Source organism: Octopus sinensis, linkage group LG19, assembly GCF_006345805.1.
Source record: "Octopus sinensis linkage group LG19, ASM634580v1, whole genome shotgun sequence".
NCBI lineage: Eukaryota > Metazoa > Mollusca > Cephalopoda > Octopoda > Octopodidae > Octopus > Octopus sinensis.
Genome location: NC_043015.1, coordinates 38,618,481 through 38,761,822, shown reverse-complemented (window position 1 = coordinate 38,761,822; position 143,342 = coordinate 38,618,481). Strand labels below are relative to the sequence as shown.

Here is a 143,342-nt window from a genome sequence, read left to right as displayed (position 1 = left end):
ACTCTATTTATTTTGAGATGCTCTGTTTTTCTCTCAATTATTTCAAATATAACAAAGAATTTAGTAAAACAACTTAGTAATCATTCAGCTAGTGTTAGGAACATAAATTGTGACTAAGGTTTGGTGGAAGATTTTAATTCAAAATTTATGGAAACAAGACATTTGTACCACAGAGCCAGATCCAGTTTCAGCCAGGTTGGTAACAAAAGGGTTAATGTGTGTGAGAGCATCTAATCATGTTTGTATGCATGTATGATATCTCTCTGTCTCTCTCCTCCTTTCTCTTTCCAACTCTCTCTCTGTATGTGTGTATTTCGGCATTTGTGCACGAGTGTGTGTGTGTGTGTGTGTGTGCGTGCGCGCATGTGTGTGTGTATGAAGGCACATGGCATAGTGGTTAGGGTATCTGGTTAGCGGTGAGCTGGCAGAGTCATTAGCACGCCAGGCAAAATGCTTAGCGGTATTTCATCTGCCGTTACATTCTGAGTTCAAATTCCACCGAGATCAACTTTGCCTTTCATCCTTTCGGGGTTGATAAATTAAGTACCAGTTACGCACTGGGGTCGATATAACTGACTTAATCTGTTTGTCCCCTCTGTGTTTAGCCCCTTGTGGGAAGTAAAGAAATAGGTATTTCGTCTGTCACTATGTTCTGAGTTCAAATTCCGCTGAGGTCGACTTTGCCTTTCATCCTTTCGGGGTCGATAAATTAAGTATCAGTTACGCACTAGGGTCTATATAATCGACTTAATCCGTTTGTCTGTCCTTGTTTGTCCCCTCTGTGTTTAGCCCCTTGTGGGTAGTAAAGAAATAGGTATTTCGTCTATCGCTACATTCTCAGTTCAAATTCCGCCGAGGTCGACTTTGCCTTTCATCCTTTCAGGGTCGATAAATTAAGTACCAGTTACGCACTGGGGTCGATATAATTGACTTAATCCGTTTGTCTGTCCTTGTTTGTCCCCTCTGTGTTTAGCCCCTTGTGGGTAGTAAAGAAATAGGTATTTCGTCTATCGCTACATTCTCAGTTCAAATTCCGCCGAGGTCGACTTTGCCTTTCATCCTTTCAGGGTCGATAAATTAAGTACCAGTTACGTACTGGGGTCGATATAATTGACTTAATCCGTTTGTCTGTCCTTGTTTGTCCCCTCTGTGTTTAGTCCCTTGTGGGTGGTAAAGAAATAGGTATCTGGTTCATAATTATCCGGTCGTGAGTTCAATTCCCATTGGTGCCTTGTGTTTTTGAGTAAGATGCTTTATTTCCACTCAGCCAACAAAAATGAGCAGTCCCTGTAATTCGAAGGGCCAGTCTTGTCACCTTCTCTGAGAACTTCTTTAATAAGGCTACGTGTGTCTGTGGAGTACTCGACCATTATATGTCTTTATATCTCTCTATCAATCTCTCCATATATGGACATATCCTGGTACGACAGATATATATATTCGATATATATCACGTTTCACATGAACTTTCTGAATTTTCTAAACACTCCTCTCTCATTATTTATTTATTTTTTTTGTGTGTTTCATGGCTGTGAATTCTTGATATTTTTGTTAATCTTTTGTTGTCACATGATATTACATTTCTGTGACATTATTGCTCAAATGAGCTGGCAGAATCGCTAGCATGCCGGGCGAAATATTTCCTGGTATTTATCCCATCGCTACGTTCTGAGTTCAAATTCCATCAGGGTCGACTTTGCCTTTCATCCTTTCAGGGTTGATAAAATAAGTACCGGTTGTATACTGGGGGTCGATGTAATCAACTAGTCCTCTCCCCACAAATTTCAGGCTTTGTGTCTTTAGGAGAAAGGATTTTTGCTCAAATTGACATAAATTAAAATATGTTCCACATTTGTAGATTCCTCTCTTTGCTGGTTTTGCTCATTGGACTGCAGTCATATTGGGGTGTGGCTATGAAGGGGCTTTCATCGATCACATCGACCCCCAGTTCTTCGAAGAATAAGTCTGGTAACTTTTCTAGCAATTCTACTGAATGGACTAATTTACAGAAACACTAAAGAAGACAACTGTCATCAATTGGTGAGAGACACACACACGCACACACATACATACACACACAAACACACACACAAACACATAAACACACAAACACACACACAAACACTGACACACACTGACACACACACACATACACATGCACACACACATATACACACACACAAACACACATAAACATGCACATACACACAGACACACATGTTCACACACATACACACACAAAAACACAAGCACACACACACATGCACAAACACACACACAAACGCACACATACACACAAGCACACATGTTCACACGCACACACACACATATATATATCACCGTGATCACCGTGACCGACCAGGCTATCAGATGTTGTTACACATCGCTGGTCACAATGCGCTTTGCATTGTTTTAGCCTTCGAATGACGCCACCCTGCTGGCTAAGCGAGCAGGCCAACAGAGGAAAGAGTGAGAGAGAGTTGTGGCGAAAGAGTGCAGCAGGGATCACCACCACCCCCTGCCGGAGCCTCGTGGAGCTTTTAGGTGTTTTCACTCAATAAACACTTACAACGCCCAGTCTGGGAATCTAAAACTGCGATCCTACAACCGCGAGTCCACTGCCTTAACCACTGGGCCATTGCACCTCCACACAAACACACACATATATATACACGCACACACATACAAAACACACACAAATACACTGTCTTTCACACCACTTACTCTCACCATCATCCCCGACCACCTCGGCTACCACAACCACCACCACCACCATCATCACTACTGCCTCCGCCTCTATCACAACTGCAACTCATACTATTACTATCACCCCATTACTAAAAGGCTGAACGTGTGTGTGTGTGTGTGTGGCAGATGTGGTGGCGGTGGTGGTGGTGTGGTGGTGGTGGTGGTGACAGTGGTGGTGACAGTGGTGGTGGTGGTGACAGTCGTTGTGGTGGTGTTGGTGGTGGTACTGGGAGTGGTGGGGTTTATCATGCAGCTTTGCAATGAGTCCCAAGTCAACAATGTATCTCATTGTTTTGATGGAAATTGTTTGTTGCTTGAGAAATATTGGTCAAGTTTAATGAAATCTACTCAATGCAATGAAGTTCCATTGTTGGGGCCCCTCAAAGGCCCAATGAAGATCCCTCCACACAAACACACAATTTTCAAGCAACTTGCAAATATTGATAACCATCAAGTGATTATCCAGCAGATAAATCTAGATGTATTGCCATAGCAACTATAATGATAAATTATGTTTGTCAGCTTGAAACAAATAATTATGAAGGCCACAACGCAGCGAATTTTTGCATTGTTTGGTTGAAGATGAAAAAAAGAGAAAGGTGTGTGTGTGTGTGTATATGTGCTTGTGTGTGTATGTGTGTGTGTGTGTATGTGCTTGTGTGTGTGTGTGTATATGTGCTTGTGTGTGTATGTGTGTGTGTGTGTATGTGCTTGTGTGTGTGTGTGTGTGTGTGTGTGTGTACATGTGTGTGTACATGTGCTTGTGTGTGTGTTTGTGTGTATGAGGCGTGGTGGTGGTGGTGGGCGCTGTATGTGGCTGAATGTGTGAGTGAGTGTGTATATGTTAGTACCTGCATGTATGTGTGACTGTGCGGATGTGAGTGACTCAGCTGTTTATTACTTAAGGAAAGGCCATGGGTTCGTTAATGGTCACAGCCAAATGGCTTTTTATCACAGAGTAATAAATGCATTACCTAGGGTTAAAAAAAAAAAACCCCAACACATCGTGAGATATCTTTCTGTGTTTTATCTGTTTTAGTCATTAGACTACGACCATGCTGAGGTACCACTTCAAAGGGTTTAGTTGGACAAGTCCACCTCAGAACAAGCCTGGTACATGTCTATCAGTCGTTATTGCCAAACTGCTAAGTTACTGGGACATAAACAAACCTACCATTTTGTCAAGCAGTGATGAATGACAAAGACACACAGACACACACACACACACACACACACACACATACACACACACACACACAGATATACAAACATACATAGAAAGAAAGACAGACAGACAGACAGACAGGCAGATAGATAGATTTCTTTCAGTTTCTGTCTACCAAATGCATTCACAAGGCTTTGGCCAGATCAGGATTATAGTAGAAGACACTTGCTCAAGGTGCCATGCATTGGGACTGAACTGAAGACGACACGGTTGAGAAGCAAACTTTTTACCACACAACCACACCTGCATCTATTATTCTCGATGTTGTTCACTCGTTTTCTGGTTTCAGTCATTGGATGGCAGCCGTGCTGGGGCACAGCCTTCAAAGTTAAAGGATCGATTCTATTGACTCTGCCTCTCATTCGTATTTCAGCCAGATGCTTGTTTTATTGATATGCAAACATGAAGTAATTCTGAGCCTCAAGAAACAGCTGTTGGACCTGTAACACTATGCCTTCTCCCCTTAATTTTCTGTGTCTTTGAATTCTGTGTAAGTTTGCTCTGTGCGGTCTGGCTGGCGATGCAAGTGCCGTCTGACTGGCACTCGTGCCAGTGGCACATGTCAAGCACTGTTGAAACATTGAGCCTCATGGAGGCAGTGTGGCCAAGACCTTTGGCGATATACCATGCATGTATTGACTGGTCAAACCAAGTGAGACAATAGTTGTGGCTGATGCCAGTGTCAGGTCAATGGCACCTGTGCCACTGGCACATAAAAACACCCACTACACTCTCTGAGTGGTTGGTGTTAGGAAGGGCATCCAGCCATAGAAACCTTGCCAAATCAGATCAGAATCTGGTGCTGCTCCCCGGCTTTCCAGTTTTCAATCAAACCATGCGACACATACCAGCATGGGAAATGGACTTTAAATTATGATGATGATGATGGTGATGGTGATGGTGATGGTGGTGGTAATTATGATGATGGTGGTGATGATGATGTTACATGAATATTCATCATCTGAATATTTTCCGTCTTTATTTTCTCTCAGAATCATCATCATCATCATCATTTAACGTCTGTTTTCCATGCTGGCATGGGTTGGATGGTTCGACTAGGGATCTGGGAAGCCAGAAGGCTGCACCAGGCTCCAGTCTGATCTAGCAGTGTTTCTACAGCTGGATGCCCTTCCTAACGCCAACCACTCTGTGAGTGTAGTGGGTGCTTTTTACGTGCCAATGGCACAGGGGCCACGGTAGGCTGGCAACGGCCACGATCGGTTGGTGCTTTTTACGTGCCACTGGCACAGAAGCCAGTCAAGGTGGTGCTGGCATCGACCACGTATGGATGGCGCTTTTTACGTGCCACCGGCACAGGTGCCAGGGGTGGCTGGCAATGGCCCTAATTACAATTTATAGAAATATGTATATTTTGTATGTCTCGCACCCAAGCAGTTTTATTTGTTTATTTCCGTCATTATCTCCATATTAAGGTCTCCTGGGTTCTTCTCCTTAAGGCAACTCTTTAACCTCCAGATTTGGTCCTTGATAATGATTCCAGAAGGAAGTTCAAATCATTTGAACGTCACTCTTTTCTGTAGTGTGAACATGTCAGGATCTCATCTATCGACTCTCTCTCCCTCTCTATCTATCTATCTATCTATCTATCTATCTCCCTCTCTCTATCTACTTCTCTCTCTACCTATCTCTCCCTCTCTCTCCTCCTTTCTTCCTCTCCTCTCTCTCCCTCTCCACTTTCTCCCTGTATCTCTCTTCCCCTCTCTCTATCTATCTATCTATCTCCCTCTCTCTCCTTCTCTCTGTCCCCCTTTCCCTCCTCTCTCCCTCCCTCCCACTACCCCCTCTCTCCCCCTCTCCGTCCCTTTTCTCCCTCTCTCTCTCCCTCCCCTTTCTCCCCCCTCTCTCTCTCTCTATCTATCTATCTCCCCCTGTCTCTCCATCCCCTTTCTACCTATCTTTCTCTATCTATCTATTTATCTATCTCCCCCTCTCCCTCTCTCATTACCCCCCCCCCGCCCCGTTTTAATCTCTTTGACTACTTCTGATGGCTTGATACAAAACAGAGCCAAAATCAGTGCTAATTTCAAAAAAAGACAAGTATCAGAAGAACCAAGATAACAGCAGGCAACGAGGTCAGAGGTGAGGGTGGCGGCAGTGACTAACCTCTACCAACAATGTCGTCAAAGACGATTAAGGGGAAAAACCTTTGCTGGGAATTTGAACAGACATAAATAAGGAAAAGGCAAAATGAACCAATAATGTTGTTGCATAAGGACACGGGATTTAAATGGGTGAATTAATTTTTGATGTACTTCCTTGTAACACACACACTCCTCTATGCTGACACACACACACACACACACACACACACACACACTCCTCTATGCTGACACACACACACACACACACACACACACACACACACACACACACTCCTCTATGCTGACACACACACACACACACAACACACACACACCACACTCCTCTATGCTGACACACACACACACACACACACACACACTCCTCTATGCTGACACACACACACACACACACACACACACACACTCCTCTATGATGACACACACACACTCCTCTATGCTGACACACACACACACACAACACACACACACACACACTCCTCTATGCTGACACACACACACACACACACACACACTCCTCTATGCTGACACACACACACACACACACACACCACACTCCTCTATGCTGACACACACACACACACACTCCTCTATGCTGACACACACACACACACAAACACATACTCCTGTATGCTGACACACACACACACACACACACAAACACATACTCCTCTATGCTCACATACACACACACACACACACACTCCTCTATGCTGACACACACACACACACAAACACATACTCCTGTATGCTGACACACCACACACACACACCACAAACACATACTCCTCTATGCTGACACACACACAAACACATACTCCTCTATGCTCACATACACACACACACACATGCACTCCTCTATGTGTCAACCAGGATTTGACATGAATATATTTGTAATTAAAGAAATGTAACAAAAAACGACAAATTTGTTACAGGTGTGACAAGGAAACAGTCCAATAAAACAACTCCAGGACTCAACTAATATTCTCCTTTTTTTAGTTTCTTCCTTTTTATTTCTTATCTACATGTGTGAGGTTTTTGTTTCTTGTCTACATGTGGCATGTTTTCATTTCTTATCTACATGTGGCGTGTTTTTATGCTAAGGACATGCATAAACTCACAAGGAATGAAGCCAGTATGCTCCGATGGATGTGTAATGTCAGTGTGCATACTCGACAGAGTGTTAGTAGCTCGAAAGAAAAGTTGGACTTAAGAAGCATTAGGTGTGGTGTGCAAGAGAGACGACTGCGCTGGTTTGGTCATGTGTTGTGAATGGACGAGGATAGCTGTGTGAAAAAGTGCCACACCTTAGCAGTTGAGGGAACCTGTGGAAGAGGTAGACCCAGGAAGATCTAGGATGAAGTGGTGAAGCATGACCTTCGAACTTTCGGCCTCACCAAGGAAATGACTAGCGACCGAGACTTTTGGAAATATGCTGTGCTTGAGAAGACCGGGCAAGCCAAATGAGACCATAACCTCATGGCCTATGCCAGGGGCGTTACCAGCCCACTTACGCATACCTTTCCTTCTTTGGTCACTAAACTCTGCTTGCGAAGACTTGTTGAGGCAAGTGAAATCAAAATCAAATTCGATGACTGGCATCCGTGCTAGTGGGGTGCAAAGAGCACCATACGAGTGTAATCGTTGACAGAGTGGCTAACCGCTTTCCGTGCCAGTGGCACTTAAAAGGCACCATTCGAGTGTGATCATTACCAGCGTCGCCCTACTAGCACTTGTGCCTGTGCTAGTAGGGTGCCAAGTGCACCATCCGAGTATGATCATTGCCAGAGTGGCTAACTGGCTTCTGTGCCGGTGGCACATTGGGCCACACAGAGGAAATGACGAAGACTGAGATATGATGTGACAGTGAAGGCCTCGACAAATGAAGTGAGTCCATGGCTCGCAGTGAGTTCATGTTTTTTATAAAATTATTTTAGAATTTTCTACCTGGACTTTTTTCCCATATATATCAACTCGTATGTTCCTCTTCAAACTTCTATATATCTATATCTATATCTATATCTATATCTATCTATCTATATATATATAGGGAGAGTTTACGAAAAAAACAAAAGACGAAGACAGGTGGTGTAGAAAACAAACAGATGTATTAGTATAACGCTCAGGAATAGAAAAAGTCTTTTTTGTTTCGAGCCTACGCTCTTCTACAGAAAGGGACACAGAAAAATACAAGGAGGGAAACAATGTAGTGGCTACCGATCTATCATGGCGTCTGAGTCAGACAGAAGGGTCATGAGTGCTTAAGCATGCCTGCAGTCAAATGACTAAAACAAGTAAAAGAATATATATATCATTATCATCATCATCATCATCATCGTTATTTAGTGTCTGCTTTCCAAGCTGGCATGGGTTGGACAGTTTGATTGGAGCTGGTAAAGTGGAGAGCCATATCAGGTTCCCATCTGGTTTGGCTTGGTTTCGATGGCTGGATGCCCTTCCTAATGCCAACCACTCCAAAAGTGTAGTTGGTGCCTTTTATGCATCACTGACACAGGTGTCCTTCATGTGTCGCCAGAACTGGTGACAACTATGGTTTCATTTGGCTTGACATATCTTCACAAGCAAATCACCAAAGTTCTTGGTCACTTGTCATCAATATTCAAAGACCATACTTCACCACCTCATCCCACATCTTCCTGATTCTACCTATATATATATATATATATATAATATATATATATATATATATATATATATATATAATATATATATATATATGATGATGATGATGATGATAGTAGTTGTAGTTGTAGTAGTAGTAGTAGTAGTAGTAGGGAATATAATTCCAAAACTTACAGGGAAAATTCAGTTTAACAATTTTAAATCAAATTTTACAATGTATAATGTATGTATATAATTTAGAGAAAAGCATCCATTAAACAATTCAATAAAGAAAGATGTTATTCACACCATATAGAAAAAATATACTATAAAAAAAAACATTCTAAAAGTCAATAAAGTACAATAGTAAATAGTAGTAAAAAAAACTATTATTTACTATTTATTGTACTTTATTGATTTTTAGAATAAGGTTTTTTTATAGTATATTTTTTCTATATGGTGTGAATAACATCTTTCTTTATTGAATTGTTTAATGGATGTTTTTCTCTAAATTATATACATACACACACACACACACATATATATCATCATCATTGTCATCGTTTAATGTCTGCTCTCCATGCTGGCATGTGTTGGACGGTTTAACTGAGCGCTGCACCAGGCTCCAATCTGATCTGGCAAAGTTTCTATGGCTGGATGCCCTTCCTAATGCCAACCACTCTGAGAGTGTAGTGGGTGCTTTTGCCATGTCACTGGCACAAGGGCCAGTCAGGTGGTACTAGCATCAACCACACTTGCTTGAATGGTGCTTTTTACTGGAGCCAGCAGCACTGGAGCCAGTCAGGCAGCACTGGCAATGACCATGCTTGAATGGTGCTTTTTACATGCTACCGGTATGGGACCAGTCAGCCGGCACTGACACCAACCACGCTCAAATGATGCTCTTTATGTACCACTAGCACAGGACCAGTCAAACTGCACTGGCAACGGCCATGCTCAAATGATGTTTTTAATATTCCACTGGCACAGGTGCCAATCAGGTGGTACTGTCATCGGCCACGACAACAATTTCACTTGCCTCAACAGGTCTTTGCAAGCACAGTTTATCACCCAGTGATTGAAGGGTACTCTTAAATGGGCTGGTTATACAGCACTGGCATAGGCCATGGTTATGGTCTCACTAGGCTTGCCGGGTCTTCTCACGCACGGCATATTTCCAAAGGTCTCAGTCGCTTGTCATCACCTTGGTGAGGCCCAGTGTTCAAAGGTTGTCCCTCACCACCTCATCCCAGGTCATCCTGGGTCTACCTCTTCCACAAGTTCCCTCTATTGCTAGGGTGTGGCACTTTTTCACACAGCTATCCTCGTCCATTCTCGCCACATGACCATACCAACGCAAGCGTCTCTCTTGCACACTACATCTAATGCTTCTTAGGTCCAACTTTTCTCTCAAGGTACCTACACTCTGTCGAGTATGCACACTGACATTACACATCCAGCAGATCATACTGGCTTCATTTCTTGCGAGCTTACGCATGTCCTCAGCAGTCACAGCCCATGTTTTACTGATATGTAGCATGGCTGTTTGCACACATGTGTCATACAGTCTACCTTTTACTCTGAGTGAGAGGCACTTTGTCACCAGCAGAGGTAAGAGCTCTCTGAACTTTGCCCAGGCTATTCTTACTCTAGCAGCTACACTTTCAGAGTACCCCACCACTGCTACCAACTTGGTTACCTAGGTAACAGAAGCTATCAACTACTTGTAGTCTTTTCCCTTGGAATATGACAGAAGCTGTTTTCTGCAGATTTTCAGTGTTTATTGCTCCTGAGCATCTGCCATATACAAAAACTATCTTCCCAGTTAGCCTTCCCTTAATATTGCTGCACCACTTATGTGTCCATAGCTCCATACATCTTATGGAGTTTCTACTTATGCGTTATGTGTGTATGTGTGTTTGTGTGTGTGTGTGTGTGTGTGTGTGTGTGGTGTGTGTGTGTATTATGGGTTTCCACACAGTTTCTGGCTATGAAATTCATTCACAAGGCACTGGTCCACCCAGAGTTATAGGTGAAGATATTTGCTCAAGGAGCCATGCCATGGAACTGAGCCCAAAACAACACACCTGTGAAACAAGTCTCTTAATTGCATGGCCCTACCTTTGCCTATAACTATCAATAATTCTGCAATAACCTCCAGATATTATAATTTCTCTCATGAAATCCTGTTATTCAAGCAGTTAGAATGCCTAGAACTCATTGCTAAGCTTTTGATTTGTTATCCTTTATTTTATTTTATTTTTCTTTGTCTCCCTATAAGAGCATTGTATTTGAAATGTTAAAGATAATTAGTGATGTGAGCTAATTATTGAACCTTGTCTAAACATTCCCGTATTGATCCATTTTCCCCCACCTTTTCATGCTTCAATGTGTGAGATATTGCATTTCCCTGCAGTTTAGTTTGTGTATAATGGAAGGTGGGGCTTTACTAAAAGGATTCTTATTCATATAATAGATTGGACAAAGAAAACAAAAATCATATTTTTTGTAATAACGATAATTTTTTTTGTATTACAGTTTGATTAAGCGTCATTAATTAAATAGATACCCTAACTTTAGAGGATTTACTGGTGACATACTCTCTTGGTGATTAATTGAGCTGCAATTTGTAAGGCTTTGAATATTGATTGATGATTTTGTTTGATGTCTCGGCTGATATCAAGTAATTCTTTTATCCTTATAAAGCGTCCATCCCATCTTGTGTACGAGCAAAGCTTATCAGGATAAACCATTTGCAATTAATTACAAGTAATGGTTGCATTGTTTTGGGTTTTTTTATGCAATTTTTTTTCCCATCTTTGTTTCTCTCAATAAAATTTTTACTCAACAAAGTCTTGGTCAAATCAATGCCATGGCTGAAGAGTCAGCTAGCAAGTTGGTAGGGTCAACTCCTGGACACTACTGTCTCGAGTCCTAGCATGTAAAGCAAAGTTGGCTTTAGCGGGACTTGAACTCTTGGCAATGTCATAGTTTCAGTTACATGGTGTATAAGTAAATAATCATGATCATTATATTCCTCCTGGATGGGATGCTAGTCCATTGCAGGTTTACTCATTTACAGCTGAGTGCACTGTCTCTCTCTCTCTCTCTCTCTCTCTCTCTCTCTCTCTCTCTCTCTATCTATCTATCTATCTATCTGTCTATCCATCCATCCATCCATCTATCTATCTATCTATCTATCTATCTATCTATCTATCTATCTATCTATCTATCTATCTAAATGTCTTTCTGTCTGTCTGTCTGTCTGTCTCTCTCTCTTTCTATCTTTCTATCTATCTATCTATCTGTCTTTCTGTCTGTCTGTCTCTCTCTCTCTCTCTTTCTATCTATCTATCTATCTATCTATCTATCTATCTATCTATCTATCTATTTATTTATGTGTATAAGTATCTATCTATCAATCCATCCATCCATTCATTCATCCCTCCATCCCTCCGTCCATCTGTCCATCCTTTCTTTTTCCCTTTATCTATCTCTTCTTTAGAGTATCTCATTTTTCCTCTCTCTTCTTTTCCTACCATTCTTTCTACCTTTTTCTCCTTCTTCCTTCATAGCATACCTGAAGGGAGTGTCCCAACATGATTAGCAAAATGTATTAAGCAAGGTCTGTACCTACATGCCTGGTCCAGTCATTTGTCATTTTTTTTTATGCCATTGAACAAACAGTCATCAAACTACAACACAGTTTACACAGTAGCAACTTACTTTCAAATACCTACCAATCTCCTCAAGTCAACAACAGCTACTTACCTATCCACCTGTCTCCCTTACATTACCTGCCAATCTACCTGTCCACACACCTCACTTAACTCTAATAACTTACTCTGAGAGAAACTATGTCAGTCAGTAAAATATTGCATTCAGAGAGAGAGAGAGAGAGAGAGAGAGAGAGGGAGAGAAGGAGAAAGTGAGAGAGAGAGATAGAGAGGGGGAGAGAAAGAGAAGTGAGAGAGAGAGAGTGGGGGGAAGAGACAAAAGAAGAGAGAGAGAAAAAGGAAATGGCAATTCTACCTTGACTTTTAGTTGGACATCCCCCAACACATACCTTTTCTCCCCCACTCCAAATATATCATCATCATCATCTATGACAACTCTAAAGTTGACATATATATATATATATATTATATCATCATCATCATCATCATCATCGTTTAACGTCCGTTCTCCATGCTAGCATGGGTTGGACGGTTCGACCAGGGTTCTGGGAAGCCAGAAGGCTGCACCAGGCTCCAGTCTAATCTGGCAATGTTTCTACAGCTGGATGCCCTTCCTAACGCCAACCAGCTGTGTGTATATACATACATGTGTGTATGTATATACACACATATATATATGAATGTATATATATATATATGGTATCTATATATATAATATATATGGATGTGTAATGCCGGTACTCACACTCGGCAGAGTGTAAGTACCTTGAGAGAAAAGCTGGACCTAAGAAACATCAGTTGTGGTGTGCAAGAGAGACGTTTGCGCTGGTATGGTCATGTGGCGAGAATGGATGAAGATAGTTGTGTGAAAAAGTGCCACACCCTAGCGGTTGAGGGAACCTGTGGAAGAGGCAGACCCAGGAAAACCTGGGACGAGGGTTGAAGCACGACCTTCGAACTTTAGGTCTCACTGAGGAAATGACTAGAGACCGAGACCTCTGGAAGTGTGCTGTGCGCGAGAAGACCCGCAGGACAAGTGAGTCCACAACCCGTGGCCTTCTACATGGGATGGAGCCAGCCTACGTATGCATACCTTCCCTTCTTGGGACACAAAACTCTACTTGTGAAGACGTGTTGAGGCAAGTGAGGATCAGAATCGAAATCGATCAATGGAAATTGCGGATGTGCTACCAGTGCCGGTGGCATGTCGAAACTCTGCTTGTGAAGACCCATTGAGGCAAGTGAGGATCAGAATCGAAATCGATCAATGGAAATTGCAGATGTGTTACCAGTGCCGGTGGCATGTAAGAGAACTTTCCGTTTCGCGACCGTTGCCAGCACCGCCCCGTTTCGTGTCTGTTGCCAGCCTCGCCTGGCCCTCGTGCCGGTAGCACATAAAAAGCACCATCGTTTGGGCCGTTTGCCAGCTCTGTCTGGCACCAGTGCGGGGGCACGTAAAAAGCACCCACTACACTCACGGAGTGGTTGGCGTTAGGAAGGGCATCCAGCCGTAGAAACCTGCCAGATTTGACTGGCCTGATGAAGCCTTCTGGCTTCACAGACCCCAGTAGAACCGTCCAACCCATGCTAGCATGGAAAACGGACGCTAAATGATGATGATGATGATGATGATGATAATCAGTCATTAGTTCATAAATAAATCTGAAAAGAGGCACACTTGAAAATACCTTAGAGCAGTAATGCTAAAAGGGTGGTTGGTCATGGCCGGTCAGGGAGTGACCACTGAATTTGCACCTATAAGGGTGTTCAAATAGTGTAGATGACTCATGTTTAATATGTGTATAAAAAGTGTATAAATTAAATATTTTTTTAGATAATTTTATAATTTTTTTAATAATTTTATTTTCATTCTTGTTCGATACTACGTATCTGTCCAAGACAGCTTTTCTGTTATTTTCAATTTGGCAACGGTCATTTTCTCTACCTTTATCCCCAGGATGGACCAATAAGTTTTGCTGAACTTAAAGAAATCTTTCGGTTAGCAGTGCAGGAGATAACACCTGAAATGCTTCAGAATGTGTTTCACAACTGCTAAGAATAAATTTGAAATTTGTAGGGAAACAGGTAGAGTGTGGTTGTGTGGTAAGACACTTGGTTCCCAGCCACATGGTTCTGGGTTCAGTTCCACTGTGTGACACCTTGGGCAAGTGTCTTCTGCTATAGCCTCGGACCGACCAAAGCCTTGTGAGTGGATTTGGTAGATGGAAACTGAAAGAAGCCCGTCATATATGTGTATATTTGTGTGTCTGCGTTTGTCTCCACCAGCATTGCTTGACAAAAGAGTCTGATAGAATAAGTACTGTTAGAATAAGTCCTGGGTCAATTTGTTTGACTAAAGGCAGTGCTCCAGCATGGCCACAAGTAAAAGAAAAAAAAGATTTATAAATCTATTTGTTTTGGTATCATAATTAAATAATAAACATGAAATTCTATCAGTTTTTTTTTTGTTTTAAATTTGCCCAATTTCATTGAAATAGGCAGTTAATTCTGGGACACCCTGTACATCCGAAGACATATGCTAATACAATGTCATCAAGGCAAACTGAAATGGGTTAAATTCAAAGTGAACTAAAAAAAACTATCTCTGATAGACGAACACAAACAAAAAGAACATTAAAAAGAAACATATTTTTAGAGAAGCCAGTTTAGTATTTAACCTTTGATGATGTCAGCAGATAACGAACGAATAGAAAAAGAAACGGAGAAATTCTACATCATGACAACCAGTTATCTATCTAATAAACATTCTTCTGTTCTTTTACTTCTTTCAGTCATTTGACTGGTCATGCTGGAGCACCACGTTTAACCCTTTCGTTACCAATCCGGCTGAAACCACCTCTGGCTCTGTACTACAAATGTCTTGTTTTCATAAGTTTTGAATTAAAATCTTAGTCACAATTTATGTTCCTAACTTAGTTATCATTCAGCTAATGTTAGGAACATAACACTATATATATATATATATATATATATATATATATTATATATATATATACATATATATATCCACCATCCCTAAAGCTGACATTATGACACATACATTTTTCAGCTGATATAGGTGGAGTCCAGTTGTTGTTGTTTTTAGTTGTGGTAATGGTATGTCTGCTTGTACAAATACCATTCGAGAGCTGCCATACGGATCACCCTATCACCTAATGATCAAAGTAAAAGGCATTCATACACACACACATATATATGTGTGTGTGCGTGTATATATATATATATATATATATATATATATATATATTATGTGAAATAGAAAGATGAATAATCTTGTAGTAGATTAATCAAAAGTTTAACCGATACCTTAGTAGCAAAAATCACAGCAGTAAACAGCACGGTTGGAGGTACAACCATCTGGCGTTGCAACCGTGCGTTGGTGCGGATAATTGAAATTAAAACATTATTGGTGATTGTAGAAATGGAGCTGAACGCAGATTGAACAGAAATCGTTTTATTTCATTCTACACGTGTTTCGAAAGGCACAAATTACCAAAATCCGATTGAATAATGGGACCATATTGTGTCTTTCTCTTCAGGAAGAAAAAAGGAAATCCGTTGGAAACACAAAAACAGAACAGAGGCGGAGCAAAAAACAAATCGAACTGTGCTCCTAAGAGCCCATGGCGAAACTGTTTATCAGTGTATGTTGAGAACCGGTGGCTGAAGAATTCAACGGGTCAGGCATCGGTCAATCATGTGGGTGAGGGTGTATAGATTTCTTTGTGACCGAGAATAAAGTTCTGACTATTTAAGGAATATTGGATGTTTTATAAGGGGCGAGAAAAAATCTACTTAGAGACGTGTGTGTGTGTATACTGTTCTATATATGTGTGTGTTGGCGTAGGGGTAGAAAACATTTTTGTGTACGTGTGTGCGTTTGATCGTTCGGCTGTCAGTGGCTACTGCCGTGATAACCGTTGGGTGGCAGAAAGAAAAAAATAAAAAAATATATATATATTATGTTTTATGTGTGTGTGTGTTCATCTGAGCCTGCCTTGTCAAGGAAACCCCCCGCTGTGAGAAAACCAAACCCCGTTTGTCTTACAGGAGTAATTCCCCTTGCAGTAGTTAATCGTAGATATCTTAAAGGCTATTTCAGATGCCTTCACTTATGTAGGGGCATCATCCTCAAGATTGTCTTTGCGTGTCTCCAACCATTACGCAACTTTTCGGGACGTGAACAAGCGCCAGACCACGGGACTCAGTAAGATAATATGGCGACTGAAGGATGCGAACTTAAGCTATAGGCTGGAATGGTCAATTTTGTCGGTGGCCCTCCCATTTGATAGGGGCAGAAGACAGTGCAACCTTTGTGTCTCCGAACTCTTCCATATTTTGTTTGCCAGAGGCCGGATGGTAAACGGGCTCTTACAGTCGGCTTTTCGATGCCCCCATTGGCGGCGTTACACTTTCCTGGCCTTTCATTCTTTTGGGGTCGATTAAATAAGTACCAGTTACGCACTGGTGTCGATATAATCGACTTAATCCGTTTGTCTCTCCTTGTTTGTCCCCTCTGTGTTTAGCCCCTTGTGGGTAGTAAAGAAATAGGTATTTTGTCTGCCTTTATGTTCTGAGTTCAAATTCCGCTGAGGTCGACTTTGCCTTTCATCCTTTTGGGGTCGATAAATTAAGTACCAGTTACACACTGGGTCGATATAATCGACTTAATCCGTTTGTCTCTCCTTGTTTGTCCTCTCTGTGTTTAGTCCCTTGTGGGTAGTAAAGAAATAGGTATTTAGGCATGTGGTTGACTCACTGGGGACAGGAGGCCCCTCTGTTGTTGTCACAACATCTGTCTAGGAGAAGGAAACTCTGAGAGAAAACCCGTGACATTGACAATATTTGATGATGTAGACTGGTTCTTCTTTTCAAGTTTATGTTGTCCATGTTCAAAGTGTGGGACTGGATTTGTGCAAATCCTTTCCCCACTACAAAAAATGATCCTGCACAGGCATTGCTTGAAAGAAGTAAAACCTATCACAAAAATGGTTGGCCGTAGCTTTTGTATGTGGGGGGCTTTCGATCAGGCAGTAGCAATTCTCGAACATGAGTTTTCAGCTATCATGTATGATTGTCTGGAAAGTTCATGCCGATTTATAGTAGCTTACCTTTCGACTTATTTTAGAACATGGTTGAGTCCATAAAATAGGATTTGACTACACCTCCATTTAGAGCACAGTTTAAGCTATCTTTTCGTGGAAGAAGGTTTATGTTCCTATAACCTGTGTTAATTCTGTAAACCTTTAAAATGGAAGATGAGAAAGTTCATTTTCGGCTCTTGATGCTTTGGGAACCGGACAAAAATTGCTGCAGCTCGGCTGGGATGTGTTATCCCACCCTCCATATTCACCAGATATTGCTCCTTCGGATTTTCACTTATTTAGTTCTCTGCAGAATAGTCTTAATGGTAAAAATTTCAATTCCTTGGATGACGTAAAAAGATACCTTGATGAATTCTTTGCCATGAAACCACCTCAATTCTGGGAAGAGGGTATTTTCAAGTTAAAGGAAAGATGGAGACGCATTGTGCAACAAAATGGTTCATATTTGGTTGATTAAAAATGTAATGGCAAGTATTTATTGACCTTTTTCTTTCCTTTAAAAATTGGCACAAAATTTCCGTTCGATCCAATATGTATGTAACTATGTATGTATGAATACATAATTTTCTTAATTTTAACAATCAATTTTCCATGCTTCCATTTTCAGGCAGAAATCATTGAGGCAGATTTTTTTTGTCATTGGATGTCCTTCCTGTTTCAAAGCAAGATAATGATTCTCATGATCAGGCATCTTTCCCTCGAAGATTGAAAATGATGGATACCTCTCGTGTAATGGTGATATTTATTTACATATCTCATGCAATGTCAACACACACACACAGGCACAGACATACTCACACACACACACACTAACACACACACACACATGCAGAGGTAGATAGATAATTAATGGTTGTATGTATGTTTATATACGGATTCCACATATCAAACCCTACAAACAAGTTTAGACACACACACACACACACACACACACACACACACATACACACATACACACACACACACACACACACATACACATACAACACACACTCAGGGCATGTGTATACATACCACCTCTTGCTCTGCACTTTACAAAGCAAATATATTAGAACCAGGAATAAAACCATTAGTTGTGTTGTCATAGCAACAAGACCACTGGACAGCAGGTAAGCACCACATTAAGTTACAGGTGATTGGTCAGCATGTGGTCAAGTGAGAATGAATGCCATTTATAACAGGTGTATTTTGAAGATGTAGGGAAAGATGTATAGGTATTGCTCATATTACAAGGAGGCTTTGGTCAATTTGGCATTAGGCTAATGTGGTCAAGTTGATGTGAGTATTATTTCTGTTACAGGTGAGTGGTGAAGCTAGTGTGAGTAGAAGGAGGGTTTAGAGCACCCAGTGACTAATAATGGTAATAATAATTTTTTTCTTTATTGACCATAAGGGACAAATACATAACAAAAAGGAGCAATACAAAACAAGGGCCAAGTGGGGCCTAGCACAAAAATACATGTTTACCATAAAGCAATAACAATCAACTACAAAAGTTTAATAATAAAATTCTCCAAAAGGAGTTAGTTCCACCATGGACCAACCAAGGAAACTCACACATCCTGGTCACCATTTAAAGGCACCTCTCTCCTTCTCAACCCGTCTAGCTTGCAAGCATATGTTCAGAGTAAACCCATTCACAAAGACCTGAGATTTTTAGGGAGGGTATAACTCAATTACATCGCTCCCCAGGCAAAGCTGAGTTCTGCCAAACTTAATATAATCCTAGGTTGAAGAAAAGGTTTATGTGCCATGTTAGAATAATGATTTTTTAAGCAAGAATTTATTCAAAAATGATAACGTTTCTTCAAAATAAAAGTCTATCATTTCCCACAACCTTCTGCCAACAATTTGCAAGCTTTTGGATTTGCTCAAATTCTTTGGCTTTGAATCGAAAAATTCTTGACAGGCTTCTTCAACTTCATCAAATGACTCAAATCAACAACTTAGTGGCTGACGATATGTGCATCTCTGATCACGAGCAGAAGTAGTGGGGGGGGGGGAGCATCATAGCCATGTGTTGAGAGGGATTCTTTGGGGTTTGGAAAATTCACCTTTGGAAGCATGGGTGTTTCGTTCAACATCCTTATACAATCCTTATTCAGGGACCTTTTGAGCGGGATGGGCTACTCGACCAGAAGAAAATTCTAACTGGGCCCCACCTGCAAGGTCATACACTATCTTGATATGAGATCACCATGTCACATACATATGGTTGTGATGCATGTGCCTGGTATACCCTTATCAGACGGGTATACTGGGCTTTGTATATTTTACCCCAGTGTCACTTTGATTGCATGCACTGCTCTCTCACTCAATAATAATAATAATAATAATAATAATAATGATAATAATAATAATAATAATAATAATTATTATTATTATTATTATTATTATTATTATTATTATTATTATTATTATTATATTAACTTGAAACCTAAAACAGAAAGAATTCCTATTATAGTAGGTGCATTAAGTATGATAAAAAAATCATTCAGACAAATACATAACCAAAACACCAGGACTTACAAATGCATATACCATACAGAAAATAGCACAACTAGGCACTGCACACATCCTACGCAGAACACTCTCAATACAGTGAAAATAAGAGCACCACAACAAAGCACAGCTCATACCCAAGGCCACAGAGTTGCACTCGGTGGTGCAGTGAAAGCACATGCTAAAAATAAGACTACTGATTAATAACAATGATATCTTTTATAATAATAATAATAATAATCTGAAAAAATGCCATAGCAAGGCTCACACTATTACACACTGTCCCAAAAGTATCTCTGCTATGAACAGCCTACATTTTGCACAAAACACAATCCATTTCTATAGAAGGGCTCGTGATTCAATAGAAATGGTTTAAATAGAATAACCTTTACACACAATGCCTTCGCTCAACAATAAGCATATCGTAATCTAAAACAACCGACCTAAGCTCCAAATCCTGTACATGATTAAAGTACCACAACACAAGCTGCGTTACACTTTTTGTCATACACAACAGAACAAACACTAATACAACAAGAAACAAGAAACAAAACTCCACAAAAGAACCGACTGAGGTGGTATGCTAAATGGGAAGAGTCTGTCCTTTCCCAATCGCCACAATTATAAAGAGAACAATGTTGTCCACGCTGCAGGAACATGGAGACGCATTGAGTGGTGAAGGAGAAACTTGCATGAAAAATTCAATAATACAAATAGTATGAGTGAGTTTGGTAGATGGACACTGTCAAGAAATCTGCTGTATACATACATATACATGTGTGTGTGTGTATGCCTCCTTGTTTATGTGTGTATGTGTGTTTGACTTTGTGTTAGTCTCAACACCACCACTTGAAAACCATCGTCGGTTTACATTATTTACACTATTTACATTTGATGGATATTTGTCCTCATCTTTTTTGTTAACACAACATTTCGGCTGATACACCCTCCATCCTTCATCAGGTTTCTTTGGGAAATTTGGAACCTGGGTTCTCATTCCTAAGGTATTTTGTTGTTGTTATTGTTGTTGTTCAGGTCACTGCCTGGAATTGAACTTGGAATTTTGGGGTTAGTAGCCTGTGCTCTTAACCACTATGCCATATACCTGTGGGCAATTATGGAGTGGATTTTAGGGCTTATCAATCTAATATTTTCCTATCCTTTCTTAATACTGGTTGGTTTGTTTACATACCTGAAATCTAGTAGTTTAGTGAATGAGACCAACAGGATAAATACTACACATGATAAGTAAGTACTGGGGCCAATTTGTTTGAGTAAACCCTTCCAAGCAATGCCCCAGCTTGGCAGCTATCTACTGTAACTGAAGCAAATAAAAGGGGCAAAAAAACCCCTACTTTTCTACATATAAATATACAAATGCAATACTTGGACCCGTCATCAGTGTATGTACGTATGTATGTATGTATTTATGCATGTATGTGTGTGTATGTATGTATGTGTATATATATGTACGTATGTGTGTATGTATGTACATATGTATATATGCATGCATGTATGTATGAGTATATGTATGTACACACGTATGTAGGTATCTATGTATGTCTGTGTACGTATGTATGCATGCATGTATGTGTGCATGTATGCACACATGCATACCTGCATGCATGTATGTACACATACATATATTTATGTGTGTATGCATGTATGCACACATGTGCATACATGCTTGCATGCATGTATGTATGTGCATGTATGTGTGTGTGTATGTATGTAATATAATTGTCACCCCTTCCTCCATGCCCTCGACACACAGACAACCCATTGCAATGGTACTTCAGCTCTTTGAGCTGAACACAGACTAGAAACGCATGTTGTAAGTGCAATCTCTCTAGATACAAGGTATATTTTGCCATATTTTAGTGTTTACTAAATGATAATGAGGAATATGTGTTTTATTCAATTAATTCCTTTAAATACAGATTTGCCCAAAGTAATTAATGATAAAACTGATAAACATTTACCACCCATGGATTTTTGATGGACTTCTCACTAGTATATATATATATATATATATATATATCATCATCATTTAGCGTCCACTTTCCATGCTAGCATGGGTTGGATGGTTCAACTGGGGTCTGTGAAGCCGGAAGGCCACATCAGGCCCAGTCTGATCTGGCAGTGTTTCTACGGCTGGATGCCCTTCCTAACGCCAAATATATATATATAAAGAGAGAGAGAGAGAGAGAGAGAGAGAGAGAGAGAGAGAGAGAGAGAGAGAGAGAGAGCAGTTGTATACTGTTAACTTAATGTGACAGTCCCATGAAGGGGATCATACTACTGCTATTTAGCCCTAGGAAGCATCAACGCTTCCCGTCGGCCTTGACACATTTCCTGTGTCCTTATGTCTACAAAGGGGAGACAAGCACCCCCAACAGCTAGGCCTGCATCCAGAGACATATATATATATATGTGTATATATACATATATATATATATATATATATATATAGATATATATATATAAAATTTAATAAGGGTAGAAATTGATATTAATCAATTAAAACCAGTGGCCTAGCATATTTTAAAAAAATCCGAAGATTAAAAAAATTTTTTTACATACAAAGTTTAGAGGACTGACCACTAAAAACATGGACAGCCTATATGCTACATATAGACGTCAAAATCGCCATTTTCCACGAAGACTGTGTTCTCAAGACATGTGTTCTTTCGTCGTGGAAAATGGCGCTTTTGACGTCTATATCTAGCATATAGGCTGTCCATTTTTTTAGTGGTCAGTCCTCTAAACTTATATATATATATATATATATATTATATATATATATATATATATATATACCACACACATACATGCACACATACACATACATGTACACACACACACTCACACACATATATATAAGAAGGAAAATGCACACACTTTACATAGTTTTAATATATTTTATGTTGTGTCTGTCCACCAGTTTCGCTTTCACTAATCATGACATAAAAATCGTTTTAATTATGTATTTTCCTAAGAAATCCTACGAAAATATATTAAAACAATGTAAAGTGTGCATTTTCCTTCTGTAATTTCATATGTGCATGTATATATATATATATATATATATATATATATATATAATATATATATATATGATAAATATACATATATACACATATATGAATATTTAAGTAGTTGAATGAATTATCCTAGTATGGATAATTCGGTTAACCGATACCCGGGTAGCAAATTCACGTCAGAAAAACACGGTTGAAGCTACATGCCAAGGGCAGAGATCACGTGCTTTCGTTTCATTTATTTATATATACACATATATACACACACACACACACACACACACATATATATATATATATATATATATATTATATATATATATATATATATATATATATATACCCACATACATATATATACACACACACATACATACACTCGCATATATGTATAAAGTGCTTGAAGTAGTGTAAAGATATTGTATATTGCGAAAAAGGAGGCAGTCAGAATTTTGGATAATCCTTTATTAGCGCTTTTGTTCATTTTTTGAACTTGCCAAGATAAATTATAATCACAATGGTAAAAAGAGAAACCCTTTCCCCATCCTTTATTATTATCATTATTTCTTTTTTCTCCTCTTTCTTGGTTGTCCCGAAACCCCTCTCTCTCTCTCTCTCTGTCTATTTCACCCTCACCTCCTCTTTGCTTTTCTTCCTCTCTCTCCTCCTCTTTCCTAAAGAACAAAAACAATATTGTCCTCTTCTAAACAATATCTTCTTCATATAAATGAACAACGAAGCTTTCTGTTTTTACCATTTTAAAAAAAAATTTTGTCCTGATGAATTTGAAAAAAAAAGAAAGGAAAGTGCTAATTAAGGATTAATCAAAATTCTGACTGCCTCCTTTTTCTAAATACACACACCCATTCAAACACACACACACACACACACACATGTACACATATTCACACATACAAATGTGCATATATACATACATGCAAATGATAAGCTTGAAACATATATTAGCCTATTTAGATATGCTTCTATATGCACAAGAATACATACATACATACATGCATGCATACATACATGCATGCATACATGCATGCATACATATATACATACATACATACACACACACACACACACACACACACACACACACATACATACATACATGATGGCTGCCCCCTCGTTATCGAGTATGGCCATTGCACGAAGCTTCACTGTTACTGGTGCTGTGATCGAATGTGACTTTTAGCCCAGCTAAAGATCTACAATGTCTTGTACAAAATTGGCAACTAAAACCTTTACTGGTAATAGCCGACTGTAGTTGTAACGGGACTTCATGTACCTTTGCATGTCGTTTAAGTCTTTCTGCCAAATTACACTCTCTTCCACATGCCCGACAGATATGATTAGTATGGTGTGTTACACCACCACCAGTGGCCAGGTTGTCACTCATCTGTCTCGCTTTATGACTACGAAGATGACTCTTGAGTCCAGCTTTACTGAGGCTGGGTCTTGCACAGACACATACATACATACAAACAAAAGCACCTTGTTGCTGAAATTCTAATGAAGGAACCTCGGATCAAGGTTAGAAACCGGTTCTTTCTCTAGTGGCAAGAAATCTTGAAATAAAACTGAACAATGACATACATACATGGACGTTTAGCCAAAAGTACAATAAATAGGAGCTACAGTGTCTTTTGTTCGGCTGTACACATCATTTTGTTGGGAGGAAGAAGCTTATTAAAACACATCCTGTTTAACAAAGACAATCTGTCTTTTCACTTGAGTGACATTGTTTATTGAAATATGTTTATTGCATTTATATCACACAATAAAATATACACTCACCTCATATTCATATGTATATACATACATACATACAGAGTATGTGTGTGTACATGTATGTGTGTGTGTATGTATGTTAGTATGTATATTTATATATGTGTATATGCACATGTGTGTGTGTATGTATATATATATATATATATATATATATAGAGAGAGAGAGAGAGAGATGTATACATGTGTGTAGATATGTGAGTGTAGACTCCTTCCTCTCTTTTGTCAAATCTTTCCATCCTGCTCTCCACTTCTCCTGCACTATTTCCGACACTTCAGTCGCCTTTCTTGACATTTCGGTCAGCATCCATCACTCCACTCTCACCACCTCCATCCACTACAAACACACAGACTCACACTCATACCTCAACTTCTCCTCCTCCCACCCTAAGCTCTCCATCCCCTATTCCCAATTCCTCCGTCTACGCAGGCTCTGTAGTGACCACCATGGCTTTGAGGCTCACCACTTCATCCTACATGGATATCCCCTCACCACTATCCACATCACCCTTGCCAGAGCATGTTCTGTGGAACGTGCATCTGCTCTTTCTCTCCCCACGCCTGCCCCACCATCACCCATCTCCTGTTTCCCCTCACCTACCATCCCACCACCCTACGTCTCCAACACACTATTCTCCAAGCCTTCCAGGAGCTCCAGTCCAACCCCTCCACTTCACACATCTTCCCTAACTGACCCCATCCCTCTTTCAAATGAGCCCACAGCCTATGAGACCTCTTGGTCCACAGCTTCTTCCCTAACCCAATGTCCCAACCCGGTTCATTTCCCTGCTCCCACCCACGCTGTCACACTTGCCCTTACCTCTCCAACACCACCCTCCTTACAGGCACCTATCATCGACCCTATCATATCATTGACTCCTTCACCTGCACTTCTAGCAATGTAGTCTACTGCATCTCCTGCTCTCTCTATCCTTCTTTATACATAGGTCAAACAGGATACTGCTTGGCTGACCAGTTCATGGAACACCTTTGAGACATCAGACTCAGCAACAACACCCTGGTCTCGCACCATATCCGCTCTACCAGTCATTCTTTACAACACCTGTCTATGTTTGGATTGTCCTTGCACGGGGGCCATCCAGACTCCTGTCTTCGCTGTGAACAGGGATTAATCTTCTCTCTTCACTCCTTTGTATCACATGGGCTTAACTCTCCTCCCCTCTTCATCTAACCCTCCTCCTCTCTTCCTCTCACACCTACTTCCTCCCACTGTTTATTTTGTCAATCGTAGTAGAAGAAAAATTTCAAATCAGACCATGTTAACACCAAAAATTAGTTACATCAAAAAGGTGCTTTTTTTTCTATGAAAATCCCTATTTTTTATGATTTTTTTTACTGCAGTGTCGCCATTTTTTAGTGTATTTCAACCAGAAAAATGTTCACTTAAAGAGAATAACAAGCTACATAATGCAAAATTTTTACTTTTCAAAAATTCCTATTCTAAAGGGTCGACACAAACCCGAGCAACGCCGGGCGATACTGCTAGTTTCTGTAAAAATTTTGTTTTCATGACATGTTGAAGGTGGCTTTTGCTTTGAAGTCGGTGGAGTGAAACAGACGATAGAGGGTGCGGCCCCACACTTTCATTTTCAGGACATGAATAGTGAAACAAACTTGCACAATGTATGTATGTATGTATTTGTGTGTGTGTGTATGTATGTGTGTGTATGTATGTGTGTGTGTGTGTATGTATGTGTGTGTATGTATGTATGTATGTATGAAAGATAATGGGTGAACGTATGTGTGTGTGTGTGCACAAGCTTGTTGGGTTTTATGTATCTGTATCGACACACAAACACGCACTTGCACAATAAATTTACGTATGTATTCGTGTACGTACATGTATACGAAAGATAATGGGTGTATGTGTGTGCGCTTCTATGTGTATGTATTTCTATTCACTCATACACGCACGCACACACACACACACCCATTATTTTTCATATACATGTACGTACACACATACATACATACATACACACATACATATACACACACACATACACACACATACATACATACACACACATACATACATACACACATACATATACACACACACATACACACACACATACATACATACACACACATACATACATACACACATACATATACACACATACATACATACATACATACAAACAAACAAACAAAGAAAATACCTTGTTGCTGATGTGGAAATTCTAATGAAGGAGCCTCGAATATATTTCTTTTAGAGAGCTCTTACCCCTGCTGGTGACAAAAGGCCTCTCGCTAAGAGTAAAAGGCAGACTATATGATGCGTGTGTACGTACAGCCATGCTACATGGTAGTGAAACATGGGCCGTGACAGCTGAGGATATGCGTAAGCTTGCAAGAAATGAAGCCAGTATGCTCCGATGGATGTGTAATGTCAGTGTTCATAATCGTCAGAGTGTAAGTACTTTGAGAGAAAAGTTGAACCTAAGAAGTGTCAGGTGTGGTGTGCAAGAGAGACGGCTGCGCTGGTATGGTCATGTGACGAGAATGGCTGAAGATAGTTGTGTGCAAAAGTGCTACACCCTAGCAGTTGAGGGAACCTGTGGAAGAGGTAGACCCAGGAAAACCTGGGACGAGGTGGTGAAGCACGACCTTCGAACTTTAGGTCTCACCAAGGAAATGACTGAAGACCGAGTCCTATGGAAGTGTGCTGTGCATGAGAGGACCCGGCAGGACTAGTCAGGCCATATCCCGTGGTCCCTACCTGGGACGTAGTCGATCCACCTGTGCATACCTTCCTTCTTGTGACACTTGTGAAGACCTGCTGAGGCAAGTGAAAATCAATCAAAATAGATGAACATCAATGGAATTTATATCTTTGTGGTACCAGTGCCTGTGGCACACAAGAAAACCATCCGAACGTGGCCGTAGCCAGTACCGCGTCGACTCGCCTCCGTGATGTGGGAACATGGTGGCACATAAAAACACCATCCGAAGACCCGGCAAGACTAGTCAGGTCATAACCCGTGGGCCCTACCTGGGACGTAGTCAGTCCACCTGTACATACCTTCCTTCTTGCGACACTTGTGAACCCGTGGGCCCTACCTGGGACGTAGTCAGTCCACCTGTACATACCTTCCTTCTTGCGACACTTGTGAAGACCTGTTGAGGCAAGTGAAAATCAAAACAAATCAAAATAGATGAACATCAATGGAATTTGTATCTTTGTGGTACCAGTGCCGGTGGCACACAAGAGAAAACCATCCGAAAGTGGCCGTAGCCAGTACCGCATCGACTGGCCTCCGTGCTGTGGGCACATGACAAACACCATCCGATCGTGGCCGTTCGCCAGCCTCATCTAGCACCTGTGTCGGTGGCACATAAAAACACCATCCGAAGACCCGGCAAGACTAGTCAGGCCATAACCCATGGCCCCTACCTGGGACGTAGTCAGTCCACCTGTGCATACCTTCCTTCTTGTGACACTTGTGAAGACCTGTTGAGGCAAGTGAAAATCAAAATCAAATCAAAACAATCAAAATAGATGAACATCAATGGAATCTGTATCTTTGTGGTACCAGTGCCGGTGGCACACAAGAGAACCATCCGAACGTGTCCGTAGCCAGTTCCGCATTGACCGGCCTCCGTGCTGTGGGCACGTAACAAACACCATCCGATCATGGCCGTTCACCAGCCTCATCTGGCACCTGTGTCGGTGGCACATAAAAACACCTTCCGAAGATCCGGCAAGACTAGTCAGTCCACCTGTGCATACCTTCCTCTTGTGACACCTGTGAAGACCGGTTGAGGCAAGTGAAAATCAAATCAAATCAAATCAAATCAAAATAGACAAATAGATGAACATCAATGGAATTTGTATCTTGTGGTACCAGTGCCTGTGGCACACAAGAAATCCATCAGTGCTGTAGTTAGTGTGGTGGGCACATGACAAACCCCATCCGATCGTAGCCGTTCGCCAGCCTCGTCTAGCACCTGTGTCGGTGGCACATAAAAACACCATCCGAAGACCCGGCAAGACTAGTCAGGCCATAACCCATGGCCCCTACCTGGGACGTAGTCAGTCCACCTGTGCATACCTTCCTTCTTGTGACACTTGTGAAGACCTGTTGAAGCAAGTGAAAATCAAATCAAAACAAATCAAAATAGATGAACATCAATGGAATTTGTATCCTTGTGGTACCAGTGCCGGTGGCACGTGGCACACAAGAAAACCATCCGAACGTGGCCGTAGCCAGTACCGCATCGACTGGCCTCCGTGCTGTGGGCACGTAACAAGCACCATCCGATCGTGGCCGTTTGCCAGCCTCATCTGGCACCTGTGTCGGTGGCACATAAAAACACCATCCGAGCGTGGCCGTCTGCCAGCCTCGTCTGGCACCTGTGTCGGTGGCACATAAAAAACACCATCCGAGCGTGGCCGTTTGCCAGCCTCGTCTGGCACCTGTGTCGGTGGCACATAAAATCACCCACTACACTCTCGGAGTGGTTGGCGTTAGGAAGGGCATCCAGCTGTAGAAACACTGCCAGATCTGACTGGACTGGTGCAGCTTTCGGGCTCCCCAGACCCCAGTTGAACCGTCCAACCCATGCTAGCATGGAAAGCGGACGTTAAATGATGATGATGATGATGATGACTGCCCACAAGGGGCTAAACACAGAGGGGACAAACAAGGACAGACAAAGGGATTAAGTCGATTACATCGACCCCAGTGCGTAACTAGTACTTTATTTATCGACCCCGAAAGGATGAAAGGCCAAGTCGACCTCGGCGGAATTTGAACTCAGAACGTAACGACAGACGGAACACGGCTACGCATTTCGCCCGGCGTGCTAACGTTTCTGCCAGCTCGGGCATTAGAGATACACCGGGCGAGTGTGTTTCACTATTGAAGTCATAAACACCGAAGTCAATGGGTGTGTAATGTGTGTGTGCGGGCACTGTCGTCTGCTTCCTTTATTTTTAAACCCCTTCGACACGTCATGAAAAGAAACAGATAAATAAAAGAAATAAACGAACCAGCTGTCAAATTATTGACAGCTTTGAGCCCAAATACGACTGATTGCCGGTTGGCTTTTTATGTTCTGGGTTGAAATTCCGCCGGGGTCAATTTTGCCTTTCGTACTTTCGAAATTGATAAAATAAAGTACCAGTTGAGCACTGTGATTATTGTAATCGACATACCCCAACCCCTAAAATTACGAGGCTTGTACCAAATAGCTGAAACCGTCATCTTTTTAAACGGTAGGGTGCGGTTGGAGGAAGATTTGGCTACTATTTCTAGCAAGTCGAACGACGAGATACCGGTTCCCTCACTTGCCTGTACTCAAATGCATCGCTATCGCTGATACGATCTTTAGTCTGTCCTAAAACATGTGAATTCATGAGCAAAAGAATTTTGTCCTTTACCATCCCAACTTTTAATAAGTTCAAGTCTATTTTATATAATACAGGGTGATTAAAAAGTCTCCATACATACGAAATTTTTTTTTCTTTTTAATAAGAAATAGCTTATTAGATCCCCTGATCTGACCCCTCTTGATTTTTATCTTTGGGGGCATTTGAAAGGAATGGTGTATCGCGAAAATAAAATAAAACAAATCGTTTGAAGGAATGCACCACCAATTCATTTGCACACACCAGATGTACTTTTACGAGTTCACAACGAATGGGGTAGACGTATTGTAATGTGTATTTGAAACAATGGTAATAAATGTTACAAAAAAAACCTATTTCTTATAAGAAAAATAAATTGTTCCTATGTATGGCGACTTTTGAATCACCCTCTTAAATAAGACGGCTGAGTGCAACTTGAGAGAGATTTGGCTTATTTATAACTAGTTTGATAGGAATTACCTAGTCTTTTTTATAGAATTAAGTCAAAATGATAAGAATATGTGGAACCATAAATGAAGGAAATTTTAATGAATTTGCGTGTCATCATGGAAGAGCGTCTTCTACAGCCCCGTCCGAGTAGACGGAAACTATGCGAGATTGCGCTTGTTTGTCCCTCACCACCGGTGTTGGTTTGTTTACGCTTCCATATCTTAGCGGTTTGGCAAAAGATATCGATAGAATAAATATCAGACTTTAAAAAAAAAAGAAACTCAGAATTAATTGAGCTGATTTGTTTGACAAAACTCTTCGAAATTGTGCCCCAGCAAGGCCGCAGTCCAATAACCGAAATAAGTGAAGGATAAGCCGTGCTGATGGGAACAATGATTTCTAAAATGAATAAGTTCCACTTAAATAGTTATATATATATATATATATATATATTATATATATATATATATATATATATATATATATATATATATATATATATATATATATATAAGGCGGTACCCCAGCATGGCCGCACTCTAGTAACTAACAGAAGAAAAAGATAATAAATAAATAAATAAGAGATGGGGAAACGACACGGAAATTTTAATTTAAAATTGAATATTGAAAAGAATCCGACACTAGTTTGATCTGATTGAATATTGAATTAAAATAAAGAGTGACTAAAATAATTTAAGTAATTCGAATAAATATCTAGTATCCTCCATCGACTGCGTGAAAAATTAATAGTGAAGTGGGGCAAAAAAATACAAAACCAGGATTGTTATTCAGCTGCTAAATAAATATAAATGTGAAAAAAAATCCTAACCCACTTCATTCAACACGCACAAACACACACACATTTTTCAAAGGGTTTAGCCCCTGCTTTCCTTTTTAAAAAATCTTGACCGCTATTTAATGAAGTGAATAGTTATTATTATGGATTTCTCGTCACTAATGGTGAAATTTTAATTAATTAATTTCCAGGATTAACGCAACTATGCTTAGCGACTACTTTACTATTACATTTTCAGCCAGAGGACTTCCCTGGGTATTTCACTCCTCATTCCCCCCCTCTTCTTCTCAACAACGGATATCATCCTACTATTTCCTCCTCCCCTCTTAATTCTCCCGCCATCGCTACATTTTTTTGTCTTCTCTTCGTTACTATCTCTCTATTTATTCTTACCTCTCCTCATCTCTTTCATTAACCTTCCTCCCTTAATTACTTATAAACTATCAGTCTCTTTACTTTCCTTTACGTGCGTGTGTGTGTATGTGTGTGCGTGCATTTGCTTCTGCATAATTCTCTTAGTCCCTCCTCTCTCCCTTCCTCGCTTTTATTTCTCCCGCCATCACTACATTTTCACTCACTTTAATCTCTTACTCTTTCACTACTAAATTACTGCCCCTCCATTTCACACACACGGTCGATCAGTCTGTTTCCCTCTTGCCTCACCTCTCTTTCTTTCTTGCTATCTCTTTCTCTCTCTCTCTCCCTATCTCTTTCTTTCTCTCTCGCTATCTCTTTCTTTCTCTCCTCTTTCTTTCCTCCCATATTCTTTCTCTCGCTCTAGTCACCCCTCTCTCTTTCCCCCGTACTCTTTCTCACTCTCTATCTCCCTCTCTCTTCTCCCCTTTAGCGGGTAAATATATATAATTCCATGCGGTGTTGTTCTTTGCATCAGTTTCACTCATTTCTTAAAATTCTTCGATTCGCTCTCACCTCGGTTCACTAGAAACTTCTCATCATGCTCATAATCGACTCTGTAGTAAGTAAAATTACTTCATCTCTTTTTTTATCCAAATATTTTCCTTTTTTTTCTTTCTTAATAGAACTCAAAATTCAAACTACAAAAACAAAAAAAAAATAATAAAAGAGACAGGAAAACGTTTAAACGCATCCAAAGCTTTAATTAAAAGCAAATATATTACTAGTAACTTAATCAATTAACGATTTTTGAATATCCAATTAATATTAAACAGTACAATTCCACTTTTGTACTTTAAACCTGATCGCTTTCAACAAATATATTATATACGTGTGTTATCGCCTATGTATATATATGTGTGTGTGTATGCATGGTGATGGCTTAATAAACCCAAGAATACTTTTTAATTATGGTATTTAATTATTTGATACCCTTCTATAAATAATCAGTTATTCCATACTATATCATTTCCAAGGATTCGAAATACAAAGCCATAAATTAACGCTATTCTTGAATTTATTGACTGATATCTATTATTTAATTAATTATTCTGAGCACTTGTCAACCGTTTGTATATTGTGCAGTTCTTCGTCTTATTTAGAGCAATTTAAGTTTTTTCTTTAACTATTATTATTTTGTCTGATATTTAATTGCTTTATTTAGGGTCCCTTTTTTATTCCAGGATAGATATGTATGAAATAAGTTAACGAGGTATGACGAAAATTGTTATTGAAGTGGTAATTGCAGCAACTATAGTGTCTGTCCAAAATAAATGTCAATATTTCAGGTTCATCTCGCCATAAATCTTGCCCTAACATTACTGGGAGTCGATAAAATAATCACCAATCCATCACTGGTACCGATTCAGGTGATCCCTGCCCTGTTTCTTTTTCGTATTTATTTTATTCTGAACCCTACAGTCATTATTCGATCTGACCCTTCCCACCATATTTTTCTCTTGTCCCCTTTACAGTCCCAAGCACTTGATTGTACAAATTTCGCGTTACGGTTCTTTACGTTTAGAATCCAAATTCATTCAAGATCAGTTTTCCCTTTCTATCATCCCTGGGGTCGATAAAATACCCACCAGTCAAGTTCGTAGGGTCCATGTATTTTAAATAAAATTCCCGGCCTATGTGCGACTTGGACGAGAAATCCCTCATAATGTTAATTTCATATGCAATGATAATCTAGATCGGCCTTGGAAATTAACGAAGATAGTTGATAACTCTGATACTAAAAAAGGAAAGATAGATTATATATTCATGTATATTGGCATAACTACATGAATATTTGCAGTTATCTTCTTTCAATCCATATTCAACTTAATCGACAAGTCATCATTACTAACAGTATTAATTTTTCTGGAAGTTATGAGGCAACAAAGTCGGGGGCGGGGGTATACATCTATAGTTATGCCTGTATATATATATATATATGTGTATGTATGTGTGTGTGTGTGTGTATCTATATCTCCGACCATGACTGTGCATTTTGGAGCCGAAGTCTTCCACTTGATTTAGAGAGCATTGGGTGTATTATTTGCTTTGTTGTGTGATTATTGCTAAAGGTTTTTTTCAACGACCTTAGCTAACGATAGGTTAGAAATAGATGTCAAATTTATGTTGGATCACACTGCACCATTTTAAAAGACGAAGGACGTAATGTGGTTCTTGATGTTCCAAATAAAAGCTTGTGGTCGAAGGTACACCGCCTGTAAAAGGAGGCTGGACGGTCGAGGCTGGAATGCCTTTGATCATACGTCTATTGTCTAATTAAACCTGAGTATTTGTAATTATCTTTTTTCTTCCACATTCAACTTAAACATGTCATCATCGCCTCCGTCAACAGTTGATGAAGCTTTTATGTGGGTCAGCCAGTCTGCTAGAAATAGACACTAAATCGCACTTGCCGTCTTAAATAGACACGTTGAATAATGTGACCCTGACTTCAATTTTCCTGGGTATTAAGATGGGTTGTTCGTAGATGGAGCGCTTTTGATCATTGGTCTGAATAGCCGTAAGCTTGTGCTGTATGTCTGACCGTATACGAGTATAATATTCTATTGATTCCACCACGCAAAACTGCCTTTAATCGTCATGAGGTGAAGATGCGAATTCATTTTATTATGCGGTCAGGAGGTGGTGTTATGCATTAGACACTGCAATTGTTCGCTATTAACTATTTTAATTCGAGGTTCAGTCTCTGACAATATACGAGCCAATTTTTTCTTTTTCACCACGTTTTATATTGGTGATGTTGAAGTGAAGGGCCGACGTTCTGTACGCTCACACACGCAGTGAAGTAGCTCCATCATGGTACCTCCATGCGATCGCTCAACATTGGTTCACTTAACGGTCTTAAAAGATATAAAAAAAAGCTGTTATTTTCACATGTTAATATCAATTATGTATTCAAGTCGGCCAACTGGCACGCCGGGGAGCAAAAATGCTTTACGTCTTGCATTCAAATTCCGCCGAGGTCGACTACGTACCAGTTAAATACTGGATTTGATGTAATAGACAAGCCCCCCCCTCTCCCGAAATTGCTGGCTTTGTGCCAAAATTTGAAACCAGTATTGTGTATTCAACATCACATTAGCATATACTTGTCAGACGAATAAAGACGGGATGGTCATGGCTAGAGTACCTCTTTGTCGTACGTCTGGTCGATCCAACCTGACAATGGTAGCAGATCTCTCAAATCATATCCTATTGCCATAAACAAATATTAAAAACAGAAAGGGCATTAGTTAATGTTGTCTGCGAGAAAAAAAAAAAAAAGACGGAATGGTCACGGTTGGAGCCGACCTGATGGGTTGAACAAGTGAAAACAGCTACATACTAACGTCGTTGGCATGTTAAAGGGAGGTGGGGATGTAATTCATGTGAGACTTTCTTGGGATGCGCAAAATAATGAAGAACCTGCTTGGATCTTGCTTTCGACGAGTAACGGCATCGCCTTACAATTAATACTGACTCTTAGTTAGTTAGTTAGTTAATTTGGCTCAAAAGCAAATAGCAAGGCCATGTAGGGGGACATGGAGTTAAGTACAGGGTGGTGTTCATGTAAAGAGTTCAGGCCACTTGAGGTCCAGGGAGGCTTTGAACAAAGCGGTCGTCGGCATCTTTACCATCTCGTCTGGCAGCTTGTTTCACGGATCCGCAACCCGGACGGAGAAAGCTCCTCTCCTTCGATTGAGATGAAATCGTCGCAGGTAGAGCTTTTAAGCAGGATATTACATTTGGGACAATTGCTGCACCTGCTGTCGACTGTCATTTGCCAAGTCAAATTCGAATTCCAGAAATGTTTTTAGTTCAAGAGAGGGCGGCGGCATCGAACGAATCAAGTTGTCAGGAGACAAGGCATTCGGGTTTTTTTTAAAGTGAAGGATGTGAATAGCACTTTTAGCGTAACACACACACATCGTTATGTAAAAGTTATGAAATATATAGGTTTCAAATTTTGGCATAGGGCCAGAAATGTGAGTAGAGGGGCAAAGTCGATTATTTCGATTCCAGTGCTCAACTGGTACTTATTTTATCGAGCCCGAAAGGATGAAAAACACAGTCGACCTCAGTGAAATTTGGACTCAGAACGTAAAGACGGTGTGCTTAACCATTCTGCCACTTCGCCGCCTTGAAATTGTAGAATATATAAAAGGAAAATATTTAACATAGTCGAGACATGTGATACAGAAGTCTACGGTAGGTAGAGTATATGTGAGCTTGTGCGTGTGTGTATAAAATCTTACAGTTTCGTCCCGAGGTTGGGCTGTCCTCAACTATCATCTGCGGCAGGGGTCCCCGACCACCAAACCATAGATCACTCGGTACCAGGCTGCACAGAAAAATAATTTTTAAAAATTGATTTCTATATTATTGGCTATCGCAATCTGTAGTATGTTGTTTTTTGGCTTTGTTTCTTTTTGTATGCAATAGTTGATATATTATGCGCATGATGCCCCCACCCCGGTTTGTGGTTCTAAAAAGGTTGACGATCGCTAGTCTACAGTCTACCCCAGGGAAAAACGGAGTGTACTGTCAACTTTTGAGATTGTATAACAGTAAAAGATCTGAGATTTGTCATTGCAAACAGATCCGTTTCCCAGAACAAAGTCAAACGTGATGAAGTCCATAATTTTTCATATACGTAATTGTTTCTCGTGCATTTGGCGTTAGTCATCGACTCTTTCTCTTCTAGTTTTGCCATTAAAATATTTTGGTGGATCCACTTTCAACAACGACTACGTTGCTATGATTGTGTGTGTGTGTGAAGCCGATATCGTGTACTGTTTCGTTTTCGTTTCTTATAATTTATAGAGACACACTTCGCTTGTGGCAAGCTGTGTAATTTCACTTTCACTGTGTCCTGGGAACAAAAGAAAAGTGGGTTGGCCCAGTCGTCATGAACTAGTTCTGGACGCTTAGTATATACAACCGTCCATTGACGTTCCTATACTTGCACGTACCCACGTATGTCCTCCCTCCCTCTCATACAATTTGTCCAATTTCGAAGGATCTGCGAAAATAATTGCCACAGTCCCTTCCCAGCTGAAACTACTAGAAAAAAAAAAACTCCTCAAATTCACATACACACTTAAACACTTTCCAGTGGTTAATATAGGGCGTAACAAATATCAGAAAATCAAAAAAAAAATGTGTGTAATAGGTGTAAAACAACTTCCTATGAACGAATATGAAGGTGGGGGAGAGGCCTCGGAAAATTCACATCGGGAAGTTCCGAAAGTGTCTGAGGGGCTGACCCGGGCACCAAAACAAAAAAAAAATAGTGTAATATGTGTAAAACAACTTGCTCTAAACGAATATAAAAAAAAAAATGCGCTCTCGCGAAAGAGGGGTGGGGGAGAGGCCTCGGAATATTTATATCGGGAATTTCCGAAAGCGTCTGAACCGGGCACAAAAACAAAAACAGCGTAATAGGTGTAAAACAACTTGCTCAAAACGACTATCATGAAAAAAATGCGCGCTCGCGAAAGGGGGGTGGGGGAGAGGCTTCGGAAATTTCACATCTTCAGTCCACGGCCTTTAAACTAAGAAAAATAGTGTAATTGGTGTAAAACTACTTGTTCTAAACGAGTATCAAGAACACACACTCACACATGAATCATAAACTCCGTATTTCGCAAAAAAAAAAAAAAATAAAGAGAAGAAATTCTGGAAAAAGTGAAGAAATGTTGGATCTCCACCATGTGAATCAAAATACGTGTCAGAAACATCTTGAAATACTACAGAAATTATGTTACGAAAATGATAATGTATACATACCTCTTTGAGTGGTCCATCGATAATGATGATAAAGAAATGAGTTGGATTTGAACTCAGAATATTGACTAACACAACTACAAGACTCAAAATATTCAGCCAAGTCACCACCCTTTAACTAGCAATAATAATAACATCAATAACATAACAGCCAAAAGATTTATTTGTTCTGAAAATAACAATCATAGTAAATAAATATGTTCTTTAATATTCACATTCATGTGCACAGTTAAACACACTTGCATACAAACAGTCTTCAAAAAAATGTGTGTAATAGGTGTAAAACAACTTCCTATGAACGAATATGAAAAAAAAAATTCGCGCACGCATACAAACAGTCTACCAAAACTTCAAGAATCATTATACGGTTGTATTAGTCACCATTGTGGATATAAAATATAAGTTAAATAAGTTTTTATTATCATCAATATTTCAACATCTGTTCTGTTTTAAACGGATTGCCTTTGTATTTGTTACAGGAGACTGTTACACACACACACACACACGTTTGTATGTCATTGTTTAGACCTGAACTGACCCCATTCAGTGAGCCTATCCTGTAATATCAATTCTGTTTTTTAGGCTTTTGTTTTAAAGGGGTTCACTCATGCCAGCATCGAAAATGGACGTTAAATGATAATAATAATAATAATGCTGTATCTGCAATACATCTAAGGTTTCCTTCACTTGTTTAAGACAGTTGTGTGATTTTAGGAAAATTTGGCTGCTATTTCTAGCATGGCGAATAACTGGATGGGGGTGTCTCTTATTGCATGTGGTAGTGTCACAAACTGCATTTTATAAGTAACAGCTTGTACATACGTGAAACAATATAATGAAGGGATCTAGTTAAACAATCCGACTCGGGTCAGTATGGAAGTCTGACATTAAATGATGGGATATGTGGCATTAGGAAGGACATCCGGCCGTAACCCCCCCCCCCCCCACCTGCCAGCTTACTAGTTTTCGGTCAAACCATCCTGCCCGTGCCGGCTTGGAAACTGGATGTTAAATGATATCTATCGGTCCATCTACCTACCACCCCTCCCTACCTACCTATACACACACATATTGTTTTACTTGTTTCAGTCATTTGACTGCAGCCATGCTGGAGCACTACCTTTAGTCAAACAAATTTACCCCCACACCCAGGACTTATTCTTTATAAGCTCAAAGCCATGGTCATCAATGCAGAGCCTGTGCACTCGGAGGAATTGGGAATAGGGGATGGAGAGCTTGGTGTGTTTAGGGTGGGAGGAGGAGAAGTAGAGGTGTGAGTCTGTGTGTTTGTAGTGGATGGAGGTGGTGAGAGTGGAGTGATGAATGCTGACCAAAATGTTGAGAAAGGAAATGGAAGTGTTGAAAATAGGCTAGATGAAATGCAGTTTGGCTTTGTCCAGGGAAGAAGCACTTCTGATTTTATTTTGTTAGTCAGGTAACTGCAAGAAAAGTATTTAGCTAAGAATAAATTAATGTACCTAACATTCATTGATCTAGAGAAAGCCTTCGATAGAGTTCCCTGCTGTGTGATATGGTGGACTCTGAAGCTGCTGGTGGCTGGTGAAAGTTGTACAGACCATGCACAAAGATACTGTCTGTAAGGTGAGAGTAGGGGTTCATTGAGGCTCAATCTTTAGTCTCCTCTTTTTCATCATTAATGGGAATTCAAGACCGTCAGCCCCTGGAAATACTATATGCTAATGGTCTTGTCCTCACAGCAGATTCTATATCAAAGCTAGATGAGAAATTCCAGGTGTGGAAGCAAAACCTGGAATCTAAGGGTCTTAATGTTAACTTATCAAAAACTAAGATCCTAGTCAGCAAGAAAACTGACACGACCATACCCACCTCAGATAGGTGGCCTTATTTGATCTATAGAAAAGGTATAGGCAGGAACTCAATATGGTGTACCCAGTGTAAGCTATGGACACAAGAGGTGCTGTGGATTAATAGGAAGGCTGTCAGAGAAGATAGTTTTTGTAAAGTGGAAGATGCACAGGATCCATAAAAACTTTGGAAACTCAGGAAATTGATTCTCTCGAATGCCCTGGTGGCTCATTAGAGGTAGTAGATAATTTCTGCTACCTAGGGGACCAAATTAGTAGTGGGGAAGGGTGCATGGAGAGTGTGATAGCTAGAATAACAATAGGATGGAGTAAATTTAGAGAGCTGTTACCTCTGTTGGCCACAAAAGGTTTCTCTATTCTGAGTAAAAGGAAGATTGTATGATGCATGAATATGGACAGCAATTGTACATGGTGGTCATATGTGGGCCCTGAATGCAGAGAACATGCAAAGGTTAGAAAGGGATGAGGCTGGTATGCCCTGCTGGATGTGTAAATGTAAGTATGCATGTTCAACGGTGTGTGCTAGTATTTTGAGAGAGAAGTTAGGCATAAGAAGAATTCGTTGTTTTGTGCAAAGAGAGGAGACTGCATAGGTTTGGTCATGTGATGCCGATGGATGCTGTTAGCTCCGTAAAGAAGTGCTGGTCTCAAAGTAGATGGAAGTGGTGGTGGTGGTGGGGGCAAGACAATATGGGATGAAGTACTGAAGAACGACATCAGGATGCCAGAACCTTTCAGGCGAAATGGCAAAGGATTGAGATGCCTGGTGCCTTGTATTCCGTGCTAAGACTGGGCCCTCTTACGGAAAGCACTCATGGTAGTGCCACATAGAAGCAGCCACCTTCTATAAAGTAGTTGGCATTAGGAAGAACATCCAACCAATGAACCTTTGCCAAAGCAGAGTGTTGTGCAGCTCCCCAGCTTTGCCAACATGGACAATAGATGTTAAATGATGATGACTTAGTAAAAATTAATGCTGGGGGTTGATTTGTTGTTCCATTAAATCCTTAACCCTTTCATTACCAACCTGGCCGAAACCGCCTCTGGCCCTGTAGTACAAATGTCTTGTTTTCTTAAGTTTTGAATTAAAATTTTCCACCAAACTTTAGTCACAATTTACATTACTAACACTAGCTTAATGGTAACTAAGTTATTTTTCTAAATTCTTTGTTATATCTAAAATAATTGAAAGAAACACAGAGCATCTCAACAGAAATATGGTAATGAAAGGGTTAAAGGCAATGTCCCAACATGGCTGCAGTCTGTAACGAGTGAAAGAAACACCTGCCCCCCTCCCCTCTCTCCCCCTCCCTTTTATGGCTGGACACCAATCTTACAGTAATACTCGAGACATATCCGTACAATTAGTATCTTTCGCTTTCTTTCTGTCATTCATTCACGAAGCATTGATTAACCAGGGACTTTAAAAAGATACCAGCTTAATGTGCCGTGCCGTGGGATTGAACCTGAAATCAATGTTATTGGAAATTATACAGCCTTGCCATCTCTTCTGAATTAAATGGGTTTTTTTTTTTTTTCGTCTGATTGTAGGAAAAATTTGACCAAACTTTGAAAGAAAACAAGGACAAACTTATTATAATTGATTTCTTTGCCACATGGTGTGGGCCTTGCAAAATGATTGCTCCCAAACTTAAGGTAGGTTCATTTTCATTACTATTTTCGTATTCTGGATTAGTCATTTAGCGTTCAGCTTCTTCTGTCAAATGTCATGCTTCTTTATTCACATAGTTTTGAATTAATCAGGGATTATCTCATAGCTTGAACATTTCAATGATGAGATTGTTTATTTTTAAAATGATATTGTAGTGTATGTTTGAGGGGCTGGACATGACTGGTTTAAATGCTGATGAGTTAAAAAGCCCTTTGTTGTGCCCATAGCTTTTTCAGCCGTTTCAAGATGAGTGAGACCAATGCTGTTAATGGCCTTTCTTCAGCTGCTTTAAGTTGGTAACTTCAGGAAGAACATGACCAAGGGAAGAATTCCAATGATTATGATGTCCATACCATCACAGTTCTTTGTAGTCAATATCTTTCATGCTCAGCCATTCTCTGTCACAAGGGCACTGTTCCTTTTTCCACCTTTTGCAGAGCTTTCACCTTCAATAGCCACAGATCAGTAACCCTTTCAATGCCAACCCGGCTGAGACCACCTCTAGCTCTGAGTATAAATGTTTTGTTTTCATAAGTTTGGAATTAAAATCTTCCACCAAACCTTAGTCACAATTTATGTTCCTAATACCAGCTTAATGATAACTAAGTTATTTTACTAAATTCTTTGTTATATTTAAAATTAATTGAAAGAAACACAGATACGGTAACGAAAGGGTTAACCATGCAGCATACAACTGACCTTTCACATAGAGACAGAGAGGTACTCTTCAATTCCTGACAGGAGCAATTATTCCTCCAACTTCTTTCACTTTTCGACTTCAGCTACCATCTTTTTGCCAAAGCTATTAAGGTCAGAGGTTCTCAAGCTTTTTGGGCCTCTGCCCTCTTCATGACCACATAATACCCTCAGTTCTCCCCATCCCTATTTTTATGTATAAATATTTTATATTTTACTAATTTATATATTCTATGAATCATTTGATATTTAATATTACCAGCATCGCCTTACTGGTACCTGTGCCGGTGGCATGTGTACAAGATTCAAGCAAGGTCGTTGTCAGTACCGCCTGATTGGCCCTGTGCTGGTGGCACGTAAAAGCACCCACTACATTCTCAGAGTGGTTGGCGTTTGGAAGGGTATCCAGCTGTAGAAACTCTGCCAAATCAGATTGGAGCCTGGTGCCTCCTCCTGGCTTCCCAGACCCCGGTCGAACCATCTAATCCATGCCAGCATGGAAAACGGACGTTAAACGATGATGATGTTTATTCTGTCAGTTTCTTTTGCCAAACTGCTTAGTTACAGGTATATAAACACACCAACATTGGTTGTCAAGTGATGAGATGGGGACAGAGACCACACATACACACTTATATACATGTCCCTTTCAGTTTCTATCTACCAAATCCACTCACAAGTCTTTGGTTGGCCCAAGGCTATAATAGAAGACACCTGCCCAAGGTACAACATGATGACACTCAACCTGATATCACATGATTGGGAAGTGGGCTTCATGTCCACACAGCCACGTCTGCATTCATTTCATGGAGATGAAACAGTGCAGTTAACTATTTTCAGTTCTTAACTTGAGAAGATGGACTTGAAGCCATCATCATCATTGTTTAGCACCCGTTTTCCATGCTGGCATGGGTTGGACAGTTTGACTGAGGTCTGGAGAGCCAGCGGCTGAACCAGGCTCCAATCTGATCTGGCAGAGTTTCTACAGCTGGATGCCCGTCCTAATGCCAACCACTTTGAGAGTGAATGGGTGCTTTTTACGTACCATCGACACAAGAGCCAGTCGGGTGAACCTGGCATCGATCACATTCAGCTAGTGCTTTTAATATGCTACTGGTATGGGGGCCAGTCAAGAGGTCCTGGCATTGATCATGTTTGGACAGTGCCTGTCAGGGGGCATTGGCCACAGCTACAATATTGGTTTTACTTGACTGAAACAGTCTTCTCAAGCATATTATATCGTCCGATGCATCAGGGGTACTCTTAATTGGGCCGGACATGTGTGGCTGCAATCTCATTTTAGTTTCTGGGTCTTCTCAATCACAGCATATTTCCAAACGTCTCGGTCTCCTGTTATTGCTTCTGTGGGGCCCAATGTTTGAAGGTCGTGCTTCACCCCATGTCTTCCTGGGCCTACCTCTTCCACAGGTTCCTTCCACAGTTAGGGAGTGGCATTTCTTCACACAGCTGTCTTCATCCATCTGTAACCCATGACCATACCAGCACAGTCATCTCTCTTGCACAGTTTATAATAAATGGTAATGCAATTGTGCAGCTGGCAATGACTGCATCAGTTGCTTTTCTCTTATTGCCTGTCTTAAATCAATGCTTCTGTTGAATGTTATTTACAGATACAAAACCATTCATATTGTGGGTAGTTGTGTTGAATGTCCCAAACGCTGTCATCATGTTGTTGGCTCATAATAAGTTTTCCAAAATGGAGTTGGTTAAAAACAGTTCACTTTGCTTCTACCAATGTATTCACAGATTGTATGACTATTACACGTTCTCATTCCCTCGCCTCTGTGCTTGTGGGGCACGGCCTACTTGTTTAGGTCTTGCACTCATGATCACAAAATTGTGGTTTCGATAACTTCATTTCACATTGCTCCAGTCTTGCAATGGACTGGCGTCCTGTCCAGGTGGAGAATAATATATGCTGTGGAAACTAGGAATCTGGCCGTTATGAGTCAGTATGACGTGAGAACGTAACTTCGTCCATTCAGCTATAAATAAGTAATCCTGCAACTGACCGGCATCGCATTTCCAGGGAGAATGTTGTAATTTTGGTCACTTGTATGTCGTGAAAATGGAATAATTGGTTTTATGAGTGCTTGGACACGCGCGAGTGGTGACTAGAGGTTGTTGATGATGATGATCAGTTTTTGTATGAAATAAAATATAAAATCTTTTTTTTTATCTTTTTTTACACAGGCTATGGAAGAAGAGTTTAAATCGGTCCTCTTTTGCACGGTAGACGTTGACGATGCATCTGTAATTTCTTTTTTCTTTTAATTATCAAATCTTCAAACTTTATTAATTCACAATTGTTTGGATAAGGTTCTGGGTGGGGGTTTCAGTTGAGAAATATCAGCCTGTCTTAGACTTTAATTAATCATTCTATGAAATTGGTGTTTGAAATAGAGCTTGATGTGTTTTATGTGATGGAACTATTTGACTGCTGAAGTGCTTTGATGATATTCCTGTTATAATGATAGACTTTGGACATGGTTTTTAATTAAAATGCAAACAAGGGAAGTAGTGTTATGTTGGCTTGCTTCTTGAATGAAGGAATCTCATGAACTTATCCAAACATTTGTCATTGAAACTGAGCTGTCTATACTTGCTAGAAATATAGTTGTGTTTGTATTAACGAGGTTTGATTCATTATAAATGACTCATGAATAATTATGTACGAGAAAAAAAACCTGGAAATTCTCAAGTTGTTAGGTTTCCTTGCTAAATTTGCTTTGACAGTTACTAGGAGTCCCGTAATTACCATATTTTCTGGCAAACTGGTTGAATTTTTGAGATCAAAAGTTTTTTTTACAGCCAAAATAAGTTGGTCAGTTTCTACACCAAGATAACTTTGTGAAATACAATGGATTTGGGAAGATCATTGCAATGTTGAACTTTTACACAATATACTATGTTGACTTGTAAGCTGGAAAATAAGGTTATGTGATCAGAATTAGGGCCTACTGATATAAAAAACGGGGTTGAAAAGACCTTTTAGCCAGGTTGAACAGGGTTCCATGATAAAATGTGTTCAGTGTGCTCAGTAAGTTGGTTGATGTTGAGAAAGGCTTCCAGCAATTGAAACCCTGGCAAAATATAACATTAGGTCTCCAGGTGTGGTTCTCTAGCCACACCTGAGATGGCATTTACTCTAAGATCTGTCACTGACTGAGTTGACCTGTTCGACCCATCTCAGCCTGAAATAGCAGACGCAAATAATGGTGAAGTTTTGTTCTGTTTATTATGCCACAGAGCTACAGTGGCACATTAAATATTTCATAAAATGAACCAGCATGCTTGGCTCTCAATAACAGATTCATACTAGAGACAGCAGCCAAACTATCCTCGATTCACATACAGCCATCTCTAAAAAAAGTGGAAGGACACATTACGCAATGTGTCCTTAGTTACACAGTACCTGAATAAAAAGATGGGTTTGTCATGGCTGGAACACATTTCACCATATATGATTTCAATAGCCACCAGTACAAAATTTAGATCATCTCCTAATGTCATTTAAAAAATAAAAAATGCACGTTAATGTAATTCTTGATGTGTTGCCTAAAAATCAATTTGGTTGGCCACAACTGGAATGTCTTCAATTAGAACTGATTGGGACAAACAACAATAGCTACTACACACCAGCAGTGATATCTCTATTTGGAATCTTGACCTTCTAGAAATAACAACTAAATCCCTCTCTATTATCTTCAATGAAGGACATATTAGATTATGCAGTTCTAGATGGAAACGATGGGGTGGTCACAGCTGAAATGCCTTTGACCACATATGTTCAACCAGGGCTTGAGCTAAGACCGAAATGACAATGAAGGGCACAAGATAATCTGATCCTTGATGATGGACAATCTACTCTTTGAACTGCAATTCTTCCACTGACCTGTGTGTCTTTAATTTAATTCTCAGGTAGAAGCAAGGTGATACAGGTGTGGTTGGGAAGATTGCTTCCAAACCACATATTTTTGGGGTGCAGTCTTACTCTATGTTGTGGCATCATGGGTAAGTGACTTCTACAATACTTCCAGGCCAGCCAAAGCCTTGTCAGTGGATTTGGCAGATGGAAACTGAAAGAAGCCCATCGTGTATGATGTCGTCTGTTTTTATGTTGAGTTCTAAAAACAGTTTTGCATCGAACTAAATGACTACTCACTACTTGTTTTAGAGTACATATTTTATAGCTAGATGTGTTGACAGTGACTTTGAAGTTTTTGCCTGCTTTACCTTCATCATATTTTTATCTTTGTGCACATGTATTGTGTATTATATACAGTGTGTCTCTATTGTTATTGCAGGAGGTAGCAGAGAAAGAGGGGATCCAAGCCATGCCAACATTTAAATTCTACAAAGGAGGTGAAGAAGTGAGTATTTACCTTTCTGGGAGTCAAGCGCCAGAGTTTTCATTTCCATTGCTTAAAGACACACAATGAGGACAATTTGGTGGCTTTATGCAAAGATTGTCTTCAGAAGTTGTGGCCTGTGTCTTCCATTATAGCTTTGTCAATAAAACTGGATTGAGTGAAACTGCTGAAACGCATTTCATGGATTGAAACCACATCTTGTTAGATACTGTGGTCAGAACATGCAGGCATGGCTGTGAGGTTAACAAGTTCACATGGTTTTAATTTCAGTCTTACTTTGGCCAATTGCCATCTGGTGTCCTGGACTGACCAGAGCCTTGTCAATCATCATCATTTAACGTCCGTTTTCCGCGCTAGCACGGGTTGGACGGTTTCGACCGGGGTCTGGGGAGCTCGGGACTGCCCCAGGCTCCAGTCTAGTCTGGCAGTGTTTCTACAGCTGGATGCCCTTCCTAACGCCAACCACTCCGCGAGTGTAGTGGGTGTTTTTTACGTGCCACCTGCACAGGTGCCAGAGGGGTCTGGCATCGGCCACGTTCGGATGGTGCTTTTTATGGGGGGGGGGGGTGCAGAAATATAGGGGAGCACCAGTGGGAGGGATGGTTCAGAGGACAGGTACTAGGCAAGTAGAACGTAGGATACCGAGAGAGGGGTAATGCATGGTGAAATAGCGTATTGAAGAGGGGGGTGCAAAGAGTAGACACCTATAATGGTTGTGGGGGGGTGCAGAAATATAGGGGAACACCAGTGGGAGGGGTGGTTCAGAGGACAGGTTCTAGCAAGTAGAACGTAGGATATCGAGAGAGGGGTAATGCATGGTGAAATAGCGTATTGAAGAGGGGGGTGCAAAGAGTAGACACCTATAATGGTGGTGGGGGGGTGCAGAAATATAGGGGAACACCAGTGGGAGGGGTGGTTCAGAGGACAGGTTCTAGACAAGTAGAACGTAGGATATCGAGAGAGGGGTAATGCATGGAGAAATAGCGTATTGAAGAGGGGGGTACAAAGAGTAGACACCTATAATGGTGGTGGGAGAAACGACATCCGGTATAGTTGGAGCAAAATAGAGATATTCGGTATTGGTGGTGGGGTAGGTAGGGCGGGTGCGCCGCGAAGAATCGGCAGCCAACTTCTATCAGCCCTGTAAGGGAGAATAGATCTTAAATATCTATAACGATAACTAGTGAATTATACAGAATATGCAAAAACGAGGCGAGGCTGAAATAGTAAACAGAGTGGCGTCTAGGGGGATCAGAATAATAATAATTAATAATAATAATAATAAATAGAAATACGGGATGAATTAAAGTTCAAGGATTTCTTATCTTGGGATCACTTCGTTTACGGACAGTCTTGGCAAAAGGAATTCGGAATCAAGAATGAGGCAGGTTACTAGCTTAAGTATGCATAGGAGTCCAGACAGACAATGTAAAAAGAGGGGGAGAGAAGGGCGCGAAGAATCGGCAGCCAATTTCTATCAGCCCTGTAAGGGAGAATAGATCTTAAATATCTATAACGATAACTAGTGAATTATACAGAATATGCAAAAACGAGGCGAGGCTGAAATAGTAAACAGAGTGGCGTCTAGGGGGATCAGAATAATAATAATTAATAAATAATAATAAATAGAAATACGGGATGAATTAAAGTTCAAGGATTTCTTATCTTGGGATCACTTCGTTTACGGACAGTCTTGGCAAAAGGAATTCGGAATCAAGAATGAGGCAGGATGCTAGCTTAAGTATGCATAGGAGTCCAGACAGACAATGTAAAAAGAGGGGGAGAGAAGGGCGCGAAGAATCGGCAGCCAATTTCTATCAGCCCTGTAAGGGAGAATAGATCTTAAATATCTATAACGATAACTAGTGAATTATACAGAATATGCAAAAACGAGGCGAGGCTGAAATAGTAAACAGAGTGGCGTCTAGGGGGATCAGAATAATAATAATTAATAAATAATAATAATAAATAGAAATACGGGATGAATTAAAGTTCAAGGATTTCTTATCTTGGGATCACTTCGTTTACGGACAGTCTTGGCAAAAGGAATTCGGAATCAAGAATGAGGCAGGTTACTAGCTTAAGTATGCATAGGAGTCCAGAAGAAGTTTGTCCTGCATGTTTGTGTGTGTTTGCATACATATGTTACCAGTCATGGAATCCATAGTTATATAGACTAGTATTTTGCATGTCATACTTAACTGTAGTCTTGAGAATGCATCTCATATGTACCATGTTAATAAACATATGCTTTTATCTGTATTATATTCAAAATGATATGTTGTATGGATTATGTGTGTTACCATCCTATGGCAACTGCAAATCTATTCTCATCCTTTCGCTTTACAAAGCAATCTTCACTAGTGACAGGAAGGAAAAACAGTCTGTAAAATGGTTGGTGCTAGGAAGGGGCTTGGCTATAGAAACCCTGTCAAAGTAGACACTGGATGGAGCAGGATGCAGTCCTCTCACTCATATTCTATCAAAACACAGAAACTGCATTGTTAACTGATAACAGTATGCACATAACACACAATCACCTGGATTCTTAATTAACTATATTTCTTTCTCTTTTTTGCCAGGTTGAGGAGATAAAAGGGGCAAGTGAACCGAAAATTAGAGAAGCATTAACAAAATATTCAAGTTAACTTGGATAAATATTTCATCTTTTATAATGATTAAATAATGTTATATCACAATTTAAAAATACTTTCACTGTTTTTGACTTCTTCTTTTTTTGCATGTATTTTCTTTATTCTCATGTTTGCAGGTGTATTTTTAATAACTTAAAAATTTCCTTCTGGCTCTACAGTAAATGCTCAGAAGCTCAACTGGTTGCAATCAGTCTGGCAACTGACTTGGTAAACATCCACAGAATTGTGCCAACACCCACCTTGAGCACCTTTTTGAGTTCCATGTGCCTAACACATGTGGGCATGCCAAGCACAGCTCCCATGACTTTCAGAAACATTTTTTTTTTCACACTCACAGTTGCTGAAGCATGGAACAAACTACCTGCATTAGTTGTTAGCTGCCAAGACATTGCATCCTTTAAAACCTCCATGCTTTCTATGTACTCTGCATGCACCTTTGATAAGGTGCACCTGAGCACTGTACACAATAATTTCATTATCATCATTTTAAAGTGTGTTTCACAATTTCAGCCATCCAAAATGGTTGCTTTTACTGTATGCATAACAAAAAATATACCATGGGCCTCTGTCAATTTTTTCTCACAAGACCTGAGATAACAGAAGGTAGTTGCCACATTGAAATCAAAAAGCAATCTCGACTCTATTGCCATGTCTATGTTTATCACAGAAGTTGGTAACAACTGATAATGCTTCATTTTTTTGCTTTCCTTTTTGTCACTTGTGGTTAAGAAGCTTGCTTCCCAACAGATACGGCACCTTGGGCAAGTGTCTTTACTATATAGACCTGACCGAAGCTTTGTCAGTGGATTCGGTTGACAGAAACTATATTTTTGTGTATAAGTGTTAGTGTGTGTGTTTATCCTTGTCTAGACATCATGTGATGGTCATAAAAGGGCCTCACCATCAGACAAAGTTGGTCAGTTTCCAATCTTCTGTGAACAACCCATCCAGCTATATGAAAATATACAATGGGTTTCTTTCAGTTTCCATCTAACAAATCCACTCATAAGGCTTTGGTCAGCTGCTGAGGCTATAGTAGACAACACTAGTTGAGAAGCAAGCTTCTTACCAGAGCCATTTCTGCTACCACAGAGGGAAGAGAACCAGCTGTAAAAACAACCCTCAGCTTTAAAACATTCCAAATAGGAAAAGAAAGAAAATTGAAAAGAAAAAAGTTATCCAATTTTTATAACAAATATTTTGTTTTTTAAAATTTTTATTTGGTATCACATTCCATAATTCTCTTTGATTGTGTGGAGGAAATTTGTCTGCAATGGGAACAGTTTACACTTCCACTACAGAGACAACTGGTATTACTACATCCCTGGCTGTCAGAAGACACTTTTATAAACCTTCGTCAGCTGTTGAATGAGTGGTAATACAGCATCAAGATGTATGTGTGTGTGTGTATATATATATATATATATAAGTAGATGGTAAAATGTTTCATTTTTCAATTTGTTCCTGTCGAATTTTATCTCTAATTTTTGTGGTTATAGAACCTAGCTGTTCTTTCTAGCGTGTTGAATTCCTATAAGTGGATTCCTTATGTGTTTAAATATACACTAATATATATGACTAATATATAAGTCTTTTCAACTAAATTTTTTACATGTTAGGCCACTGGAAATGTAAATTTTAATTAATTTCCATTTCCATTTGATATGATTAAATATATATATATACATATCAGGTATGTGTTTGTATATAGGGGAAGAGAGAATGCAATTGATGAATTTTGGAAGCAATTTTTTAAGCTTACGGTGCAGTCTATGTACGAGTGCAAACCATAACTGAATGTAGTCAACATTCAGTTGTGGCAAAGAGCTTTGAAACAGAATCTTTTCTACCTTCTAGGCTACAAGTTAACACATATATTTATAGACATAGGTGCAGGCATGGTTGTGTGGTAAGAAGATTGCTTCCCAACTACATGGTTTCTAGGTTCAGTCCCACTGTGGCACCTTGGGTGAGTGTCCTCTACTAAAGCCTTTGGGCCAACCAAGGCCTTGTGAGTGAATTTGGTTGATGGAAACTGAAAGAAGCCCATCATGTGTATATATTTGTGTTTGTGTGTTTGCCTCCCTGCTGCTTGGCAACTGATGTTGGTGTGTTTATGTCCCCGTAACTTAAGTTTGGCAAAATAGATTGATAGAATAAGTCCTGGGGTCAGTTTCTTTAACACACTTTAAAACAGTGCTCCAGCATGACCACAGTCAAAATGACAGGTTTAAAAGAAATACATCTATATATATAAAATATACTAGAGAGAAACTTTAGTGGAGTAACAGTTTGATAGGGTTACTTGATATTCTCTGTGGGGTTATCACTAATACAGCACCAGAATTAAATTATTGACATTGGACGGATAGGTGTCCTCATCTCGTTTGTTGCTATCACAACGCTTTGCCTGATTTACTCTCCAGCCTTCATCAAGTGTCCTGGTGGAATTTTGAACCCAACCCTGGGTTCTCAATTTCACTGGGACACCTGAGGAAGGCTGGAGAGTAAATCAGCCAAAGCATTGTGATAACAAACAAGATGAGGACACCTATCCGGCCAATGTAAATAATGCACAGAATTCCTCATCTCTAAAAACATCAGAATTGCTGTGGGCTCAATGTAATAAGGGTGTCAGTCAGAGAGCTGGTGTTCACACTCCTTATTCCAAGGAGTTCATGGTACTGCTGTGGTATCACCATAACTGGATAGGGTTTTGTTAGTGAGCTGAACTACACTGACAAAAATTAAATGAGCTCAAGGGTTTCAGATATTGGCACAAGGGCTAGAAATTTTAGGGGAGAAGGGATTGGTCTATTACATTGACCTTGATACTTTATTTCAGTGGGCTGTGGAAGGATGAAGACGAAGTTGATGTTAGAATCTAAAGAGCTGAAAGACAAGCTACTAAGCATTTGGCCAGTTTGCTGCTTTGAGGAGCAAATGTCCTTAACATTTTGAGTCCTTGCCTGTGGAAGGAAGAGGTGGTCGCTGTTTTAGCTGAAATAGCAGCCGATTCTCTCTCAAATCAGACTCTACAATATTAAGAAAAAAAAAGATATTCTTTTTTTATATATATATATATATATACAAAAATGACAGGATGGTCATGGTTGGAATGCCTTTGACCACTGGGCTGACATGAGGCTGAAGAAGACTTCATAAATCACTGCTAAACACTTTCTTCTCCAGTAGTGCTTTACTGATCTAATTAATAATTCATCATTTGACATTTCCATCAGTGTATTTTATTATTAATGAGGAGACAGGCATGTTTGTTTGTGTGTGTGTATGTATGTATATATATGTACATATATATTTAGATATGTGTGTGTATATATACACACACACACAAACATGTACATGCACAACATGGCGTTACAAACGAACTCTTAGGCTTTCAATGTTCTATTGTCTAAGTGAATAAGCCTCGCCCTTCTACCACTAATTACACCTCCTGCTCTGACTAATTAATGTTGCTTAATTGCGACAAACATTTCTGAAGCTCAACAATAATATTGAGGCAAACATTAATATTCAGCGGAAAGCCAATGCAATTGGAAGGAAGCCCTGACATACCACTGGTACATTTCCAGATTTCATCAAAGGTTGAAAAATGTAGTTTGATGACTGGAGAGATTTTTTAAGCTAAGAACAAAAACGGGTTTTTAAACAAACACAGCATCTCTTCAAACATGTTTAACCCTTTCGTTACTCTATTTCTGTTGAGATGCTCTGTTTTTCTCTCAATTATTTCAAATATAACAAAGAATTTAGTAAAATAACTTAGTTATCATTCAGCTAGTGTTAGGAACAAATTGTGACTAAGGTTTGGTGGAAGATTTGTATTCAAAACTTATGAAAACAAGACATTTGTACTACAGAGCCAGAGCTGGTTTCAGCCATGCTGCTAATGAAAGGGTTGACCAATTTTGTCACTTGTCATTCTTAATCTTTTTGCTGTGAAATTTCAGGTTTATTCCATAATAATGTTAACCCTTTTGTTACCAACTCGCCTGAAACTGCCTCTGACTCTGTAGTACAAATGCCTTGTTTTTGTAAGTTTTGAATTAAAATTTTCCACCAAACCTTAGTCACAATTAATGTTCCTAACACTAGCTGAATGATTACTAAGTCATTTTACTAAATTCTTTGTTATATTTAAAATAATTGGAAGAAACACAGAGCATCTCAACAGAAATATGGTAACAAAAGGGTTAAATATCTACCAAAAAAGCAGAATTGTTATTTTCTGCAAGTCATGTTGTCAAAGTAAACCAGATAAAACTAGTTTCAATCATGACATTTCTCATCTAAAACTGCTTTCTGCAGTTAAAGGTAAGGAAATTTATGTGGATGGATCTGAGTTCCACAGTAAAAGGGCCAAAGGAAAATTCATAATAATGTTTTCCAACATAGGTACAAGGCCACACATTTGGCCAGACAGAGGAAGATAGTTTATTACTGGTACTTAAACACAAGCTAACGATGTCACCTGTATGTAGTCACTCAAGCGGAGAGAAATAGCTGCCAAATTTTCCTGAAATCAAAAGCCATCCAGCTTCAAAAAAAAATGAGATAGTCATGGCTGGAGTGGCTTTGATCATAGATCTGCTTGATCAGAACAGAACAACATAGACAATACTATTACAGCTGAAGAATAAACCAGCGAAAATATAAATAAAAACAGTGTTTCTTTGTTTTTTTTTTTATATTACCTTTGTAAATAAAATCAGAAAAATCAACAATTAAACTGGATGTATCCGGCTCAATTATTCTACCTGTTTTATGTTCAAACTGACCAGATCCAACATCTCATACCTACCCTACAATGTCATTCTAAAAATACACAAACAAATCATCATCTCAAAAGAACGAGATGATACAGTAATGCCTCAGTATAGGGGTCAATATATTCCCCGAGACCCCTCGTGAAGCAGAGCAATGATTTCCCATAGGAGCAATGTTATAAATCGTAACTCATTCCCAGAAAAACATTTTATCTATAAAATTTATAATTCTCGTAAATAAATGGCAAGAAAACAACAGTAGAATGTAAAGAATATTTTATGTAAACTAAAAAGAATGTCAAAATCACTCATAATAATATTATTTATAATAATTTTCTGAATCACTTTCACTCGCACTAGACTCTTGTGCACAGCATCACTTGTAAACGTGATTGTCGATTCACAAACACACGTGGATAGACTTGTAGATTTGCTTTTTGAAAAAAAAAGTCTAAAAAAGTTGTTTGTCTAGAAAGAGCTTTCTTCTTGCTCCCTATAAATTTCTTGGTAACACGCAGAAGCATTTTGGTAGTAGAAACTTTTGCACTTTATTCAAAATTTGGATTTGTGCTTGAGAAATAAAACTCGTAAACTTAGAGTCTTGTAAAGTGGACATTACACATTTGACAGAGTAATCTGAATGCTAAAGGGCGAAACTAACCTCCACGCCAAAACTGAGTTTTAAGAAATTCAGTCTTACTCGATCCTAAAGCTTTTAGTAAACTGAGAACTGAAACCAATTTCTAAATAGGAGATCAGATTTTTATCTCTTAATTTCGAATGAATCACCAGCGATGTCTAACAGCATTGGTATAAAATATGTTGATCGGATTACCTCAAGAAAAATTTAGGAAGAAAGTGGGGAACCAAATTACCACAAGAGAAAAAACAAAAAAAAAGAAATATGAATTTCAATGTGAGAGAAAAAGATTGATTGATTGAAGTGAGGAAAAAGTGAGGCAGAGGAAAGCTAAAATGAAGTTTCAAAGATTCCTTAATTGCAATTATAGTTCAGGGGTGAAATAAAGGATGTATTAAAAGGAACAAACATGGAGGTAGGCACATAACATAATTAGTTGAATACTGAATAAAATACTTTGTAACCTGGTCAGGTCCCCAAGTCTCAAATGGCATCAGGTTCCACTTTGTCTTTATATCTTCGTACGGTTGAAGAAAACAAATACTGGGGACAGTGAATTCACTATACCTTAGAAGGTAATGCCCCAGAATGGCCATGATCCAGTGATTGTAACTAAGCAAACAACAAGAGATACAATAACTATTCAAAGACAAGATTTGATGGGAAATCTTGAAAGAAATTAGTGGATCCTAAGAACACATCGGAAAGGAATGCTACTACTTTATTTGCTTCAGTTATTGGACTATGGTCATACTGGAGCAAGCATCAGAAAGCATAGCCGAACCAGCCCAGAATTTGTGCGTGTGTGTACCTAAATTTATTTATATGTAAGACATAACTACACAGATACAGATATAGGTTTATCTGTGTGTGTGTATATATATATGAATATGTGTATATATATATATATATATATATATATATAAATACACACACACACACATATAAATATATCATCATGTGTGTATATTATTTGAAGCTGATGACCACCACTCCTCACTACTGCGTTTCTTGCATTTCTTCCGTCAGGCAACAAAAATCAATAAACAGCTTTGAACAAATAAATAACCTCTACAACCTGTATTGAGCACTCTTTCTCCAGTCCATATATCCAAACATTACAAATATATATATATATATATATATATATAAACCATCCAGCAGAAATAACTGGACCCACACTGGTTTCTAGAATTGCTATATTATGTGTGTATATATGTGTAGATTTCTATGCAACTGTGTGTGTGTATATGAGGTGTGCAAATGCATCAGGTGTATTTATCTAGTGTCCAGTAACATGGTACCAGGTTTCTCTAGGTAACTTTTCCATATATTTGAAAAGCGTGCCATTGTGGCGCCGTCTATTACACGATGGTCGGCGGACCAGCTGACCTGCATGGTGTGTGCCTTCACAATTTCTCCCTCGTGGTTGAATTTGGGTCGAACCTGATGCGAGAACAAATGCAAAAGGAAAAAGATCAGGAAGAGAAGATTAACAACAAGTACAACAATATGTGTGTGTGTGTGTGTGTGTGTCTAAGCACATGTGTGTGTGTGTCTAAGCACATGTGTGTGTGTGTGTGTGTGAGTGTCTAAGCACATGTGTGTGTGTGTGTGTGTCTAAGCACGTGTGTGTGTGTGTGTGTGGTAAGACTACAGCTCAAAAATAAAATCCCAGATGGTAAAAAGAGAAACAAACAAGAAATTCAGTGAGAAAAGTATTAAAAATAACCATTAACAAATATGGATGTATAAACACCGTCGGGCAAGCTGCATGGTGCGAGTACACCTCACCCATACAAGTATATATACAAGGTTTCATCAATAAATATCTAGACTGTTGCCATAGTAACAAAGCTAAAACACACAGAGTGAAGTTGCTTGGCACAGATCGACCTGAAACTCTGCTGTGCAAGCTTTAATGTTCTAGCTCACTTCCGCTGCTTACAGCAATGCTTCGAAGGAAGGTGTGTAGCGTGTGATCGTTGCATTGACCATCACAGAGGAAGCTGAGCAGAGAATCTGCATCAAAATTTTCAAAAGGCTTGGCAATACCTGCTCAGAAGCCTCCGCAAAGTTCTCAAAAAGTTTTCATCGTTCTCGACACAATCAAAGAGATCTTGTGCAACTGAAACCCGAGTGTCTTTATGGTCAGCTGAAAGCAGTTTTGGCTCAAACTTGGCAGATATGCGTCTCATACCCAAATCTTTATTGATAAATGAACTGAACTGAGCCATAACTAATCTGCCCATCCTCTGATAACTCACGGATGGGGATTCGATGATTTCCCCTCAGCTGCATGCACATCTCCTGTTTCTCTCAGTCCTGCTGGTCACAGGTCTCCCAGAACATTCATCAATATTGACGTTTTTTCTGCTATTTTGTAATCATCTGAATACACTCGTCTTTATATGCTTTCTGCAACTTTGCGTAGGCCTTTGAGTAGGTATCGCCATGACAACTTTCTCTGTCAAGGTCAATGGGTCAATGCGACGATCACACGCTACATACCTTCCTTCCAAGCACTGCTGTAAGCAGCGGAAGTGAGTTAGAATGTTAAAACCAAGTGCACATGCACAGCAGAGTTTAAGGTTAATCTTTGCCAAGCAGCTTTACTCTTTGTGCATTAGTTTCATTACTATGGCAACAGTCCGGATACTTATTGATCAGACCTCATATACATTTATATATATATATACACATAAATTTATATAAGACATGGGACAAGGGAGATCCATGAAGACATACGATGACATCATGATGCTGATCTTTTCAGACGAGATGACAAAGGACCAAGATACCTGGCACCTTGCAGTACTCAAGAAGACCCATCCTTCACAACAGAAGTGTTAAGACCATCCCCCTTGGTGAAGATGATTCGCCTGTAAGAGTCCTGGTCTGGTGCCATGTCAAAAGCACTCGTGCCATTGCCATGCAAAAGTACTTGGGCCGGTGCCTCGTCAAAAGCACCCAGCACATAATATTAAGTCACTGGTGTTAGGAAGGGCATCCAGCCGTAGAAACCAAGCCAAATCAGACGGGAACCTTGTGCAGCTCTCCAACTTGTCAGCTCTGGTCAAACTGCCCGCCTCAAGCCAGCATGGAAAATGACCGTTAAAGGATGATGATGATAATGTATCTATGTATGGCCTATTGTGTAGGTCTTTGTCCCAGCACCACAGCTTGACAACTGCTTTTGGTGCGTTTAAGTTCCTGTAACTTAGCAGTTTTGTAAATGAGACTGCTAGAATAAATACCAGGTAAAGAAAATAGGTACTGGGTCAGTTTGTTTGACTATAACCCTCAAGGTAACGCTCCAGCATGGCCACAATTCAATGACTGGAACCAGTAAAAGATAGGAGAGTATTGCAGTTCACTGGAGGCATTGTTTATTGCTTGTGAAATATAAAATGTCTTGAATGGCCCAACAATGCAGGGTGGACTGTTATAATAACTGTTATGTTTTAATTATTCATAGTCTGATATAATATTTTGGAATATAAAGTTCCCTTCTTCAGATATTGCTAGGAATTGATCAAGTTACTGCTTTAATCGGTTTTCCATGAGTCTTTTTCAGAAGCGTCTCTACAGAATGTGTTTAGGGGAGAGAAACGAGAGAGAGAGAGAGAGTATGGGACATAAAGAAAGTGTAAAAGGTGTAAAACTTACTGATATCTTTCCAAGTGCACCGATGGCTACTTCAGGGGGCATTATCAATGGACGTGCATAGGTTCCACCAATCTAGGAAAATATATTAAGATAACACATATACATATATCTATATATATATATCTATACACACACATATACACATACATACATACACATATATATAACATTATTCACAAACTTTTACATATATTTGTGTGTATATGTGTCAATAAATTTACAATAGTTTTTCTATGCTTGCATAGGTTAGGAGTTGTGGTCCACATGAATTCCTCAGTGGTTACTGTACCTACCACACACACACACACACCAGAGACCACATCTTGTTTGTATGCTTTATTTTTGGCATGTTTTACATGGCTGGATGCTCTTCCTGTCACCAACCACTTTACAAACGGAACTGACTGCATCAGGCTGTCAAAGTTAAAGTCCTCTCTACTCACTGCTATTTCAGTTCATTTTGCAGCATCACTGAACCCCCCCACACCATTCCTCCACTTATTGTTGGCTTTTGTCATTTCCCTAGTGAGAACCATCTTTAAAAAACTTCAAAAGTTCTTCGCCTGTTTTTCTTGGTCACCTTTTTTCAGAGGCTCCAACCACAAGAAGTCTGGTTTCTAACCACATGGTTCTGCATTCAGTGCCACTGTGTGTCACCTTGAGCAAGTGTCTCCTACTATAGCCTGAGGCTGACCAAAGCCTTGTGAATAGATTTAGTAGATGGAAACTGAAAGAAGCCTGGTAATCATTACACAGTTTGATTGAATTTAAAACACTTCAGTTTCCAGTCAAACTAAGATTTTGATATTTCAATTAATATTTCAATTAACAAATCTCAGGGTGAATCCCTCAAGACTTGATCTCTCTGCTACATGCTTCTCTCACAGCCAACTTAGAAGCAACAATAATTTATTCATTTCAACACCAACAAAAAAATGACACAATTAAATATTGTTCACCCTGTGGTGCTTCAACATTGACAGACTTTCAGCTCAAAATTCTATTTTCATTACAATTTGGATATTTTAAAAATAAAATATAGATATTTTGAAATAATTATGAGAATATATCTTTATATTCGTTGTTTACTAATCTGAATAAAAACAGCAGTAAGCTGGGCAACACCAGGTCATTCAGCTAGTACATATATGTGTGTATGTATATATATATATATACACACATACATGTCTTCCCTTCTCTGGATCTTTCCTTCTCTTATGTTTCCGACGAAGAACTTCACTCAAAACGTTAAACCCTCCTTCTTTCCTGAGCATCCAATAATACTATATTTGTTCCACGTCCTCGTGTTGTTGTGTTTTTTGTGCTTTCTTGTTTGGATTAACTATATATATATATATCATCATCATCATCTATATATATATATATCTATATACATAATGTATATAACACATATACACAAATAGCTGATGTGTTAAGCAGTGTTTGTTTTGGTGTTGTAACGTAACCCAAATGAATCTGAGATGTCATCGAGCAGGGAGAGTGAGTAAATAAACACACAAGATCATTCATAAACAAACCCCTTTATAGACTGTATAAAGGACACTTGTTTCTCTCTGTCCAGTGAATGTCAATTAGTTTAAATTCAACACTCAGTGTTCATTGAAAACTTAATTTTATTTGATTGTACATAATATATTTTTGGAGAAGAGGGTAAAATGTTTGATGCTTGTGTGTGATGCTGAAGAGAAGTAAGGTGTGGTTTTTTTGAATGCCAAAGAGCCATAGATTTGTAAAGATTGGGAAGTAATGAGGTGAACAGTGTTGCTGAATGCACTGCAAAAAGACAACTTTGGTTTATGAGGAATCAGATGTATCATGCAAAAAGACAAAAACTTAGCATCAAAACAAATGTGTATGTGTGTGTGTGTGTGTGTATACACAAATATAAATAAACGGAGTGCTAAGAGCACCATCTGAGCATGATCATTGCCAGAGTGGCTAACTGGCTTCTGTGCCGGTGGCACATAAAAAGCACCATTCGAGCGTGATCGTTACCAGCATCGCCTTACTGGCACGTGAAAATCATTTGAGTGAGGTCGTAGCCAGTGCCGCTGGACTGGCTCCTGTGCAGGTGGCATGTAAAAAACACCATTCGAGCGTGGCCGTTGCCAGTACCGCCCGACTGGCCCTCGTGCCAGTGGTACGTAAAAGCACCCACAACACTCTCAGAGTGGTTGGCGTTAGGAAGGGCATCCAGCTGTAATTCTGCCAGATCAGACTGGAGCCTGGTGCAGCCTCCTGGCTTCCCAGACCCCAGTCGAACAGTCCAACCCGTGCCGGCATGGAAAACGGACGTTAAACGATGATGATGATGATATATATTATTTCTCACTGTGTGTATGTGACAATGACATGTATGTAAAAAGAGAGACATATAAAGAGAGGAAGGAAGCCTGCATCAGGGTTTTATACAACTGTTAAACAACAACAACAAAAGCAGAGTTGTGATAAATCTAACTTACACTTCCAATGTTTGAAAGAGAGAAAGTGCCACCTTTTAGTTCAGAGGGGCCAAGTTTGCCGTTGATGCCGAGTTCATGAAGTCGGTTCAATTCCAATGCGATCTGGTGTAGACTCAAGCTTTGTACATTCTTTATGTTCGGGACAATCAAGCCATCAGGAGTGTCCATTGCAATACCAATGTTGTGGGAAGCCTGGAGAGAGAGAGAGAGAGAAAATTTGACCATAACGAGGTATGTTGCTAATGAACTTGCTTAACGAGGAGAATAACAGAAAGACAAATAAATAAAATGATGAGTGGATACATGGAGATAGATGTTTATAAGTAGAAGTGGATGGAGGTGAATACCCTGCACTCTGAGTTCAAATACCACCAAAGTCAATTTGTTTCTCATTATTTTGCAATCCATAAATGAAATATCTATTTTGTAATGGAGTCAATTCTGCTCTTCCGATCTGCCTCTCTCTCAATGTGTAGAGCACCGGTGCTGGTGCCACGTAAAAAAACACCCAGTACATTCTGTTGAGTGGCTGGTGTTAGGAAGGGCCTCCAGCCGTAGAAACCATGTGATCCCTGGCCTTGCCAGTTCCTGTCAAGCCATCCAACCCATGCTAGCATGTAAAACAGATGTTAAATGATGATGATGAAGGTATAAATATATATGTATATGTAGTTATAAGCGCTTAAGCTTCTGCGCCTTACTGGCACCTGTAAAAAGATTCGAGTGAGGTCATTGCCAGTACTGCCTGACTGGCCCACGTGCCGGTGGCATGTAAAGAGCACCCACTACTCTCACGGAGTGGTTGGCGTTAGGAAGGGCATCCAGCTGTAGAAACTCTGCCAGATCAAGATTGGAGCCTGGTGCGGCTGTCTGGTTTGCCAGCTCTCAGTCAAAATCGTCCAACCCATGCCAGCATGGAAAGCGGACGTTAAACAATGATGATGATAAGAGTGCTGTTGTAATATATGGAATGTATGAGGCATTCTAAACATAGTTTGATTATAGCCAACATCGTCCAGAAAGGGACAGAAAGCAAAAGACAATAAAAAAAACAAAAAATAATAATAATTGGCTCACAACATTTATTGCTCTTGAAAGGGTGAAAGGCAAAGTTAGCCAAGGTGGGATTCGAACTCAGAGTATAAAAAGACCAGACACTACCAGTTAATCTATCCAGTGCTCCAACATCATCATTGATGCTAACAGTGGATTCATTGACCAGGTGTGACAAAAGGGTTCTCATGGTTATTTGTACCGTTCTGTTTTCAAATACAGCTTTTCTTTGATAAACAATTTTCTCTAAATTCATACAAATAATCTCAAAACATTGACACACCCTGTAGGTGTGTAATTTATATTAATGACAACAACAGTAACAAAAACAAATATATACCTTGTATGTGATGTTCTCACAGTTAGAATCAACTGAGGCATTCAAGACTGGATATTCTAACAGAGCCAACGAGGTAGACTACAGGGAAGAAGAGAGGAAATTTAAAATCCATTAATTTAGAATCACAGACAACAATAATTAATTTAGAATCAGCATTCATTCGTTTTTGCATGTATTTTTTTTAAAGAAAGATTTTTGTCTAAAATCAATTCCTGGGAGAAACATGACCGACTTAACTAAAATCTGCCGTAATATCCTGTAAGAGGTTTTACCTCAGATATTGGTTAAGTCAGTCATTTTGTAAGCTAAATCACACAGAAACTGTGAATGATATTTATTTTAATTTATTTATTATTATTATGAGTGAATTTGGAAGGAAACTGAAAGAAGCCTAGTATGTGTACACACACACACACACGTGTGTATACATCTGTGTGTTTACATTTGTATCTATTATTCAATTTTTTTTACTTATTTACATATTTCTTCATATACCTATCTTTATACTTATACATACATAAAATTTTATCTGAATATCTGTCTGTATTTACTTTTTAGAAGAGGGTTTCAGCCCCTTAAACTCATAAGCTGATATCATTTATTTAATTCCCTATGAATATGAACATATATATTATATGTGTGTGGAGGCGCAATGGCTCAGTGGTTAGGGCAGCGGACTCGCAGTTTCAATTCCCAGACTGGGCGTTGTGTGTGTTTATTGAGCGAAAACACCTAAAGCTCCACGAGGCTCCAGCAGGGGGTGGTGGCAACCCCTGTTTTGTACTCTTTTGCCCCGAGTTACTCTCACTCTTTCTTCCTGTTTCTTGAGTAGTGCTGCGATGGACTGGCGTCCCGTCTAGCTGGGGGGGGGGGGGGGGGGGGGGCACACATACGTCATAAGTATAAGTTTACCAATAAAGGTTCTTTTAACATACTGAACTACTTGGTAAGATTATTAATTATAAATTGATTAATTAATTTTACTCTTTATTATTATTGATTATATATATATATATATATATATATATATATATATATATATAGAGGGTTGGCCAAAAGTCACCTGACAGTAAATCAAGATCATTTAATTCCAAGATTTATTTATGTTTAACGACTGAATGAATTTAATAAAAGCATCCAAATATGAAACATCATGAAAACTGTTCCAACTGAAGTCCTTCTCGAACAACACAGTTTTCCATTCGAGTCAATACAGAATTACAGAGAGTATTTATGGAATTTTGATTTACTGTCAGGTGACTTTTCGCAAACCCTGTATGTATATATATATATATATATATATATATATAAAAAACAATGCATCTGTCTTAAATTCGAATTGATAATGTCTTATCAGTTGTGCTATAAAATAACTTCAACAGTTAATTCATATTCCCTCTTTGTGAAATGAAATTTCAGTTGTTCTAGTAACAACAATAAATATCTACCAAAAATTGGAACTGATATTTTCTGCAAGCCATGCTGCCTCAATGAACTCAACAAAGCAGCTTCAAACGTGACATTCCTCGACAAAAGATAGATTAGTATATAAAACTGCTTTCCCATAGTTTAATGAAATTTGGAGTGGATCTTATCTGATTTCTGCAGTAAGCAGGTGAAAAATTATGCTACTCAATCCTTGTTTGTTTTCTGAGGAAAAACCTTCAGGGTTAAGGGAAGAATTACTTATCACATTTCAATACATATTCAACACTGAAATATGTGGTGAGCTAAATAACCTCAATCATAATTACTATTGTAACGACAAGAGGAACTTATAGGCTCAGTAATTAATAACGAAGCTGAGACAAAGCAAAGGGGAAATAACTCCGATACTCGGTCAATCAGAAGATCCAGTCTTTCTCACATGAAAGACTTTTTCACTTCCCAAGTATTATACTAATACATCTGTTTGTTGTCTACAACACCTGTCTTCATCTTGCTTTTTTTTTTGTGAATTCTCCCTATATAACACTTGCAGCATGGAAGGTGTTTATAAACCATTTAAAACACACAAAAACCGTAAGATTCACTTCAACATCTAAATTTAATTTGCCAAAATATTTTCGTCGCTTTGAGATCATGACTTGATTGTTCACTGACAAAATTCTGTGCTATAGATATTCATCATGAATCTAATGGCTTTTGTGTGTGTTTAAATGGCTTATAAACACCTTCCACACTGCAATTGTTTCCATTCCAGCACACAATCTCAGATCAGGTCACTTGCTATGCAAGTATATCTCAGTAATATATATATATAGAATAGTGTACATTTAAACACAAGAGAAAACTACCTTTAATAGGTAATATTTACATGCTAGAAGAAGCAGTCAAAACGACCGAAACCACATTTTAAGAGCAATTTTCAAAGGGAATGAAAGCTAAAAACTTTTACCTTGTTATTATTTACGGTCATACTTGGTTTCAGATTATTTTAGCAAATAAAATAATTTGCTAGGCAAATCCTCATCAGTAACCATGCCTTAACAATTAACATATAATTTAGAGACAAATAACACGTCTCATCGTTATATGTTATAATTTTTCAAAATTCATATATATATGAATTTGGCACATAAAAAGCACCATCCGTTCGTGGCCGTTTGCCAGCTCTGTCTGGCACCAGTGCGGGTGGCACGTAAAAAGCACCCACTACACTCACGGAGTGGTTGGCGTTAGGAAGGGCATCCAGCCGTAGAAACACTGCCAGATTTGACTGGGCCTGATGAAGCCTTCTGGCTTCACAGACCCCAGTAGAACCGTCCAACCCATGCTAGCATGGAAAACGGACGCTAAACGATGATGATGATGATATATATTTATAAATTCATATATATATATATACATATAACGTATATGCACACATACTGTGCATGTTTGGTAATATCACGATCATGGAATTTAGTATTAGCTTATTTCATTCTTTCTTGTGGAACCTCTAGGGACGTTTTGCGGAAACCTAGGGTTCCAGGGAACCCTGGTTGAGAAAGGCTGCTCTAAATAACACATAAATAAACCAATCAACAGAGGCTCCTTCACCATCCTAACTGACTACAGGGGTCTGCGAGAAGACAGGCAGGTAGCTCAATGCCAAGAGACGGGAGCACAGATAAATACATTTGCTAATCGTGGTGGTGGTGGTAGTGGAGGCGGTGGGGGGACGACTGCTGCTTTTAGTTACTGTTTAATGCCAGACCAACTTTGATTGGACAGAGGAGCAACAATCAAAGACAGCCATCCTGTTTTTCTGCTAATGGTTGTTGATAATGATGGTAGTGTTGTTGTTGAATTTTGGTGGTGTTCAGTGGTGTGGATGGCAGCAGCAGTGGTGTTGGTGGTGGTGAAGCTAGTTGTTAATAGCAGTGATGGTGGTGGCAGTTACTGTGTTAGTGTCAATAATGATGATGATGATGATGATGAGTGGTGAAGTTGGTGATCCTAATGTTGTTAATGGTGGTGGTAGTAGTACTGGGAATGGTGACGGTGCTAGTGGTCTTAATGTAAGTGCTGATGATATTGATAATGATGATGATGTGGTGGTGTTGGTGTTGGTAGTGATGCTAGTGTTGTTAATGGTGATGGTGATGGTGCTCTTGATAGTGATGATGATAGCAATGATATTGATGATGGTGGTGGTGCTGATGGTATAGTAAGACTGTGGTAGTGGTAGTGGTGATGATGGCGCTAAAAGTGATGTTGATGATGGTGATAGTGATGTTGGTGATGGCAGCTTCCACAAACCTTGATAATAAATGGCATGAAAGACAACTTGAAGCCCCTGGCTTTGCTGGTAGACTTGAGGTCGTATCTCAGTTGGACTAAACTAGACATGTCAATGTCGTCATAGTAACCGAAGTGAGGAATTGCATGGGCAGCATTCATGCTCTTGACCATTGCCTTGCGAATACCACGAATAGGCTCGACTCGGTCTTCTTGGACTGATGCCTGCGGTATGTAGGGCCGAACTGCGGGTTCAGGTTTGCGCTTCTTAGCAGCAGGAAGAGGGGCTGTTTCTACGAGAGGCTCTGGAATACAATAGAATATACAGAACTAAATAAAATAGCTGTGGAGACACAGAGGCAATGGTGTAGAAATAAATGGCTCTTACACACACACACACACACTCTCTCTCTTTATATTAAATTTTGGATTAATGGGTGTATATCAATTGCTGTGTTGAAGTGTTGAGTAGAACACTGGTACAGTTTGGGCTACCTGGCGCCATCTGCAGTTGGGGTATAATTCTGTTGGATCTACTTAGGGAACCCCGTAGTGTTTGTTCAGATAATTATGATAATTTCTTAATCAACGAGAAGATGGATTTGGTATTAATTTTTATTTTGTACAACAGTCGTTGATGCAACACATGTTAAACAGAGTCCCACCCATGGGTCGAAACGACCGTGGCACAAAATAAAGATTAATACCAAATCCATCTTCTCATTACTATTATATATACTTATATTTGTATCATCATCATTTAATGTCTGTTGTCTATGCTGGCATGGGTTGGATGGTTTGACTGGGCTGACACGTTGGAGGCTGTGTCAGGATCCAGTCTGATTTGGCATGGTTTTCTATGGCTAGATGCCCTTCCTAATGCCAACCACTCCAAGAGTGTAATGGGTGCTTTCTCTCTCTCTCTCTATTATATATATATATATATTGGATGGTTTGACAGGTAGAACACTGCTTCATGCTTTGCCACCTGTTTTGGCATGGTTTTTTTACAGCTGGATGCCCTTCCAAATGCCAGTAACTTTACAGTGTGGACTGGATGCTTTTTACATGGCATTAGCATTTGTAAAGTCACCAAGTAACTTGCAAGATGAAGATCCTTTGAGGGGGGGATGGGGGGCATTGGAGGAGGTGATCTTGTGCCAGGTGATGAAAGGTTAGAATGTGACAGTGTGTGTGTGTGTATGAATATATATGTACCAGTATAAAAAAACATGTAAAATGAACGAATAGAGAGATATATGCATACATACATATACACAAGCATATATATATATATATATACAGTGAAACATACCAGGTGGAGTTATACATTGAAACATACCAGGTGGAGCTCTTGTCAGATTTTCAATATGACGCAACATATCTTCTTTAAGAATCCTACCATCTTTTCCAGTTCCTATCACAGAACTTAACGGAATCTGTGTAGGATAGAAAAAGAAATCAGTGACATTTAAAACAACTTTGTGCAAGTCTAGGAAAAGAAAAAAAAAATATATATTTCTTAATAATGTTCTAGAAAGAATAAAAGAATAAGAAATGAAAAGTGGAAGAAAGAAGACAAGAAGAAAGAAGGAACAAGAAAGTCGAAAAAGGAAGAAGAGGAAAAAATAAAGAAAAACAGAAAATGAAAAAAATGGAAGAATGAAGGAAAAAGAGGAAGAAAAAAAACAAGGACAATTAAAGAAATTACCTTTTGCTCTATGGAAATCCTTCTCACGGCTGGAGTTGCCAAAGATTTCATCACTTGAAGCTTTCCATGAATCTGTTCTTCAGACTTGCTGTCTTCTACATCAAAAGTATCCACTTGCTCTTCCGTTTCCGTGTCTCCTAGCAGTTCTATATCCACCAAAGGAGCTCCAACTTTTGCTATGTCATCGATGTTGTAGTAAAGGCGCCGTACAACGCCATCGTAGCGGCTGGTTATTGTCACCGATGCCTTGTCACTCTGCACTTCACAGATGCTGTCAAACTGAGCTACTTCATCTCCAATATTGATAAACCTGCAAACACAGAGATATTTCTGTTACGTGACCACTTAATCGGTTTCTCATTTGGTCAACAGGACTAGCATTTTGAGGGGAGGGGGAGTAGCTGGTACTCTTGATTTTGATCCTAGTATTTAACTTTGATGCAACTCCCCACCTGAAAGTCTCCAAGAAAAGACCATCCAAACAGTCGTCATCGACACCAGAATCACCCCCAGGCTATCCTCACTTTTATCTCTCTTTATAAAATGCAAGGGTCGGCATTTCACTGACCACATTATCCAACTGTTGGAGTGCAGTGAGTGCTTGACAATATTCCAGATGCCAAACACCCAAACTGTAGAAAGAGGTACTCTCAGAGTCCAGGATCTTACAGATGCATCAACAACAGCCTATGACTGAGATTGGCACAACAGCAACCCCAAGACCCCCATGAAGTGGGTGTTAGCCTATCCTTTCCAGAAGAAGTGAAACAGCATTTTGGTTCCAATCTGGTACAAGTCTGGTCAGTTGCTTCTGGGGACAAGATACAACATTCGGGTAGTAAGTAGTTCCACACTAAAGGGGTATGGACATAAGCCACCTGTGTCCAATACAATAAGAATGGCTTCCTCTCAGCTTAATTCTAAATGAGGCTGGTCACTCTGCATGTGACCGCTTCTCAGTTATAATTCACCTCTGAACTAGACCTGAAATACTTTAAACAGACCCTCAATCCAGTGATGGAAGCTGCTGCCCTACAGGGATTCGCCACTCTGGGTTGCAAGCTCACCAATTTGTCCTTGTTAAGCATCTGCTTCTTTTACCACCTGATACTTCTCCAGAATGTCGCTGACCACTTAGGTTTCCAATGTGTCTAACACCATGATGGTGACCTCATGTATGCCTCACGAAATTGGGAACATTGCCAATCTTTATATATATATATATATATATATATATATATGCAGTGCAGGTGGCACGTAAAAAGCACCCACTACACTCACGGAGTGGTTGGCGTTAGGAAGGGCATCCCATAACTTAGTGGTTCGGCAAAAGAGACCGATAGAATAAGTACTAGGTTTACAAAGAACAAGTCTTGGGGTCGATTTGCTCGACTAAAGGCAGTGCTCCAGCATGGCCACAGTCAAATGACTGAAACAAGTAAAAAAGTAAAAGAGTGAGAAGGGGAAAAAAAAAATTAATGGAAACCTACCATTCCTTTATGTTGACCTCTTTGATTCCTTCACCAATATCTGCCAAGGTAAACTGTACAATTTCTCCACTTCTAGCTGTTGGCATAAAAAACAAAAAGAAACACAAGAGTATTTTATTAACAACAATCTGTCCGAAACGACTTTTATTATTGAGGCAAGTCAAAAGTTTTGCAATGGTTGCACAAATGCTAGTTTGTAGAATGTCTGTCACACATGACTTAATTTGTTGAAGCTGTTGCTGTTGAGTGAAGCGGTCTTCGTCCCATTAGTGGGAGAAGTCCGAAACGTGGTTCTTTGCTATTCGTAAGACCCGCAGAAGAGAAAGCAGGTCAACCCCCGACACTGAGAGCATCAACGGATGGATGAATGCGCATCCAGGCTCAGCGGTTGCGTAGGAAGTCGGGGACAAGAAACAAGAAGAAAGAGTGAGAGAAAGTTGTAGCGAAAGAGTACAACAGGGGTCGCCACCACCCCCTGCCGGAGCCTCGTGGAGCTTTAGGTGTTTTCGCTCAATAAACACACATAACGCCCGGTCTGGGAATCAAAATCTTTATCCTCCGACCGCGAGTTTGCTGCCCTAACCATTGGGCCATTGCTCCTCCTTGTTGAAGCTTTGGGAAGGAAGGTACCCATTGAGATTGGTAGTATTGTAATAGTGGGTGCACTGACACTTAGTATGTTGTTTCACCCCATAAATGATCGGAAAGTTACATAAACATGCAGTGTAGTCTACTCCCTTTTTACTCTTTTACTTGTTTCAGTCATTTGACTGTGGCCATGCTGGAGCACCACCTTTAATCGAGCAAATCGACCCCAGGACATATTTTTTGTAAGGCATAGTACTTATTCTATCGTTCTCTTTTGCCGAACCACTAAGTTACGGGGGACGTAAACACACCAGCATCGGTTGTCAAGCAATGTTGAGGGGACAAACACAGACACACAAACATATACACACACATATATATATATATATACGACGGGCTTCTTTCAGTTTCCATCTACCAAAACCACTCACAAGGCTTTGGTCGGCCCGAGGCTATAGTACAAGATACTTGTCCAAGGTGCCATGCAGTGGGACTGAACCCGGAACCATGTGGCTGGTAAGCAAGCTACTTACCACACAGCCACTCCTGTCTAGTCTAGTTCAGGAATTTATGCTTTACAAGTTCAAACAATCCAGCAAGTTTAAATCAATCTCAATACTTATTCAAGTTTGGTTCTTATTCTGTTAGTCTCTTTTCACCATTCCTCTAAATTAGTGGGACATAAACAAACCAACTAAGGCATACACCCCTGCCACACACACATGATGAGCTTCTGCCTTATTTCCATCCACCAAATCCTCTCACTAAGCATTATTAGTCAGCCTTCTTCAAAATTCTGCTTTCTCGACTCAGACCACACAATGGGATCTATCACATGATAACAAACCACACTATACAATGAGCAAGAGAGAGGCTCCATTTGCTTAGTTGACCTACTAGGAACAACAGCCAAATCTCCCACATATTGCACTTTATCATCCTTCAAAACACAAAAAAAAAGTGAAGAAGAGAAAGAAAAACCAACGCATCCAGGATCATGTAATTCTGGATTCATTCTACTTGGAACAAATACAGAATGATCCCTGCTCGAACATCTTTGATCAGAGCAATACCAGGGCTAAACACCTCACCACCACCACCACCATCACACTACATACAGTGTTATGGTGAGATGACATCAAAAACAGAATTGAAATTAATAAAGGATTGAAGTAAAATGAAGAGATATTTTTTTTTTACCTGCTGAAAGATGAAAAGCTCTTTTACATTGGTTCATACCGCCATAATTTAAGTGATGTCGCAAGCAGCCATTTTTGAGTGCGGCAGGGGTGTGCAATAGACACAGCCTACGTCCTTTCCCTGTGGTGCATGGTCTCTTTGAAATCTGAAAAAGTTAAGAGAGGAAAATAGAATGTCTGAATAAAAAAGAAAAGAGACCTTTGATGAACACACACACACCCACAAATCATCATCATTGCTCTTCCATTCTTGCATGATTCAGGTGGAATTCATTGAGGCAGATTTTTTACAGTCTGATGCCCTTCTGGTTGCCAAGCCTCACCTGTTTCCAGAAAAGGTATTGGGTTGGCCAAAAAGTCAATTTTTTTTTAGTATCAATAGTCCAGTCTTCTAATCACTGTTCCGATATTCTTTTTCTTTAGAAACTGTATTCGGTATAACGACCAAGGTTACATCAGTGTGTAACAAGCCTCAAAGGAGAGAGATTGCAACTTGTTTGATTGCATTTGAGCCTAGACATGGAAGACCGGGCAGAGCACTATCGGCATCTTATGTTTTTTTTACTTCAGAAAAGGAAAGAAAGCAACAGGAACTTGCCAAAAGTTATGCAATGTGTATGGAGAGAATGCTGTTTCAGAACGGGTGTGCCAGAAATGGTTTGCTCGATTTCAATCAGGGAATTTTTCAGTAAGAGATGCACCTTGCTTTGGCCGGCGAAAAGAAATTGATATTAACACAATAACTAAATATAAAATTCCAAATTGTTATAATATCTTCTCTTTACCTACACTAACATTATTCATTTTTGGAGACTTTCTTTAAAGCTCAAGGCATCTGCCAAAACAAGGATCTTTGCACCAAAATAAAAATGAACAGCACACTGGATAACTTTTTCCCAAGATGCACAAAAGATAGTGGATGGTTGGGGAGGAAACCCTGTCAAATGTCTTTTAGATTAGGCCTGGCAGGAGACTAAATAACTACAAAGATAAACAGAGAAGCGTACAATAGATTTTTATGCGACATGTCTAAAGAGATTAATCTTTATTCATGGCTTCTATCGCAAGAACTTCTGATAAAAAGTGCAGTCCCTGCTTATAAATTTTAGTCACAACTGTTATGAAAATAACTAATCTGGTATTTAGGGAGGTGAATGCTTTTTAATGATAGATGAAATCTTATTTTATATTTCCACATTATATATATATATAATGTGGAAATGAATGTACAAATGAGAAAGAGTACTCAATACATGGTGCAGATTTAATTCATTCATTCAAAGATTTACACCATGTCTTTGAGTTTTTTGCTTTGTGGATTTGTTTTTTGGCAACAGAAACATTCAAAGTGAGAAACTCAGAGTAGCAGCAGATTGAATATCTTTTGTTTCAAATGAATATATATAAGTTTGTGTCTCTGTGTTAGGAAGAAGAGATTCAGACTGATTTCAGGAGGCTGCACCTCATGAACCAGATGATGACGAAGGACTGCAGCAAGGGTATTGACGATGGTATGCATAATATATATGTACCGTAAATCCTCGAGTATGATCTACATTTTTTCCCCAAAATTTAAAGGTCAAAATCCTTAGTGCGTACTATATACGAGGTTAAAAATGAAAATTATTTTCTAAGCAATGTCTGAGTCCCTATTTGCTGTCCGGCAATGTTTATTCAGATGCATTTTGTGATGTCAGGCGCGAAACTACCTTAAGCTAAGCCTGAAAGCAATGAAGCCATAAAAGAATCATCCATAACTTGCAGTAAGCAACATTTATTAAACGTTATTACTGTTATTTCTTTATTTTCTGCAAACAAAATGCACAAAAAAGCTACACGTTTGCATTATGTTATATATACAATAATAATAAAGGACGTTACCGTATACATTTTACAAACAAAGGATGTTATATAGACCTCCTTGACTCAAGTTAGAGAAGGGGTGCGTATTATACACAAGGTTTCGGTTTTTCAGCGGTACAGCCCCCTAAAAATCCCCTGCGCATTATAATCAGGGGCGGACTATACTCGAGGATTTACGGTAGTTTATTTTCCCGTTGAGGTAAAATCAACAAAATAAGTATTCCATCTGATGAGAGATAAATATCGTATAATGTACCCAGTATATAATTACGAGCAACTACGAGTTTCATACACTGAAGATATTATCTAGGCAGGTTTTAAAACTCGTCTCCAACTCGTCTCCGGACTCTGTGCACATGGCCTAACTTGTATAGGCTATACACGTTAGGAATCAAAATTATAAATTTGCTGTAGAAAACCACGTGTTGAAGGTATATAGGGCATTCTTTCGATATGAGTCCATTTTACTTTTCTCATAAGGTAAGATCAACAAAAAAAGTACTCCATCTGGTGAGAGATAGATATTGTTTGGGTACTATTTAAGAATAAGTCGATGAGTTGTAGTGCACCTGAGCACTGTATACAATGTTTATTATTATTATTATTAAGAGTAGTCCCGGTGCGCGCACTCGCGTACTTGTGCATCCGCGCTAGCTAGTCATAACTAGTCGATCCTACAACGACTACGTAGCAAAGTAAATAAAACACAAAATAAATAATTTTTTTACACAAAGGATCGACTAGTCACGATTAGCTAGCGCGGATGCGCGAGTACCGGGACCACTCTTCTTAAGTAGTACCCATTGTTTGATGTTCATAGTATACAGTGATGAGCTCCCTGCCTGGATAATATCTTCAACGTATGAAAATATGAGGTCCATTTGAGTTACTTCCCCTAGATCATTTAATTTAATATTGTTTCCAGTTCTAGAAGACACCCTCCCAACGTGTCGCGCACTACGCTTGCATCAAATCCAGAAACCACGGGGTTTTTCACAATAAACATATTAACCATTGTGCGCATATGTCTATATACCCTTTATACATTTATGTGCTGCTCTGTCGACTGAAGGAAACTTTGTAATTGATACATCACAACATGACCTACAAATGCTTCGTCCCGTGTCTGTGTTTTCGTTAGTAAAATTTGTACCCAAGGTGTCTTAGGATAACTGTAACAATGCTACTGAGGTTATCGTGAAGAGATCGTGTTTAACAATAATAATTTACAAGCGCGAGGTCTCTAATTTTGGAAGGGTGGCTAGAGGCGACGATTGAATCGACCCCAATACTCGAGCGATAACGGCGGTTATTGTCGAGGTCAGGCTTCCCATTAAAAACAACAAGTTCTTTTTTACTAGATTGTCTGCCAATTAGTCCTCCACCACCGCAAACCACTGTTTACTCATTTAAACTACCTACCTACCTGTGTGTGTATATATATATATATATATATATGGCCGCGGCCTTCGGGCTAAAACATTTTAAAAGATTTTAAGGATATTTAAATAATGAGGAAGATAAATTGAACATTAATTTAATTAATATCAATTTAAAACCAGTAGCCTAGCATATATAAAAAATTTCAATACATGTATATTTATCCCTAAATATACACGTGTGTGTGTGTATATATATATATATATATATAATATATATATATATATATATATATATATATATACACATAACATTGGGAGGGGGTACACATGATTTTGTCGAGTCATATCGAAAGAATACCATATATACCCACCCCATTTCATTTATGTACCTATATCATCGTAATCTAAATTGCCACCACCACCGATGTACAAACTGTGGGTATGCCTGCCGCATAAGCGCACTGGCAGCACACACACACACGTGCGCCACGACTTTGATTTTCTCATAATTTGCAGAAAAACGAATGTTTTTTAATGAAATTTTCTACAAATACCTTTCAGATATTGTAGATTATGATTATAATGGAATTTAATGTAGGAAAAAAAAAGAGAGAGAGAGAAATGTTGGGCGCACACATGTATACTGACACAGCATCATTTTTTCAAAATCTCAAGCTTTATTTTGTAGAATAGATTGGAGACTGGTGCAGCCTTCAGGCTCACCGGTCCTCAGTCAAACCGTCCAACCCATGCCAGCATGGAAAGCGGACGTTAAAGATATGTGGCGAGTGTCAGTACCAATTAAAATTTTTTTTTTTTGCACACTAAATTCCGATCAGTAATCGATCAGTAATAGTAGAAAACTTCATTGAAAAAATATCCATTTTTCTAAAAGTTATGAAGAAACAAACTTTGGGGACACACGGACACACACACATATATGTATGAATCGCCATCACTGCACGGCAAAAATAATGCTTTATCTATCGACTTCGTTATCTCTTTCTCATCATAATTTAAAATCGTAATAGAAACTGGTAGCTTGTCCTGTTTATCAACATATCTATTTTAACCTAACACAAACCATCGCCATCAGACAAACTGCTGGTCAGTCCAGTTAACCAGCCATCCACAGTCAAGCTACAACTGTTTGTTTCATGTTAAAGCCCCAGGTCAACTTGATGGAACAGAACCTATGATCAAAAGTCTTCCAGACATGACTATCCAACCTTTTTTTTCCCTTTCCAGGCAGTGGACTATATTATCCAACGTGTCCTTCCATTTTTAAGATGGAACTTGAGAGCATCATTTCAGGAAGATTTGGCTGCTATTTTTAGCGGACCGAGTGACCAGGAAGAAGCTCTCTCATTGACCACATCCTGTTTCTTTTGATTGAACATACGTGTAAATGTGTTGACCTATCATGTAGTCTAAAATTCTACCCAGACATGTCTAGACCTGTGGACAGACTTTGGTACTTCGGAATATTCTGGGTGGGCACTGATTTGTAATAATAATGCTAAAGTGGACTTTCAAAATAAGAGTATCGCTCTAAATCTGAAAGTGACCTATTGAATAGTGAGGGGGCAGTGCTGTTCAGTGCAACCCCTTAGCAACAGGCATGGATATGCCACAGGTGTGCTATGAAGAGACAAGAGTTCTGACGCTCCCCATGGCCCCTTCTTTAGATACATAAATTGTCCCTTCCCCTATCATGCCGAAGAGAGACATCCCAAACACCTCTCACTCCACAGAACAATTCCTATTTAAAACAATGGCGTGGCTCATCTTTTCTCTAATCTTATTTTTACCAGTTTTATTAAACCAGTTACGTTGTCTCCCTCTTTACCTTTCCATCAACCTGTTATTTATTCTATCAGTCTCTTTTGCTGAACTGCTAGCTTACAGGCATGCAAACAAACCAGCACCGGTTAAGTGGTAGAACACAGACTCACACACAATGGGCTTCCACAAAGTTCCCATCAACCGAATTGACTCACAAAGCATTACCTGGTGCTATAGGAGACACTTGCCTGCTCAAGGTGCTACACAATGGGACTGAACTCAAAACAGTGTGGTTGCCAAACAAGCTTCTTAACGCAGCGATCGGTCCCTACAGATGAATTTACTAAACCCTAGGAACTGTCCTCCTTATCTATCTCCATGTTAATCTACTACATGAGTGTGTGTCTCCAATTAGCTATGGGTGTGTGTGTGTCTGTCAGTCCCACACAATGTCTTCTTTGGTATAATCTTGTGCAGCCTTGCTTCAGTCGACTCTCCAGGGTACAGAGCCTGGACAAAGTTGTATGGAAGGATGATCAAGAGTTTGTCTATGCATCAAGTCTCCATCAATGTCGTCCAAGGGAAGGGCAATGGCCAACTGATACAGCCTGGCTTAGTTAGAGACTCAGATACCTGATTTTTAGAGATCATTAAACCAATCCCAGACGTGAACAGCTTTGACAATAAAAACCAATAACATATAAATATATTTGTGACCAGAGACTGAATGAAACTTGTCTTCACATATACTTCCATTGTTCTCATGTTGTGCACTTAAAATCCATTTGTTTAATCTGTAAAATTCATCAACAGTTTACTCCTGTCACCTTTAACACCTTTGCCAAGATTTAGTTTTCTCACACACACACACACCACCCACCCACACACACATAAACTTCTTTTGCATGGGCTCAGCCAGTTCAATTCTAATTCCAGTGACAGGTAGGGGAGACCAGGTCTAGTTGTTACATTTTTTTGCCTTGGCACCCACATAAATGAATACATCTGAAGTTTCTTTTCAGATTTAATTAGTAAAACATCTCTATTTATTGTTATCACCAGCAAAAAACAGAAATTACATAACATTAATTAGACTGGTTTTAATTAATGAGGTGAAGTCAGCTGTAACAACTTTCTCTGAGTGCAGGGTACATTGTGACACTTACTGGGGTACTTTATTACAACTTTTGATAACTCAGAATTATGTTAGCAAACAAGTTTAAAATGAGTATGTCTCCTGCTTCTTACATATAGGAAGCATTATTTTAATTAATTAACTGTGCTTTGAACCACCTCATATTCTAATTGTGATACTGAGAGTCCTCATCAGCCAATTTCCCCATTGTTACATGTGCCATCTAGTCGGAATCATCCTCCATTAACTTCACACCACACAGATCACACAGAAAGTCCTGTCATCCATCGGTGCAGTCAGTGTGTGCCCAGTCTTTACAGATCATGCATTGCACCCATTCTTCACCTGGGAGGGAGTTGGAATACCAATCTGAGCAGACAAGGTATTTCCAATCAGCGACCTGCTTGCTGCTGCAAGACTGCTTCCCTTTGCCTTTACCCGTTTTACTTGACTTTCCCTTCCCCTTTGTTGCCTTTTTCTGTACCAGTTGCCTTCTTGGGTTTGGATTTCCATTCGTTTATTTCATCCACTATGTGCTGTTTTATGGCAACATCCCATAATGATTCCTTTCCATCCACAACTTTTCTGACGGCCCTTTCCATGACATCAGGAGGGGTATCCCCACTTGTAGTCTTCCTTTTGTAATTTCTAGGCATGACGTGTTAAACTGAAATAGAAGGGGTAAGTTGATACACTGTAACAATTAGCCCTGACCATGGATCTCTGGGGATTACCCCATACACAGCACTAGCAATGCATGGCATCCAGGACACACCTTCATGTATCGAAGGCAACTTCCAACACTTCATAACGAGCCACAAACCGCTTCATTAACACCATTTGTGCTTCAGTAGTTAAGGAAATAACTTTGTGGCATATGTTTTGTTTGTTCCTTCTGGAGCCACGCCAGGCTCATAAGGGCCGGTTTCCCAGTTTCCTTGGCATATAGGTTCCCCACCTGGACATACATACATATATATGTGTGTATATATCATCATCATCGTTTAACGTCCACTTTCTGTGCTAGCACGGATCGGACGGTTCAACTGGGGTCTGGGAAGCCAGGAGGCTGCACCAGGCTCCAGTCTGATCTGGCAGTGTTTCTACAGCTGGATGCCCTTCCTAATGCCAACCACTCCATGAGTGTAGTGGGTGGTTGGCGTTAGGAAGGCCATCCAGCGGTAGAAACATTGCCAGATAGGACTGGAGCCTGGTGCAGCTGCCAGCTCTCCAGACCTCAGTCAAACTGTCCAACTCATGCCAGCATGGAAAACGGACATTAAGATGATGATATTATATATATATATATATATATATGTAGCCTCGGCTGGCCCCCATGCCGGTGTCACGTAAAAGCACCGTCCGTTCGTGGCCGTTTGCCAGCTCTGTCTGGCCCCGTGTCGGTGGCACGTAAAAGCACCATCCGTTCGTGTTCGTTGTCAGCCTCGGCTGGCCCCCGTGCCGGTGACACGTAAAAGCACCATCCGTTCGTGTCCGTTGCCAGCATCGCCTGGCCCCGTGCCAGTGACACGTAAAAGCACCATCCGTTCGTGTCCGTTGCCAGCATCGCCTGGCCCCGTGCCAGTGACACGTAAAAGCATCATCCGTTCGTGGCCGTTCGCCAGCTCTGTCTGGCACCTGTGCAGGTGGCACGTAAAAAACACCCACTACACTCGCGGAGTGGTTGGCGTTAGGAAGGGCATCCAGCCGTAGAAACGCTGCCAGATCTGACTGGGCCTGATGAAGCCTTCCAGCTTCACAGACCCCAGTTGACCCGTCCAACCCATGCTAGCATGGAAAGCGGACGCTAAATGATGATGATGATGATGATGATGTATCATTAAAGCAAAACTCAAGAGTGGCCAGGAGTATAACTGACTTTAGCACACGTCACAATAATATATATATATAATCATAAATATTTTTGTTTTTATTCTAGGCACATGGCCCGAAATTTTTTTTTGGGGGTGGGGAGCATTCGATTAGATTGACCCTAGTACGAAACTGGTACTTAATTTATAGCCCCTCGAAAGGATGAAAGGCAAAGTGGACCTCGACGGAATTTGAACTCAGAACATAAAGACGGACGAAATACCGCGAGGATGGAACGGGATGGATGGTTGCAGCTATTACATCTTTCATCATAAATGTGGTTGATCGGAACTAAACTGGGGCTAAACAAATGATTTGACATCGACAATTAGATTACTGATCTATATATGTTCAACGATCAAACCCCTATGAGATCGGTCGACTTCCTAGAAATAGCAGCCAAATATACCTACGAAATTTCACAACCTTCCCTCTTTTAAAACTAAACATTATAATATATATATATATATATATATATATATATATATATATATATATATAAAGAATTATTTTCGTAATGAGATAAAAAAAAAACAAGGATTTTATCTCATTACGAAAAAAATTATTTTTATACACACACGCTGATATATGACCTAAGTTGGACCCCTTATTCGCATGATCACCAAATCTGGAACTGAACTATGGTCTGTCTGTAGCACTTATTCAGCATTACCTGACACCTTTGGGTCTCACTGACACCATTACCTCTCACAACCTATATATATATATATATATATATAGATATACTAGAGGGGAAACCACTATGCGGACACCCTTATGCAAGAAATAGATCCGCTATGGTCTTACCACTAAGAAATGTCCTCAAGAAAAATTTACGTTTTGGTTGTTTTGCTAAATTTTTCTTGAGAACATTTCTTAGTGGTAAGACCATAGCGGATCTATTTCTAGTATAAGGGTGCCCACATAGTGGTTTCTCCTCTAATATGTATATAATACAATTTTACTGACCCTTCAGTTTTTTTATATGCTAGACCACTGGTGTGAAATCGATGTTAATTAAATTAATATCTAATTTCTCACCCTCATTTTAAATATATATATATATATATATATATATAGATAGATATATGTGTGCGTATACATAAACACACACATATATATATAAAAGAGGAGTTGGTCATAACTAAAACATCTTTGACCGCAGGTCTGCTCAATCGAGGCCGACCTGCAGCTAGACAACATCGACAACCTACAGTAAGGAAGGAAGGGCACGTTAACACAGATGGAGTGTGAAAAGAAGACGGTGATGGTCGATTCGAGAATGTCATTGATAAACCCCTGCTCAGGTCACCACCTGACTGACCTACCCTTTAACTGGAAACGAAAGACGAACATAAGACATCTTTGCTGCGCGGGATTTGAACTCCAAAGGTTAAAGAACCGACGTAGATGCTGATAGCTTTACATCATAAACACAATGTTGCATGCTTTTTTTTTCTATTATTTTCTTCGATTTTACAGGAAAAGAAAAAAAAAGAGAGAATCGATATGATGTGATGCCTTGAAATGATTTTGTTTAGGGGCTACAAAAGGGCTTTTGCGATTTAGATTCAGATATCAAACAGGTTCGAGTCGTTTTCGTGTTATTCAGTAAGAGAGGTGATTGTAATTGGATATATACGCATGTGTGTGTGTGTATGTTTCTAGCCGAGACTTTCTCTCGGGGGAGAAAAATAACAGGAAATTTAGCAAATATTTTTCCTTTTTTTATGAATTAAAATACAAAAATTATTTTTCATTTTTTTTTTCTTTCGATATAATTTAAGACAAATTAATCGATTTCATGCAAACGAGATTACTAACGGTTAACTTACCGAATCTCTCTCTCTATAATACATACATATATATATACATACATACATACATACATACATACATATATATATATATATATATATATATATACATACCATACATAAATACATACATATATATATATATAATATTAAATATGGAGCGGGCCTGTTTATGGGATTACCTTAGGTTTCCCGTCCTTACAAAGGGTTTATCTTTATGGCGCATCATCAGTTCCCACAGACGATATATATATATATATATATATATATACATATATATGTATGTATGTATATGACACCGACACAGCCTCACCAGGTATGTGTGTTTACATACCTGTGGCTGTCGAACACGTTAATTACACGATAAAGTTTGGGAAAGTGAAACTGGTTATTTTATATTCCAATATTTACCCATGCAAAGGCATGACACGAAATCGGTTTCGATTGGGAATCGATACTCCGGTTACAAATTTAGCAGCTGGCGAGAGTAACCTTGTTTTTTTACAGTAATTGCTATAATGAGTTCATTTGTTGGAATTTAATTAATTACATGAATAATGACAAAAATAGTAATTGAAAGAATCTAGAATAACAAATAAATGTATAAAAATATAAACTATATTTAAATGTAATAAAAAATAAATCAGTAACAACCAATGTGATGGTTTCTGGTTTGGGGTACTCCTTGAGAAGAGTGGTCCCGGTGCGCGCACTCGCGTACACGCGCATCCGCACTAGCTAGTCGTGACTAGTCGATCCTTACTTTGTGTTTTATTTACTTTGTTTAACAATTATTTACTTTGTGTAAACAAATTTATTTATTTTTTGTTTTATTTACTTTGCTAAGGTGGGTGGTCGTTGTAGGATCGACTAGTCACGGCTAGCTAGCGCGGATGCGCAACTACACGAGTGCGCGCACCGGGTACCACTGTTCTCATGTAGTAACTCTGGTTTGGTACACAAGATGGACAATTTTGAGAGGAGAGTGGTTTAGTTGATAAACATCGACCCCCCCCCCGGAGGCGACAAAGCTAAGTTGACCTCGGCGTGATTCGAACTCGGGGACTTAAGAGTCGGAACAAACACCGCAAGAAAAAAAATAGAAAAAAAAAATGAAATATTAATTAAGTTATGGCGAGAAATGATTAATTAAAAGGAAAAAAAGATATGTGGTGTTAACTTACGCGGAAAGCAGGTGTTGCGAAGTTGTTTGGTCGAAGACGAACCAGCTTCAGCACAGCAGACATGTTTCTAACAGAAATGTTTGGGCTGGGAGAAAATCTCGCGAGAAACCACGAGACTCGAGTGCGGAGGGGGAGGTAAGGTGGGGGCGTGGACGTTAATTGTGGGTGGGGCGGTAAAGGTGAGAATGAAAGACTCGGGTCTTTAAAGGTAGAAAGGACGGGGAGAGGATCTTTCGGGATCTTTTCAGTTTGAACGGCAGTTTTTTTAATATAATTTCCACGTAACTAAACACTTTTAAACTTCGTACACTGGTAGAATGTGTTTATAAAACATCTTTTTTCTCTTGGCTTTATTGAGAAAATTCTATAGTTTGTAAGATATTTGTTGTTTTTTTCTGTAATTTCAACCAATCAATGACATCTATTGAGGTAAAAAACATTCTGTGTCGTATGAATATGTCCCTCGTTTAAGAAACAGATTGGGTTTATTTACATTTCTGAAGAAAAAAAGATACCCTTCCTCCTCACCCCTAACCCTAACCCTAAAACATTGAAATGCAATAGATCGATACTAGGGTCATAATTATGGGTGACAATTTCATATGACACCGCTAGAAAGAACTGTCGTTCAAACCGAAAGATCCTTTCTTTCTATTGATTGTATATTATGTAACGGTAAATCTTCATGACTATGTATCTAGAAGTTCATTAAGCGATGCCTTAAAACAGCGATCCGGCAGAATCATTAAACACGCCGGACCATGTGTAATTCGTCCGGATTTACTAAGTTCGAATTCCGCCGAGGTCGACTTTGCTTTACGAGATCGATAAAATAAGTACCAGTTGAGCACTGGGGTCGATGTAATCGGCTAACGTCTTTTCCCCAAAAATTTCAGGCCTTGCACATATAATCTTTACTATTTTACTCTTTTACTTGTTTCAGTCACTTGACTGTGGCCATGCTGGAGCACCGCCTTTAGTCGACCCCAGGACTTATTCTTTGTAAGCCTAGTACTTATTTTATCGGTCTTTTTTGCCGAACCGCTAAGTGACGGGGACGTAAACACACCAGCATCGGTTGTCAAGCGATGTTGGGGGGACAAACACACACACATATGTATATATATACATATATACGACGGGCTTTCAGTTTCCGTCTACCAAATCCACTCACAAGGCTTTGGTCGGCCCAAGGCTATAGTAGAAGACACTTGCCCAAGGTGCCACGCAGTGGGACTGAACCCGTAACCATGTGGTTCATAAACAAGCTACTTACCACACGGGAAAGGATTATCAGATGTATCTTTTTTTTAAAATCTAAAACAGTAGGTCATTATTAAGATCCAAAGCAGGATGTTTTGAGGTTGATTTGGATACTATTTCTGGCAGGTCTAATGACCATGTAGGGGCTCCTACGTCTCCATCCTTTAGAGCCTATAGAGGAAAAAATTATTAGATGTATCTTTTTTTATTCATTTAAAACGGTAGGTCGTTATTAAGACCCAAGGCAGGATGTTTTGAGGGCGATTTGGATTCTATTTCTGGTCAAATAGGAGATAGTGTTAGTTGAAGGCTACCAAACCTATTTCTTTACTACCCATAAGGGTAGGACAAACAAAGATAGACAAACGAATTAAGTCGATTAAATCGACCCCAGTGCGTAACTGGTACTTAATTTATCGACCCCGAAAGGATGAAATGCAAAGTCGACCTCGGCGGAATTTGAAATCAGAACGTACTGGCGGACGAAATACCGCTAAGCATTTCGCCCGGCGTGCTAACGCTTCTGCCAAGCTCGCCGCCTTCTTCAGCTTTATATAGAGAGGGATTATCTCTCCTGTCACACACTCGTCGTGTAACTGCTACCACTGCTATCGCCACGGCCTTTTCTGGATATGCAACTGAACTACTGCTATCGCTACGACACCTCCTACCACCACTGATTTCCACCTCAGACTCTCCCTCTTGCGGTGTAGCACCAACTCGAACGTAAACCAGTTCTTCCTCGTCATCGATCATGACAACATCTGAGGAGATTCTTCAAATCGATGGTTCCATCTACGAAGGTGTGAGTACACGATTCTTTTTCCTTTCTTCTTCTCATTGTTATTTTAATTTCCTTTTATCGTCCATTCATTTGATCCCGTTCCAGAGTTCCGAACCAAATGTTCCCACCTTCTTTCATTTACCGGTTTTCTTTTCTCAGGTTTCCATCTTTTAATTTCTCTCCCATTTCTTGCCTTCGTATCACAGAACCACCGTAAAGAGGTTATTGGGATTGTTTGACTTTAGGCCGATCCCTGCTCGAAGGGAACTAGAATAAAAGGCGGTCCAACCATAATCCTCCCGTCCTTTGTTTTCAGACATCATCCAATGTGTCCTTTCTTTATAAAACCAGCGATGTGTGATTTTTGAGATTTGGTGATTTGGTTGCTAGTTCTAGCATTTAGAGGCTTCCTCATCGGCTTGCCATGGAGCCCTATAAAGTCAGGTGAAGATGAAACCTACCGGTTTCGATCCTTTTCTGACAGGGCCCTTTGATATGCCGGTTCTTAGTTTCTATTTCCACGTATATTTCCATCATCATCGCCTTTGTTGTTGTCAGGTAGGGAAAAGATCTAAAGACGGTTGGGTGAATTTCGAGGGAGGTTTCGTTGTTGGTTCGTTTTCCAACGGCTTTCGTTCTGTGCAGTTTCCGTCTACACAGTTTTTAATAAGTACCAGTTACGCACTGGGTCGACATAATCGACTTAATCCGTTTGCCTGTCCCTGTTTGTCCCCTCTGTGTGTAGCCCCTTGTGGGCAGGAAAGAAATAAGATTTAAATTACTCCCAGGTTCGGTAGAAGGTACTCGATCACGGTCCCGCCTAACAGGATCTCAAACCTTAGTGTATCGCGGTGACACAGCGGATTTCTTGAACACTCAGATGTTTGTCCATAGATACCATCTTTATATTTATTCTGGTCTCGACATTTCGAACAACCGCAGAAGAAGATGTTTAACCCATTGCCTCCCACGAGCCCCATTTGGGGATCTGCTAAAAACAGTCTCCCTGCCGGTTGTTCGTTGCATTTAAAGTGAATTGCTTATGTCCATTGCATTTACAGAGGTGTGTTTAACAATATTTAGTAATTAAAGTTTGTCATTATTAGCTGTGGCTAATTCCAGAGGACATTTTATGCAATAAATCGCAATTTTTGAACTACAAAAATATTGACTGTTTTGAAAAGGTTTCTTTTTTCACTTCCCATTTACATCATTCATTGATATTTCGTATAAACCTCCGCATTTGATTCTATAGTTTCCGAAAACAAACAAAAAAAAAATCTAAAATGTTTATTATTGCAATTGAATAGAAAAGGATAAATATGCGGGGGGTTTTCCAGCAATCCCCATTTGGGACTTTTCCAAAAATTTATCATAATTTCCAAAATAATTCTCATATGAAGAAAATTTAAATACTATATATTATTTTAACTCCGAAGACTCCTGGGAAAGCCAAAAAATATGAATACAAGAAATTTGGCAGTTAATGGTTTAATATAACTTGCCAAAAGTTTTTGGGTTTTTTTACCATTTCTTTACTCTGTTATAATCTGTGGACACACACACAGTTTGTTTTTATGTTCAGTTATAATAAAAACAATTTTACATTCATCTGAAGGGTTACTCGCTACTTTTGTAGAGTACATATTCTTAAACAAGAATATTATTGCCAAAGACTTCGAAGTGTATGTATGTATGTATATTTGTGTAATAAGCCCATATAACGTATTCGTTGCCAGATTCTATGAAATCAGGAGGAAAATGTCATCATTGTAGACAAAATATTCTCAGGGAGCACTGACTGGAAATCCCTGAAGATTATTGGAAACAAACCGTTGCTAACATAACATCAGAACGACCATTTTAAGGAACACAATAAAACATTGACGTCACAAAATGTTCGTTCTTTATTTGCGTGTTTAATAGACATTACCAAATACTCGTCTTCGTGAGACCAGGAGGGAATCTTTAAATGGTCCCTCAGCCTGCTAAGAAATTGCAGTCAAATTTCCCTCAAATCACACAGTTTCTTCTTAAATAGTGGTAAATAATAATAATAATAAGGCGGAGGTAATAATCCTTTCTACTACAGGTAGGCACAAAGGCCTGAAATTTTGGGGAGTCGATTACATCGACCTCAGTATTTCACTGGTACTTAATTTATTGACCCCGAAAAACGGACGAAATGCCGATAGGTGTTTTGTCTGGCGTGCTAAGGATTCTGCCAGCTCGCCGTCTTAATAATAATAATAATAAATAATGGTTTAAAATTTTGGCACAAGGCTAGCAGTTTGTGGTGGGGCGGCTAGGCGATACTATCGACTATAGTACTTGACTGATAATTTTTTTTATCGATCCTGGAAACGTGAAAGAGAAAATTAAACTCTGCTGGATTTGAACTCGAAACGTAAAGATTTGGAGGAACTGCCACTTAGCGTTTTGCTACCTTTGTTTCAAATTTTGGCACAAGGCCAGCACTTTTAGAGTAAGGGGTTGGTCAATTACATTGACTGGTACTTTATTTTATCGACCACAAAAGGATGACAGGTAAAGTTGACCTTGGTGAATAATAATAATAATGCCTTTCTATTATAGGCACAGGACCTGAAATTTTGGGGGTAGGGGCTAGTGTATTACATTGAACCCAGTATTCAACTGGTACCTATTTTATTAACTCTGAAATTTAAATTTTGACAGTTGCTGAGTTTTACCTTTCTAGCATAAGAAGAGACATATAAGATATTTAAATAGGAAAAGTGTTGAACATACATCAGTTTCTATAAACTTAAGTTAAACCACATTGATCTCACTAGTTTGGGAAAGCTTGAGAAATAAAAAAGGCTATGGCCAGTGTCCTTTCTTGGATAAAGTAAAGCAAAAAAAACTTTGGAACAAGCAAACAAGGAACTTATACTATCCAGACAAAAAGGTAGATGTAAGTTTAACAATGTGGAGGTGCAATGGCCCAGTGATTAGGGCAGCGGACTCACGGTTTCGATTCCCAGACCGGGTGTTGTGTGTGTTTATTGCAACAATGGATATAATGATCTGATTGCTAACTATACCTACTACAGTGATATTGTATGATAAAAATAATTTAATCCAATGAAATAAATTCAGAATGAAACAATTGTTTTCAAGCAACTCCCAGTGGTCAACCCAAATACCACTGGACATTTTGAGAAATACATTGTTTTTGGTCCTTACTTTCAGAAGCACCACAAGCTGTTTTGTTCAAATACTCTACTGATTCCTTTATCCACTGATGTATCTTGGAATCTTGATCTATTTATGACTTTTTCTCCCTTTTTATTGTAGGGTGGTCAAATACTCCGTAATGCTATTGCCTTTAGTTGCCTTTTACGACGACCGGTCAGAGTATGGAATATACGAGCTGGACGAAGCAATGCAGGATTACGGTAATTTATACACCTTGTTTTTTACTTTCTTAATTTACTCTCTCACCTACATCCATTGAAATCATTGCCATCATCATCATTGTCCTCATCATCATCAAGCCCTGGCCATTACTGTCTCGTGTTGTAGCATTCATAGGGTCACCTACTTGTTTACCATGGTGTGTAAACGACTGAGATCACAATATTCCCTCTAAACCTGGTGCCAGTCCCTCACAAGGTTTACTTATTCACAGTGGAGTGGACCAGAGCAACGTGAAATGGAGTGTTTTGCTCAAGAACACAATGCACTGCCTGGTCTGGGAATTGAAAACCTGATCTTGCAATCTTGGTTGCAACACTCTAACTCCTAGGCCTCATGCCTTCACATGTACATGGAATGCTACACTTAAAACGTTAACCTGGTCTCTGGATGCCTTTAGGAATGTCCGTTCTGTTCCATGGATTTCAAGCCTGACTCTTGGTTTTTGCAGCAGCCGTGACTTGGTGACATTCAGGCTGAGCAATCAGTCACATCAGTCCCACCAATCTTGAGATGATGAACCTTGAAAGGCCTTCAAAATCACACACAATTTATCCTTTTTAAATAAAGCAAATGGACATTAAGTAATCTAGCCCTAGATACGGAATGTCTGGAAAAAAAATGGATGAAATGATCTTGACTCAAAGTTCTTTGGTCATAGGTTTGCTAGATCAAAGCTGACTTGTGACTGAACAGAACACTTACTACACTTATATACTTAAAATTCACCCAATGTATATATGTGTGTGTGTTCAGCACTCATTATATACACATATTTAATATTCATCATCATCATTTAATGTTCGCTTTCCATGCTGGCATGGGTTGGACGATTTGACTGAGGTCTGGCGAACCAGATGGCTGCACCTGGCTCCAATCTGATCTGGCAGAATTTCTACAGCTGGATGCCCTTCCTAATGCCAACCACTCCATGAGTGTAGTGGGTGCTTTTACGTACCACCAGCACAAGGGCCAGTCAGGTGGTACTGGCAATGGCATGTATTTAATATTCACCATGATTATATATTCAACATTCATGCATACATATTTAATATTCATCAGGTGTATATATTCAACACGTTATATATGCATAATATTCACCAGGTGTGTCTAAATATATATGATGATTGCTTCATTGTGACAGATGATAGCTGTCCTATCAACATACACACCACACCTCATCACACAGCACAATCCTTCCTTTCCATTAATGAGCCCTTGGATGACTTTTAAGACCATATATATACATATATATATATAACACATGTATATTTAATATTCACTATGAGTATAAACATTGAATCTTTTTACCCTTTTCTCTCTGCCCTTTCTTGCAGATCTCAACATATGACTGGAATAAAGTTAATCAGTGCTATGTCTAACGGAAGGCTGGACGGTGCCACAATTGGCTCCACTGAAATCACGTTTTATCCTGCTACTGTCAAAGCTGGTCGTTATGAAGCTGATACACAAACTGCTGGGTATGTAATGGGTACCGACCGACAACGTTCCTTTCAGCTTCTTTTCATTGTTATATGTGTTTATATTGTTTCATTTGTACTTTTGAACTTCCATACATAATTTACGAAGGGAAATTTTGTTATTATAATAATAATAATGATGGAATTATTGTATCCAGTGCTCAGGTGTACCACAACTTGTCAAAAGTGCGTATAAAGCATATGCAGTAATGTACAAATGTCTGGAAAGCGAACAGTGTATGAGTCAGATAGATGCTTGCTTGTGTGTATGGAGGAGAGAAAATCAGGTGTAGTGTTGGCGAATCTCAGGAAGCATGGAAGTTTTGAAGGACGCTGGGCGAATCTCAGGAAGCATGGAAGTTTTGAAGGACGCTGCGTGAATTTGGAAGGATTATATTGAGCAACTGAAGTATACCACTTACAATCCCTTTTGTTAGTTCCTACCTACTTTTGACAAATACCATTTTACTTTGTATCTCTTTTTCGTCTGTCCCCATGCTGTGCTTCACATCAGCTTGTACATGATGACCATGTCTTCATCATTGCTGCAAAGGTTCACTTTAATTTCTGTGGATAGTATCTGCAGCAAACCGCCTTTGGTGGAGGCACATGGCCTAGTGGTTAGAGCAGCGAACTCGTGATCGAGGGATCACGGGTTCGAATCTCAGACCGGGCGATGTGTGTGTTTATGAGCGAAACACCTAAGCTCCACGCTGCTCAGGCAGAAGGTAATGCTGAACGTCTGCTGACTCTTTCGCCACAACTTTCACTCACTCTTTCCTCCTGCATCTTGCAGCTCACCTGCGACAGACCGGTGTCCCGTCCAGGTGGGGAACCTATACGCCAAGGAAATCGGGAAACCGGCCCTTATGAGCCAGGCATGGCTTGAGAAGAAAACAAACCGCCTTTCCCTCCACCCTACTTTTTGGGGGATAAGATCTCCCTGGTTCTGTTCTCTTCTTATAGCTGGGCTTTGTCCCACCTGGTAGCATCATTTGAATGACAATAGCTAGGAAGATTACCATCATTGTTAATTCCCACAACTCTGTGTTGTGATTTCAGATTTAGCCACTGTTGTCTTTGACTATTATAATATGTATGCTGGCATTAATAGATTAGTACCAGTTATGCACTGGGTTTAAATGTGAGAAATTATTATTATTTTGTCCAGTGAGCTAATGATTCTGCTATTGGTGAGCTGGTAGAACCGTTAACATGCTGAACCAAATACTATTAAGCATTTTGTCGGTCTTTCCTTTCTGAGTTCAAATTCTGCTGAAGTTGACTTTTCTTTCATCCTTTCGGGGGTCAATGAAATGATTACCAATTAAGCACTGGTATCAATGTAATTGATTAGCTTCTCCCGCAGAATTTCAGTCCTTGTGTCTGTAGCAGAAAAGATTATTATTGTATGTTTGACTTTTGCTTTGTATTTGTACAAGTTGACCCCAAGTCTCACCCAGAGACCTCTAAAGACAACAAATTAAAAGTTCATATCTGTGTTATGCCGTGGGTGTCATATATTTGGTTTTGCACAATAGTATTGTTCTAGAGAATGCTTAAGAAAAACAAGAAAATTATGTGTTTGTTTTAAAATTTGAGATTACATAGACAGTATTTTATGTAGGATATGGGCAGTTTCTATGAGCACTATCTTTTGAATTTCTGCCATTTTGGGGTTTCCTGGTATCTGAGGAATCAGCACCTTTTTACTATCATTCCTATTATTATTATTATTATTATTTTCCTTATTTTTCCAGGAGTGTATGTCTGCTGATGCAAGCTGCTGTCCCTTGTATGGTGTTTGGCAATGGGAGTATTGAACTACGGTTGTTAGGGGGCACCAATGCAGAAATGGCCCCCCAAATTGATTACCAGCTTTTGGTTTGTTTATTTTCATATTTTTTTCCACCCTTTTCCATATTTTTTTTTATCTATTCTTTTATTCATGCTATAAGGTTTTTGTTGGCGGCAAGCTGGCAGAACCGTTAGCACGCCGGGTGAAATGCGTAGCCGTATTTCGTCTGTCGTTACGTTCCGAGTTCAAATTCCGCCGAGGTTGACTTTGCCTTTCATCCTTTCGGGGTCGATAAATTAAGTACCAGTTATGCACTGGGGTCGATGTAATCAACTTAATCCCTTTGTCTGTCCTTGTTGTCCCCCTCTATGTTTAGCCCCTTGTGGGCAATAAAGAAATATATATTGCAGTTGGTGATTACAGCTCTTGTGTTTGGTAAAATATATTTTTTGCTGTTAGTTGAAAAGTCTCTTGTTTTCTTTTACAGGTGTTTAAACCAATTGCTGCAAAATTTGGTTTATATTTCGATTGTGATATTGAACGAAGGTAATGCCGTTTACTTATTCACTTTTTTTTCCTATCCTTTTCTTCTCTTTCTTTCCATCGCATGGATATCGGCTCAGCCGCAAAGATCCATGGGATGTGAGACAAGAAAGAAGAATGATAAAATCAAATACCAGTAATATACTGGAAGTCAATTCAATCAGCTGTATTATTTTCTTGTGTTCAGTCAACAGAAGAATGTATATATGAATATCAAATACTGAGTTTGCCTTTCGTCCTTACGGGGTGAATAAAATAATTAGAATTTGAGCACTGGGTTTGATGTAATTGACTGACCCCAGAAAGTTGCTGGCCTTGTGCCAAAATCTGAAACCAATATTAAATATCAATTTAACTCTTGATACCAATCCACCTGAAACTGACTCAGGTATCTTTGATTGAAACTTTCTGTTTCCTGTTTAAGGCGGCGAGCTGGCAGAATCGTTAGCACACCGGGCGAAATGCTTAGCGGTATTTTGTCTGCCGTTATGTTCTGGGTACAAATTCCGTCGAGGTCGACTTTGCCTTTCATCCTTTTGGGGTTGATAAATTAAGTACCTATTTCTTTACCACCCACAAGGGGTTACACACAGAGGGTACAAACAAGGACAGACAAAGGGGTTAAGTCGATTACATCGACCCCAGTGCGTAACTGTACTTAATTTATCGACCCTGAAAGGATGAAAGGCAAAGTCGACCTCGGCGGAATTTGAACTCAGAACGTAATGGCGGATGAAATACCGTTAAGAATTTTGCCCGGCATGCTAATGTTTCTGCCAGCTCGTCGCCATTAAGTACCAGTTACACACTGGGGTTGATGTAATCGGCTTAATCCCCTTGTCTGTCCTTGTTTATCCCCTCTGTGTTTAGCCCCTGGTGGGCAATAAAGAAATAAGAACCTTCCTGTTTTAAAGTGATCTAAATCAAAGTTTTGATTATTTCTAAAATTAATTGAAAGAAATATAGTATATTTCAACAGAATTATGATAACAAAAGAATTTAAAAAGGTGGCGAGCTGGCAGAAAGGTTAGCACACCGGGCAAAATGCTTAGCGGTATTTCATCTGACGTTATGTTAGTATAAGACACTGCCCTAAGGTGCCACGCAGTGGGACTGAACCTGGAACCATGTAGTTGGGAAGCAAGATTCTTACCACACAGCCATGCCTGCGCCTGAAGTATTTCTTACCTGACACTTCAGCTGTTCTTTAAGATTACCCTTCAAAATCCCTTAAAATAAATATTTTTTATATCTTTATTGTTTCGTGCTCTCACTCAATTTTTCAGGGGTTACTATCCTAAAGGTGGTGGTGAGGTGTACGTGAGATCAGAACCTGTGAAATACCTGAAACCTGTCACTTTGACTGATGTCGGACACGTCACTAGTATCTACGGACGCTCGTTTGTATCTGGGCAACTCCCGCCTAAAGTAAAGTAGATCTTCTTTTGTGTTAAAGCATGCACTGGGGTGTGTGTGTGTGTCTGTGTATATCTACATTAAAACAGACTCTCTACTAAAATGTGCCTACCTGTGTGTACATGTCTTATGTATGTCAGTAAGGTAACCAGTTGACGGAGTCTTTAGAGAGTTGAATATATTACTTTTGTGTTTTGGCTCTCTTACACTCTGAGTTCAAATCCAGGTGAGGTCTATTTCACCTGTCATCCTTTTGGGATTTGATAAATAAAGTTCCAGTGTTCCAATCCAGTATTGGAGTTGATTCTTCTCTCTCTTTCTGTCCAAGACACACCATGTAATGATATCTCCTTTATGACTCCATTAAGAAGTTGAGGACCAAAGGCGTGTATGTTGGTATATGATATATGTATATGTTTGTATACGTGTATCTGTGTTTCGAAAAGGTATCACACATACTTGCTTAAATACATGCAAATACACACACACACACACATCTAGTGTGATCACACTTAATACAACTTTCTGTTGAAATAAATGGATGCAATGTGATTGTCCTTTCTCTCTCGCTCTATGTGTGTATGTTTATATATCTATATATGTACACACACACACACGTTTCTTCTGTGTGACAAATCACCCCTAACATCTGGCCACCTAACTCCCCAGACTGCAATCTCATTGATTATTATGCGTGGAGCGCAGTTGAGCAAGACACCAACAAGACTTGTAACACTAAAGACGAACTGAGGGCAAGGATTATGGCTGTATTGACCAACAAGGAGACCATCCAGAAGATCCCAAAGTCGTCTGGAAGTTGTGGCTGAAGCCAGTGGCGATTTTATTTAATAAATTTACTCTTTAGTATTTGAAGATATTTTTATGTAATTTTGTTAAATATATCTGTTAAAATGAAATGTCAGTGTTATTTCCATTTTTGCATAATTTAGATGACAATTTATTCCCACGAGGGGGCCTGAAAAGCTCCTGTCTTTAGGGGTGTTTTGAAAGGCTTGGTTGAAGGCCCGACCTTCCAAGTTCTTTTACAGGGCTTTGAAAAATCTGGAGGACTGCTGCAACAAGTGTGTGAACCTAAGAAGGAAATAGATTTAATAGAATCATAATTAATCGATCCTCCTGTATTTTCTTTTGCTCAAAGCCAGGAACTTTTCAGAACCTCCTTGTATATGTGTGTATACATATATAGATATATATCTGCACACACACACATTAACAGTGTGTGGCTAAATTCAAGATCCATTTGCAACTAGTCCTGGTGTACCAACCACTAATGCCATTAGAATAGGCATGAACATCACACACTCCCTTCTAGTTTCTCTCTTCTTAAATGAATGGTTACTTTATTCTCTTTATTTTTTTTGATACAGGTTGCAAGGCTAATGGCTGACACAGCAAAGGCCACCCTGAAGCAGAAGATGAACAATATACCCATCAAAATGGATGTTGTGAAGGAACCGAACCCAAACACAGCTTCTGGAATCATGTATGTTAGTGTTGGAGTGTTGTGTAAATATGTGAACTGTCATCATCACCATCATCACCACCACCATCAACAAAGCCCACCATCACTCTCATCATTAAGTACCATCACTGCTATCACCCTGGCCATTCACCATCATCATCATCATCAATGATTTGTTCTTTTGTTTTAGTCATTTGACTGCGGCCATGCTGGAGCACCACCTTCAGTCGAGTTAATCAACCCTAGGACTTATTCTTTGTCAGCCTAGTCCTTATTCTATTGGTCTCTTTTGCCGAACCACTAAGTTACGGGGATGTAAACACAGCAACATCGATTGTCAAGCAATGATGGGGGGACAAACACAGACACACAAGCATATATACACACACACACATATATGTGCCGGTGGTATATAAAAAGCACCCACTACACTCTTGGAGTGGTTGGTGCTATCAAATTGACATTGCTTGTACAGGTGCACAGTGTTGAAATGGTTGAAGAGCAGTGTGAGATGGTTTGCTCAAGAAAACAATGCACCACCTGGTCTAGGAATTGAAACTACGATCTCTTGATCATGTGTGCAATACCCTAACTACTAGGACATACATCCTCAAATAATAATAATAATAACAATAACAATAATAGGACCTGAAGAAAAAGCTAAGCAGTTTGTGAGGTTGCAGGAAAAGTAAGATCATATCAGTTGTCGTAGGAGCCTTAGGGACAATAGGGAAGAGGCTGAAGGAGTGGACACAAAGGATTGGGCTGCAGAGGCACATAGGGTCCGTGCAACTGGCCTGTCTGTGAGGAACAGCAAAGACCATTGGAAAGTTCTCAGATCCAAGAGTAAATCCACCTAAATTCTATCATAAGGGTGAGATACAAAAAATTTTGAAATAAATAAATTAATAGGTGCAGGTGTGGCTGTGTGGTAAGTAGCTTGCTTACCAATCACATGGTTCCAGGTTCAGTCCCACTGCATGGCACCTTGGGGGTCAATGTAATCGACTCATCCCTTACCCCCAAATTGCTGCCCTTGTGGCAAAATTGGAAACCATTACTATTATTATTATCATCATCATCATCATCATCATTATTACTACTACTATTTCTGTTTATAGTTTGGTGGCTGAAACTACAACTGGATGTCTTTTAGCTGGCTCAGGACTTGGCAAAAGAGGTTTGTTTTCTTATTTTTGTATTTTCTTTTTTTTTTCCTTTGTTGTTTTATTCTTGGTAGTCTCGGCTGAAACCAATAAAAGGAGTTGGCACTTGGAGGACAGTAACTGAATCAATGCCGAGGGTTCTCTTTAGTTCCATCAGACAAACTCTCTTGAGTTGGTGGCATTATATATATATATATACAAAGTATGGGGGTTTAGTTCACAGGTGATCTAAACGATTAAGTACTCTAGGTAAAGGCGGCGAATTGGCTGAAATGTTAGCACGCTGGGCGAAATGCGTAGCCGTATTTCGTCTGCCGTTACGTTCTGAGTTCAAATTCCGCCGAGGTCGACTTTGCCTTTCATCCTTTCGGGGTCGATAAATTAAGTACCAGTTACGCACTGGGGTCGATGTAATTGACATAATCCGTTTGTTTGTCCCCTCTGTGTTTAGCCCCTTTGTGGGTAGTAAAGAAATAGATTAAGTACTCTAGGTAAGTGGTGTAACGGATTACTAGGGCTCCAAGGTTATAGCTGAGACAGTTGTTATGGAGCCATTGCAGATTTCTGACATAGCGGATATATAAATCCCAGAAACAGCTGTAAGACTTTGAATTCTTTTCCAATTATAATAATAATGTAAATGACTTGAGATGTTTGCTTTGCCTTAACGTTTGTTGTCCCCTTTAACTATTATATATATATATATGTATATGTATATATGTGTGTGTGTGTGTGTGTGTGTGTGCATAAATTTATATAGCACCCAGTTTTTATGTTATAATGTAGTTGGTGATGGGACAGGCAACCCAGACATAAGAATCATGCTAAAACCACAAATTGCTGTTGCTTTATATGTTTGTGTTGGGTAGCTATGGAGTGTGATGAGTGGTGAGAGTTGTGAGACTTGCCCAACCCATGCCAGTATGAAAAATAACTGTAAAATGATGACGATGTTAAATATATATATATATCCTAGGCTTCCTTCTACACAGTTCCATTAATCACACTTTTCACTGAAGTGCATCGGTCAACTCAAAGTTACAACAGGAGATATTTGATTCCGCAGAGAAAATGGCCTTAAAGCATTTGTTGTTTGAAATAATATAATTAATGTAAACGAAGTTTAGCAATTAAAACTACTATAAAGTGAGAAAGGAAACTAGCAAAGAGTGAAAAAGATAATTAAAAAAATAGACTTGGAAGAAAAAAAATTTCAGAGAAATATTAGCAAAATGCTGTGTTTGAGAATACATGCCAAGCTAACAAATTGTGGAGAGTAGGGGATGACTGTCAGCAGAAGAGTAATGATGATGGACATGAGAAGAACGAGAGATTAAATGCCTACTTAATATATTATATTTATGTGCTTTTCTTTTATGTTTTAAAGGACGTTCTGCAGAGGATGTGGGTTACCAGGCTGCGTCCAGTCTTTTAGACAATATTTTCCATGGTGGTTGTGTTGATGACTATCTACAAGATCAGGTACCATTTTTCTAATGTCTCTATGGACACTAACAATGTAAAATGTACCTAAAAAGCTATTTACGATTGGTGAAGTTTCATTGGCTTTACTTTAGTGAGTGAGGATTCCTCTAATTGTCCTTGTGTTAGAAAACCTCCTTTACTACATTTGTGAGTGAGGGTCCCCTCTGCTGTGCTCTAGTAAGGACTCCACTGCATTTTGGCGAGTGAGGACTCCTTCATTGTGCTCATGTGAGAAAAAGAACCTCCTCAGCTGCACTTTGGTGAGTGAGGACCTCTCTGCTACAGTCTTCTGAATGAAGATCCCCTTTGCTGTGATCTGGTGAATAAGGACTCTTCGATTGTGCCCTTGTGAGAGAAAAATACCTCCTCAGCTGCACTTTGGTGAGTGAGGACCTCTCTGCTGTCTTCTGATGGGTAAGGATTGTTTCACAATGCTACAATTAGTTGAATCGCAGTACATTCTGATGAAGTCTCCAACGCATTCAAACACCCTGTAGTTTTATTTGACTGGAATCCTGGTACATTCTTCAATTAGCCAATCAAATAAGTTTTATATTTCATCTTTCACACAAAGAGACTTTTACCTTAAATACACATTTAAAAAAAATTCTTTAGCTACCATTTTGTTTTTAATGCCCTGCCTGTTTCCAGTAATTTTGAATGTATCGGAGAACTTAATAAATCAACTTAGTCATTAATTAAATTAATGTTTGGAACATAAATTAACATGAAATTTCAAAGGATGGTTTTAATTTAGGTCACTTAAAACTGGAAGTCAGTATCATAGAGTTAGGGGCAATCCCCAACACATTGCTATCAAAAGGATTACATAGACATCTTGTTTTCTTTACATTTTCTTTCTTCTTTCTTACCTTAAATAGAAATTCTTTATTCTGTATTTTGTTCCTAAAAAAAACTTCAACGTTAATTTAATGGTTCTCTTTTTTGCAGTTAATCATTCTGATGGCTTTGGCTAAAGGTAAATCCAGCATTCGATGTGGCCCCCTCACTCTCCATACTGAAACAGCCATTCATGTTGCTAAACAACTTACTCAGGTATGTTAAAAGAGAAGCTAACTTTAACGCTTTTGTCTAAATTACCAACAACCACAGAAACAAACAAATGCTTGTCTCAGCTTCTTTAGCCTTGTCTGAATTAGAAATCTTCTGTTTGAATGTTAAACGGCTGTCTATAGTAGATAGGTTTTACACCATTTGATCTCTAGACTGCAAAACATTTAAGCATTCAGCAGTCCTGTAGTATTACTGCTGTTTAAAATTGTATGGTACCTAGGTGTATAGGGTACAGACACACTAGTGTGGTACCTACTTACACTATCAATGCCACTGTACACTGTCACACTGTGGTACCTACCTATAACTGGAAGGGCTGGACTGTTGAAAATAGTTTTGGTCAAGGACACAGTACAGTGAATTTTGCCATCCTGTGGAACCTACATACAGCTAGATAGACAGGACTGTTGATAGTTACTTGTATAGGTTATGAATACAGAATCGTGAACTACATGGCCATCACTTAAGGCTTGGATGTCATTATGTGGGCACCACTGAAGACCTGGTTGTCCTTCTGTTATTCTGGATGTCATTGCAAAGCCAGTTGTGACTCTACCATGCTGTAGTAACCATGCAGACCACATCGAAAGACACTACACAAAACCTCTCTCTATATAAAGCTGAAGTTGCCTGTGTATGGCAGGTTTGGTAGCCTTCAACTAACACTATCTCCTCCGAGACCCTGCAGCACAAGTTGACCAAAATTGAGAGTATGTTAGAAGAAGGCTTGCTCTTCATTCCGTAGAAGAAAAAATTAAAATCGGACCATGTTAACACCAAAAATTATTTACATCAAAAAGGTGCTTTTTTTCTATGAAAATCCCTTTTTTTTAATGATTTTTTGACTGCTGTGTCGCCATTTTTCGGTGTATTTCAACCAGAAAAATGTTCACTTAAAGAGAATAACAAGCTACATAATGCAAAATTTTTACTTTTCAAAAATTCCAATACTAAAGAGTCGAAACAAACCTGAGCAACGCCCGGCGATACTGCTAGTAACACTAAAAGGTATTCAAATGATGTATGCTTTTTTTTTTCTTAATGTTTTCTTTCTTTTTTTTATTATTGCAGGCCAAGTTTGATGTGGTAAACCTTTCTCAGACCCAGACAATCATCGAGTGTGAAGGAATTGGTTTAGAGAATGTTGTGATGTGATTTGATATCACTTTCTTTCTTTCTCTCTCTCTCTCTCTGTCTCTCTATTCCTTAAATACATGTATTTATGTACATACAGACATGCATATGTGTATAATATATCCATATATGTGTGCATGTATGTAAGTATTTTTTTATATATACACACAAAGGAAGCAATCCAGCTTTTAGAAAACAAATAGACATCAAAGTTGTTTAATGGTGCACTTTACTATGTATATGTATACATTTGTACGTACATTGTGTGTGTGTGTGGGTGTATATGTAGATATGTGTTTGTGTTAACTAACAAATGAAAGAAAAAAGTACTCAATACTGAAAATAGAGTATAGATAATTTAATTCGGTCAACTGAAACCAATCTCACTGAAGCAACAAGTTTCCACAAATGTTGGCTGCACTGACAGAAGAAACAGATGCAGCATTTGGGAAAACATAGCTTGGTTTTGTTTGACTAAATTCAATTTCATTATATATATATATATATACACATACACACACATATATATATATATATATATAATATATATATATATACATACATATACATACATACATATGTAAATGTTGAATGATGAGAATGAGTTCAACACTGCATTGGTGGATAGAATTTCTTTATTTGTGTATTAAGGCTACCATTGGTTTCATGCTAAGAAAATATATTTTAATATCTTAGCAATTTTGAAAGCCAATCGCATGGAGGAATGGTGTTTTTATCCAAAATGGAGATGAACACCATTCCACCATGTGACTGGCTTGAAAAACTGGTAAGATATTAAGATATTTCTTCTGAACATGAAACCAATGGTAGCCTTTATATCTATCTATCTATCTATCTATGTGTGTATATATATATATATATATATATATAGGTACAACATCAGTTTTCTGGAACTTTTGGTTGCAAACCCTTTCTAGATTACTGATTTTTCTGAGCCAGGGCTCAGAATAATAGCAATATATTAAACAAATCTGAAAATGAAATACAGGTAACTGTACAGGTTAGTGTAAATTAGTGCAGACTAGAAGTTATGGACCATCAGTACTCAGAATGTCATGTTGTACCTCTGTGTGTGTGTAAATTCTTATACAAGAATGTCGTTGACAGTGACTTTGAAGTTGTGGCCAACAACATTCTTGTAAAAGAATAATAAATATGTATGTAGTATAGAGTAACCCATCAGATTAATATAAAATTGTTTTTATTGTAACAGAACGAAGCAGCAAACTGGCAGAACCATTAGCACACTGGGTGGAATACCTAGTGGTATTTTGTCTGCTGCTGTTGTTCTGAGTTCAAACTCTGCCGAGGTCAACTTTGCCTTTAATCCTTTCAGGGTTGATAAATTAAGTACCAGTGATACACTGGGGTCAATGTAAATGACCAGTCTCCTTCCCCAGAATTTCAGGCCTTGTGCCTTTAGTAGAAAGGATTATAACTAAATATAAAAACAAACATTATATATATGTATATGTGTGTGTGTTGTTATATATATATATATATATATATATATATTCTTTATTATATATATATAATAATTATATTATTATATATATAATAAAGAATAATAAAATATTATATTATATATATATACACACACACAATATATATATATATATATATATACATTTCCACACATTAAATGTGGAATTCTCACATGTCTGCATGTCTGCACAACCAGAAAAGATGTCTGCCTTGAGCATGTCACATCACTTATGCTAGCAATGTTTATTTTGTTTGTTTGTAGGAATATCTATGTCCACGGATGCATGCATGTGTGTGTGTGTGTCTATATGTGTCAATGTACATGTGTGTATCTTCTAAAGACCAATAAGTACAACTCATATTTAATAGTGATAATAATAATAATGATAAACAAGTATTAAAAAAAAAGCCAAAAAGCCACAAAGGAAAAATACTCTCAAACCCCCAAAACAATACAATAAGAGCCTGTGATATTCACAAATCATAAAAGTACAATTAGTTCTTTTTCGATCGTTTTTCCTTCTCTTTTTTCCTCAACTTTGATCTTTTTATGATTTCTTTGATCAAAAACAAAAAAAAAGAAAGAAAAGAATTTTTATTTATTTTCTTTACCAAATTCTATAACCATGCTGGAATTGAAACCATTGTTGATGAAATACCAAACTAAACAATGTTTCTTGTAATAAAAAGAAAAAGAAAAATATGAGACAAGAAAGGAAAAGAATAAAAAAAAAAATGATTATGGTGAAGTAAAGTCTCTGTATTACAAAGACATTGTGTTGGTGTTTCTTATTTCGGTCTTGGATTTTTGAAGTTTCAAAGATTAAGTTGGTACTTCTTCATTTGTCACATTAAAGGTTTCTGTCTCATAAATCACCATCATTTTAATGTCCATGGGTCAGATGGAATTCGTTGAGGTTGCTGTCTGTTTTGGCATGGTTTTTACAGCTGGATGTCCTTCTAAATGACAACCAAACTTTCATGGACTGTTGTCATAAAGTTTTGCAGCTTTAATAAAAGCATATCTCTCCACCCTTAGTATATGAGTACTATTTTTCCACCTTGTTTTGCACGTATGTGCTCACTTCTGTGTGTGTGTGTATATATATATATATATATATATACGAGCAAAACACGGCCAATGGACGGTGCTGAGTTGTCAAACATTTAAACCAAATTTTCTCAAAGCAACTTGTCTGACCGTCCCATAGGCCTCCCTTTGAGAAACACTGATTTAACCTAAATTTGAGACACTGCATTTTTCTCGCGTACACATAGTATCGATCGCAACAGCTGATGTACTTGCACATACAAATGCACGTTCCCATGGCTTTATCGATCGCATTTCTCACCTGGAAGCAATTTTTGCAATTTTTTCAAGACTTATACACGCCCTGATACCGTTGGTATCTACATATCAAATTTCAGCGCAATCGGATGGAGGATGCCCGAGATCCTAGAAGACATACACACAGACAGACAGAACGGATTTTATATATATATATATATACACACACACACAATATTTACCAAACAAAAAAAAAAAACTATTTCAAAGAAAATCTTTGAAGTACCCACTTCTCAAAGCACAAGAATTGATTTTCCAATTTTTATTAAATATTTAAAATAATATTTACATATATTGCAAAGGCAAGCAAATGCCCGTTTCCTCGTCTTTCTTTCTGTAAAAGCCCTCCACAAATCACACAAGATGTCACATATCATTGTCCCTGAATGTTCTTACTGAGGAATGAGGGATTGAACTGACAACAGCAAGGTTCATCATCTCGTTCTTTCATTTCCTTTCTCCACATCAGGATTTTATTAAACTCTTCGTCATATAAGGACCTTCCAGTTCGTATCCTATTTTCCGATAATAATTTCTTGTGCCAACACCTAAGAAAATAAAAACATCTGGGATTCAAAACAATATTCAGTCTATGCATGCAATTAAGGGAGCTGATGGTGTCAACTGACTAAAAGGGACAAAATACAGGAACCTGGCTGAATTGAGGCATTATTACTGGGTTTCTAAACGTGCATGTTGGTTACCTTTGACTCTACATCAGCACACATATGTGCTGGACTTGGCAAGATTTCTTTTTTTTAGGGTGCATACCAGTTGGCAATGCATACAAGCCTCATACTTCCAATGTTCCTCCAGCAACCGAAACCAATATGAAAAGAATTAAACAACAAATACATACCAGATATAACAGCCATTTTGGTGGAACCATGTTCTTCAAATGCGATCTTCTCAGCTTCTTCCATTAACAACATACCAAAACCCTACATCAGCCACAAAGGAATGAGAATATTTCAGAAATTAACATAATCATCATAATAACAATGTCTATAAATATAATTATCATAAACCCCTTTTGTTATATTTCTGTAAAACCATGCTACCTTTGTTTCAGTTAATTCTGACAATAATACACACACACAGTCTTTTCAGTTTCCATCTACCAAATCCACTCACAAGGCTTTGGTTGTCCTAGGGCTATAGTAGAAAATACTTGCCCAAGATGCCATACAACAGTGGCACTAAACAGAAGACTACATAGCTGGGAAGGGAACATCTTCACCACACACCTATGCCTGCATGTATATACACACACATATATATATATATATATATATATATATATATAGTATCATTTGACTGACCAGGCTATTGGATGTTGTTATACAACACTGGTCACAATGTGCTTTGCATCATTTTAGGTTTTGAATGATGCCACCCTGCCAACTAGACAAGTGGGCCAACACTCACTCTGACCACTGATCAGAAGGCTAGCCTGTCACAGGGTTAGCCATGTTTACAGCCGAGTAGCCTGGAGCAATATGAAGTGTTTTGCTTAAGAACACAACACACAGCCAGTCAGGAAATCAAAAGCACAACTATGAGTGCAGCACACTTAACCACTGGGCCACATGCATTCACACACAGTGTATGTGTGTGTGGTTGGACAGTGACCCAGCAAAGCCACAGCCAGATGGCTGAAACCACAAGAAGTGTAATATATATATATTTCTTTTATCTTTTACTTGTTTCAGTCATTAGACTGTGGTTATGCAAGGGCATCACATTGAATGTATAATATATATGTAAGTGGCACATAAAAAGCACCATAAAAAGCCAGTACTGCCTGACTGGCCCTCTACACTCTCAGAGTGGTTGGTATTAGGAAGGGCATCCAGCTGTAGAAACTCTGTCAGATCAGATTGGAGCATGGTGTAGCCTTCTGGCTTGCCAGCCCTCAGTCAAATCATCCAACCCATGCTAGCATGGAAAACGGACGTTAAACGATGATGATGATGATGATGATGATACCTGAGTAAGCACATAAATGTGAAACAAGACAGAGAAAAATAGTACTCAAATACCGAAGGTAGAGTCATATGCTTTATTATTAAAGTTGCAAAAACATCACAGAAACACTGCTACTCACAGTTTCATGTTCCCATTCATCAGACAGTTGTGATTCTAAATCACATATAAATGAATATATATATATATACATTATATATAGAAAGGGAGAGAGAAAGAGACACACACAAATAATTAGATAACTAGAAAGATAAAAATACCTGATGTTGAAATTTTGTTACTTCTCGAGCATGTACAGGGACGACACTTCCATAGACATGGAGTTCTCGCACAATTGAACAGCCACCCTTGAGTTCTGGACGGAAAGTCTCCTCGGAACATTTGCGCAGACGCAGCAAACCAACGAGGATGTCTTGTTCCGGGTCTTCATAGGAAAGGAACGTCTCCCAGCCTTTGCTTGCAACGTAATCTCGACGAATGAGTTCAACCTAAAATAACAAACACACAAAACTTCTTTTAAGCACAGGATGCAGCCTGGCCATGCTGTAGCACCACCTCAAAGGGTTTGGTCAAAGAAATCAACTCCAGTGTGTATTTACTTTATCGTTCATTTTAGCTGAACCACTAAGTCACAGACATTTAAACAAACCAACACAAGATGTCAAGAAGCAGGTGAACAAATACACACCCATAAATCATCATCATTATCATTTAACCTTCTTCTGCCAGTGCCACATAAATGGCCTGTCTAAAAGTATCCTTTAATCATCAGGCAATATGCTGTGCTTGAGAAGACCTGTTGAGTCAAGTGAAATCGTAGTTGTGGCCGATGCCAGTGCTGCCTGATGTGCACCTGTGCAGGTGGCATGTAAAAAGCACCATCCAAGCATGGTTGATGCCAGTACCGCCTGACTGGCCCCTGTGCTGGTGGCATGTAAAAAGCACCCACTACACTCTCAGAGTGATTGGCGTTAGGAAGGGCATCCAGGTGTAGAAACTTTGCCAGATTAGATTGGAGCCTGGTACAGCCTCCTGCTTTGCCAGTTTTCAGTCAAACCGTCCAACCCATGCCAGCAAGGAAAACAGACGTTTAAACGATGATGTTCCATCTTGGATGGGTTGGATTGCTTGACAGGGTCCAAGAGTCCAAGGAGTGCACTGTGCTCCAGTCTGCTTCGGTATGGTCCGTATGCCTGGGTACCCTTCTTAATGCCAACTATTTTACAGCATGTCATGGGTTTTTTTTTTCATAACACCAGCACTAGTAAGATCACTATGAAAGACTACAAACTCTGAAGAGGAAGGGGATTTATGTTAAATGATGAAGGATCAAAGGAGGGACAAGGTTTTTTGCTGTTGGGGAGGTCCACATGGCTACTAACGTTTTAGAAGCGAGGGGAGGGGGATTGGGAACGAGTAAAGAAGAAATAAAAATAGTGGTGAGGCAACTGTGTGGAATCTCAAGGTGAGAGGTGAGTAAATGGGAATGAGAGCAGAAGAACTGGGCAGGTGGGGCTTTCCTTTCAGTCTCTGTCAATCAAATCCACTCACAAGGTTTTGGTCAGCCAGCAGCTATAGTAGAAGACACTTGCCCAGGCTGCAACACAGTGGAACTGAACCCAGAACCATGTGGTTGGGAAACAAACTTCTTAACCACACAGCCTTGCCTCACACACACACACACAAACATATACATAGATATGTACACATACATACACACATATATATGTCTGTATCAGAGGGTGTGTAGTACAGGTGTGTGCTGCGCACCTATCGAAAATGGCAAATTCATTATAAATATTAACCTTACTTGTTAATTTAATCAGAAATCTTAATGGAAAACTTTTGTTATACTCCTGCTTGAAATTTGGTGGCACTGGGTGTGGCCGCGCACCCAATGCAACAACCATCATACACCACTGATCTGGGTGTGTGTGTATGCACATGATATACATAAAAGGTTTGCTTACCTCAAAAGGTCTGACTTTATGGTGAATCTCTTGAATTCCAACTTCCCTTGTCCTCACATCTCTGCACTGGGTGCCAAGATCTTTCATCCTGGCAAGAGCCAGCTCCCTCAAATTGCCATGTTCAACACCGGAAGTCACCAGGGGCATTGGAATATCCCTACAAAGAATTACGAAATAAATATATTAGAGAAACAATACTTGTACCTTTTAAGGTGGCAAGCTGGCAGAAACGTTAGCACACAGGGCGAAATGCTTAGCGGTATTTCGTGTCTTTATGTTCTGAGTTAAAATTCTGCCGAGGTCAACTTTGCCTTTCATCCTTTTGGGGTCGATAAATTAAGTACCAGTAATGCAGTGGGGTTGATATAATCGACTTAATCCTTTTGTCTGTCCTTGTTCGTTTCCTCTGTGTTTAGCCCCTTGTGGGTAGTAAAGAAATAAGTATTTCGTCTGCTGCTACGTTCTGAGTTCAAATTCCGCCGAGGTCGACCTTGCCTTTCACCCTTTCAGGGTCGATAAATTAAGTACTAGTTGCATACTGAGGTCGATCTAATCGACTGGCCCTTCCCTCTCCCAAAATTTCGGGCCTTGTGCCTAGGATGGCAAAGAATATTTACACCTTTTGATTTTACTGAAACCCCAAAGGGATGAAAGGCAAAGTCGACCTTGGCAGAATTTAAACTCAAAACATAAGACAGTCAAAATTCTGCTAAACATTTTGCCTGGTGCGCTAACGATTCTGCTAATTAACTGCCTTAGACACAGTCGAAATATTAATGTAACAATATGCATTATTGGAAAGGATTAAATAAACAGCATTTTTGGCAGCATGGGTGGTGATAGCAGTAGTAGTAGACAGAATAGTAGTATTGGTGGTGGTGGTGGTAGTAGTAGCAGCAGCAATTTACCTTTGAACTCTGTACACTCTTGTCCAAGGTGGGATAAGTGCCAGGATGCGGGCCACTAAATCCACCAAAGTGCTGGGAGGATAACTCTTATATCTTCCGGTCTTCCAAAGTTCATACAATCCTGTCACAAAGAACAAAAAAAGAAAAAAATAAACCTTAGAATTTAAACCAAAATTTTTATTTTAGACACATAAAAAAAAAAACAACTTGCTATTTAACCCCAGGTCAGCTCTGATCAAATAGCCCCGTGGCAAAAGGGTTTCCAGATGTGACCATCCAGTACTATTTTGCAGATACACTATCACTAAGGGTGAGAACACATGGCCTAGAGATTAGGCCATGCTACTGAGTCATAAAAGGCTTTGTAAAATGGAGTTGGTTAAAAGCAAACACACGGGGACAGATACAGACTTATACATGGAGTAATATGTTAGCATGAAACAAGTAATTTGTGATTTGAAAGGATAGAGGAATAAAATAAATAAAAGTTGTCGTGCTTTGTTCTTTAATATAGTAATCAGGTGTACAACATACCTGTTCCTCTTATGACAAGTGTAGGATATAACTTTAATCCATCAGGTCGGAAAGCCGGATTCTCAAAGAATTCCTGTGGAAAAAAATGAGAAAAAAAATTGAACAGTATAAACTTGAAAACAAATGGGACAGACATGGTTAGAATGTTTTTCATCAAGGGTCTGCTTAATCAGGACTGACCTGGAGCTAAACAGCATAAACATATATATATAGGTGCAGGAGTGGCTGTGTGGTAAGTAGCTTGCTTACCAACCACATGCTTCCGGGTTCAGTCCAACTGCGTGGCACCTTGGGCAAGTGTCTTCTGCTATAGCCCCGGGCCGACCAAAGCCTTGTGAGTGGATTTGGTAGACGGAAACTGAAAGAAGCCCGTCGTATATATGTATATATGTATGTATGTTTCTGTGTCTGTGTTTGTCCCCACAACATCACTTGTCAACCGATGGTGGTGTGTTTATGTACCCGTAACTTAGCAGTTCGGCAAAATAGACCGATAGAACAAGTACTAGGCTTACAAAGAATAAGTCCTGGGGTTGATTTGCTTGACTAAAGGCAGTGCTCTAGCATGGCCGCAGTCAAATGACTGAAAAAAGTAAATGAGTATATATATATATCATCTTTGATATTCTATTCCATTTCCATAAGGAGAAGTCCATAATATAAGCAACATTGTAACTTGAACGTACCTCCACATCTTCACAATCCCCCCCTCTTTCTCTCCCTTACTGAGGTAGCCATGTATCACCTTTACTGAAAGATGCTTATTTCTTGTCCCCCGCCTCTACCCAAACTCTAACTTCTCATTACCTGGCTCAAAGCCACCTCCCTCGATACCTCTCCCTGCTTCAGTGTTTCGTCTCAGAGGCTGTTTAGTGTCCTCACTGCTATTGGTTCCATGTAAAAAGCACCCAGTACACTCTGTAAACTGGTTGGTGTTAAGAAGGGCATCCAGCCGTAGAAACCATGCCAAAACACAAAGCAGAGCTTGGTGCAGCCTTCTCACTTGCTGGCTCCTGTCAAACCATCCAACTCATGCCAGCATGGAAAAAAAAAAACGATGTTAAATTATGATGATGATGATGATGATTGTGTACTTAAAAACTGACCAATCAGCTTTCAGCATTGGTCCCTCTCCCTGGCAATAATATTATATCTGGGTGCATCAGTGCTTCTCAGACTTTTAAAGTTTCTTATTCCCTTTCATCAAATGGCATTTTACAAACCACCCCTACCCATGCTTTACAAAAAGATAATAAATCCCCAAATAGCAACAGATTATTTTAATAAATCAGAAGCTAATTTTGTGCAATTATTTATTGTCCTGGAGTTCTTACACAATTTCAACCAGCATGGACATCATTTTAGACATTTGCATGGTTTAACATTAGCTCCCATGTTAAACCTTTATGAGAATTTCTCCAAGTTGAGCTACTTTGAGACAATTGGTTAGATTATCACAGGAAAGAAGGGTAAAAAAATGGGTGAAATACATTGTTTTGAGGTTACTTACAACAAACTGTTGGATGTCTCTTTCTAGGCCAACATTTGGTAGATCTGGCATCATGTGAGACACAACCTTGAAACCAGCATCTTTAGACATTTGGAATGATTCACAAACAGCTTTTACTGTGTGACCCCTAAAAGAAAGAAATTTAAAAACAAAAAAGAATTATGTTAAGAGAGATGGTAACGTAAATATTTAAGCATGCACATACAAGAATATATATATATATATATTATATATTCCACCAGAACACCTGACGAAGGTTGGAGGGTACATCAGCCGAAACGTTATGATAACAACAATCAAAATGAGGACACCTATCTGTCTATTGTAAATAATGTACATAATTCCTCATTTCAAAAATATGGAATATATATATATATATATATATAAAAATATAAAGAAAACAGAAAATGGAGAAATATCGATGAACAACAACTGACATCAATTATTATTTATTAATTCAATACAAACAGACAGCATCGCATCTAACAGCTGTTTCTGCATCCAGTTGCTGTATGGTATTGCCATTGATATGCTAAACATTTTTATCATAATTGATAAATCGAAATCAGAATCGAAATTGAACCAATCCTATGACTGGCACCCGGCAGATCCCAGGACCCCTGGACTGGTGGTACGTAAAAAGCACTATCCGAATCGTGGCTGATGCCAGCACCGCCTCGACTGGCTTCTGTGCCGGTGGCACGTAAAAAGCACCATCCGAATCGTGGCCGATGCCTGTGCCGCCTCGGCTGGCTTCCGTGCCGGTGGCACGTAAAAAGCACCATCCGAATCGTGGCCGATGCCTGTGCCGCCTCGACTGGCTTCCGTGCCGGTGGCACGTAAAAAGCACCATCCGAATCGTGGCCGATGCCTGTGCCGCCTCGACTGGCTTCCGTGCCGGTGGCACATAAAATGCACCAATCTGACCGTGGCCGTTGCCAGCCTCACCTGGCACCTGTGCGGGTGGCACGTAAAAAGCACCCACTACACTCATGGAGTGGTTGGCGTTAGGAAGGGCATCCAGCTGTAGAAACATTGCCAGATAAGACTGGAGCCTGGTGCAGCCTTCTGGCTTCCCAGATCCCCGGTCGAACCGTCCAACCCATGCTAGCATGGAGAACGGACGTTAAACGATGATGATGATGATGATGATAATAAAACTGATCTGAAACATGGAGCTTCATCAGAATGAAGAATAAATAAAGAAGAAGAGCATGGAGAAGGAAAAGTCGATTTGAACTGAATTAATAAATAATAATTGATGATGTTCATCAATATTTCTCCATTTTCTGTCTTCTTTAAATTTTGATTCTTGATAAACTCACGTTCAACCTTGTCTTTACCTATAATTTATGAGCATGATAGGCTTGCATATATATGCCCATGGTTAAACATTGGTAACATACTGGTAGTGTAATGGATACTTCTATCCCTTAGATGGTTATTTTAACCTCTAACTCAGCTAACCTATACATATATATATATATGTATATAAGGACATTTTACCTGTTGGTATCCCTGGCAACATCTTCATAGACACTCTGTACACCAATTTCAAGACGAGTGCAGCCATAAGCCAACATATCACTGGAAGGAAACAAATGGGAAAATGGGTTAAAACTGAGTGTTTCTGTGTGTGTGTGTGTGTGTGTGTGTGGGTGTGTGTGTGTGGTGTGTGTGTGTGTGTGCGTATGTACATACATACATATATAATGTGATTATCTAATCAACCAGGCTATTCGATGATGTTATACATCGCTGGTCACAATGCACTTTACATCATTTTAGCTTTTGAAAGATGCTGCTCTGCTGGTTAGGCAAGCAGGCCAACATTGCCCCTGACTGGAAGGCTCTTCCATCACAGGGTGACCCACTTACAGCTGAGTAGACTGGGGCAACATAAAATGAAGGTTTTTCGCTCAAGAACACAAAGCACAGCTGGTCTAGAAATCAAAACCACAATCTCACAATTGTTAGTGCAATACACCATATCTACTAGGCCACACCCCTTCACATACAATAATGATAATAACCACAACAACAACAATAATAATAATAATAATCCTTTCTACTGGAGGCACAAGGCCTCATATTTGTGGCAACCTCAACAGAATTAGAACTGAGAATGTAGAGATGGACGAAATTCCACTAAGCATTTTTGCCTGGTATGCTAAGAATTCTGCCAGCTTGCTGCCTTTATAATAATAATAATAATAATAATAATAATAATAATAATAATAATAATAATAGTAATAATAATAAATTGCTTTTAACTTTAGGCAGGACATCTTCTCTTGTAAATCGATCAGATTTTGTGAACATACCTCAGATGTTTTCTGAGACAATAATCAGGTCTGGTTTCTATGGTAATTCCAATGCATTTAGTCCGGCTCTTCTCTGAATATCTGAAATAAGAACCAAAGATTCAGCTGTAATCTATAACGTACCCTTAATGATAATAACCAAAGAGACAGTGACAATCTGTAATATACCCTTAATGATGAGAACTAAAGAAACAACGACAAAATTATCACAGCTGGGAGACATTTGAACAAGGGTCTGCTACATCAGGCTTGACCTAGGGTTCAACAACAACAACAATAATTAAGGTAAAGTAATATGACTCACTTAACGGCCTCAGTTACTGAATTACTGGTGTGGCCAGAGAGAGCATCATGCAGGTTGCGAATAAAGAAGTCTCTGTATTCCTCTGACAGACACATGAAAGTTCCTCCCATCACGATGAACTCCACCTTATCAACACTGTGACCAAGTTGCTTCAGCTGTGAAGGAGGACACACAAAAAAAATAATATTTCAAGCAACAACAACAATAAATAAAATGAAATTATCAATTTTAATATATAAAAAAGGTGCAGGAATGGTCATGCGGTTAAAAAGTTCACTTTCCAACCATGTAGTTTTGGGTTCAATTCCACTGCATGACACCTTGGGCAAGTGTCATATCTTCTACTGTAGCCTCAACAAGTCAACTAATGCCATCTAAGTGAATCCAGTAGATGAAAACTAAAAGAAGCCCACCGTATATGTATATATATAATAAATAAGAAAATGGAGAAACAATTTTAGTTTGTTCATCAACTTTCGGATATTAGAATGTTGAATTATTTATTCATTTAACAAAAGGAGAACCTTAATAGCATACAAACATAGATACATTATAATTCAATACATATAAGATAAGAATACAATTATAAAAATCATAATAAATTATTGAAATCATTAAAATCACTCCTTACAGCTGTTTCAGCCTATATTTAAAAGCAGATATTCTTATTTTTATTGCCTATAGTTGTCAATTTATTGAGGTTGTAGGCATTTAAAAATAGAGTACTTATATATATATATATATATATATATATAAAACCATAGGCCATATATATACACACACACACATATATACAAATGACAGGCTTCCAGGTTTCTTTTAGTTTCCATCTACCCTAAACACTCACAAAGCTTTGGTCAACCAAGGGCTACAGTAAAAGTTCCTTGTCAGAGGTGCCATGTGGTAGGACTGAACCCAAGACCATATGACTGGGAGTCAAGCTTAAAAACCCACACATCCTGGGACGTATGTACGTGCATATTACGTGAGCACACATATGTGCATATATGTGCATATTACGTGAGCACACACGTGTCCATGCGAATGTTTACACTCTTCACACTCTGCATGAAAAAGCATCAAATTTCAAGCAACGCTATTGTTACCATTTCTCTTTTCAACAAACTGTCTGCTGGATTTGTGCTCTCAAAAATGTGTTGAATAAAAGATCCCTTACATGAAAAGCAGGTAAGGGTTTAGTGACAAGAAGGGTTTGTGGCTGTAAAACAATACTTCAAAAATATATATTCACCTAACACATGCTGGTATAGAAAAAAACGGATATAAATGCAACTGACAGGGTGTTTGTATGTCTGTTCGAAGTTGAGGGGCCACAGCTTTGCACTTAAGGTGGCAAGCTGGCAGACACGTTAGCACGCCGAGCGAAATACTGAGCAGTATTTCATCTGCCGCTACATTCTGAGTTCAAATTCTGCCAAGGTCGACTTTGCCTTTCATCCTTTCAGGTTCGATTAAATAAGTACCAAGTTACGCACTGGGGTCGATATAATCGACTTAATCCGTCTGTCTGTCCTTGTTTGTCCCCTCTATGTTTAGCCCCTTGTGGGTAGTAAAGAAATAGGTATTTCGTCTGTCTTTACGCTCTGAGTTCAAATTCCACCAAGGTTGACTTTGCCTTTCATCCTTTCGGGGTCAATAAATTAAGTACCAGTTGCATACTAGGTCGATCTAATCGACTGGCTCCCTCCCCCAAAGTTTCGGCCCTTGTGCCTAGAGTAGAAAAGTTTTGCACCAAAGTAGCTAAAGGCTTGCACAGGAACACATCTTTATAAGGTCAGCAGCAGCAGCAGTATGAGACTACTGGCACCGATGAATTGCAAAAGAGAAAGGTAATGACATAGGTTACTTTACCTGTTCAACTCTATGCCTGGTCTGTAAATAAGGGTTGTACCGGGCTCGAATTGCTCTCATTGAGGTAGGCTGGAAATAGAGAAAGCATCATCATCATCAAACAAAATATTATCATCACCATCATCGTAACAATTGTTCTAATTTTCCCTTTTTAAATGTGAATATTTGCTGGGTACTTCTGGCAAAAAAACACCTGATAAAGATTAATTATGTACCCTGTTAAATTATGTATGTGTTTCATTATCCTCCTCCACCTCTCCCTCCAACCCACCATTATCATTTTGGTGCTTGCTTTCTCTGCTTGAATGCATCAGACAGAATTCATTAAGGTAGATTTTCTACAGCTGGATGCCTTTTCTGTTGCCAACCCTTACCTTTTTCCAAACAAGATAACATTTCTCCATGATCAGGTCATGGAAACTAGAAATGAACATTTTAATAATGGTGATGTTTATTTGCAACCATCATATGAAGACTATATACATCATCAGCATCATCATCCTTTAACATCTGCTTTCCATGCTGGCATGGGTTGGACGATTTGACTGAAGACTGGTGAACCAGATGGCTGCACCAGGCTCCAATCTGGTCTGGCAGAGTTTCTACAGCTGGATGCCCTTCCTAATGCCAACCACTCCGAGAGTGTAGTGGGTGCTTTTTATGTACCACCGGCACAAGGGCCAGTCAGCCGGTACTGGCAACGGCCATGCTCAAATGGTGTTTTTTACGTGCCACCTGCACAGGAGTCAGTCCAGCGGCACTGGCAACGACCTCGCTCGAATGTTTTGTTCACGTGCCACTGGCACAAGTGCCAAATATATTTAGAACACTTCTGAAGGAGAGAAATGCAGTGGAAAAGAAGATTGCAAACTTACCTCGTAACCTGTGTATGACTGTGTGGAATATTCAAAGTCTGAATCAGGTCCTCCTGGACAGTAACTTGGAATGAAAGGAAAATGGACCATATAAGACAATAAGTACAGCTGCAGGGTTAAAGAGATGGGGTCTCTATGCAATTGCTCAATCTGCTAAAAGTAGCAGCTAAATCTCCTACAAATGACTCCTTATCATCTTAAAACTTGAAGGACACAATGAATAATTTAGTTTTAGATACACTACGAACATGAAAAAAAAAAAAACAGATGGCTTAGGTATGGTTGGAAGTCTGCTCAGGGACTAAAACAACAATAACAAATACCAGCAGCAATTTCGGTGTGTGTGTGTGTGTGGGGGGGGGGTTACGTTGATTACATGGACCCCAATATTCAACTGGTACTTAATTTATCAACTTTGAAAGGCTGAAAGGTAAAGTCGACCCTGGCGGAATTTGAACTCAGAACATAAAGATGGACGAAATGCCACTAAGCATTGTGCTTGGCATGATAATGATTCTACCAGCTTGCCCTCCATAGTCTTGTACCAATATCAGAAAGAATTATTAGACATCAAAATTATTTCTTATTTCAAGGCAGCAAACTGAACAAAGCTGCTGAGGAATTTCATCAATCCTTACGTTCTGAGTTCAAATTCTGCTGAAACTGACAAAATAAGTACCCCTGGGCTCAATGTAATCAATGAGCCCCCTCCACCACCAAATTTCAGGCCTTGGGTCAACAGCAGAAAGAATTATTTCTTCTTTCAATTCTTACACTCTATCTTTTACATAAAATTAACATTGTATGTCCAGTGGACACCGTACTCAATTCTTTCATTATAACCATGTCCCCACTCATCCTCTACACATCCACCACTCATGTATACTTCACTCCACTCATCCTCCACATCCACCACTTATGCATGTTCAACAACAGAGTAGTATCACACAGCTGATATGGTGGAGATGTTTAGTGCCATGTCCCTACATTTTTGCTTTGAACCAGCTCTAAATTCTAAATCCAAACTGGCCGTAGCCATTAATTAATACAATGAAAATATACAACAAAACAAGAATGAAACAAAAATGAAAGTAAAAAAAATTTTTAAATAATCAATGCAATTCTGGTAACTCACACACATATATTTCCTGTCATGGCAATATGAGGACATCTGTGTGGCTTACACATCACAGCAACAACAGCTATCTGTAAGAGAAGGGAAAGAGAGAAAGAGAGACGAGAGATGAAATTCGAGAGAGAGAAATGTTGCAAAACAGACAGACATAAATGAGAGAGTAAGAAATAGAAAGACAGTCGTCGTCATCATCATCGTTTAACGTCCGTTCTCCATGCTAGCATGGGTTGGACAGTTCGACCGGGTTCTGGGAAGCCATGGAGGCTGCACCAGGCTCCAGTCTGATCTGGCAGTGTTTCTACAGCTGGATGCCCTTCCTAACGCCAACCACTCTGTGAGTGTAGTGGGTGCTTTTTACGTGCCACCAGCACAGGTGCCAGGGGAGGCTGGTAGTGGCCATGATCGGTTGGTGCTTTTTACGTGCCACCGGCACAGAGGCCAGGTGAGGCTGGCAGCGGCTACGATCGGTTGGTGCTTTTTATATGCCACCGGCACAGGTATCACAACTACAATTTCCATTTGATATTTATTTTGATGTTAATGTACTGTGTTTCACAAACAATCAATAGCATTTGGGGGTTCAATTTTTCGAACTAAGAATGACAAGGGTCCTACCTAAATAGCATAAGGCATTTTGCACGACACTCCAACAATTCTCTGATGAGCCATTAATAGGTACAAGTCCTGAAATTTAGGGAGAAGGTGTTCGTTGATTACATCAACTCCACTATATGACCCCAGGAAGATAAAAGGGAAAACTGGCATCAGTGAGATTTGAACTCAGATTCTAAAGAGCTGTAGCTAAGTACTGCAGGGCATTTATTTTGTCCAACCCTCTAACAATACTGTCAATCCAGCTTCCAATAATAATATACTTATGTGTCCCAAAAGAGGGACAGTCCCCTAGGGCCAATCAGAGAACCCCAACACATAATAAAACCTGAAACAATCATAAGAAAATGAGTGCTTTGAAAATATTTAATGAAATAAAAGGAAACTTACACCGCTGGCAGTCCGGACGGGTTTCGCTTTTAATTTTGGAAGTAATTCCTACAAAAAGAGAAAATATTTCATAAAATGAACTTCAAAAAAATAATTTCTGCTTATTAATAAAAAAACTGTTCACAATATGTATGCATGCATGTTTGTGTGTGTGTGTGTGTGTGTGTATATATATATTTATATATGTGGAGGCGTGTGGCTTAGTGGTGTGGGCGTTGTACTTATGATCGTAAGATTGTGGTTTCGATTCCTGGGCCGGGCGACGCGTTGTGTTCTTGAGCAAAACACTTCATTTCACGTTGCTCCAGTCCACTCAGCTGGCAAAAATGAGATGCAAAAATGAGTAACGTCCAGCTGGGGAATACATATGCCATTGAAACCAGGAAACCGGGCCCATGAGCCTGGCTAGGCTTTAAAAGGGCGCATTTATTTATTTATCATATTTATATATAATCAGAAAATGGAGAAAACAAACAAATCAATTGAACCACATTTATAGCTTATCATTTAACACAGAACATGGCATGACATTTATGTGACATAAATTTTATGGCTGTAAATGTTATGCCATGTTCTGTATGAAATGATAAGCTATAAATGTGGTTCAATTGATTTGTTTGTTGATCTGAGGTTTCCTTTATTTCCTGATTATTTGTATTTGATTTCTGATAAACTCTTGTTTATTCTGCTGTTACCTGTACTCTATGTGCATAGTGTGCCAGCATACCCATGCCCTGAGATAACACGGGTAACTGATACCAATAGTACATATGGATATTTTATCCCCGCTAACTTTGCTTACATACATATATATATGTGTGTATGTATGTATGTACATATATATATATAAGTAATTGGTTACCTTCTTGTACTGAGGTGGTACTGCAGCAATGATGTCTACCAGCCTCGGTTGACTTGCCAGGCCATATTTGCTGGACGATTTGCATTTCACTCTGTAATAGAGAATGTAAGACAACACAATACATAAGTCAAAAATTATTTTCATTATTGAGTGAGGGAGCAATGTAAGCTATCAGAGTGACACTGGGGTATAAAGATATGAAACCCAATACATGTCCATCATGACTAGGGTACGCCAGGCACATGCATCACAACCATATGTGCAGCAAGACATCTTGGCCTCATATCAAGATAAATAGAACATGACCTTGCAGGTAGGGACCCAGTTAGAATTTTATTCAGGCTGAGTAGCCTATCCTGCTCAAAAGGTCCAAGATTAAGGTTTGTTTAAGGATGAAGGACAAAATACTTGTTTCCAGAGGTGAATTAGTCAAACCCCAAAGAATTCCTCTCAAAACATGGCTATGATGCTTCCTCACAACTACTGCTTAGAGATTCACACATCAATAGCCACCAAGGGATATGGTCAAACAACTGACAAGCAAATCTGTGGCATTGAGCAGAATATTTGCTGTAGCTCATCTTTTACACCAAGACTTATTATAACTATTAATGTGGCAAGCTGGCAGAATCATTAGCATGCCAGGCAATATGCTTAGCAGCATTTTGTCTGTCTATACGTTCTGAGTTCAAATTCCACAAAGGTCGACTTTGCCTTTCATCCTTTCTGTGATAATAAATTAAGTGCCAGTGAAACACTGGGGTCGATGTAATTGACCGATCCTTTCTCCCAAAAAATGGTGCCCTTGTGGCAAATTTTGAAGCTATTATTATTATTATTATTATTATTCGGATGGCAAGGTGGTAGAACCATTAGGACACCAGACAAAATGCTTAGCGGCATTTCATCTGTTCTGAATTAAAATTCTGCCAAGGTCTACAAACAGTCAGAGAATCATCATCATCGTTTAATGTCTGCATTCCATGCTAGCATGGGTTGGACGATTTAACTGAGGACTGGCAAACCAGATGGCTGCACCAGACACTAATCTGATCTAGCAGAGTTTCTACAGCTGGATGCCCTTCCTAATGCCAACCACTCTGAGAGTGTAGTGGGTGCTTTTACATGCCACCGGCACGAGGGCCAGTCAGGCAGTACTGGCAATGGCCATGCTCAAATGGTGTTTTTTCTGTGCCACCTGCACAGGAGCCAGTCCAGTGGCACTGGTAACGACCTCGCTCGAATGTTTTTTCATGTGCCAGTAAGGCAATGCTGGTAATGATCACGCTCGAATGGTGCTTTTTACGTGCCACCGGCACGGAAGCCAGTCAGCTGCTCTGACAAGAAAGAATTTGAATACACAGCAGAACTCTGAATCAAAAAATGGTGAAATGGTAAGGTGATGCCCCCCCCCACCCAAGACAGCAAAAGGAACAAATAAGAATCTCAAAATACTCACGTATTTAGATTAACATCCTTTTTCTGGACATGAGCTTGGATTAACTGATTGACGATGTCCCCAATGGCCAAAACCATCAACTCTTCTCGAGATCCTGCAACTAAAGAATTAGTCATTTATTTCAGATATACTAGTATACAGTTCTCGGGGAGATTCAGTGGGACTACGTTAAGGGTACACATGTCTGTGGAGTACTCAGCCACTTGCAAGGTAATAAATGAGCTGCGACGTCACTGGTGCCAAGCTGTATCAGCCCCTTTGCCTTTCCCTTGCATAACATCAGTAGCGTGGAGAGGAGAGGCTGGTATGCATGGGCGACTGCTGGTCTTCCATAAACAACCTTGCCCAGACCTGTGCTTCGGAAGGTAACTTTCTAGGTGCAATCCCATGGTCATACATGACCGAAAGGGGTCACAACACACAACAGCAACTAGTATACAATATCTACAGTGTATATTTACAACATATTACACTATATAACACATATACTAACATTATTGAGAATATATATTTACATTATTAGAGACGGTGTGATCCAGAACAACATTATATAATGTGTCCATTTTTTTGATACAGTAGAGGTATGATTTGAGAGAGATTTGGTTGCTATATTTAGGTCAACAGGTCAATTAACTGCATAGAGATTCTCTAGTTTACTTGATTCGCAGTGTAAGTATTTACTTCTACCCATGGTTTTATGATCCACAGAAGTACTAGCAAGGCACCTCTTTTACTCTTTTACTTCTTTCAGTCATTTGACTGCAGCCATGCTGGAGCACCACCTTTAGTCGAGCAAATCGACCCCAGGACTTATTCTTTGTAAGCCTAATACTTACACTATCGGTCTCTTTTGCCGAACCGCTAGGTTACAAGGACGTAAACACACCAGCATCGGTTGTCAAGCGATGTTGGGGGGACAAACACAAACACATATATACGACGGGCTTCTTTCAGTTTCCGTCTACCAAATCCACTCACAAGGTTTTGGCCGGCCCGAGGCTATAGTACAAGACACTTGCCCAAGGTGCCAAGCAGTGGGACTGAACCCAGAACCATATGGTTGGTAAGCAAGCTGCTTACCACACAGCCACTCCTGTACCTGTTGATTATAGCAGCGAACTTAATGATTGCCGCAATGAGCAATGATTGTTAATGATACCTATATGTTGGTATCATTGAGTTGAATATCAGTGTGAGAGAGAGAGAGAGAGAGAGAGAGCATCTACGCGTGTTCAGTTGCTCTTCAGCTGGAAATGGACATGAAATAAACAAAATTTTAGAAAGACCATTGTTTATCATTTAATCATTTCCATAAAACAAAACAAATACAAACAGATATATGTGTGCCCATCCAATAGTTTAAAGGGAGACTACGTTACACAATATTTTTTGTAGAGATATATTTTGTAATGTGTCCATTAAAAAGAAGAAAAAAAAGGGTCTGCTATATTTTTGAATAACAAGTGACTACGTAAACGATTCCTTCATTGGGTCGAAGCTTTAACCCCAACGTGAAATCCCGACCACTTCTGTGGAATCGCATCGCAAGGGACAAACAAATCGGTTTATTGAAGAATTTTGTAAAGAAATGGAATGAAATTCTAAGTAAGGTAAGAGACACGTGTTGTCGTTGTTTAGTTCTAGGTCAGTCCCGATTTTTAAATAGATATGATCAAAGACGTTCCTGACGTGACTCACACTTCGTCATTTTGTACAGCTTGGACTTCATTTAAAGATAGAAGAATAAAAGTTAGTAAGGTGTGGTTTTAGGGAAATGAGACTGCTATATCTAACAGGTCAAGCTAAGGGAAGGGTGATACAGGTATAGTGTTGTTTCGTTCGTTCAGAACTAATACATAAGGGGTGATTTGTAAACATGTGGGGCCAACGTGGGTTTCAGACCTTATTGTGACATCATTAACGACGGATACAATTAAATGCTGATGCAATCAGCAGTGGATATTGGCAATGGAGTAACAGGTGACATAAACGACACAGAATAATCCGAGTGAATAAAATCAGGTTACCTTTCACACGCTTCTGTCCCATATTCGCATCTGACAGATCGAAGAGACGGGTCGGAGTCGAACGACGAACACTGGACTTCACTTAAACTCCACACAAAAAACGTCTAGCTTTAGTTTCGAATAAAGAAATTTAAAAAAATAGGAAGAAAAAAATTAAAAATAACTAAGATATATTTGAATAAATTAAATAATAAGATTATTGTCAGAAAGTAAAACAGTTAATTTATTGTAGTCTACATATTTATTGTCATATCTTTACGTGTTATTGTGTTGTTGCAATTTCACTGACAACTGTTCGAACGTTCATAAGAGAAGAGATTGCTTTAAAGTATGGATGGCCAACTGATATCAGAATCAATAGTGGAATTACTGGAATCTTATTTCGGAGGTGTACTTGCGTGGCGAGTGCTTTAATCCGGGACTGTGTGTTGAAACTAAAACAATTACAACGTGGGAGACACATATTAATCATTCGGAAACACACAAAGACAGTTAACTTCTTTTTTTTTTTGTTATATGGTGTCAAAATTTTCGTCGCGCGATCTGCGACCTGGTCACTGACAAAAATTATCTTGTAGTACAGAATTATATATTAGTCCAACAATTCTTGAACTGACATATACTAGTCCTTCTCATTCCATGTGATATGCAGGCCAAAAATTTAAAAAAGAACTTTAATTTAGACATAATGAAAAACAGGTTAAGGAAATCAAGTGGTGTTACCTGATGGGGCAGGTAACACCACTTTCATAATTCATTTTCGTTCATTCATCATACAATACGTTTATATATATAAAGTAGCACTCAATACATTTCCTAAGAGTTACATATATATATATATATATATATATATTATATATATATATATATATATATATATATATGTAACTCTTAGGAAATGTATTGAGTGCTACTTTCTTTCGTTTGTTCCCTTATATGTGTGTGCGTGTGTAATAGGAAGGCGGGTTTGATTATTTCTAGTGTTTACATTTATACACTCACAACAATTATTTAAAGGCGTTGGACATCACTTCCCTTTCTATGGTGATCCATTATCAATTTGGATCTTTCATTGCCCCTGTGAGATTTTCGAGCAAAATTCTGAAATGCTACACACAAATAGTTTTATGAAACAGAATTCCAAATACGGAATAAATGGCAGGAATGCAATCCACTTCAATACCCTGCACTAGCGAGAAAAAAGAAAGAAAAAAAAACTACCGGTAATTTACTAATAATATTTTCATTTTCCCCCCGTAAAATATGCGAGATAATTCTGTACATGTTTCTATTATTCTGGCCTCGTCAGTGGATTCGAGCGTTTGCTGTTGCTACAGAAAACCTGCCCACTGTTGTCTCCTGTAGTTAACAGGAAAATGGAAATCATATTAATCATTGATGAATATCGTTTTCCTTCACATATTCTCTTTCTAATTTTGCTTTTTAACACTACCTTACAAATGAATGTATATACGTGTCTACGATAACAGAAAATTGATAGATAACTCCGCACCCCATCGATGACACAAACACTTCAATTGGAGATTATTTTTGACTAAACTAACAGAGACGCAACGAAAATTTTAAGAAAAAACTGGAAATTTTACCGGTGAGTGTGTAACATTATAAGGCACGAAAAAGAAAATGACTCTCCGCAGACACAACAGAATAAAAAAAAGTAAAACGGAGTAGGTATATTTTCTCCTTTACTATTCGAATTTTTTAATTCGTTGTTTCAATTTTCTTTCTTTCTTTATTCATTTCTTATTTGTTCATTTTCCTTCATTCTTTTTACTTTATGTTTCTTTGTTCTTTTATTTATTTATTTATTTATTACGGAGATGTACTTGCATAGCAAGTGACCTGATCTGAGATCGTGTGCTGGAACGAAAACAATTGCAGCGTGGAAGGTGTTTGTAAGCCATTTAAGAAACACACGAAAACCGTTAGATTCACTTCAACATTTAAATTTAGTTTCTCAAAATATTTTCGTCGCTTTGAGACCGCGACCTGTTCACTGTTGTCCATTTATTGGATCTTTTCTCGAGAACGCCAAGAGAAAAAGATATTTTATAAACACATTCTACCAGTATACGAAGTTTAAAAGTGTTTAGTTATAAAGAAATTATTTTTAAAATCTGCCGGTCAAACGGAAAAGATCCTATTTATTTATCTATTTATTCTCTGTTGAATTGTTTGTCGATTGAGAGTTTTTTTTTCTTTTCGTTCCATTCAGGTCTTCCATACTTTGCCAAACCTATCACTTTCCAAACTTGTAAAAGTGCTGCAATTTCATACGAAACGGCGGCGTGAAACCGATCTCTGTGAGTCTATATATTTCGCCAAAGCTCGATTTCTCCGTTTTCGATGTGGAACTGCGTAACAGATTTGCAGGAAGACTCGCAGAAGAAGCAGAACCGCCGAGGTGGTCGATAGATCTTGCTTGACGGATACAAACCACGGATATTGATCGATCGATCGGAAGAAAACAAATTCGGATTTTTTTTTATATAAAAAAAGGGAATATCACAGACAAAACCTCTTCAATTAACAACGAAATTAATTAAACCAAACGGACAAGGTGTGCGGAAGGAACGACCAAGTACTTGTGAACCACCTCAATCAGGACTGTTGACTGGTGTGGGAGTGTTTGCCATATACACCTATACATTTCACACATATATATATATATACATTTATACACATATAAACTATATACTATACTATATATATATATATATATATATATATATATAATCAAAATAAGCAACAAGGATATCCAAGGTAGATTTATATGGATAACACCATACCAAATTCTGGTGCCTTTGACTTAAGTACCATATTCATCTGAATCTAAATTTTGCTGAACTCGTATATATACATACATATATATATATATTATATATATATATATATATATATATATAATATATATATATATACGTAGGTTCTCTGTTTCTTTGATCTCTGAACTGAAGAGGTTTCAAAAGCTAAAAAACCAAGAACACATCGATAGGAATCTGGCAGCTTGGGGATTAAAAGACAGAGGCATCCTCGATGCGAATGGAATTGTTGTAACTGAAATATCTCCCCGCAAAAAACCTAACAACGACGATGTATTGCTTACAGTGGCTCATACCTGTGTTGCTTATACCGAAACCATTGAACCCAGCTTTCATCTATAACCATGCCATGTTCATGGTGCTCTACCTCACCAGTTTCTTCTTAGAAAGGAAACCCTGCACGATATGCAGTGTGGTCTTTCTAGCTGCTGTCTTTCTCATATGCTACAGTTGTGTGGGGAACTGCATGTTTTGGCACTGTCCCACAGATGACTGCCAAGGGGTAGGATGTACCGAACGTTGACAACCCCCAGGAGTCGTCGTCTTTACTCCTCATAAAGAATTATATATATATATATACATATAAACAAAAAGGAAAAAAAAAACCCATTTAAACCATTTGTAAAAAGAAAAAAAACAACAACACAAAAAGAGGAATATACACATATATAGACATGACTGTGGATTGGTTGAATCGGTAGAGCATCGGACGAAATACCTTGCGGTATTTAGTTACGGTGTCTTTACTTACTGTTTTCAAATCCCGCCGAGGTTAACTTTGCCTTTCATCCTTCGAGGGTGGATAAAATAAAGTACCAGTAAAATACTAGGATCGCATATATATACATATATATCGTGTGAATGGAATTATTGTTAAAAACTAAGACTAACAACTTCATTTAATTCATCCATCTCTCATTACAGAAAAGAAACAAAAAGACTATATATATATGTATATATATATATATATATATATATATACAAAAAGAAAAAAAATGAACATCTTTCCTTCTTCGTCAATATTAACAACACATTACACCACTGAAGGTAACTCTACGTGGTCGATCGACCCTGCAAGAAATAGCAGGTAACACTCTTCTCAGATCACACCCTACCGTCTTACGGGGAAGGACACGTTGGATAATGCAGTCCTTCATACCCCTACAAAAAGACGGGATGGTCACAGTTGGAGTGCTCGATACGGGTTGACCTGTGGCTAAACAACATCAAGAAACTAATCTTATTTTTATTAAAACTATGAGGTTTCACAACCATGTGAGAAATTACTATTATTGTTGTTATTACTAATTTTATTTTTATTGTCGTTACTTTTCCTGTTATTAATTTCAAGAATTGATTTAGTGATTAACTAAATGTTTTGCAGTATTTTAGTTTTACCAGTTATTCTACGTTCTGTGTTCGAACCTTGTCGATTTCTACCCTTCGTCCTTCCGTTGGGGGGTGTTTCACTTAAATAATCATCCTTCATATGACAACCCTCAGAAGGAAACAGACACACCACAATGACAAATGCGATTTCCATTTAATTTTCTAAAATAAAAATTAAACCCCAATACTTCAAATACATATGATAGCATTTTTTTTTAATATAAAATTTGTAATTATATAAAAATATCTAACAACAAAAATGATTTAATCTAATTGTGACTCAGCCAGATCTTTATCGGAGAGGTGACGATAAAGAAAATTTTGCTTTTTAATTCCCCAAAAGTGCACTTGAGTTGCCAAGCACAACTCCAATATTTGGCTCTTCCAATTTTCCCGAAGCTCCTCTTCCTACTTTATTTTAATTATTTTATTTTGTGTTTAAATAATTTATTTATTGAAAAAATTTAATGATGGTTGTATTTTTTTTCTTTTGAGTTTACTGCGTGTACTCTTAAAACATGCCAGGCGAGTACCGAGGTCGATCATTTGAATCGATTTTGACTCATTTTGTGGCCTTGTGTCTACGTCAGACAGTAGGAAGTTTTAAAAAACAATATTTAAACTCATCTGAAAATAAGTTACGGAATATTTAATTTCCGTCTAAGTCGCCTTTGCCGTTTCGTTCTTCTCGGGTCTGTAAAATAAAAAGTCAACTTCTCAAGTTTCGAAGGTTCTTTATCAACTGGGACCTCTTCTTATCTTCCACAGAAAGAAAGGAAAAAAATGTGTGGGTTTTGTGCTTAGTTTAGAAATCACAGCAGTTCGAACCTATTAATCATTTCAGGGTGGATATATTGAAGTTCTAGTCTAGTACTGGAGCCGATGTAATCGACACACCCACCCATCCACTAAAATTGCTGAACTTGTGCCAAAATTTGAAATAATTATCATTTTTATTATTATTATTATTACTTAGCGAACTTGTAGAGCTGTTAGTACACTGGACGAAAACCTTAGTACCATTTCGTTCAGCTTCAAATTCTACCGAAATCAATTTTGCCTTTCATCCTTTCAGGGTCACAGAAATAAGTCCCCGTTGAGCACAGGGGTCGATGCAATCGACTAGCCCTCTCCCCTAAATTTTTAAGGCTTGTGCCTAAAGCAGAAACTATTAATATTGTGAGCTGGCAGAATAGTTAGTGTCGAATGCTTTGTTGTATGTCTTCGGAACTTTACATTCTGAGTTCAAATACTACTGCAGTTAACATTACCTTTCATCATTTTGAGGTCAGTAAGATAATGTACCGGTGCCCATACTTGAAGGGATTATTATTATTATTAAGGCGGCAAGCTGACAGAACCGTTAGCCCTCCGGGTGAAATGCTTAGTGGTATTTTGTATGTCACTACGTTCTAAGCTCAAATTCTGCCGAGGTTGACTTTGTATTTCATCCTTTCAGGGTCGTTAAATTAAGTACCAGTGAAATACTAGGGTCGATGTAATTGACTCTTCCCCTCCCCCCAAATGACTGCCCTTATGGCAAAATTTGAAACTAGTATTATTACTATTAAGGCAGTGAGCTGGCAGAGTATTTAACAAGCCAGGCAATATGTTTAGCAGTATTTCGTCTGCCACGGACATTCCTGAGCTCAAATTCCACCGAGGTTGACTTTGTCTTTCATCCTTTCAGGGTTGATGGAATAAACACCAGTTACAAACTGGAGTTGATCCAATCAACTAGTCCTCCCTCCCCCAAATTTAAGGCCTTGTGCCTACAGTAGAAAGGATTATTATTATTATTGTTGTGGAGTTCAAATTCCGCTGAGGTTGACTTTGCTTTTGCCTTTTTGGGGTCGATAAAATAATTTCCAGTGGAGCACTGGGGTTGATTTAATCGACTCTCCCCCTCCCTCAAAATTGCTGGCCTTGTGCCATAATTTGAAAGCATTATTATTACTACTTTGGCTGTGGGTTGGCAGAATCGTTAGAGCTTTGGGCAAAATGTTTTAGGGTATTCAGTTATGGCCCTTACATTAAAACCTCACCAAGGTTGACATTTTCTTTCATTTCTGTGAGGTTGACAACTTAAGATATCGGTCAAGTACTGGAATTGGTGCAATCAAACTAACACCTCCCCTCAAACACCAGTCTGTGCATGTCACAACCGTCTCCCACAAATCTGAGCAAAGATTAACAGCTCCATCCCGTATCTCCATGTGTACTGCCGAAGGGCGTCTAACTCTGAAATATCAAAGAAATGCAAAGAAGAAAATGTAGTTGCTATTCTGTAGAATTATTGGAGGCATTGGATTTGGAGTATTATGTTTCACTTGTCATATTCCTTAACCGATATCATGAGTTGGTTTTGTCTTGCGGCTTTGGATTTCATTGGACAAACTAAGTTGAAATCCTGTCAAGAAGTTCACATTGGCTTCTTTTGTAGGTTGATAAAGGAAGTACCAGTCATGTACTGAGAGTGAATACACATTACTCAGGGGTTAGAATGTTGGGCTCACAATCACGAGGTAGTGAGTTCGATTCACAGACTGGGCTTTGTGTTGTGTTCTTGAGCAAGACACTTTATTTCACATTGCTCCAGTTCACTCAGTTGTAGAAATGAGTTGCAACATCACTGGTGCCAAGCTGTATTGGCCCCTTTGCCTTTCCCTTTGATAACATTGGTGGCATGGAGAGGAGAGACTGGTATGCATGGGTCACTGCTGGTCTTCCATAAACAACCTTGCTTGGACCTCAGAAGGGAACTTTCTAGGTGCAATCCCATGGTCATTCATGACTGAAGGGTGGGGGTTCTTAACCATGTACTGAGGATGTCAATTCAGCCACCTATATCTATTTCCTTCACACTTGTGGCCTTGCGCACAAGACCTCGGAATTATTCTGAATTCAAATCTCACTAAGCTCAACTTTGCCTTTCAACCTTCCAAGATTAACAAATGGAGGATTACTAACTGACTGAGCTCAATTATAATCGACTGTTATTAACTATACTCAGCCTCTAAAATGTATGGAGTACTGTTTCTCTATTCATCATCATCATTTAACGTCCAGCTTCCATGCTGGCCTGGGTTAAATAGTTCAACAGACTTTGCTGTGCCAGAGTCTTGTACTGAGCTCCAGTGTCTGCTTTAGAATGTTCTCTACAGCTGGATGCTGACCATTCTACAGAGCGTACCAACTGCTTTTTCATGGTACTGTGACACCTGAGGTCACCAAGTTACATTTTTTACCTAATCAGAAAACAAGATTAGCATGTGATAGGTGTGATAAAATGAAAATAAACATGACAAGTTGGAAGTGTTAAACAAAATGAAAACAATGCATGAGATATAAATACTTAGAGTGCGAGAGAGATAAAGTGTGTGGTAAATAAGAGAGGGATAGATTGATGGTAACAAATGGAGAGTAGATTTGTAGATGTAAAAGTGGAATTATTTCTTGTAGCAAATTATATTTTTTTCATTATTTATGCACAACATTTGCCTTGAGACAGATTTCAAAAATGAAATTTGTTTTTCTCGAGGACACAGCATTTCAGATCCTTTTGGGCCTCAATACAAGCAAAACCACACACCATACACATATCTATATATATATATAATATATTATATATATATATATATATATATATATAGGGTCGTCCCATAAATAATGCAGTTTTTTTCAATTGCATGAACTGAAAGTTGGAAGGGGACGGGATAAACTACCTGCATCAACTTGCTGTAAAAGCAAATAATAATTTTACCTTGTACTTATTCTTAGTGCAAGATTTGAAGAATGTAGTTCGATTTTAACAGTTATCTTTCTAAAGCTATAATGGAAGTGACAAAGGAGCATATTCAGCATATTTTACTTTATGAGTTCAATAAAGGCAACAATGCAACGGAAAGTGCAAGGAATATCAATGCAGTATTTGGGATCGGACAATAAGTGTCAGCCAGTGTCAGTGGTGGTTCCAAAGATTCCGAGCCGGAAACTACAGCCTAGAATACGATCCTCATCCTGGAAGTCCTGAAAGTAGAGCTCGATGAGGATGTCCTGCAAAGCCTGGTGGAACAAAATCCCATTGTAGCTGTTGAGGAACTAGCAGAGAAGCTTGGATTGGGTCATTCAACCATTCATCGACACCTGTGTTCCATTAGAAAAGTCAGCAAATTGGGTCAAATGGTTCCTCACAAACTTTCCGAATCAAATCGCGCACAGAGTGAACGTGTGTTCTTCTTTGCTGTCATGTCTCACGAATGGACCTTTTTTTGGACCGAACAGTGACTGGTGACAAGAAATGGGTCCTCTATAAAAATGTCAAGTGCCAAAGACAATGGGTAGGGAAAGGAGAAAGACCGGCACCCCAGGCTAAAGAAGGTGTTCATTCACGTAAGGTGTTGTTATCTCTTTGATGGGATATGAAATGTTTAGTCCACCTTGAACACTTAAACCGAAACCAAACGATAACAAAGGAGATTTACTGTGAGCAGCTTGAGCTGCTTAAGTCAGCACTAGAAGAAGAATGACCGTCTTTGGTTTCAAGACAAAAGGTGTTCTTCCATCAGGATAATGCTTGGCCACATACAGCGAGTATAACATTCCAAAGGCTGGAGCAGTTTGAATGGAGATGCCCCACCCACCATATTCACCCAACTGGTTATCATTTATTCTGCAGTCTTCAAAATCATTTGGATGAAAAATATATGAATTCTGTAGATGAAGTCAGAACAATAGTGGAGGAGTACTTTTTGTTACGGTAAATAATCTTCTCAATCACTCATCCATATTGGCATCTTCTGAATTCAAAAGCCATTTGGGGTTGATTTTTCTCCAGCCACTTGGGGCCAGACATTTTGGGTAAGCTGATTGCATCGACCCACCAATGCTCAAATGGTACTTGTTTTATCGAATCTGTGAGGATGAAAGGCAAAGCCAGCCTTGGTGTAATTTGAACTCTGAATCACAGTCGTGGCAGATACTGGTGTCATGCAAATGGCACCCATGCCAGTGGCACATAAAAGCACCCATTGCACTCTTGGAGTGGTTGGCGTTAGGAGGGGCATCCAGCCATAGAAACCCTGCCAAATCAGACTGGAACCTGGTGCAGCTCCCCAGCTTGCCAGCCCTGGTCAAACTGTCCAACCGATGCCAGCATGGACAACAGACATTAAATGATGAGGATGCTGAAGAATGTAAAGCTGGAAGAAATGATGTGTTACCTTTCGTCCAGAATTCTACCAATTCCGGCTGCTTGCTACCTTTTTATATTTTGCAATAACAGAATTACGAAAATTTTGTTTTTATTATTTTATTTAAATCCTAAATATATTTGAATTCTTCTTCTACATTCATGTTAAATAATATAATTTTCTTCAAAATTTCTGAGGTAGGATAAGAGTAATAAATTCAAACCTAACAGAAACAGATTGAAGGTGATAATTAAGGGAGGCTAACAAAGATAAACTATAAATTAAGGGATAAAGGTGATGAATGCAAACAAAAATACTAAGTGTTCAGGCGGGAGTAACATTACCAAACAACAAGAAATATAGGGATTACTATAATCCCTAACTTTTTCATTTCCCCTAAGGGGCTAATAGAACTATAAATATATTATTTACATTCGACGGATATTTCTCCTCATCTTTTTTGTTGTTAACACAACGTTTCGGCTGATAAACCCTCCAGACTTCTTCAGGTGTCTTGGGGAAATTTCAAACCTGGGTTCTCATTCCTAAGGTATTTTTCAATGTTATTATTATTATTATTATTAGTGTTCAGGTCACTTCTTGGAATTTAAAGGTGACAGTAAAAAGAGGTAATGTTACCAAGTGTTACTACTAAAGTGTTTAAAATTAAAATAAATTTGGGGATAACAGTAAGTGACATAAAATTTAGGGGCAAGAGTAAAAAGAACAAAAAGTGGAGGAGGTAATACTTCGAAGGGACAACAACAATTACAAGAAATTTAGGTTAACAGTAACAAGCGCAAACATAAAAAAACAAAAAAAAAAACAGAAAGAAGGTCAACAAAAGGCCCAGGGTTAACACTGCCAACAAACGACAGAAAGTTCAAGAAGATAATCAGAAATAAAAGACTTACAAGAATTCCACAGAAATTACAAAAAAATACTAAAATCAACCTTCTACCATTTCTTTTCACACTAACGTTTTACAATGTGTTTCAGTTCGGCATTTTTCTACTGAAATTTTAGTTTTCCTTTCAGCGTGGAACTTCTTTATTGGTAAACCAAAAGCTTTCGACTTTCTCCAAACCCAACTAAAACAAGGGAGATAAATCCTGATGGCATGACAATGAATTTATTCCCCATATCATATGGAATGCATTTATGCTGAGATTGCAGCTAACTTGGCTGGAACTAATACAAGAATATCAGAATTATGAACAATATTAAATATTTCTAAACGTTTTTTCTTTCATTTTATTAAAAAAAGCTTCCTTGTTACTTTCATCCATTCCTGTAAAAACACATTTTCTATATTTTATTTGATCTTCTTAAACAGCAGAATTTTATTTAATTTTTCAAAGTAATTTAAATATATACATACGTACATATCAAAAGATGTGTTATAACACTATTCCACATATACAAAAACAGCCATACCAACAACCCAGCGTCCCTCCATCATCAGCTGTCCCACGAATATCATTATGGTTTTGACACCTGGGCAGTACCAGTTGTGTACTGAGATCGATCTAATCAAGTGGCCCCCATCTCCACCAAATTTCAGGTCTTGGGCCTAGAACAGAAAGGATTGTTATTTCAGAAAACTTAGTATGCTGGACGAAATGCTGCAAAGTATTTCGTCCATTTATGCTCTCAATTCAAATTCCTTTACCTTTCATCTTTTTGGGGTTGATAAAATAAGTACCAGTTGCATACTGGGGTCAATGTAATCAACTTACCCCCCTCCCATCCCCCCAAATTGCTGGTTCTGTGCCAAAATTCGAAACCAATACAAGAGAGAATACAGAGAGAAGATCAGTAAGGGTGGGTGCATAGGTTCATAAGAGTACAAGAGGGTGGAGGGTGGAAGGTAGTTAGAGATGGAGGTGAAAGAAGGGTAGAGATGTGGTTGATGATGAAACTATGATAAGGTAGTAACAACAGGTACTAAAATGTGTGTGCTGGGGTGCGGAAGGGTGGTGAATTGACAGAAACGACTGGGGGAGGGCTTAAATGTCACATGTGTTGCAGTATTCTTTAACCCTTTCATTACTGCATTTATTTTGAGATGTTCTGTGTTTCTTTCAATTAATTTTAAATATAACAAAAGAATTTAGTAAAATAACTTAGTAATCATTGAGCTAGTGTTAGGAACATAAATTGTGGCTAAGATTTGGTGGAAGATTTTAATCCAGAACTTATGAAAACAAGACATTTGTACTCAGAGCCAGAACCAGTTTCATCCGGGTTGATAATGAAAGGGTTAAATGTTCAGAGAGATACAAAGACAGAAGAATGAGAGACTGATGTGGAGGAGATCGTTATGAAGCCCTTCACATCACCTCGCTGTAATTTATTTTTGTCTCTAAAACTTTTAATAGACGGGTGTTTGTCCAGCACAGACTTCCTTTGAGGTCTTTAGTTACTTCCTGCAGAGGAGGTCAACTTCAGGGGTGATGGTGAAGATGGCAGCAGAAGCAGTGGTGGTTGTGGTGGTGGTGGCAGTGGTGGTTGTGGTGGTGGTGGTGGTGGCGATGGTGGTGGTGATAGTGGTGGTGGTGGCGATGGTGGTGGTGGTGGTGGTGATAGCAACTGCTGTGGTGGTGGTGATGGTGGCAGTGATGGCAATGACAACTTCGATGGATGATGATTGCAGTGTGCAGTGTTAGCGACTGTAATGATGGTGGCAGCAGCAGTGGTGGTGGTAGGAGTAGAGGAAACAGTGGTGGTGGTGGTAGGAGTAGAGGCAACAGTAGTAGCGGTAGTAGTAGCGATGGTGATGCTGACAGCAATAAGAAACCAGTAACCAGAAACACTCCCCCCCCCCCAAACCACTGAAGCATGGAATAAGCTACCCACATCCCTTGTTAGTTGTCAGGACACTACATCCTTCAAGACTTCAATGCTTCATCAACAGTACACCTGATGCTTGCGTGTGTATGGAGGGGAGAAGAAATGCTGTTTATAGATCTGCTCTTTGGAGTTAATCAATGACTAATTAAGGGACACTTTACAAACTAATAAACTGTATTCACATGCACATTCCTACATTCATACGTACATGATGGCAACAGTTCGATATGGAGCAATGTTATCTCTTTGTTTTTCTCCAAAACATGAGCAGAACAGATGTGGCTTTACACTCTTTTTCACAGATATGGCAACGATGGGCACCTCTTGCAGCAGGTGTTCACACAGCTTACTACCCATGCTGACACATACTTTCATCCCATCATGGAATTTCTCTGTGAGTGTTCACCTTTTTTGGCAACGGCTAGACATAGTATGCCAGAGGAGTTAAAAATCAAGTGATGCCAATGGCCAAAAGATTTTTAAAGTGAGGAATGGTCTTGCAGATGGCCAAACACACTCTCTAAACAACAAATGCGTTTGTCCAAAAAGAAGAACTATTCCACACCATTCAAAGTAAACCACAGGAGGTACTTTAGAGAATTCCTTCTGAGAGACATTAAACAAAGTTAGGTCACTTTTAGTGCTACTGATAACACGTAACCTAGTACAACCCATTGCATGGTCAGGCCTCGGCAACCAAGCTGAAAACCCCACCAAGCCTATTTGGTAAGGAGAGTGGTTGCCATTGGATACTCTGCAGACTTTCTTTGATTGGCCACACATGGCTTAACACAGAGGGGACAGCACATGGTGGGGACAGAAAAGAAACAGATGGAAAGGATGAATTAGATAAGATGATAAATGAAATGAAGCCGTTTGGCCCGACTTCTAAGCAACTTCACTGAACCTATTAATATTAGGTTGTCCCAAAAGTTCGTAAACACTTGCGAAAATTGAATTTTTACTCGCCAAGTACTAACAAAAACAACAAAAATTATTCCTCAAAATAAAGACCATTATTTTCCAAGACTTTTTACGAACTTTTGGGACAACCTTATACAACTCCTTTTTAAAACATTATTTGTAACCATTAAGTTTCATTTTTCCAAAGAATGTCTATGTTAAATTTCTTTAAAAGTTCAAGATAGCTTACCCGTTCTGCTATTGTGCTGGTGTCCAGTTTCTTGACCCACCACTCAAAGTCCTCCACATAATCCTTTCCTCTCGGCGCATACTTTGGGTCTGCCACTACACAATGAATGTACTCGGGCAATCCCCCATTCACTTTTACCGCTCCGTCCCGCGAGTACATCATACTATAAATTTTTCATTTTGTCCGTTGTACAGTATAAGATGTTTTCTCACAGGGCAAGGGCAGGAATGGCCATCCAACAGCTGAGAGCTGGACAAGCATGCATACATGACTGGCAAACTGTTCCTTACGACGACTACGGTTCCAGTCGGTTCAATCAATGGAACAGCCAGCTCATGAAATTCACATGCGAGTGGCTGAGCATTCCACAGACAGGCATACCTTTCAAATACAGATACAAATCATTTTTTCAAGCTAAGACAACCAAAACAAAGTCAAATGAAGTGTTTTGCTCAAGGACAAAATAGCACATCTAGACCCTTATTATTTGGCGGGGAGATTTGGCTGCTATTTCTAGCAGGACGGCCATCAACAAAGAGGCTCCGTCTTGGCTTGAGGTCATCTATGTGGAGCAGGGAAATAACTCTTACTGACTTAATAATGTCCATGAAATAGCCTGTTGATGGTTACTGGCGCTTGCAGAAATAGCAGCCAAAACTATTCCACAAATCACATCTTATTGTCTTAAATAAAGGTTATGTTGGACAATGCACTCCAAGATAACCTCGGCCAGAAAATTACAACTTACCTTCTTATTAAGAAACACATTGAATAATGTAGCCCTAGATACACTATGCCAGAAAATTGTTGAAGAAAGGTGGGATGATCATAAAACTTATGAAAACAAGACATTTGTACTCAAAGCCAGAACTGGTTTCAGCCAGTCATGTTCGCTTTCTCTTCCCTAATCTTTCACGCTTGACCTAACATTTAGATTTCTATTTAGTGAAATAACTCACCTTCCCAAAACTAATCAAGTGGCTTTGTGCTAATTATTCACATCAACTTGTACTAATTATTCACAGCATTCTATATCTACTTAGTGATTCTCCTATCATTAATTTGGTTAGTATAGTAAAGTCTGCATTTTGCCGATGAGGTCTCATAAGGTTGAAAGGTACAGGTATGGCTGTGTGGTAAGAAGCTTGCTTCCCAACCACATGGTTCCGGATTCAGTTCCACTGCATGGCACCTTAGGCCAGTGGTGGTGGCAGTGGTGGTGGTGGTGGCAGTGGTGGTGGTGGTGATGGAGAAATGGTGGTGGTGGTGGTGGCAGTGATGGTGGTGGTGGCAGTGGTGGTGGTGGTGGCAGTGATGGTGGTGGTGATGGAGAAATGGTGGTGGTGGTGGTGGCAGTGATGGTGGTGGTGGCAGTGGTGGTGATGGTGATGGAGAAATGGTGGTGGTGGTGGTGGAAGTGGTGGTGGTGGTGGCAGTGGTGGTGGTGGTGGCAGTGATGGTGGTAGTGGCAGTGGTGGTGGCAGTGGTGGTGGTGGTGGCAGTGGTGGTGGTGGTTGCAGTGATGGTGGTGTGGCAGTGATGATGGTGGTGATGGAGAATGGTGGTGGTGGTGGTGGCAGTGGTGGTGGTGGTGGCAGTGGTGGTGATGGTGATGGAGAAATGGTGGTGGTGGTGGTGGAAGTGGTGGTGGTGGTGGCAGTGGTGGTGGTGGTGGCAGTGGTGGTGGTGGTGGCAGTGGTGGTGGTGGTGGCTGTGGTGATGGTGATGGAGAAATGGGGTGGTGGTGGTGGTGGCAGTGGTGGTGGTGGTGGCAGTGGTGGTGATGGTGATGGAGAAATGGTGGTGGTGGTGGTGGCAGTGGTGGTGGTGGTTGCAGTGATGGTGGTGGTGGCAGTGATGATGGTGGTGATGGAGAAATGGTGGTGGTGGTGGTGGCAGTGGTGGTGGTGGTGGCAGTGGTGGTGATGGTGATGGAGAAATGGTGGTGGTGGTGGTGGCAGTGGTGGTGGTGGTGGCAGTGGTGGTGATGGTGATGGAGAAATGGTGGTGGTGGTGGTGGCAGTGGTGGTGGTGGTGGCGTGGTGGTGATGGTGATGGAGAAATGGTGGTGGTGGTGGTGGCATGGTGGTGTGGTGGCAGTGGTGGTGGTGGTGGTGGCAGTGTGGTGGTGGCAGTGGTGGTGGTGGTGGCAGTGATGGTGGTGGTGGCAGGGGTGGTGGTGGTGGCAGTGGTGGTGATGGTGATGAGAAATGGTGGTGGTGTGGTGCAGTGGTGGTGGTGGTGGCAGTGGTGGTGGTGGTGGCAGTGGTGGTGATGGTGATGGAGAAATGGTGGTGGTGGTGGTGGCAGTGGTGGTGGTGGTGGCAGTGGTGGTGGTGGTGGCAGTGGTGGTGATGGTGATGGAGAAATGGTGGTGGTGGTGGTGGCAGTGGTGGTGGTGGTGGCAGGTGGTGGTGGTGGCAGTGATGGGGTGGTGGTGGCAGTGGTGGTGGTGGGTGGCAGTGGGGGTGATGGTGATGGAGAAATGGGGGTGGTGGGGCAGTGGTGGTGGGGGGCAGTGGTGGGGTGGTGGCAGTGGTGGGTGGTGGTGGCAGTGGTGGTGGTGGTGGCAGTGGTGGTGGGGTGGCAGTGTGGTGGTGGTGGCAGTGATGGTGGTGTGCAGTGGTGGGGTGGTGGGGCAGTGGTGGTGTGGTGATGGAAAATGGGGTGGTGGGTGGTGGGGAAGTGGTGGTGGTGGTGGCAGTGGTGGTGATGGTGATGGAGAAATGGGGGGGGGTGGTGGCAGGGATGGTGGTGGTGGGGCAGTGGTGGGTGATGGGGATGGAGAAATGGTGGTGGGTGGGGGGGGGGCAGTGGTGGTGGTGGTGGCAGTGGATGGTGGTGGTGGCATGGTGGGGATGGTGATGGAAAATGGTGGTGGTGGTGGTGGCAGTGGTGGTGGTGGTGGCAGTGGTGTGTGATGGTGATGGAGAAATGGTGGTGGTGGTGGTGGCAGTGGTTGGTGGTGGTGGCAGTGGTGGGGATGGTGATGGAGAAATGTTGGTGGTGGTGGTGGAAGTGGGGGTGTGGTGGCAGTGGTGGTGGTGGTGGCAGTGATGGTGGTGGTGATGGAGAAATGGTGGTGGTGGTGGTGGAAGTGGTGGTGGTGGTGGCAGTGGTTGTGGTGGTGGCAGTGGTGGTGATGGTGATGGAGAAATGGTGGTGTGGTGGTGGAAGTGGTGGTGGTGGTGGCAGTGGTGGTGGTGGTGCAGTGGTTCTGATGGTGATGGAGAATGGTGGTGGTGGTGTGGAAGTGGTGGTGGTGGTGGCAGTGGTGGTGGTGGTGGCAGTGGGGTGGATGGTGATGGAGAAATGTTGGTGGTGGTGTGGAAGTGGTGGTGGTGGTGGCAGTGGTGGTGGTGGTGGCAGTGATGGTGGTGGTGATGGAGAAATGGTGGTGGTGGTGGTGGAAGTGGTGGTGGTGGCAGTGGTTGTGGTGGTGGCAGTGTGGTGATGGGATGGAGAAATGGTGGTGGTGGTGGTGGAAGTGGTGGTGGTGGTGGCAGTGGTGGTGGTGGTCAGTGGTTCTGATGGTGATGGAGAAATGGTGTGGTGGTGGTGGAAGTGGTGGTGGTGGTGGCAGTGGTGGGGTGGTGGCAGTGATGGTGGTGGTGGCAGTGGTGGTGATGGTGATGGAGAAATGGTGGTGGTGGTGGTGGAGTGGTGGTGGGTGGCAGTGGTGGTGGTGGTGGCAGTGGTGGTGGTGGTGGCATGTGGTGGTGGTGGCAGTGGTGGTGGGGTGGCAGTGGTGGTGGTGGTGGCAGTGGTGGTGATGGTGATGGAGAAATGGTGGTGTTGGTGGTGGAAGTGGTGGTGGTGGTGGCAGTGGTGGTGGTGGTGGCAGTGATGGTGGTGGTGATGGAGAAATGGTGGTGGTGGTGGTGGAAGTGGTGGTGGTGGTGGCAGTGGTGGTGGTGGTGGCAGTGGTGGTGATGGTGATGGAGAAATGGTGGTGGTGGTGGTGGAAGTGGTGTGGTGGTGGCAGTGGTGGTGGTGGTGGCAGTGATGGTGGTGGTGGCAGTGGTGGTGATGGTGATGGAGAAATGGTGGTGGTGGTGGTGGCAGTGGTGGTGATGGTGGCAGTGATGGTGGTGGTGGCAGTGGTGGTGGTGGTGGCAGTGATGGTGGTGGTGGCAGTGGTGGTGGTGGTGGCAGTGGTGGTGATGGTGATGGAGAAATGTGGTGGTGGTGGTGGCAGTGGTGGTGGTGGTGGCAGTGGTGGTGGTGGTGGCAGTGATGGTGGTGGTGGCAGTGGTGGTGGTGGTGGCAGTGGTGGTGGTGGTGGCAGTGTGGGTGGTGGTGGCAGTGGTGGTGATGGTGATGGAAAATGGTGGTGGTGGTGGTGGCAGTGGTGGTGATTGTGATGGAGAAATGGTGGTGGTGGTGGTGCAGTGTGTGGTGGTGGTGGAGTGGTGGTGGTGGTGGCAGTGTGGTGTGGTGGCAGTGATGGTGGTGGTGGCAGTGGTGGTGGTGGCAGTGGTGGTGGTGGGTGGCAGTGTGGGTGATGGTGATGGAGAAATGGTGGTGGTGGTGGTGGCAGTGATGGTGGTGGTGGCAGTGGTGGTGATGGTGATGGAGAAATGGTGGTGGTGGTGGTGGAAGTTGTGGTGTGGTGGCAGTGATGGTGGTGGTGGCAGTGGTGGTGGGGAGGGTGGGGAGAAAGGTGGTGGTGGTGGTGGCAGTGATGGTGGTGGTGGCAGTGGTGGTGATGGTGATGGAGAATGGTGGTGGTGGTGGTGGAAGTGTGGTGGTGGTGGCAGTGATGGTGGTGGTGGCAGTGGTGGTGATGGTGATGGAGAAATGGTGGGGGGGGTGGTGCAGTGGTGGTGGTGGTGGCAGTGGTGGTGATGGTGATGGAGAAATGTGGTGGTGGTGGTGGTAAGTGGTGTGGTGTGGCAGTGGTGGTGGTGGTGGCAGTGATGGTGGTGGTGGTGGCAGTGGTGGTGGTGGTGGCAGTGGTGGTGGTGGTGGCAGGTGGTGGTGGTGGCATGGTGGTGATGGTGATGGAGAAATGGTGGTGGTGGTGGTGGCAGTGGTGGGGATGGTGATGGAGAAAGGTGGTGGTGGTGGTGGAGTGGTGGTGGTGGTGGCAGTGATGTGGTGGTGGCAGTGGTGGTGATGGTGATGGAGAATGGTGGTGGTGGTGGTGGCAGTGATGGTGGTGGTGGCAGTGGTGGTGATGGTGATGGAGAAATGGTGGTGGTGGTGGTGGCAGTGATGGTGGTGGTGGCAGTGGTGGTGATGGTGATGGAGAATGGTGGTGGTGGGGTGGAAGTGGTGTGGTGGGTTTGCAGTGGTGGTGGTGGTGGCAGTGATGGTGGTGTGTGGTGGCAGTGGTGGTGGTGGTGGCAGTGGTGGTGGTGGTGGCAGTGGTGGTGGTGGTGGCAAGTGGTGGTGATGGTGATGGAGAAATGGTGGTGGTGGTTGGTGGCAGGGGTGGTGGGTGGCAGTGATGGTGGTGGTGGCAGTGGTGGTGATGGTGATTTAGAAATGGTGGTGGTGGTGGTGGAAGTGTGGTGGTGGTGGCAGTGGTGGTGGTGGTGGCAGTGGTGGTGGTGGTGGCAGTGGTGGTGGTGGTGGCAGTGGTGGTGGTGGTGGCAGTGATGGTGGTGGTGGCAGTGGTGGTGATGGTGATGGAGAAATGGTGGTGGTGGTGGTGGCAGTGATGGTGGTGGTGGCAGTGGTGGTGATGGTGATGGAGAAATGGTGGTGTGGTGGTGGCAGTGATGGTGGTGGTGGCAGTGGTGGTGATGGTGATGGGAGAAAAGGGTGGTGGTGGTGGTGGAAGTGGTGGTGGGGTGGTGGCAGTGGTGGTGGTGGTGGCAGTGTGGTGGGTGGCAGTGGTGGTGTGGTGGCAGTGAGGTGGTGGTGGCAGTGGTGGTGGTGGTGGCAGTGGTGGTGATGGTGATGGAGAAATGGTGGTTGTTGGTGGTGGTTGGCAGTGGTGGTGGTGGTGGGCAGTGATGGTGGTGGTGGCAGTGGTGGTGATGGTGATGGAGAAATGGTGGTGGTGGTGGTGGCAGTGATGGTGGTGGTGGCAGTGGTGGTGATGGTGATGGAGAAATGGTGGTGGTGGTGGTGGAAGTGGTGGTGGTGGTGGCAGTGATGGTGGTGGTGGCAGTGGTGGTGATGGTGATGGAGAAATGGTGGTGGTGGTGGTGGCAGTGATGGTGGTGGTGGCAGTGGTGGTGATGGTGATGGAGAAATGGTGGTGGTGGTGGTGGAAGTGGTGGTGGTGGTGGCAGTGGTGGTGGTGGTGGCAGTGGTGGTGGTGGTGGCAGTGGTGGTGGTGGTGGCAGTGGTGGTGGTGGTGGCAGTGGTGGTGGTGGTGGCAGTGGTGGTGATGGTGATGGAGAAATGGTGGTGGTGGTGGTGGCAGTGGTGGTGGTGGTGGCAGTGGTGGTGATGGTGATGGAGAAATGGTGGTGGTGGTGGTGGTGGAAGTGGTGGTGGTGGTGGCAGTGGTGGTGGTGGTGGCAGTGGTGTTGATGGTGATGGAGAAATGGTGGTGGTGGTGGTGGTGGCAGTGGTGGTGGTGTGTGGCAGTGATGGTGGTGTGTGAGGAGAAATGGTGGTGGTGGTGGTGGAAGTGGTGGTGGTGGTGGCAGTGGTGGTGGTGGTGGCAGTGGTGGTGGTGGTGGCAGTGGTGGTGGTGGTGGCAGTGGTGGTGGTGGTGGCAGTGGTGGTGATGGTGATGGAGAAATGGTGGTGGTGGTGGTGGCAGTGGTGTGTGGTGGTGGTGGCAGTGGTGGTGATGGTGATGGAGAAATGGTGGTGGTGGTGGTGGAAGTGGTGGTGGTGGTGGTGGTGGCAGTGGTGGTGGTGGTGGCAGTGGTGGTGATGGTGATGGAGACATGGTGCGTGGTGGTGGAAGTGGTGGTGGTGGTGGCAGTGGTGGTGGTGGTGGCAGTGATGGTGGTGGTGGCAGTGGTGGTGATGGTGATGGAGAAATGGTGGTGGTGGTGGTGGCAGTGATGGTGGTGGTGGCAGTGGTGGTGATGGTGATGGAGAAATGGTGGTGGTGGTGGTGGCAGTGGTGGTGATGGTGATGGAGAAATGGTGGTGGTGGTGGTGGTGGTGGTGATGGAGAAATGGTGGTGGTGGTGGTGGCAGTGGTGGTGGTGGTTACAAAATGTCGTACCAGAACCAACACCTGTCTCTACTAAAATCTTAAATATATTTGCAACTTTTATGACTTTACATTAATTCACATTTCATTTCCTCTACTTTTATTACAGTTAAATTAGTTGTCTGTCTCTCTCTGTTTGTCAGCCTCCCTATCTATCTGTCTCTCTCTCTCTCTCTCTCTCTCTCTATCTACCTATATCTATCTATCTATCTATCTATCTATCTATCTATCTATCTATCTATCTATCTATCTATCTATCCTTATCTATATATATATGTGTGTGCATGCACGTGTGTGTGTATGTATACACACACACACAGATATATTATATGTAGTACATGCTGCTTCTGAGACCCCCTTCGGTCACAACACTGTCCATGGGACTGCACGTAGAAAGTTACCCTCCGAGGCACAAGTCCAGTCTAGGTTGTTTATGGAAGACCAGCAGTCACCCATGCATACCGGCCTCCCCTCTCCATGCCACCGATGTTATCCAAGGGAAAGGCAAAGGGGCCGATACAGCTTGGCACCTGTGATGTCGCAACTCATTTCTGCAGCTGAGTGAACTGGAGCAATGAGAAATAAAGAGTCTTGCTCAAGAACACAACACCCAGCCTGGTCTGGGATTCGAATTCACAACCTCACAATCGTAAACTCGATGCTCCAACCACTGAGCCATGCATCTTCACATGTAGTACATACATATTATATATATACTGTATTACATAAGATATATATAATTATCACTATAAATGTATATATTATATATATAAAATATTGTGCATTTATTACGCATATATCATATTTATATTTATAACATACAAACATATATGCTACTTAATCATATCACATTTCAAAGGCTGTGCAGCTGCAATCCAAGAACATGAGATTACCATGGAATATTGGGTCATTCCAGAAGTAATACGGCTTTTTTTATACTTCTTTATTTTTCAAAATTAAGATAAACAAAATTCTTTTTTTAATCTAAAATATACTCTCCATCATTTTCTACAATACACTTCCATCTATCTGGTAGACTTGCAAGGCCCCTCTTTCAAAATTCACTTGTCTGTAACAAAAAAATATTCCTCCACTACTGTTCTGACCTCATCTACAAAGACCATATTTTTTCCATCCAAATGATTTTGAAGACTGCAGAATAAATGATAATCAGATGGGGCAATGTCTGACAAGTATATTAGGTGGGGCACCGTTTCCCATTCATACTGCTCCAGCGTTTAGAGTGTCATCCTCACTGTATGTGGCTGAGCATTATCCTGATGGAAGAACACCTTTTGTCTTGAAACCAAAGACGGTCATTCTTCTTCTAGTGCTGACTTAAGCAGCTCAAGCTGCTCACAGTAAATCTCCTTTGTTATCGTTTGGTTTCGGTTTAAGTGTTCAAAGTACACTAAACTTTTCATATCCCATAAAACAGATAACAACACCTTACGAGGGGGAAGGCCTTCTTTAGCCTGGGGTGCCGGTGTTACTCCTTTCCATACCTATTGTCTTTGGTGCTTGACATTTTTATAGAGAACCCATTTCTTGTCACTATTCAGTCTAAAAAAGGTTCATTGTGAGATGTGACAGCAAAGAAGAGTTCTCCTTCACTCTCTGAGTGTGATTAGACTTGGAAAGCTTGTGAGAAACCCATTGACCCAATTTCCAACTTGCTGACTTTTCCAATGGCACACAGGTGTTGATGAATGGTTGAATGACAAAATCCAAGCTTCTCTGCTAGTTCCTCAACACTTACAATGGAATTTTGTTCCACCAGGGTTTGCAGGACATCCTCGTTGAACTTTACAGATCTTCCAGGATGAGGCTCATCTTCTAGGCTGTAGTTTCTGGCTCGGAACTTCTGGAACCACCGTTGACACTGGCTTACGCTTATTGTCCAATCCCCATATACTGCATTAATATTCCTCACACTTTCCGTCGCATTGTTGTCTTTATTGAACTGATAAAGCAAAATATGCTGAATATGTCCCTTTTTCACTTCCATTATAGCTTTGGGAAAATAAGTGTTAAAATCGAACTGCACTCTTCTAAATTTGCACTAAGAATAAGTACAAGGTAAAATTACTATCTGCTTTTATAGCAAGTAGATGCAGGTAGTTTATCCCGTCTCCTTCCAACTTTTGCTTCATGTAAATGAAAAAAATGCATTATTTATGGAATGACCCAATACCTAATCAACAAAAGAGACCGTGAAGCCATTAGGGTCCCAAAATGCAGGCAAAAATGTAGATTATGTGATATTTCTGTAGGAGACATCTTTATATATAAAACTGAAATTGTGTGAGAGTCTGTCTCCTCCGATTTAGATTCCTAACTACTCCGAAATTTTGCGGTGCAGTTTAACCAAAAGCGGTTATTTTATAGTCGTAATTCATATCGAGCCCTTCTGGGTATTAGCGCGCGTCT

General features: G+C 40.0%; 4 protein-coding genes and 2 long non-coding RNA genes across 8 annotated transcripts in view; 4 read left to right on the top strand and 2 right to left on the bottom strand.

Annotated features, from left to right (window-relative positions):
* LOC118767111 overlaps positions 1-18,256 on the top strand; it is a 32,478-nt gene extending 14,222 nt beyond the window's left edge. The window contains exon 3 of the long non-coding RNA XR_005003006.1: positions 18,126-18,256. This is a non-coding gene — a long non-coding RNA (uncharacterized LOC118767111). The remainder of the gene's footprint in view (positions 1-18,125) is intronic.
* A 14,026-nt stretch (positions 18,257-32,282) lies between these two features.
* Positions 32,283-48,997, top strand: LOC115222284 (thioredoxin). 2 transcript variants are annotated; one of them, XM_029792458.2, is made up of 5 exons: positions 32,297-32,454; positions 41,078-41,182; positions 44,109-44,168; positions 46,223-46,288; positions 48,871-48,997. In XM_029792458.2, exons 1-5 carry the CDS (start codon positions 32,434-32,436, stop codon positions 48,934-48,936), a joined length of 318 nt encoding a protein of 105 aa, XP_029648318.1. In that variant the 5' UTR covers positions 32,297-32,433; the 3' UTR covers positions 48,937-48,997. The 2 variants fall into 2 exon arrangements, with proteins under 2 accessions (XP_036367204.1, XP_029648318.1); XM_036511311.1 differs by lacking the exon at positions 44,109-44,168 and having other exon boundaries at positions 32,283-32,454.
* Positions 48,998-53,922: 4,925 nt separating this feature from the next.
* LOC115222222 (lipoamide acyltransferase component of branched-chain alpha-keto acid dehydrogenase complex, mitochondrial) lies at positions 53,923-81,828 on the bottom strand. Of its 2 annotated transcripts, none has more exons than XM_029792382.2 (10): positions 81,667-81,828; positions 70,630-70,774; positions 68,842-68,917; positions 67,352-67,661; positions 66,956-67,079; positions 65,662-65,945; positions 61,918-61,995; positions 60,525-60,716; positions 58,042-58,113; positions 53,923-55,818 (listed from the first exon to the last, which is right to left on the bottom strand). In XM_029792382.2, the coding sequence occupies exons 1-10, from the start codon at positions 81,727-81,729 to the stop codon at positions 55,651-55,653; spliced, it is 1,512 nt and encodes a 503-aa protein (XP_029648242.1). In that variant the 5' UTR covers positions 81,730-81,828; the 3' UTR covers positions 53,923-55,650. The 2 variants fall into 2 exon arrangements, with proteins under 2 accessions (XP_029648242.1, XP_029648243.1); XM_029792383.2 differs by having other exon boundaries at positions 66,983-67,079.
* A 1,696-nt stretch (positions 81,829-83,524) lies between these two features.
* LOC115222171 (RNA 3'-terminal phosphate cyclase) lies at positions 83,525-99,160 on the top strand. Its single transcript, XM_029792315.2, has 11 exons — positions 83,525-83,734; positions 87,032-87,132; positions 88,489-88,632; positions 90,393-90,516; positions 90,918-90,976; positions 92,260-92,401; positions 93,778-93,893; positions 94,994-95,052; positions 96,426-96,520; positions 97,475-97,579; positions 98,669-99,160. Exons 1-11 carry the CDS (start codon positions 83,684-83,686, stop codon positions 98,750-98,752), a joined length of 1,080 nt encoding a protein of 359 aa, XP_029648175.1. The 5' UTR covers positions 83,525-83,683; the 3' UTR covers positions 98,753-99,160.
* Positions 99,161-101,835: 2,675 nt separating this feature from the next.
* On the bottom strand, positions 101,836-120,461 carry LOC115222115 (elongator complex protein 3). The gene is made up of 17 exons (XM_029792243.2): positions 120,354-120,461; positions 118,327-118,426; positions 116,868-116,958; positions 116,006-116,053; positions 115,004-115,074; positions 113,869-113,932; positions 112,994-113,062; positions 111,122-111,276; positions 110,818-110,898; positions 110,000-110,080; positions 108,494-108,620; positions 106,984-107,056; positions 106,450-106,570; positions 105,542-105,698; positions 103,832-104,059; positions 102,445-102,526; positions 101,836-102,133 (listed from the first exon to the last, which is right to left on the bottom strand). Exons 1-17 carry the CDS (start codon positions 120,373-120,375, stop codon positions 102,051-102,053), a joined length of 1,653 nt encoding a protein of 550 aa, XP_029648103.1. The 5' UTR covers positions 120,376-120,461; the 3' UTR covers positions 101,836-102,050.
* A 931-nt stretch (positions 120,462-121,392) lies between these two features.
* LOC118767189 lies at positions 121,393-123,103 on the top strand. Its single transcript, XR_005003093.1, has 2 exons — positions 121,393-122,041; positions 122,590-123,103. It is a non-coding gene; the product is annotated as an uncharacterized LOC118767189 (long non-coding RNA).
* The last annotated feature ends 20,239 nt before the right edge of the window (positions 123,104-143,342 follow it).

What these genes read in the sequence shown, in the direction of transcription:
- LOC115222115 (XM_029792243.2), bottom strand. Translation starts at nt 120,375, where the DNA reads ATGGGACAGAAGCGTGTGAAAG. An exon ending in CCAGGCATAGAGTTGAACAG is followed by an intron (nt 111,277 to 112,993) that starts GTAAAGTAACCT and finishes CCTCCTTCACAG; the next exon opens with CTGAAGCAACTTGGTCACAG. An exon ending in ATAAAGTCAGACCTTTTGAG is followed by an intron (nt 104,060 to 105,541) that starts GTAAGCAAACCT and finishes TTGTTATTTTAG; the next exon opens with GTTGAACTCATTCGTCGAGA.
- LOC115222171 (XM_029792315.2), top strand. Translation starts at nt 83,684, where the DNA reads ATGACAACATCTGAGGAGATTCTTCAAATCGATGGTTCCATCTACGAA. An exon ending in GCTGATACACAAACTGCTGG is followed by an intron (nt 88,633 to 90,392) that starts GTATGTAATGGG and finishes TTATTTTTCCAG; the next exon opens with GAGTGTATGTCTGCTGATGC. An exon ending in AAATTGATTACCAGCTTTTG is followed by an intron (nt 90,517 to 90,917) that starts GTTTGTTTATTT and finishes TTTCTTTTACAG; the next exon opens with GTGTTTAAACCAATTGCTGC.
- LOC115222222 (XM_029792382.2), bottom strand. Translation starts at nt 81,729, where the DNA reads ATGTCTGCTGTGCTGAAGCTGGTTCGTCTTCGACCAAACAACTTCGCA. An exon ending in TCGCAACACCTGCTTTCCGC is followed by an intron (nt 70,775 to 81,666) that starts GTAAGTTAACAC and finishes TAACTTTTTCAG; the next exon opens with ATTTCAAAGAGACCATGCAC. An exon ending in AGCTTTTCATCTTTCAGCAG is followed by an intron (nt 68,918 to 70,629) that starts GTAAAAAAAAAA and finishes TTATGCCAACAG; the next exon opens with CTAGAAGTGGAGAAATTGTA.
- LOC115222284 (XM_029792458.2), top strand. Translation starts at nt 32,434, where the DNA reads ATGCTCATAATCGACTCTGTA. An exon ending in TAGACGTTGACGATGCATCT is followed by an intron (nt 44,169 to 46,222) that starts GTAATTTCTTTT and finishes TTGTTATTGCAG; the next exon opens with GAGGTAGCAGAGAAAGAGGG. An exon ending in TCTACAAAGGAGGTGAAGAA is followed by an intron (nt 46,289 to 48,870) that starts GTGAGTATTTAC and finishes CTTTTTTGCCAG; the next exon opens with GTTGAGGAGATAAAAGGGGC.